Here is a 144,179-nt window from a genome sequence, read left to right as displayed (position 1 = left end):
TCCGATATAGTTTAAATCATCAAAAATTGTTAGGGCCACGATACAATACCAATTCCCCCGATTTATCGTCAAAAAATCGTAAATCGGGGGAAGGGGGAGGGCAGGAAAACCGGCACACTAAAACACCCTAAAACCCACCCCCGACCCTTTAAATTAAATCCCCCACCCTCCCGAACCCCCCCACCAAATGCCTTAAATTACCTGGGGGTCCAGCGGCGGTCCGTAGCTAAATCGGGGGAAGGGGGAGGGCAGGAAAACCGGCACACTAAAACACCCTAAAACCCACCCCGACCCTTTAAATTAAATCCCCCACCCTCCCGAACCCCCCCCCCCCCCCCAAATGCCTTAAATTACCTGGGGGTCCAGCGGCGGTCCGGAACGGTCTCCTGCAATTGAATCGTGTTGTCTTCAGCCGGCGCCATTCTGCGCTGCCATTTTGCAAAATGGCGGCGCAAAATGGCGGCGGCCATAGACCAACACGATTCGACTGCAGGAGGTCGTTCTGGACCCCCGCTGGACTTTTGGCAAGTCTTGTGGGGGTCAGGAGGCCCCCCCAAGCTGGCCAAAAGTCCCTGGGGGTCCAGCGGGGGTCCGGGAGCGTTCTCCTGCCGCGAATCGTTTTCCGTGCAGAAAATGGCGCCGGCCATAGGCGCTGGCAGGAGATCGACTGCAGGAGGTCGTTCAGCCGGGGTCCGGAACCCCCGCTGAACGACCTCCTGCAGTCGATCTCCTGCCGGCGCCATTTTCCGTACGTCATCCGCTTACCATACTTAAACTCAGCTGGCTTCTTGCAAGACGAGTTAGCAAGGATTCCTGTCCTGCTATTTCCACCACACGGGGACTCCGTCTCACTATCCCACTGAGTGACCTAGGTACCCACTCCTTGGGGGCCTTGCCACACTCAGGGCTATCCACTCCTTGGAGAGCCATTACCTTCTGTTTCTCTGTTCCAGTGAGTTCCTGCATCATCCTTGGATGACCCTTGTGTTCTTGTTCGGACTTCCTCGGTGCCTGATCCTCCATCTACTTCCACAGTACTGGCGTGAGTACAGAACCTGCTCTTCTACCTTTATGGCACAGATCCTCAGGTTACCCCGCTTGCAGGCCACTACCGGATCCCTCCAGTCTTGTGCAACTTCCCATCGGCTTCCGGTCTACCCCGCACTGCAGACCACTACCGGTGTTGCCAGCACAAGCTACGCCTAGAGAAGGTTTTCACCGGACTACTCCACGCTGAGGATTACTACTCGGACCAACCAGCTGCAGGACTCTCTCTTGGGACTGACTCTATTGATCCGCTCCTCGGAACACCATTGGCTGTATAATAAAGTTGTTTCCTCTGTTGTCCATCACTGCTGTGACCTTGCCTGTTTTGGTAAGGGCCCACAGGGCTGCTCCCTGTGGGCAGAGTTTTCACTCGCCATGACCCAAGGGCCCACTATTAGTTCAAGACACACAAAAAGTAACAGATTCATAGCAATTAATGGACCTCTCCTCCAGGAACTTATCAAAATCTTTTTTTAAACCCGGCTACACTAACTGTCTTAACCACATCCTCTGGCAATAAATTATAAAGCTTAATTGTGCATTGAGTGAAAAAGAATTTTTTCCAATTTGTTTTAAATGTGCTATTTTCAAACTTCATGGAGTGCCCTCTAGACCATCTATTAGCTGAAAGAGTAAATAACCAATTCACATTTACATATTCTAGACCTCTCACAATTTTATAGCCCTCTATCATATCCCCCCTCAGTCGTCTGCTTTACAAGCTGAATAGCCCTAACCTTGTTAGCCTTTCTTCATAGGGGAGAAGTTCCATCCCCTTTATCATTTTGGCTGCTCTTCTTTGTACCTTCTCCAGTACAACTATATTTTGTTTTAGATGTGGTGACCAGAATTGCACATAATACTCAAGGTGTGGTCTCACCATGGAGTGAGGCATTATTATATTTTCCGTTTATTCACCATTCTCTTCCTAATATTTCCTAACATTCTGTTTTCTTTTTTGACTGCCACAGCACACTGAGTCAACGATTTCAATGTATTATCCATGCCTAGATCTTATTCCTGGGTAGTAGCTCCTAATATGAAACTTAACTTTGTGTAACTACAGCCTGGGTTATTTTTTCCTATGTGCATGACCTTGCACTTGTCCACATTAAATTTCATCTGCCATTTGGATGCCCAATCTTCCAGTCTCACAAGATCTTTCTGAAATTTATCACAATTCACATGTGATTTAACTATTCTGAATAATGTTGTATCATCTATAAATTTGATCACCTCACTCATCATATCCCTTTCCAGATCATTTATAAATATATTGAAAAGTACCGGTCCAAATACAGATCCCTGAAGCACTCCACTGTTTAGTGTTTACCTTTTTTTACAGAAAAAATTGACAATTTAATCCTACTCTCTGTTTCCTATTTTAACCAGTTTGTAATCCAAGAAATGTCCCTTTATACGAGTTCACTTTAAACATTAGCCTTTTCCAATCCTCCCATGTAGATCAGTAGAAATCTCACAGGTTAATCACAGCCTTTTAGAATCCACACTTCTAGCACTCCCAGATTAGGGGTGCCCTGTTAGTGATGGGTCAGCCAAGATGTCAAGCACAGTTTGTCTTGTCTATCACACAGGTAAACCAGAAGCTGTAGCCTGTGCTTTTGGAGCCTAGCATATTTACTATGTCAGGGAAGACAAATGTATATCTCTGGAGGACATACTAAAGAAAAGCCAGGGACTTGCAAATTCTTACCATGATGTAGAAGTTTTTCTCCTATGACAAGTGTGCCAGCTCTGATGTATAGCTTCAGGGTTTGATGACTGCTACAAACAAGCAGCCTTAGGTTGGTTGTGAGGGGAAACCACACATTTGGTAGAATTCCCAGATGCAGTTTCCTAGTCTGGAAGATCTAACACAGATGAAGCTAGTACTATAGTTCTCATATAGTGTCATAGAAAAAGGTGGACTGGACTTAGGGTAGGGAAATTGACTTTTAAGGCTCATGCTAAGCTAAAGGTTAGCTTCTACTGTCTTATTACATGCTGTGCTTTGCCGAGCATATCTTAAAGTGATGGCTCTGTGAATGATGCAGCCATTCTGTGTTTTCCATAGAACCTGGCTTCTCACCCCCATTGCTATTCCCAACATGTGGCGGAGACGAGGTACAACTAGGTCTTATGTTCTACCCGCTGTGTCATAGAACACACCTTTGGAATTCTCAAAAGTAGATTTCGGTGTTTGGAAAAAATAGGTGGAGCTTTAATGTGTGCCCCACCCAGAGTAGCAAATATAGTTCTGTTCTGCTGTGTATTCTATAATCTCACTCTATGCCATGGGATATCAATGTAGATACTTCCTGATCTACCCCATAATCCCCCATGTGCACTCAAGAAGCCGAGGACACCACTCTGAGTGGTAGCCAGCTTCAGAAAAGCCTCATAGAATGCTACTTTGCCTGTTAGGCCTCAACAACCCCTTCCCCTTCCATGGGAAGCCCCTCTATCATTTATCATCTATCATCTATCTTTCTTTTACTCACTGGTCCTCTATCTAAGTCACTGTATAACAGAAACCAAGTATACCTAGTTATGCTTCATTTTGACAATGGAGCAATAGACTGTAGTGGAAAAAAATGAAGTCAAAGTAAACATAACATCTAATACATGTGACTGGCCTAATGTTTTCTGACTGATAGTGAATCTATGAGAGGCATGGGTCCCTATACTGTTCATATAGGACTGCCAGCACAGTGTACATAGCTTGGACTAGTTTGCGATGTTTGGCTTGGCGGGCTTACCCCTTAGACCTAGCCCTCATATGTGAGTGAGATAGTGCCATAGGTCTGATGGAATTCCAGCAGGGCCTTGAACATGGATAACTGCTCTAGAAATCCTATAAATCACAAGTAGCTCTTAGAGATGTGAATCGTGTGATCGATCATCTTAACGATCGATTTTGGCTGGGGGGGGGGGGAAGGAATCGGAACGTCGCGGTTTTGTTTTTTTAAATATCATGTAAATTGTAAATCGGGGGAGGGCGGGAAAACCGGCACACTAAAACAACCCTAAAACCCACCCCGACCCTTTAAAATAAATCCCCCACCCTCCCGAACCCCCCCAAAGTGTCTTAAATTACCTGGGGTCCAGTGGGGGATCCCCGGTGTGATCTTCCACTCTTGGGCCACGGGTGTGTTGACAGAAATGGCGCCGGCGCTACCTTTGCCCTATGACAGGGCAAAGGTAGCACCGGCGCCATTTTGGTTCCTGTCCCCCGACGTCGTTGCCGTATTGCAAAATGGCCATACGGCCGGCACCATTTTGCAATACGGCCCAAGTATGGCCATATTGCCGTATTGCAAAATGGCGCCGGCCGTATGGCCGTAAGGCCAGCGCCATTTTGCAATACGGCAACACGATTCGAGTGCAGGAGGTCGTTCCCGGACCCCCGCTGGACTTTTGGCAAGTCTTGTGGGGGTCAGGAGGCCCCCCCAAGCTGGCCAAAAGTCCCTGGGGGTCCAGCGAGGGTCCGGGAGCGATCTCCTACGCTCGTGACGTCGGGGGACAGGAACCAAAATGGCGCCGGCGCTACCTTTGCCCTGTCATAGGGCAAAGGTGGCGCCGGCGCCATTTCTGTCAACGCACCCGTGGCCCGAGAGTGGAAGATCACACCGGGGACCCCCCACTGGACCTCAGGTAATTTAAGACATTTTGGGGGGGGTTCGGGAGGGTGGGGGATTTATTTTAAAGGGTCGGGTGGGTTTTAGGGTTGTTTTAGTGTGCCGGTTTTCCCGCCCTCCCCCTTCCCCTCCCCCTTCCCCCGATTTACGATTTTTGACGATAAATCGGGGGAATTCCTTTTATATATCGCCTCTAACGATTTTTGACGATTTAAAATATATTGGACGATATTTTAAATCGTCAAAAAACGATTCACATCCCTAGTAGCTCTGAAGCTTAAAGGTTCAACCTAAAGCTATATGTTGACAGTAAAAAGTATCAGTCACAGAATTGTCATTTTACAGCCTGATCCCATAGTTGACAACTGTGTGCATCTGAAATAATGCACCTGTACATGGGATGCTGTCTGTCACATGGTCCTGCAAACACACTGCTGACAGTAGGGCCTCAGCTGTTTCAGAGCCAGTGCTGACATCAGACTGCTCACCTAGCAGGCCTTCAGTTACAGGCTTTAGTAAAGCACCTGTCAAAGATTGTGGCATTCCCACAATGCTCACAGGTTATTGCAAGCTAGCATACGTTTTTGTGGTTGCATGCACTCATACGCAGATGCACCTTGCTACACCTAACTAGGCAATATGTCAACTATCATGTACAGGTAGTGAGGCCCTTTGCCATTGGGATGTCATGTTGGTTATGTTAGCTTCTCTGGGAGGCTAGACAAGGATGCTGGTCAGACTATGTAAAGGTTGGATTTTGAATCAGATGGTGTCATGCCTTCACTTTTATATGAAAGTCACCACTGAAATGTCAAGGTCAGAGTCTAATATCTAATTACTCTAATAGCACCCATGTTTCTCCTAAAAAAAAGGTTCACCTCCTTGAACCCAATGTAAAGTAGGGATGTGAATCGTTTTTTGACGATTTAAAATATCGTCCGATATATTTTAAATCGTCAAAAATCGTTAGAGGCGCGATACATTAGGAATTCCCCCGATTTATCATCACAAATCGTAAATCGGGGGAGGGGGAGGGGAAGGGGGAGGGCGGGAAAACTGGCACACTAAAACAACCATAAAACCCACCCGACCCTTTAAAATAAATCCCCCACCCTCCCGAACCCCCCAAAATGTTTTAAATTACCTGGGGTCCAGTGGGGGGGTCCCGGTGTGATCTTCCACTCTCGGGCCACGGCTGCATTAATAGAAATGGCGCCGGCGCTACCTTTGCCGTATTGCAAAATGGCGCCGGCGTATGGCCGGCGCCATTTTGCAATACGACAATACGGCCATACGGCTGGCGCCATTTTGCAATACGGCCCTAGTGCATGAGGTCGCTCCTGGACCCCCGCTGGACTTTTGGCAAGCCTTGTGGGGGTCAGGAAGCTGATATATGTGGAAAAATTCTCTTTTTTTTTTTTTTAAAGCAGTAAATAGTACTTCCCTTGTCTTTGAGATGTTTTGGTATCCGAGTCCAGAGTCTGATGTGAATTCACGTTTCACGCCTTGCTGCCTCAGGGAGTCTTCGACTTGATCAAGCTACCACTGTCACAAGACAACTCTGGATGTTTGTAGATCATTCTACCAATGGGGAGGATCCATTAAATCTCTTCAGATACTGCAACCATTTCCTTCTTCAGCCTAAACGCTGAAGAAGGAAATGGTTGCAGTATTTTCAGTTCTTTCCACTACAGCACTGCTACCGGAGGAGTCGCTGTTCCAGTGCCTGAGGGATACTAGCCCAGCTGGGCTACTTCTGCTGCTCACTACTGCCGCCTCTGGTGGCTTCATCACATTGTCTAATAAAAGATCAATCTCTGTGTTTGTGTGTCCTAAGCTGAGCCTGACCTGAGGCCCCTCTCGGGACTTCCCCCGTGGGTGTTGTTAGCTGCCACAGTGTCCAAGGGTCCATCCAAACCTCACTAATTATAACAACAGCCTAAGGGCCAAGGCAGCAAAGTTCAACAAAAAGGCAGCAGGACCATAACCAAAGAGTGCAACATGGCAGCCGAGGACCAGGAGAAGATACAGTAGCATTGAGGCTAATGACCAGGAGAAGACACCTGCAGTATGGAGGCAGGAGCCCCAGGAGAAGACACCGCAGCATGGAGGCAGCAACAGAATGAGCTTAGATGAGACATCAGCATGGAAGCATCAGCAGGATGATCTGAGATTAGGTGAGATGAGGTGAGATACCAGCATGGAGACAGCAGCAGGATGAGCTGAGATGAGATGAGATGTGACACCACCATGGAGGCAGTAGCAGGATGAAATGAGATAAGACGAGATAAGATGAGACAGACACCAGTATCAGGAGCAGGAGATGAGACATGATTAGAAAAGGCAGCAGCTGGACCACAAGTGGAGTCCGCTTCAAGGAGGCTGGAGTACGGGCAGAACATCGAGGATGGTTTTAAAACTAGACAGCAGGACAACAGTGGTAGACAGTAGACCATTCCTTTCAGCAAGCCAGCACAGGTATTCTGTGGTCAGGGCTGGTACAACAGGCTTCCTCCAACTAGCCAGTACAGGAACTATGTGGTCAGGACAGGCACAGCAGGATTTTTCCATCTAGCTGGCACAGGTACTCTGTACAGAGGCCTGGCCAGACTTCTTTGGATAAGTCTTCTTAGTTGGCATTGAATGTCAGCAGGTCTGCTCCTTCATGGCCCTTTTCCACAGCATGGCTTGCTACTTGGGTGTGGCATGTCTTTGCTGGGCCTACCCCGGGGCATCTCTCAGGCCAAGGACTTCTGCAGGGCATCAAGTTCTGGGTAAGGCACAGGTGGAGGCTCAGGCATGCATTGTAAGATCTGAGTGAAGATGCTGGTCATGTTGTTGAATAATGTCACCACCATTGTTAGTGCTTGTGTGTGTGCTGCTGTCTGATCATGCAGGGCCTTGGTTTGATTGTTGACAGCCCTCCTCAGGTGCACTAGTTTTTCCCTTATGTGGTGGAGGTGTACCCCATGCCTCCTTTCCAGCCGGTCCAGCTGCTCATGCATTAAGGTCTCTAATAGTGCTGAGTTGGTGAAGGTGCTTCTGCTGCTGCTGGTGCTGGTATTGAAGTCAATGGTGATACTGTGCTTGTTTTGGCATAAGCTGATGTTTCAGCCTCCAAAAGTGGCATGAGGGGGCTGGTAGGCTGCTCCTGCTGAGTGCCTACTACCTCGTGCTGATGACATGATGTACTCAACAAAGGTTGCAGGGCTCATCTGGCTCCCACTGTGGGCTGGGTTCCTGCATGAAGGCTGGTATATTTAGGCTTGCTGAGCTGAGAGGTTTCTGCAACTGCCTGTGTTCAAGAGGCTGGTGCTGCTACTCCTCCTCCTCCTCACTGACCTGTGTTTGCATACATCAACAAGGGGGCAAAGAAAGGTACTGCTGAGCTGCTGTTCCCTGGGGCTTGACAGCTGGGACCGGCTGACTCCTGGGATAGAGCTGTAGAAACAAAGAAGAGTATATAAGTAACATATCCAAGAAGTATACATGTACTAAATATGAGTTTTTTACTACCGGGTCATTTTTTGAGTCCAATAGCTTCGGGGTAAAGTTCGTTTTTCCTCGGTTAGTTTTTTGGAAAAATGAACAAAAAACTAAATGGGGAAAAACAAAACAGGCCCAAAAAACTATGCGGGAAAATGAAGCTCAAAAAAACCTATCCAAGCATTAAAATGTACTATAATACATTAAATACACCCCCCTCCCCACCATCCCGATCCCTCCCCAAGACTTACTAAAATCCCTAGTGGTCCAGCGGGGTCCCGCGAGGGATTTCTCCCTCCGTGCAGTCGGGCTTTCAGGCCTGCCTCGCATCAAAATGGCGCCAATAGCTTTTGACCTACTATATCACAGGGGCTACCGGTGCCATTGGTCAGCCCCTGTCACATGGTAGGAGCAATGGATGGCCAGCGCCATCTTGTGCTCCTCCCATGTGACAGGGGCTGACCAATGGCACTGGTAGCCCCTGTGTCATAGTAAAGGCAAAGGCTATTGGTGCCATTTTGATTACTGGCAGCCGACGGCCCGTGTGCAGGATGTCACTCCTGGACCTCCGCTGGACTATTGGCAAGTCTTGTGGGGGTCAGGAGGGTCCCCCAAGACTTGCCAAAAGTCCCTGGTGGTCCAGCAGGGGTCCTGGAGGTAGAGGAGGAGTGATAAGCCATGGTGGTGAGATGAGAAGGAGTGGTGAAGTGTGGTGGTGAGGCAGAGAACGAGGGTGAGGAGTGGAGAGGATGGAGTGTGAGAAGAGTGGGGAGAGAGGAGAGAACAGATGTCTTGAGAAGAGTGGAGGAGGAAAGATAGGGGAGGGAGGATGAGGGCCGGAGTGCTAGATGAAGGAATAGAAGTAGGAAGATGGACAGGAGTAGAGATAGGCAGGAGAGAAGGGATAGGAGGAGGCGAGAGGGGAAGGAGATAGGCAGGCAAGTATGGAGGGAGGCGGACAGCAAGCTAGGGATAGGCAGAGAGGGCAGAAGGAAGGGAGTTTGTAGGGCAGGAGGGGGTAGGAAGGGAGGGGAGAATGGAGTGGAAGCAAGAGTGGGGAAAGGGATGATGCTTCTCCAGAAGCGGAAGGAGTACCCCATTCTGGCAGCCAGGCAGCAGGGCACACTCATCTGAGGGCTTTCAAGTTCAGCATGGAGAACAATGAAATGATTATTGCAGGGGTCCTCGAACATTACGTCATGCTCTTCAGTAATCATGCAGCTAGGACATCGAGGGCATCCAAGGGCCAGATCTGGCATACCATTGCCCAAGCTATATCCAGGCGCAGTGGCGTGAAGCAGAGTGGGGAGCAGGTGGCCCACAGATACCATATAATAAGGGTCCAATTCAAAACAAAGGTGTTGAACAGGAACAAGTATATAAGGCAGACCGGCTGAGGAACTCTTTGTCCAATAGTGCTGATACCGATGGAGGAGTGCTTCATCCAAAGGCTGGAACCGGAAGTATTTGAGGGAATAGCTGAGCAGCTGGAGACCATGAGAGCCAGAGCCAGTAAATTCACCTCACCTGTAAATGGCAAGATTGCTACAGCTGTCCACATCATTTGGCATAAGATGCTCACAGTGACTGAGATGCAAAGTGTGCATCTCATGCCAAATGGTACATGTTAGAGATGTGCATTCGTTTATCATGAATTAGGCAATTTCAACGAAATTGCCTAATTCGTCGTGGGTCGGGGGCCCCAAACCCCAGAACTGATTTTCCCCGAACTACGAGGAAAATTAGTTTTTCGGGTTTGTACGGTGGAAGGGGCACATTTTATTTTTTTTAAATAAAAAACCATCCCAAGCATTAAAATTTACTGTAATACAACCCGCCCCCCCCCCCCCCCCACCATCCCGCATTACCACTCATCTTCCACCTCACCACCACGCCTCACCAAAACACAAAGACAGACAGACAGACAGACGATACAAACTAACAAAAACTTTCACATACAGATCAAGACAATAGATAAAGGGAAAGGGAAATAGATGATAAACAAGCCACAGGCACCTCAATCAGAACTCGCTAAATAATACCTCCAACCATCTACCAACTATCAACTCACATACTCTCCTCTCCTCTCCAGATGGCAGACACATCCTTAAAGAGGCACGCATAAAACAAGATGCACCTTGTAAAATGATGCATAACATGCTGACACGGTATATACACTGGGTGAATAGAACTAACTCCTCTATAAGTACTATGTCATTTAATTCAACAAGAGGATAGCATATATGTTTTTAATCATTTATTGATACAAAACTTCATTCAATGATTTCAAAATAGTGTCCATTAAAACAACACACACATCCCTACACACTCATACCTTAAAAATGCATTTGAAGGAAGGTACACATAACAAGACCCTTTAAATGCCCATAACAGTTTAACACAATAACTATTATACCCTGTGGGAAAAACCCACTTACAGACTATTTATACACCTTTATCTGCAACGTACAACTTCCTCAAATGTCTCCTTCCTTTTTGGCGTTATATGTCTGGCTTGTCTCGATAACATCGAGACAAGCCAGACATATAACGCCAAAAAGGAAGGAGACATTTGAGGAAGTTGTACGTTGCAGATAAAGGTGTATAAATAGTCTGTAAGTGGGTTTTTCCCACAGGGTATAATAGTTATTGTGTTAAACTGTTATGGGCATTTAAAGGGTCTTGTTATGTGTACCTTCCTTCAAATGCATTTTTAAGGTATGAGTGTGTAGGGATGTGTGTGTTGTTTTAATGGACACTATTTTGAAATCATTGAATGAAGTTTTGTATCAATAAATGATTAAAAACATATATGCTATCCTCTTGTTGAATTAAATAACATGCTGACACTACATGCGACATGCTGACGCAATATGTGATAATGTAACGTGCTTCGAAAAAATTGCCTATGTGATGCAGTAGATATGTAATTAGCCTAACCACATCCATTTTTTTTTATCATGGATGCTATTCATAGCATTTTGATGAATATGGGCCTGTTAGCCAGCTAATTTTGAATATCATGTTGCGGTCCTGGCCGTGAGCACCACAGCCAGGCCCTTACCTCTTGATTCCCGGACCTGCTCCCGCCTCTGGACTCCTGGCTTGCGGACTGTTTGGAAGCATCCCAGCTGGGGCAACGCCGCCGTGAAGCTGCCGGTAGACGTCCTGCTCCTAGGCGCATGCGCGCCACTTGGGCGCCTTTGTAGCCCATTTCCCACCAGTGCTGACTCCGCCCAATACCTAACGTCAGACGCCGCGGCCTTGATAAGCCGGCCGCGACCATCCAGCCTTTGCCTTGCAATGGGTTAGCATTCTGTTGCGTTGTGCCCCGGAGTGACCCGTTTGGCTACATCACTCCGTTCTTGCTTCAGTACCTGCTTGGTTCCTGCCTGCTTGCTACAGTACCAGCTTGGTTCCTGCCTGTTTGCTACAGTACCTGCTTGGTTCCTGCCTGGTTCCTGTACCCAACCTTGCTACAGTTCCTGCCTGGTTCCAGTACCCGCGTCTTGCTATAGTTCCTGCCTGGTTCCAGTACTCGACTCTTGCTACAGTTCCTGCCTGTTTCCAGAACCCATACCCAGTTACAGTATCACTACTGTTCTAGTCTGGTTCCAGTTACCCGTCCTGATCCACAACCTGCCTAAGTCCCAGCGGCCGGGCCCCTACGGGCTCCTCCTGGGGGGGCTTCAGCTTCCAAGGGTGAAGTCACCTAAGTCCCAGTGGTTGGGCTCCTACGGGTTCCTCCTGGGGGAACACCAGCTTCCAGGGTGAAGAGCATCTACATCTCACCTGAACATCTACCTCCCGGCCAGCTGTTCATCAGAGACATTGTCCATCCCTTCCTAGTCTCCAGCAGGTCAGCCCAAGGGTCCACTAAACTGAGACTCCCACAACAAGAGTTAGTTGGATTTTTAATTTAATTTCATCCACTGAAACTTAATAATCATCCTGTAAGGCATGTTACTCAAGATGCTATACAATAAAATAATACACATATAAATCCAAAATATAATTACCAAAAATAGCAAACAATATCTGGTTAAACATGCATAAAATAAAAGTTTTAAAAATAAAATAACGTTACAACCATTCATCACTGCTTAATCAGTTGAGTATTGTTAAATGCCTTACTGAAAAACCATGCCTTTACTGCTTTCCTGAATTTTAAATAATCAGTGATAGAGAAAATGTCCTCAGGCAATGAATTCCAGAGAGATGATGCCTGAAAACTAAATGACATTTCTCTGGTAGAGTCCAGACAAATGACAGATAGCGGTGGAACAAGAAGAAGCCCCGCTTGCAAAGTATGCAGGTTTCCTGAGGGGGTATAAGGAGCTAACAATTTACAAAGATAGTGTGGAAGGCCTGAAGACAAGTCTCAAAATGCCATACATAATATTTTGAATCTGATCCTATAAGTACCCTGTAACCAATGCAATTTTTCTAGAGAAGGGGAATATGATCGTATTTTCAGAAGCCAAATATTAGTCTTGCTGCTGTATTTTGTAACAGCTGAAGATGCTTCAGCTATACATTAGGGATACCAAGCAAAAGGGAGTTACAATAGTCCAATTTATAGATCACAAAGGCATCTACTTGGATTTCAGATCTTTTACTTGTAATGGGGTGTAGAATTTCCAAATATACCTCAAAAAACTGGACAGTGGCCGAGATGAAATGGGACATAGAAAGAGCTGAGTCCAACTGCACACCTAATGTGGTGACCATTGGTTTAAGAGGAATTGGCAAACCTAACATCATAGGAGAAACTTCAGCAGCAATAGAAGTAACACTAAAGCATACTGCCCTCAATTTTGAAGGGTTGACTTACAAATTATGATCTAGCAGCCAAGTAGCAACTATATCCAAATAAGTATTAAACATTTGCTTTGAAATGAAAAAAAGCAGTTATCTATAAATTAACTGCATAAAAAAATGGTCAGAAACCCAGCAGGGAATCAAATATATTAAACAGCAATGGGGACAAAATGGATCCCTGAGGAATTCCAATCAGAAGGGAAACCACGTTAGATACTTGGTTTTTCCACTCTACCTGAAAAGAGTGGTTGGAAAGACAGGAGGAAAACCACACCAGAGCACCATCTGCAATACCAATTTCTCTCAATTGTTTGATAAGTAATTGATGGTTCACACATAGTATCAAATGCTGTGCTAATGTCCAAAAATATGGTCAGGGCAAACTTTGCGGTATCTAAGTTAACTTTGATATCACTAGTTAATGCAAGAAGGGCTGTTTCTGTGCTATGTGACTTTCGTAAACCCAATTGAGAGGGATTTAAGACATTGGTGTTGCAGATGAAGTCGCTTACTTGGTTAAATACCACCTTTTTAATTATTTTTGATAAGACAGAAAGATTAGGTACAGGTCTATAGTTGGATACCTCCATGAGATCCAAAGACTTTTTTCTTTTTTTTAGCAGTGGTCATAACATGGCCATTTTTAATTGCTGCAGAATGGTCCCATAGAAAACAAACAATTTATCATTGTAGCTATTAGAGATGCTAAATCTAGTGCAGGATTCATTAATAGTTTGAAGTGCAAAGGACCTAACTTAGAGGTAAACAGACAAAGTGACTTCAAAAGAAAATTAAAACCAATCACAGAAATAGGGGTGAATGTAGATAACTGTGCTGAAGAACCAGTAGGTAGGCCTGATACTGGGTCAATATCAGTATGTAAAGATGAAAAAGGAAAATAATGAAAAATGAGATTGATTTTGTCAAAGAAAAATGAAGCAAATTTAGCAACTTAACAAAAGGATAAATCTGGGAAAAGTGGAGGTGGTTGATTAGACATCACTGTGACTATTTGAAATAACTGTCTTAAACAGCAGCCAAATGATGCAAGTTTGTTAGAGATAAGCTTTTTTTGGCAGCTTAAATAGCAGATTGGTAGAACTCATTAGCTCCACTTCATTTTTTCTTATTTATTAATGTTTCATCTTTGTGCCCTACACATTCATGGCAGCAGACCTTTCAACAATCTAAGTCCCAAATGATACCATTATGGTGAGAATGATGTCCAATGACCAATGGGGCAGTTTTAATCAATGGCCATACGTAAGATCTTGTTCCATAAATCAACCAGTTTGGATAAAGTAAGGATGTCAAAGTTTTCAGGTGAAGAATCTTAACTCTGCTTCTAACAGCTCTAAATTTAGATTTTTTTAAATCACCCTATTGCACAGTATTATCATATGAGTGACTTTTAGGAACTAGCATACTTAAATCGAATTAGTACATGATCTGTCAATGGAAAAGGAACCACACTAAAGAATATCATTTTTAGAAGAAAAAATAAGATCTAACATGTCTTGCATTATGGGTGGCAAAGTCCACCCATTGAAGACCTAATTCTTGTGAAAAGGAGAAAAAAATATATCAACCAGACGGTCCAGAGATTCCTAGAATCAACAAATTCTGGTACTAAATTGAAACTTCAGCTATAATGTCCATTGTTTCAGACACTGGGAAAAAGAGGAGTCAGGAGGGCTATAAATAGGAATAGCCAATTTTGAAGGCAAATGTGACTGCATCAAAATAGCATCAATGATGAGTTGTATTTAATGATAATTACCTCTATTTTAATACAGTGCAGAAAACATTTGCTACCCCCCTCCACCATATCTACCTGTGTGAAATCCCCTCCACTTATGAAAGAAGGAATAACCAGGGAGATAGGCTTGGATGAGACAATAAGACTCTCCTCTTTTTAGCCAATTCTCTGTCAAAAATAACATATGAAGATTGTAAGTCAAAATCAATTATTTTGCAAGGGCATGTTTGGAACTCAAAAATCCAGTATTAATTAGGCCTCAAGGCAGAGAAGGTAGCGATAGATTAGTTGAATCATTACTAGTAGGAATATGAATGAGATGAAAATAAGAATAGGAAATGTTAGCCCTAGTGGGAACCTTATATCCCAGTTCTCTATAGCGATCTCTCCCAATTATAACTGGGAATGAGGACATATCAAAGAAAGAATCAGTAAGAGAGGCTGAGAAAAAAAATTAAGAAATGCAAAAAAGAAAATAAAGAGAAAAGGTACCATAAAAACCAGAAACAAGTTTCTAATTCTTTAGCTCTCACATGGCTCGTGAAGTGGTGCGCAAAGGCTCAAACCCCTTTGACATGCGCTCCTTTGGCGCTCGATCCACTTCTGGTAAAGATGTTACATTTAAAGTCATAGAAGAAGAAACAAAAGAGCTAAGCGATCCCAAAAAGCAATCAACTCACAAAAAGGGGAGCTAATTAATTATAGAAAAAGTTTTGCTCTATTTGTTGATATAATCAATCTATTGTTGTTTTTATTATTTTTATTTTATTTTATATTACTTTTTATTTTGTTTTTTATTTTATTATTTTTTATTTGACTTCAAGACTAATTGGCAACATGTAAATGCGCATTGCTTGACAAACCCCATCAGAGATAGAAAAAGCAACTGCATCAGCAAGCCAGACGGCGTCTCTTAATGTTATACAAAGAGCGCCCGGACTTCTCAATCACTTGCAGTTACTTTTCAAGTGTTGTAGTTTTGAAAGACCAACCGGACTGATTTTAAAAAGTCTCATACAAAGGCACAGTCTATAAACACCGGTCTTGCTGAATCTCCAAAGATGCAGTGACTTCGTTGTAAGAGACGGAATAACGGGCTTCCTGAATTTGTGCGGGAGACCGAATGGTCCTGAGATATTAGAAATGACAAGAAATTGAAGACACAACTTGAAAAAGGCTGCAACAGCATAAGCTGTGCCTTTAGAAACACATTGCATTGTTTTTTGACAAGACGGAACTATATGATGGTGTGATCTTAGGCTCCTGATGAAGCTGGTTTACAGCGAAACTTCGGCCGCAGTAGAGCCGCAGCTTTAGCCTGTTATTCCGTCTCTTACAACGAAGTCACTGCATCTTTGGAGATTCAGCAAGACCGGTGTTTATAGACTGTGCCTTTGTATGAGACTTTTTAAAATCAGTCCGGTTGGTCTTTCAAAACTACAACACTTGAAAAGTAACTGCAAGTGATTGAGAAGTCCGGGCGCTCTTTGTATAACATTAAGAGACGCCGTCTGGCTTGCTGATGCAGTTGCTTTTTCTATCTCTGATGGGGTTTGTCAAGCAATGCGCATTTACATGTTGCCAATTAGTCTTGAAGTCAAATAAAAAATAATAAAATAAAAAACAAAATAAAAAGTAATATAAAATAAAATAAAAATAATAAAAACAATAGATTGATTATATCAACAAATAGAGCAAAACTTTTTCTACATTTAAAGTCATGGCAGGCAGAAATAACACCAGGAGTCCAATGGGGGATGACCCCACCCTCAAAAACATCATGCAAGAACAGCAGGCAATAAATGCAGTCAAGAAGATGATAGCTTTGTTATGTTGTGTGTAGTTCAGCTCTAGAAGCTTCAGGTTCTTCAATCTCCTGATAGCCAGCGACAGAGTCAGCAGAGATGTTCACTACTTGCTGCCAACCTTTGCAATAACTTAGCTGGCTAACTCAGCTCTTCCCAGTTACATCCCTTCCGCAGGCCCGCCCCCCCCCCCCTCCCTGGAATGCCCCCAACTTATACGGCTAAATTCTAGTTGCATAATGATTTTTGCAGCTAGAATTTAGCAGCATACAGTTCTTAATATAGCTGGGTAGCCATTTAGATGTATAACTTTTCAGATATCTGTCTAAATGGCTTTTGAATATCGACCTCTTTATATTTTATTTTTCTTTTATTGTCCTTTGTATGTTGTGCTGATATTGATTATTTACATTATTTAATGTATTTATTTAATGTATGTTATGTAAATTTCAACTTAGGCCTTAGAGGAGTGGCTAATAATGCACCAAAACAAATCACAAGCAAGGAAATAAATAAATAAATAAATAGATGAAGCTAAAATGACAAAAGATCTCAAATGATCAGGAACATTCTCATTTTTACCTTGAATTCCTAGGTTCATAATATTCAACCAATAGCATTTATTAATTAACAGATATAATGTGCTTTAAAAATAACTTTTGGGGGAAGGGGTTTTTTTCAATTTTTTAAAATAGTAACATTTCTCCAAAAACACTGACTGAAGACATTGGTTTATTATTCCATTGCAATACAGGTTGCTGTCATGCTTATTTCTGATTACAAAGTGCAGTTTCCCCAGAGATTGTCCAGCTAGGATTATAATGAGAAGAGGCTGACAAATTTTATACAGCATGAACATGCCATTTATTCCCATAAAATATATTTCTGTGCTGCTAATGCCTGCAGTACAATACTGCATTTAACCTCTTGTACTGGGGCTGACAGACCTGCTGAAGCACTAGCATAAAATATGCTGATTCCCTATAATTCAAAACCCTACCTAATCCATTACACATAGCAACTCAGCTGAACAACTGCAACAAAGCACAAAGCAAAAGTTTTGAGTCAGAACTTTGTTGGAACACAGTTTTAAATGTCCCTATTCAGCCACTAGCCAGCAGGGAAAATTAGATAAACGTATCTATAGGGAAGTGCATTCATTTGAAATTAATGGACAAAACATAACAAATGAGCCTATATTATTATTATTATTATTATTATTATTTTTAATTTTTATATACCGAGGTTCTTATAGAGACTATAAATCACTCCGGTTTACATATAACGATAAACTGCCCAACAGAGATAAGGGGGCTTTACATAGAACAGTGGTACATATGGAACATTATAACTGGATGACAATTTAACATAATGATAATCAATAATATAGAATAGTTTTACTTGTAATTAATAAAATTATGTAATATAAACTGTATAATTTAAATATTTAACTTGGATATAGTGACATATTAACCATGCCAAATATAAATAATAAGATAAAATGAATTTTGAACTTAGAAATTGTAGTCCAGTTGCAGAGGAAAATATAAATAAGATTAATTTTTAGAACTCAAAGATTGTTGTCCAGTTGCAGAGACCTGAAGGTAGGACTTGGTATGGTGACCATAATTAGGGGATATTAGGGTGACCATAATTAGGGGAAATTAAAATATTAATTTCATATATGGTCCCCTGAAATAAATGCAGGGGTCCCATGGATGATATTTATAATTTATATTTCCCATTCATTTCTAAGGCCTATTGAAGTCTATGGTTCTGCTCTAAGTAAATAAACAGGTACAGGTGACTTAGCAACCATCTCTTGCCTATGTGACATCATTGCCTTGTCAAAGCCTAGTCAAGAGCTGAGGCAGGTGATCAAGAGAACAAATCACGGGGCAATATCTTTTTAACTAGACTATAGTGAGTATCTGGATCAAGTGATGCTGATATCCTCCCACTGTAAATTCTGAGCATATACAAAAGCTATGTGTTTCCTCAATAGTTCTTGGCAGAGAAGGATGTGCTGCTAGGCCCTCACTGGTAAAGGGCAGCATCTGCTCTTCTCTTTGCTGCAGTGGTCTCACACACTCATTGTGCCAGAAAGAGAGGCTGCACACTGCTGCTGATTTCAATTTTTCTCTTCAATGAGGGAGGGCCAGGGAAGAAGACAGTATGGAAATTGTAGTTGCAGCGGGCTAGTGATTATTTTTTGTTTCAGTATTTCTATATACCAGTGAAGTGAGCACAGTGCACATTCACAGTCTGAAGAAAAGAGTCTTACAGGCTGTATTTTTTTGTCTGTTAGTATTTAACAGCTTTTGTGTGTGTATGGAATTAGTCAGTACTAATGCACATGGCACAGCACACATACATGATATATATGTCTCTGAGTATGTGTAACAGACAGTTAAGAACATAAGCAAAAAAAGATTTTCCATACTGAGACAAACCAAAGGTCCATCAAACCAAGTTTCCTGTTTCAAACAGGGGCCACTCCAGGTTACAAGTACCTGGCAGGATCCCAAAAGGTCAAGAGATTCCATGCTGCTTATCCCAGGGATAAACAGTGGATTTCCTCAAGTCCACCTCAATAATAGTTTATGGTCTTTTCTTCCAGGAATTTGTTCAAACCTTTTAAAGCCCATCTATATTAAAAACTTTCACCACATCCTCTGGCAATGAATTCCAGAGTTTAAATATTAGGGATGTGAATCGTTTTAGGACGATTAAAATTATCGTCCGATAATTTTAATATCGTCTTAAACCGTTATGGAACACAATACAATAGAGATTCTAACGATTTATCGTTATAAATCGTTAGAATCGTGAGCCGGCACACTAAAACCCCCTAAAACCCACCCCCGACCCTTTAAATTAAATCCCCCACCCTCCCGAATCCCCCCCAAATGACTTAAATAACCTGCGGGTCCAGCGGCGGTCCGGAACGGCAGCGGTCCGGAACGGGCTCCTGCTCCTGAATCTTGTTGTCTTCAGCCGGCGCCATTTTCCAAAATGGCGCCGAAAAATGGCGGCGGCCATAGACGAACACGATTGGACGGCAGGAGGTCCTTCCGGACCCCCGCTGGACTTTTGGCAAGTCTCGTGGGGGTCAGGAGGCCCCCCACAAGCTGGCCAAAAGTTCCTGGAGGTCCAGCGGGGGTCAGGGAGCGATTTCCCGCCGCGAATCGTTTTCGTACGGAAAATGGCGCCGGCAGGAGATCGACTGCAGGAGGTTGTTCAGCGAGGCGCCGGAACCCTCGCTGAACGACCTCCTGCAGTCGATCTCCTGCCGGCGCCATTTTCCGTACGAAAACGATTCGCGGCGGGAAATCGCTCCCTGACCCCCGCTGGACCTCCAGGAACTTTTGGCCAGCTTGTGGGGGGCCTCCTGACCCCCACGAGACTTGCCAAAAGTCTAGCGGGGGTCCGGAAGGACCTCCTGCCGTCCAATCGTGTTCGTCTATGGCCGCCGCCATTTTTCGGCGCCATTTTGGAAAATGGCGCCGGCTGAAGACAACAAGATTCAGGAGCAGGAGCCCGTTCCGGACCGCTGCCGTTCCGGACCGCCGCTGGACCCGCAGGTTATTTAAGTCATTTGGGGGGGTTCGGGAGGGTGGGGGATTTAATTTAAAGGGTCGGGGGTGGGTTTTAGGGGGTTTTAATGTGCCGGTTTTGCGATTTTTAGATTTTTAGATTTTTCACGATTTTTCACGATTTTTCACGATATTTTACCCCCCCAAACGGCAACAATACGATTCCCTCCCCCTCCCAGCCGAAATCGATCGTTAAGACGATCGAGGACACGATTCACATCCCTATTAAATATGCATTGAATAAAAATATGTTCTCCTATTTGTTTTAAATGTATCATCTATGTTCCATGTCCTGTCCGTGCTAGGCCCGCACCCAGGCCTGCTCACCTTGCTCCTGCGCTGTGAGGCCCTGGGCTGTCCTCTCCCACTGCCACTGCAAGTGCCTCCCATCCGCGGCACTCTGTGGCAGCGTCTCCTAGGTCCTCCACGTCAGGCCTAGCTCTACGCCGGGGTGCGGCATCCTCCCCGGCACCAGCCCCACCCCTAGGCAGACACGTGTGGCCCGCCCGGCCTTTTAAAGGACCAAGGGCGGGAACCAGCTCCACGGCGCAGCTTGATGATGTCACATAAACCTTTTGTACTAATTCTTCGTAGTATATCTAGATGATATATTAATCTTCTCTAAAGACCTGAAGTCTCATCGCACCCATATTCAAACAGTCCTCCAATGTCTCAGAGACCATCATCTCTATGCTAATTTGGAGAAGTGTATTTTTGAACAACCCAGTCTTCCATTCTTAGGCTACATCATTTCCAACCGTGGGTTCACCATGGACCCCTACAAACTCCAGGGTATTCGAGATTGGCCTCAACCAGTGGGCCTCCGAGCCCTACAAAGATTCCTTGGATTCACAAATTACTACCGAAACATCATCGCCAATTACTCCACGCTGGCTGCTCCTCTCACCGCCATGACTAGGAAAGGGTGTGACCTTCGAGTGTGGAGTCCCAAGGCCCAATCAGCCTTCCACGCTGTAAAAGAGGCTTTCTACACTGGCCCGTGTCTAGGTCACCCGGATCCTAACTGTCACTTCATCGTCGAAGTCGATGTATCTGCCATAGGAGCAGGAACAGTTTTGAGTCAATAGACCACCAAGGGAACATTAGTACCATGTTCCTTCTATTCACATAAATTCTCCTCCACAGAAAAAAATTATATCATAGGGGACCGTGAACTCCTAGCAGTAAAATTTGCCTTCCAAGAATGGCATCCCTGGCTTGAAGGGGCGCAACACAAATTCACAATCTTTACTGACCATACGAATCTGGAACACCTAAAAGAGGCCCAGTTACTTAACCCAAGACAAGCCCACTGGGCTCTATTCTTTGAGCGCTTCAACTTCGAGCTCCGCTATCGGCCAGCAGCGAAAAATCTCCGAGCAGATGCGCTCTCTCGCTCCGTTGAGCCAGAAGACACACCTGAGACTCCCAGGCACATTATTGATCCAGCTTGCATATCTATTGCAGTTACCACCATGGTAACAGCCGGAAAGATGATGGTCCCCCACCGTCTCCTTGAGCGCGTGCTCTGCTGGGCTCACAACTCCAAACTAGCTGGCCACCCTGGCCGAGCTCGGACTCTCGAGAAGCTCCGAAGACACTGTTGGTGGCCCGGTATGGGAAAGGACTCCCGTAAATATGTGTATTCCTGTCTGGTGTGCGCACAGCAAAAACCCCCGACTGGCCACCCATGGGGGCTTCTCCAGCCACTTCCTGCGCTCACCAAACCTTGGTCAAGTCTCTCCACAGATTTCATCGTGGATCTGCCTCCTCAAAAGGAAATACTGTAATCTGTCATCATTGACCGCTTTTCAAAAATGGGCCACTTTGTGCCCTTACCTGGACTTCCGTTGGCTCCAGAGTTAGCTCAACTCTTTTTGACCCATGTATTTCGCTTACATGGACTACCACAAGAAATCATCTCCGATCATGGTCCCCAATTTCCTGCTAAATATTGGAAGTCTCTATGTAAAACGTTCAATATAACATTAAACTTAACATCAGCCTACCATCCGCAAGGAAATGGCCAGGCCGAAAGGACAAATCACTCTTTGAAGACCTTCCTACGATCATATGTCAACAACCAACAAGATAACTGGGCTGACTGCCTGCCATGGGCAGAACTATCCCATAATACCATGGCAGAGGCAATGGAAGCTTCATCCTTTACTGTGGTCTTTGCCTGTCAACCACTCCTACCTCTGCTGGTTCCACTTAGTGTACCCTCACCTGCAGCCCAATTTACAACACAGACCATACGCCGGCTCTGGAACCAAGTAAGGGAGAGACTCTGCCAAGCAGCTGACCAGGCCAAACGCTTCACAGATACACATCGTCAGACTGCACCCCTGTTCCGGCCGTGTCAGAAAGTCTAGCTCAGTACCAAACACATCCAGCTACGAATGCCATCCCAACGGCTAGCCCCCAAGTTTATTGGACCTTTCCACACCATCAGACATATAGGAGCAGTCAACTATCAACTTCAACTTCCAGTGTCCATGGGAAATCACAACACATTCCATGTGTCGCTACTTAAGCCCTTAGTTCTGTCCTGGCCTTCTCGAAAGCCTCCTCCACCTATGCAACACACACTAGAAACAAAGCATACCCTGCAAGTCAAGGAGATCCTGGATGTATGATGCTGGCGAGGCCACTGGGAGTACCTTCTGTGGTGGGAGGGCTTCTATACGGAAGAAAAATCCTGGGAGCCCTCCCACCACATTCTGGACAAGACATTACTCCAGGACTTCCACCGTGACCATCCTGAGAAACCCAGGCCAGTAAGGTGGAGGCCCAGAAGGGGGGGGGATGGGGACTGTTGCACGTCCCATTCACGCTAGGCCTGCACCCGAGCCTGCTCACCTTGCTCCTGCGCTGTTGGACCCCGGGCCGTCCTCTCCCGCTGCAAGTGCCTCCCATCTGCGGCGCTCCGCAGAGACGTCTCCCAGCCCTCCACTTCGGGCCTAGCTCCACGCCGGGATGCGGCATCCTCCCCGACGCTGGCCCTGCCCCTAGGCACACGCGCCCGGCCCTTTAAAGGGCCAAGAGCAGAAACCTTGGCCCGCACCTCCATTATTGCTATATTTTTGGAAATAGAGACAGTATTTTTGAAAACCAATTCAGAGAAAGAATCATGTCCTGGATTCCCTGAATAACAGGTATTAAACAACTAGAGGGTGAAGAGCAATTGGAACATCTTGTCAGTAGCATCTTAGCCTCTATTAAGATGGTGGAAGAGGCAGATTATGTTGACAAGGCTGAGAATGAGGTTATACATAGGAAAGCAGAAGGCCTGTTCAAACCTGAATAGCTACCTCCTTCACATAACCATACCATATAGAAAAAACATCAAACCTCCTCCATGGATTTCCTATGGCTTCTCCCTACCTAGGGGTTTTATTAATTTTGTTGGTTGCCACTCATTTGAAACACAGATGTGTTCTTGCTATTCTGTGTGGATGCTTTGCACCTCTCAAGATGCTTTGGGGTCTTCATGCTGCTCTTTATGTTGCTTTGACCCTCTATTACTGCCTTGGGGTTTTCCTGCCTCATTTGGTGCTTTGCTCCTCCTCCATGATGCCTTGAGTTCTTCATGCCTGTTGCGTCCGTCGGTCTCAGACGGCTTCGACCTCTGTACCTCACCTTTCTTCCTGCTCTCTCCTCTAGCCTTGGGAAAATGGCTACCACCGCGTCTTCATGCCGCTCTCTCTGGCATCCCCGGATTGGCTATGGGAAGGCTATCCACCATGTTTCTCCTGAGGGCCTCCTAAGGTGTGCATGCGCACACCACCCACATCTTATCCACATCATGGCGGGAACCTCGAGGGCGTCCCCCTCAAGTGACGTTAATCCATCCGAGTATTGAGCCTTCCATTTGTTTGCTAACAAATTGAGTTAGCAAGGATTGGATTGCCTCCGGTCTGAGCTACTCTGCCACTTCCGTGATGCCACTGGAAGCTCTCTCTGCCCTTCAGGGTTATTCATTTAACCTGGGTACCCGCTCCTCAGGGGCCCTCTGCTTTCTTTCAGGTGCCTATCTGGGTACCAGGTACTCGCTCCTCGAGGGCCTGCTCTCCCTGCCTTGGTACCTGTAATCCAACTAATTCTGCCTGCTGGGATCTCCATCTATACAGCTACCAACTTAGGGGTGGATTTTAAACCCCCTGCTTGCGTAAATCCGGCCGGATTTACGCGAGCAGGGCCCTCCCGCGCCTGCGAGCCTATTTTGCATAGGCCGCCAGCGTGCGCAGAGCCCCGGGACTCGCGTAAGTCCCAGGGTTTTTTTAAAGGAGCGTGTCGGGGGCGTCGCCGAATGATGCCGCGTTCGGGGGGCGTGGCGCGGAGTTAGGGGGCGGGCTCGGGGGCGTGGCGCCGGCCCGGGGGCATTCCGGGGGCGTGGCCGCGCCCTCCGGAACAGCCCCCGGGTCGGGTCTTGGCACGCCAGCAGCCCGCTGGCGCGCGCGGATTTACATCTGCCTCTGGCAGGCATAAATCCATGGATAAAGGTAGGGGGGGGTTAGGTAGGGGAAGGGAGGGAACGGAGGAAGGCTGTGCGGCTCGGCGCGCGCAAGCTGCCCAAAATCGGCAGCCTTGCGCGCGCCGATCCTGGATTTTATAAGATACGCACGGCTACGCGCATATCTTATAAAATCCAGCGTACTTTTGTTGGCGCCTGGTGTGCCAACAAAAGTACGCGATCGCGTTATGTTTTAAAATCTACCCTTTAGTGAGTAGTCTAACTTTGTCAGTCTGTCTCATCAATAGCTCAGCACTGGGAACATGCATCTGGAACTCCCTAAACAACTGTGTGCTGCTAACATCTACCATTGCGAGAGGGGTATCCTCTGCCAAGGTCCCCTGGACTGCTTCTACTGGATCACCTCTCTACTGCCACCTCTGGTGGTATCATTCAGCTGTATAATAAAGGCAAATCTTCTGTGTTTGCATGTCTCAAGTCTAGCCTAGTACTGTGGTTCCTCACGGGGCTCCACCCTATGGGAGTGGCCATCGCCGCAGTACCCAAAAATCTACTCCATCACCTCAAAACTATAACAGATTGCTAACTCCATGGATTCGGCTCAGCTCACTGCATTGCAGGCCATTGCAAGCCTGGCCCAGGGAATCTCCGAACAACAGAACTCGCTGGATAACTTGACTATTGTCTTTAACCAGTTGCATGCACAGATGAATACACCGACCACCACAGGTAAAGAAGTTACTCAGCGAGAAGTGATGGTCAAGACTACTGTACCTCTATCTGCTCCAACAAGCTTCTCAGGTGAAGTTTGGAAATATAGAGGATTTATCAATCAATGTTGCATGCACTTTTCTCTGCAACCTAATTATTTCCCTACAGCTTATGCCAAGACCACTTTTATCCTGTCTTATCTGGATGGAAGAGCGTTGGCTTGGGTCTCTCCGCTGTGGGAGTGCAATGACCTTATCCTGAATGATCTTGCCAGGTTCCTTGAACTGTTCAGATCAGTTTTCGATGACCCTGCCCTGTACATGACAGCTGGATCTACCGTGGTTCATCTAAAACAAGGTAATAAACCTTTGTCAGACTTCGCCTTAGAATTCAAGACGTTGGCCTCAGAATTACATTGGGACCCTAGATGCCTGAAGACCCTCTTCTTTGAAGGCCTGAACTCCCGGTTAAAAGATGAACTGGCGGCTTGAGAGATGCCTGAGACCTTAGCAGAACTAATGAAGTTTGCAACAAGGATTCATCACTGACTTCATGATAAGGTTCAAGAGGCCAAGAGTCCCAGAAGACCACTTCAGGGAGAGACTCGAATCAAGTCTATACCCAGGCCTATACCCTCAGGTCCTGTTGCTGGCGAAGAAGAAGCAATGCAATTAGGCCACAGTCATTTGACTTCAAAAGAGAGAAGAACGCGAAAGAGGTTGGGACTATGCATGTATTGTGGACTAGCTGGTCATGCTGTACAAACATGCCGTATATGTCCGGGAAACTGGCAGACCTAAGTCCTGTGGGAGGACTCTTTTTAGGTCTAACTGCACCCTCTCCTCCACTCTCTCTTCCTGTATCCTTAATCTGTGGCCCTCTAGAATATCAGACCCTTGCCTTAGTGGATTCTGGGGCAGGGGGAAATTTCATTTTAAAACATCTGGTGGAACATTTGCAGATCCCCACCACTACCATGATGTCTCTGCTACTTCTGTCTTCACTTCTTGGGAAGCTCTTACCGGGTGAAGTAACTCTGCTCACAGAACCAGTGAGCTTACGTACCGGTGCTCTTCATACAGAGACTATTTCCTTCTTTGTGCTAGAGAAGTCCATGCACCCCTTAGTACTTGGGCTACCGTGGCTGCAGAAACATATGCCACAATTTAACTGGGTCACTTTGTAGCTTTCAGATTGGGGTCCAGATTGCCATGGCAAATGCCTGATGGAAGTTTCTCCAATACCCTGCATGCCAACTACTCCATTGCTGCCTGGGTTGCTGCCTCAATATGCATCTTTTCAAGATGTATTTTCCAAAGAAGCCGCTGATGTGTTGCCTCCACACAGATCATACGACTGCACTATCAGTTTGAAGCTTAACATGGAACCACCGAAAGGAAGGGTTTACCCTCTCTCCGTAGTAGAAAACAAAGCGATGCCAGAGTACATCCATGAGAATCTTCAGAAAGGTTTCATAAGACCCTCCAAGCCTTTTGCTGGCACAGGCTTCTTCTTCGTGGGGAAGAAGGACGGAACATTATGTCCATGCATTGACTACCGAGGTCTAACCGAGATCACCGTAAAGGATCGCTATCCCTTACCACTCATCTCGGAGCTATTCAATAGACTACAAGGAGCCAAGATATTCTCTAAGCTTGATCTCAAAGGAGCCTATAATCTAAATCACATCTGCTCTAGTGATGAGTGGAAGATGGCTTTTAATAACCGGGATGGGTATTTTGAATATCTGGTGATGCCCTTCAGCCTGTGCAACACCCCGGCTGTCTTCCAAAACATGATGAAAGAAATTCTGCATGACCTACTCTACCAATGTGTCATTGGTAGAGTAGGTCCTGGTAAAATATCAAGATGACATCTTGATATTTTCCCAGGATCTGAATACCCATATGGAAGATGTCAAAAGAGTGCTGCAGAGACTTCGCGAGAATTGTTTATACTTCAAGTTGCTAAATGCGAATTCCACAAGGAATCTGTGCCCTTCATAGGGTACATTGTTTTCAACAAAGGTTTCCAGATGGACCCTCAGAAGCTTGAGGGTATTCAAAAATGGACACAACCCACTGGTCTAAAAGCTCTTAGATGATTTCTGGGATTTACCATCTACTACAGAACCTTCATCAAGAATTACTCTTCACTGACTGTTCCATTAACAGCAATGACTAAGAAAGGTACCAGCATCACCAATTGGTCTATGGAAGCTGTGACAGTATTTCAGAAGCTAAAATATGCCTTCTCAAATAAGCCATGCCGGACCCTGCACAATCCTTTATTGTGGAAGTCAATGCCTCGGATGTAGGTGTAGCAGCTGTGCTAAGCCAGACCAGTGATTCTAAAATTTTGCGTCTATGTTCTTTCTTCTCCCGACATTTCTCACCAGCGGAGAAGAACTATGGCATTGGAGATAAAGAACTACTGGGAATAAGATGGCATTTGAAGAGTGGCGCTCCTGGCTTGAGGGTGCACATGAGATCACTGTTTACAATGATCACAAAAATCTGGAGTACCTCCATCACGCCCAATGCCTTAACCATAGACAGGCGAGGTGGTCCCTGTTCTTCAACAGATTTGACTTTATGCTGAAATATCGCCCTGGAGATAAGAACAATAGAGCAGATACACTATCTCGCTCTTTTCTCTCTGAAGACGTACCTGATGAACCCCAGCATATCATTGACCTGAAGAGAGTTATTCTGACAGCTACACATCTGGTACCTCCGGGCAAGACCATTGTACCCTGCAATCTAAGAAAGAAACTGTTAGCATGGGCTCACGATTCAAAACTGACTGGATATCCTGGCCAATGAAGAAATCTGGCTAAGCTACAGAAGTACTACTGGTGGCCCACCATGAAGGAAGACACTTTTGTGTCCGTAGCTTCCTGTTGCGGTTCTGGTCGCGGTTCTGGCCACGACCAGACCCTTACCTCCATGCTCCTGGATCTACTCCCGCTTCTGGAGACCTGATTTGCGCCCTGTTTGGTGGTGTCCCCGCAGGAGCTGCGCTGCCGGGAAGCTTCCCATGGACGCCCTGCTTCTAGGCATGCGCGCGCACCACTTGAACACTTTTCTAGGCCGTTTCCCACCAGTGGTGACTCCGCCCAGTTCCTGACGTCAGACACCGCGGCCTTGATAAGCCGGCCACGGACACTCAGTCTTTGCCTTGCAACGGACTTACCTCCTGGTTCCCTGTTGCGTCATGCCCTGGAGTGAGTTACCTTGCTACTCGCTCCGTTCCTGCTTGCCTGCTACAGTACCTGCTTGGTTCCTGCTTGCCTGGTTCCAGTACCCGAGTCTTGCTACAGTTCCTGCCTGGTTCCAGTACCCGAGTCTTACTACAGTTCTCGCCTGGTTCCAGAACCCGAGCCCTGTTATAGTACGTATCTACTGTCCTAGTCTGGTTCCAGTTCTCAGTCCTGATCAACAACCCGCCTAAGTCCCAGCGGCCGGGCCCCTATGCGCTCCTCCCGGGGGGGCTTCGGCTTCCAAGGGTGAAGCCGCCTAAGTCCCAGCAGTTGGGCTCCTACGGGCTCCTCCCGGGGGAGTACCAGCTTCCAGGGTGAAGAGCACCTCTACGTCCTGCCTGAACATCTGCCTCCCGGCCTGCCACATACTAGAGACATTGACCACCTTTCCCAGTCTCCTGCAGGTCGGCCTAAGGGTCCACTAAACTGAGACTCCATAACAGCTTCCTGTTCCAATTGTGTCAGGCAGAAACCTCTGCCTGGATGTCCTTGGGGCCTGCTTCATCCCTTACCAGTACCAGATGAGCCCTGGACCCATATTGCTACAGACTTTGTGTTAGACTTACCACTTTCTGGAGGTAGCAATACCATCTGAGTTACAGTGGATCGATTCTCGAAGATGGCTCACTTCGAGGCTCTCCCTGGCCTGCCTTCAGCCATGGACTCACTAAACTTTTCATCAGCCACATCTTTCGCCTACACGGCATGCCTTAACACATTGTTTCTGACAGAGGAGCTCAATTTACAGCAAAGTTTTGGAAAGCTTTGTGTAAGAAGTTCGACATCACACTTGACTTCACCTCTGTGTACCATCCTCAGTCGAATGGCCAAACTGAGAGAATGAATAGAACACTCAAGTAGTTCCTTTGTGCCCATATTGGTTCACGTCAGAATGACTGGGCTATACTCTTGCCCTGGGCTGAATTCGCCATCAACTCACATCCAGCATCATCTACTGGATCTACACCTTTTGAAATGGTCTACGGATGACAATCCTTACCACCTTTACCACCTCCACTTTCAGTGTCGTCCCCGGCAGCTCAATCTACTGCCAAAGATATCCAACAACGCTGGAGAAAGACTAAAGAGATGCTCCAAAAAGCTGGACAAAGAGCTAAAAAGGGCTATGACACTCACCATAACAAGGTTCCTGAATTCCAGCCTGGTGACAAGGTCTGGCTGTCTACCAAACATCTGAGACTCAAGCTACCATAAGCTCAACTCGCTCCACGCTTTGTCAGACCCTTTCCTAACTTCCGACAATTGGGTAACTCACGTACGGTCTGAAACTTCCTCCAGCAATGAAGATTCATAATGTGTTCCATATTTCGCTGCTGAAACCGCTTGTTCTTAGCGAGTTTTCCACCAAGACACCTGAACCTACTCCTGTTGATGCGGAAGAAGACATTGAGTACAAGGTTGATGCCATCCTTGATGTAAGAAAGAGAGGCAGATTTTGGGAATACCTACTATCATGGGAGGGTTACGGACTTGAAGAAAACTCTTGAGAACCTTTGGCTAATATTATGTAGGGTCTGGAGGGAGCCCGTTGAAGGGGGGTACTGTTGTGTCTGTCGGTCTCAGACGACTTCGACCTCTGTGCCACACCTTTCTTCCTGCTCTCTCCTCTAGCTTTGGGAAGATGGCTACCGCTGCGTTTTCATGCCGCTCTCTCCGGCGTCCCCAGAACGGCTATGGCAAGGCTATCCACCATGTTCTCCTGAGGGCGTCCTGGGGTGCACACGCACATGCCACCCACGTCTTATCCACATCATGGCGGGAACCTCGGGGGCATCCCCCTCGCGTGATGTAATGCCATCCAGGTATTTAGCCTGCCCTTCATTTGCTAACAAATTGAGTTAGCAAGGATTGGATTGCCTCCGGTCTGAGCTACTCTGCCTCTTCCTTGCTGCCACTGGAAGCTCTCTCTGCCCTTTGGGGTTATTCATCTAACCTGGGTACCTGCTCCTTGGGGGCCCTCTGCTTTATTTCAGGTGCCTATCTGGGATACCAGGTACTCGCTCCTCGAGGGCTGCTCTCCCTGCCTTGGTGCCTGTAATCCAACTACTTCTGCCTGCTGGGATCTCCATCTATACAGCTACCAACTTAGTGAGTAATCTAACTATGTCAGTCTGTCTCATCATCAGCTCAGCACTGGGAACCTGCATCCGGAACTCCCTAAACAACCGTGTGCTGCTAACATCTACCATTGTGAGATGGGTCTCCTCTGTCGAGGTCCCCTGGACTGCTTCTACTGGATCACCTCACTACTGCCACATCTGGTGGTATCATTCAGCTGTATAATAAAGACAAATCTTCTGTGTTTGCGTATCTAGAGTCTAGCCTAGTATTGTGGGAGTGGCCTGTGGGAGTGGCCATCGCCGCAATACCCAAGAATCCACTCCAACACCTCAAAACCATAACAATGTCACACGTAGTGTTACTTTACCCTTCTTGTGTAGCCTTGGGGGGTTCGTGTCACTGCTGTTGGTGCTCTTTGCCCCAATTTTGGAGCCTTGGGGTATTCCAGTCATTTTTGCTGCTGCTTTGCTCCTCTGGTAGTGCCTTGGAAAACTCCTGCCACTATTGGTAGCATTTTCCCTCATTATGGGTCCTTGGGCTCTTCAAGCCACTTTTAGTGCCATGTTGACATAGCCTTGAAATGCCGGCATGCCTTCACCCTTCTGATGAAATCTACCCACCAGTTTCATTAGAAATTATTAGAAAATCCCAATTTGGAAGCCCAAAAATAGGCTACATTGCTTCCTCCATTAATTATATTGGCAAACACATGAAGCAATAAAAGCATGTTTTTTTTTTTCCATTTGAAACAAACCAAATGTGACCTTCAAAATGAACAAACAAACCAAAATGAATGTTTTGCTTCTGCACATGCCTTTCCTTTTGCAGGTTTCAATTCTGCCACAATTTGGCTTCTGAAACCTCTGCTGGAAGTTTTATTCCACAGATCTCATTCTTGTTTGGTGACTGCTAGTGTTTTATCTTTCAAATAAAATATTTGGCCCTTGTATTTCTGTCTTCAAAATGCAAGTTTTGCTTTATAAAAAAAAAAAAAGAGAAAGCTTAGTTCCAATATCTTTGATCTTTTTTCAAAATTTTTAAAGTCTTCTTTCATCTTATCTGTTCCAGTTGGCATTTCTACTCTGTTGCAGATTTTTTATATCATCTGCAAACAGACGTACTTCACCTATTAACTTTTTCCCAATGTCACCGAATCATCAAAGTGAATTGTGCCTGCTACTGATCCTTGCAGCACCCCTACGGTCAGTTCTTCTCTAGAGTGGATCCCATTGACTATCACTCTTGAATCCTATTGCTCTAAGGTTACATTGTAATGGTTTTCTACTTTTATTTTCTATGTACATTGTTTTTATTGTTTTATTGTATCACCCACCTGAGTTTTTTGTAAACCGGCATGATGTGCTGCACGAATGTCGGTAAATAAAAGTTAATAAATAATAATAATAATAATAATTTCTCGTTCAGTTTTGTTATTTTTTTTCCAGCTGTCAAGCTAGTTAGCTTGCTTACCAGTTTTCTATATGGAACACTTTCAAATACATTACTGAAATGCAGAGATGAAACATTGACTATGCCTCCCTATATGCTACTCTGATCATGTCAATAAAAAAAACAATACTTTTTTAGGAAATAAGTCCTTCTTATGAAACCATGCTCTCTAACATGATCCCACTGACATCAAGGTACAGCACTACTCTATCCTTCAGTAGTGCCCACCACTGATGTTAAATTAACAGCTGTGGAGTTACTTTTTGAAATATTTAGGTGCATAACTTTGGATGTAAGGAACCTAAATAGGCTTCTTTGAAAAGTGACTAGAGCTGAGTTTATAAATTCAGGAGCCTAAAAGTGGATTGTTTTGGGAGTGAAGCAAGAGCAAGAAAAAAACATAGATGCTTAGTACTGATTTTCAGCACTAGGCATCTAAGTGTTCTCCCATTCTGTGACCTTGGAAAAAATGCTTAATAAGTACCTCCCAAGTTAGGTGCCTAAATCTAACCTAAATTTAGAAGAATTTTCAGCTTAAAAACAGGGGCAGTAACTTTCAAAGTGGCGTGCAGGTACACATGTGCGCACATTTGTTGGCCGACACCCAGGGATGCGGCCATTTTATAACATACATATATGTGCGCATGTTATAAAATAGCCTGACCACACGCACGTGTGCTCAATTTTAAGTGGATGTGTGTCTACATGCGCAAATGCCGCTTGTACCGCATAAGTGCAGGGATTTTAAAAGGCGCACACACCAACGCCATTGCCATTTTTCCCAATTTGTTCCTAGTTCAGCCAGTTTTAGAGCTGTTTTCTAGATACTGTAAATGGGTCCAAGCCAGAGGGAGCGGGGGATGAATTCTAAATCTGTGTTGCAGCATGAGGAGGTTGTGCTAGACCAGATGGCTTCAGAGTGACTATGGGCAAGATTGTGGGCCCTTTTTCCTTGCCTCCTTTTCCCAAGATGCACTTATCTTCTTTGGCAGTGATTCCAAAGAAGGAGGGTAAGTACAGATTATGTTATTCATTTATTTACTTATTTATTTATACTTATTTATATTCCTCCTATTACCAGGCCCTGTTCTAAGCTGATTCCAAGACAAGTGATATAAATAGGCATAAAATAAGCAGCTATATACACCAAAACAATAAATCATGCTTAAGTAATCATGACAATATTAAAGTTTAACAAATGCATACAACAAATAATTTAAAAAGGAACTCAAAACCTGGTATTTCAATCTAAATTTCCGTGATGGCTCGAACCCCCTCGAATGTTCTCCCCTTCCCCCCTCCACCCTGCCTCTCCCCCCTCTCTTCTCCGATCCTCCTCCACCCCTGTCCATCCCCTTATCTTCCTCCCTGCCTCATCTATTCCTCCTGCAACCCTCACCTATCTAGGAGCTCTGCCCTACGCCCTTCCCCCCCCCCCCCCCCCGTCTTTATGATTTTAATGTTTGTTGTAAAATGTTCCCTTCAAGTTTGTATTCGTTGCTCCCTCTCTCCTATATCCCTTTCTCAGTTACCAGTATATTAAGTTGTGACAGTGTTATAAAATTGTATTAAGTTGTTATCTTGTAAATCGGAGTGAAGGCATCCCGCTATACTTCAGTATATAAAAGCCTCGAAATAAATAAATAAATAAACAACCCAAAACAACTTGGACAAAGGCATCTTTGAATAAATAGGCTTTTAAAAGTTTCCTAAAATGTTTGTATTCATCAGTCTTGCAGATAGATAGGTGAAGACTATTCCATAGGCTGGGGATCGCCAAGGAGAAAGCACTAGGGGTGTGCATTCGTTTTGAACTTAAATGTAAAACGCAACTTTTTTTTTTTTTTTAACTTAAAAAAGTGATGAGGTGAAAACGATTGGATTTCCAACTTATTCAACATAGCTATGTTGAATACGTTGGAAATCGCGATTGTTGATCCTAAATAAAAATTTAAACCCCTCACCCTCCTTAATTCCCCCCCCCCCCCCTAGACTTACCAAAACTCCCTGGTGGTCCAGCGGGGAGTCAGGACGCCATTTATGAACTCCTTTGCGAGGAGCACGTGACGTCGGCGTCACGTCGGAGTGAAGCGGTGTCACGTGATTCCCCGCGCGTTCGCTCTGGGACCCTCGTTGCACCCAAAAGGAACTTTTGGCCAGCTTGGGGAGGTCAGGAGGCCCCCCCAAGCTGGCCAAAAGTTCCTTTTGGGTGCAACGAGGGTCCCGGAGCGAACGTGCGGGGAATCACGTGACGCCGCGTCACTCCGACGTGACGCCGACGTCACGTGCTCCTCGCAAAGGAGTTCAGAAATGGCGTCCTGACTCCCCGCTGGACCACCAGGGAGTTATGGTAAGTCTTGGGGGGGGGGGGGGGATTAAGGAGGGTGAGGGGTTTAAATTTTTATTTGCACGTATGGACATAGACTCAACTTATGGAATTCTCCATATGTCCATATTGACCGAAATTGACCCCCCCTTTCGACTTATGGACTTATGAACATAAACTTTTGGTCTGCACATCCCTAGAAAGCACAGTGACTGGTTTCTTTTAATCAAATTTTAGTCATATTGGGTTCAGCAAGGAGGAATACATTTTCAGAGCATAGTGCTCTTGTAGGATGATAACATTTTAACCCTTCCATGGGATATGCAGGGCAGCCTTCATGGAGGGCTCAGAAGGTCAAGGTTAGGATCTTAAACTTTATCTTTTGTGCTATGGGAGGCCAGTACAAGGCTTAGAGAACTGGGGTGATGTGGTCACGTAAGGAACTGCCTCATACCAAACGAACAGCAGCATTCTGAAGTAATTGCAAGGCAGACAAATGATATTTGGGAAGGCCCAAGTATAAAATGTTGCAATAATCAAGCATCAACAGGATGAATGCTTAAACCACTGATCTAAAGTCATTACATTCCAAGATATATTTGAGATGCCACAAATTCCTCAGTGGAAAAAGCCATTTTTTTACCATTGAATGCAGATGAATTTGAAATTTAAGCATTCCATCAAATTGGAATCCTAAATTACGCATCCTGTCCAAAAAAGGCACAGGGGCCTCATCCATTAGCAACTGAGGAATAGGAGAATCAACAGCAGTACAAGACATCAAAATGGTCTCAGTCTTCTCCAAGTTTAACAAAAGGCCATTATCATTCATCCACTAATGGTCTACAAAATTCGTTGAACTCAGGGGTATAGTTCCAACAAACTCATGGAAACAGGGATAACATTATACATTATAAGCATATGGCTTAAATGTAATTCTCATTTGCTGCAGTAACATTCCTAGAGGATGCATGTAAACATTAAACAAGGATGCTGAGAGACTAGAACCTTGTGGGATACCAGCATGGATGGGATACCAATCAGAAACTGATTGGCCTATGTGTATTTGCTGTTAATAGTCTGCAAAGAATGAACGGAAGCAATCTAGCATTACTCCCCCAATACCGATTTATGCTAAGCACTGTATCATGATGGTATGTATTACAGAATCAAAGGTGTCAGATATGTCCAGAAAAATAGCCATTACAGATTGTTTCTGATCAGGTTTTTGGAGGACAAAGTCTGAGACTGATATTAAAAGTGTTTCCTTCCTATTACCTTCTCGAAAACCACACTAGGAATTAGGTAGGACTACATTTTCCTTTAGAAATGAATCAAACTGAATTAAAACTAATTTTTCAAATAGTTTAAGTAGTGATGGGAGGATAGATACAGGTCTATAACTGACAAGATCAACTGATGAAAGACAAGTGTTCTTCAAAATGGGCCGAACAATAGCTTTCTTAAAGCAAGATGGAAAAATTCCTCCTAAAAAGGACATATTTACCAATTTATTCAAAGTAATCATAAAGATATTTTTCATCCCATATGGAGGCCACAAAGGGCAGGGATCAACCAAGGAGTAAGATGACTTTAGTTTATAGAGAACCAATTCCATCTCAGTTTTCACCACATATTCAAAATTGGCCCATCTAACCACAGGTTCAGCATTAAGTTCCATTTTGGCATTGCCTATACTTATGCTGGCCTTCACTTTAGCATGTATGTGTTCTATTTTATCCTTACAATGTCAGGCAAAGCCATCACAGTCAAGTGTAACAATACTCTTATTAGTTCCCATGGGTGTGGTCAAGTGAGAAACCAGCTGAAATAGCTCATAGGAGTGATTTATGGAGGAGCATAAACGTGAAGGAAAATAAGATTTCCTCACCTTTTCAAACTCAAGTCAATATACTGACCACACAGTCCTGTAGCTATCATTTGCTGATGTGGTATTCTGCTTCATCCAAAGTCTCTCAGCATGCCTCATTGCTCTTTTCCTTTCAACAAATATTGAATTATACCATGGGACTCATGGACATAACAAAGGAAATGCTAAAGATTTTAATGGGGAAATCTTATCAATTACAGTAGTTTAAAGAACCACATAAGGAGAATGCAAGTGACAAGACAGAGTTAGCAGATCGTTTGCCATGAGTTTCCATTCCTCTTGGAATTTTTCCATGTTTATTTCTCCTCTTGAGTAATGATGATATCCCCTTACTTGGTCTGCAGTGGGGATTATAGTAGGGCGACTATTGAAACTCATCAGGTTATGGTCAGTCCAGCCTAATTCCTTGCAACGCAGGTCAGAAATTGCATTCTGAGAGCATAGATCAAAAGGAATTAGTAACAGATCAAGAATATGTTTTTTTACAGTGAGTGGGGAAGGTAACAAGTTGGGATAAACCTACAGAGGAAACTGCAGCTATAAAGTCCTTTACTTTCCTTTTCTTAGCACAATCTAACCTGCTTTGAAGTCCCCTATAGCCAGCAACTACCCATAGTGCAAATATAAGGAATAAATGAAGTCTAATAAGACCTCAACATGAGTACCCTCACGTCCTGAGGGGCGATATAATAAAGCAATAGCCTATTGACCAACAAGGGCTACTATGCCTTCACTCCCTTAATAAACCTTATGTTGGGTGTATTAAATGGACAGAGCCATTTGATAGATCATAATTACCCCACCTCCCTTTCACTCATTCCATTCTTGGTGAATGAAAGCATAGAATGGGGGACACAGTTGGTTTAGTAAAACATTATCAGCATCTGCATGCCATGATTCAGAAATTAAAAGCAAATCTAGCTTTTTATCCATTAATAGTGTGAACAAGAGATCTACTTTATTCTTAGTGGAACAGGCATTGATATAAATGCAGCTTAACCCATTATTTAAAAGCAATGTTTATGTGGTCTCAAAAACAATAAGGTTAGCGTTAATGGCTCCACTACATCTGTAAGGTGATCTATGTGCCTCCTGGAACTTGTTGATATTGAACTTGTCCCATCCGTCAGATTTCTCAGTGAATGATTTCATTCTGAAGGAGCTGTGTTCTGTCAAATATATATCTTTCGATGCAGGGGTGTTGCTGGTGAATTAGGCAGGAGCGGGTACTTTGATGACTAAAGCAGACGTAGAATCTGCGTTTCATTTGTTACTGTTGCACCCAGACAGTTTCTCTTTGATGAGTTTCACTTTTCTAAGGAAGGTTTTCATTGATCGCTTTCTTCCCATGTGCTGTTTCATGTTGAGTGCATTGTTCAAGATGTTTAGCTCTTTCATTCAATGGGTTATGGTATAGCGGGTAGGGTTGGACAGAGTGGTACATTACTTTGACAACTTCCTTTTTGTGGGTGTGGCTGACAGTGACAACTGTGGTAGGCTACTGCGTGGCTTTTTGGATGTGGCTTAGCATTTCAGCATCCTTATCACAGATGACAAGACGGAGGGCATGCCTCACCGAATTACATTTTTAGGGATAGAACTAGATTTGGTGGTTATGGTGTCACAGCTCCCACTGCTCAAGGTCTGGGATTTGGAGGATTTGGTATGCGGGGTAAAAGTTTCCAAGAAGGTTACTCTTCACCAAATGCAGTCCTTTATTGGGTCCCTGAATTTCATGGGTAGAGTCATCCCCTTGATCTGTGCTTTTGTTAGGAGATTGTCTATGGCAATGAAGGGTATAAGGATGGGACATTATTATATCAGGGTGACATGGTGAATTCGGGATGAGTTGATGGTATGGGAGTCATTTTTGAAATCTTTTCATGTGGTAAGGTATTGCAAAGGGCACCCATGTCTAATAGAGAATTGGAACTGAATTTGGATGTGGCAGGTTCTCATGGCTTTGGAATATATTAACGGGGTTCCTGATGGTCCAAGAAAACAAACCGGTAGCCGATCCAAGATGGCTGATAGCAACAAACACAAGGAGTTGAATCGGTAAAACAGGACTTTATTAAATCTTGCCCGACTCTGGCCGGTGAGCAGCGGAAGTTAAATGTCATAGCTTTTGCAGCCTGCCACTGTCAACAGAGTGTGAAAAAAGTGGCGGCTTCAAAACAACTTCAATAGTCTTTTTCTGCTGATAAATATTTCTTTAACTGTGGCATATGAGATATTCATGATATTCTGTGCCAATTCAAGTGGCTCTTAAGCCCCTGAGGCAGCTTTTTGAGCGAAACTCGGCCAGAGTCGGGCAAGATTTAATAAAGTCCTATTTTACCGATTCAACTCGGGGTTCCTGATGTGCAGCCCCATGACAAGATGGTTAGTTGCTTTCTGAGATCACGAGAAATATAACATTTTTGAGCTTTTTCCATTGGTTGTGGCCCTCATGGTTTGGGGTGCTCTAACAGTGGTGTGGTCAGCAAGATGCAAGAAAGGCTCTGTGCTCCTGAGGGAGTTTGTGTTGTTGTGCCTGAAATGGAACATTATGGCACAGGTGAGACATATTCCTGGTGTGGATAACTCACTTGCGGATGCTCTTTCTCATTCCAAGTGAGAGGTTTTCCAAAGATTGGCTCCACAGGCTGACGAGATGGGAGTTCCTGTGCTGGAGCAAAGGTGGAGACTGGGTATGAAGAGGTATGGAACCTAATATGGGCGTCTTTGGCTCCGGCAATGTGGTCATCATACATGAAAAACAGAGACTTAGTGTCAACCTTCTGATCCATTGGCTGGTGCAGTAGTCCTGCAAAAGATGGAATGTTGATATAATTTATTGTATTTGCCAGGGAGGCTGGATTTTCCTTCTTTGATGGTAAAGTCCCAGATGGCTGGATTTTGGTTTGTACAATGCATACAAGGTAGTGGGAACTAGGGATGTGAATCGGGCTTCGGACGATTGAAAATATCGTCGATATTTTCAAAATCATCAGAAATCCCCGCTGGACCACCAGGGGCTTTTGGCAAGTCTTAGGGGGCCCTCCTGACCCCCACAAGACTTGCCAAAAGTCCAGCGGAGGTCCGGGAGCGACCTCCTGCACTCGGGCCATCGGCTGCCAGTAATCAAAATGGCGCTGATAGCCTTTGCCCTTACTATGTCACAGGGGCTACCGGTGCCATTGGTCAGCGCCGGCCATCCAGTGCTCCTACCATGTGACAGGGTCTGGCCAATGGCCAATGGCATGGATACCTTGTCACATGGTAAGGGCAAAGGGCCATCGGCGCCATTTTGATTAACGGCAGCCGACGGCCCGGGAGTGGGAGGACGGCCCGGAGCGGGAGATCACTCCCGGGACCCCCACTGGACCACCAGGTACCTGTAAAAAGTTTTGGGGGGGGGGGGGGGTCGGGAGGGTGGGGGAAGCTAAGGGGTTAGTTTTAAAGGGTCGGGTGGGTTTTTTGTTTATCGGCTCAGGCGCAGCCGATAAACAAAACCGCGATAGGGCCCGATGCAAAAAAACCCACATGTGAATCGGAACCGGAATCCGAACCGATTCCGGTTCTGATTCACATCTCTAGTGGGAACACTGCTTCTATTTATTTGGTGAAGCGTATGTTGGGGGACTGGAGTAAATTGATGGGAGGGGTTGTGGATGCCCAGCGTCCGTTGATGTTGGAGCATTTGAAGGTGATTGCTGGTTGTTTGCCTGAATTGTGTTGGTGTCCTTTTAAGGCCATGCTATTTCATGCAGCTTTCACCTTGGCATTCTTTAGGGCTTTTAGGGTGGGTAAGCTTGTATCCTGCTCTGCTTCCTGTCCTGAGTTGGCTGGACTATTACAGGATAATTTGATGATATCTGGTGACAGACTGGTGCTAAAGATTCATAAATCCAAAATGAACCAGAGGAGAGGGGGCAGAAAGTCACGGTATGTTGAGCAGAGGATGAGGATATTTGCCCTGTGGGCTGTGCCCTTGCTTATGCAGAGTTGCACCCTCAGGAGGGTAGCCAATTTTTGATTCATGAAAATGGGTCCTCCTTGACTTGTTTTCAATTTTCCAAAATACTTAAGTGAGTAATCTCTAGATTGGAGTGGAGGGCCGAGGATTTTGGCATTCATTCTTTTCAGATCGGTGCTGCTTCTAGTGCTGCACAGACTGGGTTTTCAGTGACCGGAATCCAGCATCTTGGGCAGTGGCAGTATTAAGCTTACAAAAGTTATGTGTGTGTCGGGATAGGGTTTGAGTAGAGGTGTAGGGGTCTAGAAGCTAATCATCTTGTGCTTTCTTTCAGGTTTCAGGGCATATGTAGTGGAATTGTGGCGTATATTAGGGATGTGAATCGTTTTCCATATCGTCTTAACGATAGAAATCGTGTGGCACTCGAGTTAGTGCGCACTAACGGGAGTTAGTGCGCACTAACTGAAAATGATACAATTTGACACTTTTCAGGTCAGTTAAGGTCAGTTTAGGAATGAATATGTATTCCTATTGGCTGCCCTCTTATTTATTCATGTTACCAAGTTTCCTACTGACAGTATATGGGGGATGGGAAATGGAAACAGTTGGTAGCTTGACAAAACAAGTAATGTGATCAGTCAATGTGACTAGAACTTGTGCCCTAACCCTGATACCAGGGGTATTGTGATCTTCCTGCACACAGTGCCCTATCCCTATTAATACCAGGAGTGTTGTGATCTTCCTGCACACAGTGCCCTATCCCTAATACCAGGGGTGTTGTGATCTTCCTGCACACAGTGCCCTATTCCTGATACTGGGGGTGTTGTGATCTTCCTGCACACAGTGCCCTATTCCTGATACCGGGGGTGTTGTGATCTTCTTGCACACATCCCGGTATCAGGGATAGGGCACTGCGTGCAGGAAGATCACAACACTCCTGGTATTAATAGGGATAGGGCACTGCATGCAGGAAGATCACAACACTCCTGGTATTAATAGGGATAGGGCACTGCATGCAGGAAGATCACAACACCCCTGGTATCAGGGATAGGGCACTGTGTGCAGGAAGATCACAATACCCCGGAGGAGTGAGGGTCAGGCAGCTCCCCCCTGTCTGTGAAGCCAGCCTCTCACTAGTAATGCAGGGAGGGAGCTGTCTCAGACTTCACCATCCACCCCCCCCCCCCTCACCCACACACCATTCACTAGCTGGGACATGGGGGAAGTCAGGAGTGAGGGTCAGGCAGCTCCCCCCTGTCTGTGAAGCCAGCCTCTCACTAGTAATGCAGGGAGGGAGCTGTCTCAGACTTCACCATCCTCCCCCCCCCCTCACCCACACACCATTCACTAGCTGGGACATGGGGGAAGTCAGGAGTGAGGGTCAGGCAGCTCCCCCCTGTCTGTGAAGCCAGCCTCTCACTAGTAATGCAGGGAGGGAGTTGTCTCAGACTTCACCATCCCCCCCCCCCCCCCTCACCCACACACCATTCACTAGCTGGGACATGGGGGAAGTCAGGAGTGAGGGTCAGGCAGCTCCCCCCTGTCTGTGAAGCCAGCCTCTCACTAGTAATGCAGGGAGGGAGCTGTCTCAGACTTCACCATCCTCCCCCCCCCCCCCCCCCCACCCACACACCATTCACTAGCTGGGACATGGGGGAAGTCAGGAGTGAGGGTCAGGCAGCTCCCCCCTGTCTGTGAAGCCAGCCTCTCACTAGTAATGCAGGGAGGGAGCTGTCTCAGACTTCACCATCCTCCCCCCCCCTCACCCACACACCATTCACTAGCTGGGACATGGGGGAAGTCAGGAGTGAGGGTCAGGCAGCTCCCCCCTGTCTGTGAAGCCAGCCTCTCACTAGTAATGCAGGGAGGGAGCTGTCTCAGACTTCACCATCCTCCCCCCCCCCCCCTCCCCCACACACCATTCCCTAGCTGGGACATGGGGGAAGTCAGGAGTGAGGGTCAGGCAGCTCCCCCCTGTCTGTGAAGCCAGCCTCTCACTAGTAATGCAGGGAGGGAGCTGTCTCAGACTTCACCATCCTCCCCCCCCCCCCTCACCCACACACCATTCACTAGCTGGGACATGGGGGAAGTCAGGAGTGAGGGTCAGGCAGCTCCCCCCCTGCCTGTGAAGCCAGCCTCTCACTAGTAATGCAGGGAGGGAGCTGTCTCAGACTTCACCATCCTCCCCCCCCCCCCTCACCCACACACCATTCACTAGCTGGGACATGGGGGAAGTCAGGAGTGAGGGTCAGGCAGCTCCCCCCTGTCTGTGAAGCCAGCCTCTCACTAGTAATGCAGGGAGGGAGCTGTCTCAGACTGGTATCAGGGTTAGGGCACTGTGTGCAGGAAGATCACAACACTCCTGGTATTAATAGGGATAGGGCACTGTAAGAGATGACTGTAGTAGATTGAATAAAGATCTGATGTTTCTGCTCTCCTCACACCAAACAAAAACAACACACAAGCAGAGAAGCCCTTCTTACAAAGCTGAGCTAGTGAGTTAAGTAGGAGGAAAAGTAAACATACTGGTGCCAGTGTGGCTACTTAAAAAATACACTTACCAACAATCAATTACATATATTTGAACTGTGTACAGTTCCAGCCAGGACCACCTTTCTAAAATGCACAGTGATTGGCAAATTCAACGTGCACTAGCATTTCAGGTGCCTGCTAACAAAAATAATAAACAAACAAGTTCTAGTCAGGTGAGTGCTGATCATTACATTACTTTTTTTGTCAAGCTTCCAACTGTTTCCATTTCACATCCCCCCAACCATATTGGTAACATCAATAGATAAGAGCACAGCCAGCCAATAGGAATACATACATACATATTCATTCCTAAGTGACCTTTACTGACCTGGGAAGTGTGAACACTTTGTTTCATTTTCTGTTGGTGTTCGTTAGTTTCCAGTTCCATTTCCCATCCCCCCAACCATCACCTCAGTGGTAACCTTGGTAACATCAATAGATAAGAGGGCAGCCAGCCAATAGGAACACATATTCATTCCTAACTGACCTTCAGTGACCTGGAAAGTGTTTATTTGTATCATTTTCAGTTAGTGCGCACTAAATCGAGTTAGTGCGCACTAACGGGGAGTTAGTGCGCACTAACTCGAGTTAGTGCGCACTAACACGATTTAACGATTTTTAACGATAAATCGTTAGAATTTCTATTGTATCGTGTTCTATAACGATTTAAGACGATATAAACATTATCGGATGATAATTTTAATCGTTGAAAAACGATTCACATCCCTAGCGTATATAGTTTGTTCTTTTGTTGATTGGGCCTGCCAGAGAGCAGTGACTCCACCATAGGGCAAACACCTCAGATTGGAGGTGGTGAATGCTCGAGTCTGTTGGTTGGATCATCAGGGCATGAGATGAAACCAATTATTTACAGCTTTGACAGAGGAGTTGGAGCAGGCAGCTGCACCTGCAATGTTGCAGATGCATCTTGGTGGAGATGACTTGGGGTATTGCTCCTACTGGGAATTTGTGATGGTTGCCAGAAATAACTTTGCTACTTTTTTGAATGTTATGCCATTTATCTGTATTGCATGTTTTAATATTATTGCTAGACCTAAATTCAGGGATCAACCTCTTTGGGGCCATAGTGTTCAAAAGGTCAATGCCCAAATTGGGTCATGATTGGTTTCTCAAGGTGGGTTTGGAAAAAGTATGATTGGTTGAGAGATGGGTGCCCTGGTTTTCACAGGGCAGGTGGAGTACACCTTTGTGACATGGGCATTGACCTTTTTAATCATGATATCCTGGAAGCTGTTGAGGTTGTTTTGTCCCAATTGTGATCTGGCCTACAATTTTTGGAGGAACGGTGGTCATCTTTGACAGCCTGTGTTTATGGTAGAAACCCAAGCCCAACAGGTTTAGGCTATATATATTGTTGATCCAATTGTTGAAAGACATGTTAGGTTAACTCCCTAGGGTAGGGGTTTGAAAATAACCTATAACAACATGGGCAGGATGGGGGTTACTTGCTGTTTTGAGAGTCATCCACTGTTGGGATGTGGCAGGGGTGTGGCAGATGACCGCCAGTACCATTTCAGAAACCAGGGTTGGCTGTTGGTGGCTTACTGGGAAAAAGGCGACAGTACCCCGAAACTCGGAGAGATGAGTGGGTGGGAGCATTGAGTCAGGGTGTTGTTGTCAAGATTGCTTACACTGTATGTATTTTGGGCTCGGGTTATGTTGGACTGAAGTCAATATACCCAGTTTGAGTATCTTGCTGTCTTTATACCGGGTGTGTGTGTGTGTGTGGGGGGGGGGGGGGGGGCGAAGGTGCATACTAGGGATGTGCAGAGCAAAATTTTATGTTCATATTTTTTATGTCCGAAAGGGGGTCCCACTTGCGGCCAATATGGACATAAAAAAAATCCAATGAGTTGGGTATATGTACATATGTGCAAAAAAAAAATTTAAACCCCCTCACCCTCCTTAATCCCCCCCCAGACTTACCACAACTCCCTGGTGATCGAGCGAGGAGTGAGGACGTCATTTCTGCAATCCTTGGCGAGAAGCATGTGACGTCGGTGGCACGTCGAGTGACGCGGCGTCACGTGATTCCCGGCTCGTTCGCGCCGGACGGCTCGTTCGGCCCAAAAGAACTTTTGGCCAGCTTGGGGGGGCCTCCTGACCCCCCCAAGCTGGCCAAAAGTTCTTTTTGGGCCGAACGAGCCGTCCGGCGCGAACGAGCCGGGAATCACGTGACGCCGACGTCACGTGATTCCCGGCAAGTTCGCGCCGGACGGCTCGTTCGGCCCAAAAAGAACTTTTGGCCAGCTTGGGGGGGCCTCCTGACCCCCTCAAGCTGGCCAAAAGTTCTTTTTGGGCCGAACGAGCCGTCCGGCGTGAACTTGCCGGGAATCACGTGACGTTGCGTCTGAGTGACGCGGCGCCACGTGATTCCCGGCTCGTTCGCGCCGGACGGCTCGTTCGGCCCAAAAAGAACTTTTGGCCAGCTTGGGGGGGTCAGGAGGCCCCCCCAAGCTGGCCAAAAGTTCTTTTTGGGCCGAACGAGCCGTCCGGCGCGAACGAGCCGGGAATCACGTGACGCCGGCGTCACTCGACGTGCCGCCGACGTCACATGCTTCTCGCCAAGGATTGCAGAAATGGCGTCCTCACTCCTCGCTCCATCACCAGGGAGTTGTGGTAAGTCGGGGGGGGGATTAAGGAGGGTGAGGGGGTTTATATTTTTATTTTGGCTCAACAATCGCGATTTCCCACATATCGAACATATCTATGTTCGATATGTGGGAAATCCGATCGTTTATGTCGAATCAATTTTTTAAGTAAAAAAAAAAATATGAGTTGCGTTTTACTAATGCGGTCAATCCGAATGCACACCCCTAGTGCATACAGGGATCTCTGACCAACAAGATGCTGTATGATCCCGCATAGCCATGTTAATGAAAGACTGACGAGTGAAGTCTGGCTTGCTACTTATAATATGGAGTGGTGCAAGCATTTGTCGGTAGGACCATTTTGTGTCTCTTACTCCTTTCTCTGGGCCTCCTCTCTTTTTTTTCTCCCACTGTTGTCCTAATCCTATTCCCTCTTTCTGTTATTACTTTCCCAAACTTTAAGACTGGTTTCTCATTCACACTTCGCCACCCCCTCATTTTCCTTGCCCTAGCTTTAGAAGCATGAAAGCGCTGGCAATCCTGTACTTGTTTTTTATCTTTCCTCCCTCCCTCCCCTTTTTTCATGTTAACTTTGTTAGGGCTTTCATTGTTGGTTGTATGTATTATGTCATAGCTGAGGAAATCTGAGCCCAACAAGTTTAGGTTGTTGATTGTTGATCCAATTGTTGATCCATTTTTTGAAAGACGGTTGGGTTAATGCCCTGGGGTGGGAGCTTGAAAGTAACTCATAGCAGCATTGGCAGAGTGTAAGCACCTGTTAGGTTGGCAATTATCCACTGTAGGGATGTGGCAGAGGTGTCAGAGGACCGCCGGTGCCATTTCAGAAGCTGGGGGTTGGCTATAGGTGGCTTCGCTGGGGAAAAAGCTGAGAGTCCTCCAATGCTTGGCAGGATATGGGGAGCATTGAATCATGATGTTGTTGTCAAGATTGCTGTTGCGATCCCTCCTGTTGCTGCACTTCAGGAGGTATCTTACCTTCCTCCCAGAGGCCGCTTCGAAGCCAGGGCCTCTCCTGTGTACCATCCGGGACTTGCTCCAGGGCCTGGGAGGCCTAGCTGTTCCCGAGGCCTGCCTGGGCTTGCATATCTGCGTTTGGACTTCCTGTTGGCGACGCCCTTCTCCTAGTGGCCGGCCCGCAGCTCTCTACCCCACTTATAGGGCTAGCGAGGGGCGGTCCTGGCAAACTCCTCCTAGGGAGTTGCCTACAACCTCCAGTATATAAGGACTTTCTTGTCACTTGCAACTTGCCTTCGGATTGAGTGCTACAGTTGCCTGTACCTCTTCCTCGATCCAGGTCCTCCATGGTCTACCTTGTTTTGATGGCTCCTTGTCCTGTCTTACCTTGATGTCCGCTACCTGATGTTACTGATGTCTGCCTTGATGTGTTACCTGATGTCTGATCCTGTGCTTGATCCAGTTCCTGCTTTTCCTTGATGTCCTGCCGTGAGCTGCCCGGAGTGCAGCGTTCCTGCCTTGTGCTGCCTGGAGAGCAGCGTTCCTGCCTAGAGCTGCCTGGTGAGCAGTGTTCCTGCCTAGAGCTGCCTGGTGAGCAGCGTTCCTGCCTTGTGCTGCCTGGTGAGCAGCGTTCCTGCCTTGTGCTGCCTGGAGTGCAGTATTTCGCCTCTTCTTCTTCCCAGCATCCTCCTATCCTCAGCGTGGTCCGCGACCAGCCTTCCTGGGCTGTGTAGGGCGCGTCTGGGACGGGGTGGTCCGTGACTCAGTCCCACGGGTGGGCTGAGTAGGGCGCCCTGATGGACAGTGCCATGTCTTCCTTCCAGCCCTCATCTTCGATGTCTGCACTAGCCTTTGACTACGATGTCTGCACCTGCCTTGTCTACGATGTCTTCAGTGTAAAGGACTCTATCTGCCCTCGCCTCTGTCCGGCCTGCCGCCCATTGCCGTACCCAGCGGCAGGTCCGAAAGGGCCGGGAACAGTCGGAGGACCGTTCATCAATCAACTTCCCAGTGTTGGTTGCCATGGGCGTGCAGGTCCGGCTGAGGGTCAGACTCCACTCCTTACTGTCTGCTACTGTACCCGCCTGGCTCACCATGCCTGCTCAGCTCACCTCCCACGGCGTGGCTTGGGGCTCCTCCTTGAGTCCTGCCGTGGCCCAAGGGCTCACCACCCGCTTGAGATGACCGCGCTCCGCACGCGCTCGTAACAATTGCTTTACACAGTTTTTTTGTATTTGGGGCTTAGGTTATGTTGGACAGAAGTCAATAATCTGCAGCCTGACTAAACCCCATTTCAGTATCTTGCTGTCCTTATTTGGTGGGGGGGGGGGGGGCGGTAAAACCTGCATGCAGGGGAGTCTCCAACCAACAAGATGCTGTATAATCCCGCATACCCATGTTAATGTTCTAAAAAAAGGAACACTCAGATTTGCGGCTGACACAAAATTATTCAAAGTTGTTAAAACTGCAACAAAGAGACCATGTGAAAGTAGGTGGATAGCATTTAATTCAGAAAAGTGCAAATTGATGGGGGAAAATGTAGGGGGCAAGAGATTGTATGTGTGCACCTGGTGCAAAAAGAGCTCCTGGCTCTCAGGGAACGAGTTTGATCTCTGGAAGCTAGAGTGGCAGGCTTGGAGGAGCTGAGGCAGAGAGAAAGGTACATTGATGAGACCTTCAGGGACATAGTAGCCAAATCTTAAATCCAGTCTGGCAGCCCCAGTGCTACCTTGGATCAGAAAGGGGTCTCCCGGTTGGAGAACATCACCCTGGGGTAGCAGGAAGTGATCATGTAGCAAGGACTTACTCTCCAGGTGATGTATTGTCCTCTTGTACTACTGCCCAAGACAGAAGGGTTAGGCCGGCCATCAAGCTGGTGATTCAATTATTAGATATGTACATAGCTGGGTGGCTGGTGGACATGAGGACCAGCTGGTAACTTACCTGCCTGGTGCAAAAGTAGTGGACCTCACGTGTCACCTAGATAGGATTATAGACACTGCTGGGGAGGAGCCAGCTGTCATGGGACATTTGGGCGCCAACAACATAGGAAAATGTGGGAGAGACGTTCTGGAAACCATTTAGGATTTTAGGTAGAAAGCTGAAATCCAGAACCTCCAGGGTGGCATTCTCTGAAATGCTTCCTGTTCCACATGCAGCTCCCAGAGGTAGGCAGAGCTCCAGAGTCTTAATGCATGGATGAGACGATGTAGGGGAGAGCGATTCAGTTTTGTAAGGTGCTGGGGAACCTTTTGGGGAAGGAAGAGACTTTTCTGAAATGATGGGCTCCACCTTAACCAGAGTGGAACTAGGTTGCTAGCACTAACTTTTAAAAAGGAGATAGAGCAGCTTGTAAACTAGAACAAGGGGGAAAGCCGACAGTCACTCAGCAGTGCATGGTTCGGAAAAATGTATCCTTGAAGGATATTAATGAAACAGGAAAGTTAGGGCATCCCAACAGAGAGGTTCCAATAAAAGCAAATGTAGTTTTTGTGCCTATGTGTAAAAAATCACCTGAGCTAAAGATTTCCAAATTATCCCTATCAACTGAAAAGCAGGTTGTAATACAAACAAAAAACACACTTTGAAATGTCTGTATGCCAATGCCAGAAGTCTAAGAAGTAAGATGGAAGAGTTAAGAGTGTATAGCAGTAAATGATGAGATTGACATAATTGGCATCCCAGAGACCTGGTGGAAGGAGGATAATCAATGGGACAGTGCTATATCAGGTTACAAATTATATTTCAATAATAGGGAGGATCAACTTGGTGGGGGTGTGGCACTTTATGTCTGGGAGGGTATAGAGTCCTGTTGCATAGGATATGGACCATTGGCCGAGGTGGGGTTAGCGCTACCCATAGGGGAGGCCCTATGGGTCCCCACCATCAGTAGGCGGAGCTGGCTGACTGTCGGAGGCCAGCTGGAGCTTCGCCAATACCAGCCCTCGTTCCCCGCAGGTTGAGCCCTTGGGTGCCGGAGCTGGTTGGAATTAGTTGGGCCACCGTCCAAGTTCTTCTAGGAGATGAGGAGGTCTGCCAGGGGCCAGCAACGTAGATAGAGGAGAGTCTGTACTGGACAGGGCAGAGTCCCGGAGACCCGAGCGCCTAAAGGAACAAAAGTCAGACAGGGAGCATCCGGGAAAAAGCTGACCGAAGCCTGAATAGCCAAGTCCAGTGTTAAGAGTCCAGTGTTAAGACTTCAGAGGCATCGTGGAACAGGCCGAAGTGAGGGTAGGCGGCAGGCAGAAGGCAATGGCAAGGCAAAGGTCAGGTCCGGGAGATAATCAAGGCATAGTCGGGCAAAGCTATGGTCAAGTCCAGAGGATGATCAAGATGGCGCCAGCCATCCATTGCTCCTACCATGTGACAGGGGCCGACCAATGGCACCGGTAGTCCCTGTGACATAGTAAGGTCAAAGGCTATCGGCGCCATTTTGAATACCGGCAGCCGACGGCGCGAGTGCAGGAGATGGATCCAGGACCCCCGCTGGACCACCAGGGACTTTAGGCAAGTCTTGGGGGGGTCAGGAGGGTGGGGGGTTGTAGTTAATTAAATTTAAAGGGAATGAATGCTGAATTCAACGTATTAACGGATCGGGCTTTCCCCCCTTGTCCGAAAGCAACGTATCTGGGCCCCGACAAAATCGTATCCCGAATCCAATGTATACTTTCCAGCTGCACATCCCTACTAAATACTATTTAAAACAAATAATAAAAAGTACTTTTTCACTCAGTGCACAATTAAGCTATGGATGTGTCGCCAGAAGATGTGATTAAGGCCACCAGCATAGCAGGGTTGAAAAGAGGTTTGGATACATTCTTGGAGGAAAAGGCCATAAAACATTATTAGTCAGGCAGACGAAAGAAAGCTACTGCTTTCCCTGATAGTGATACCAGCAAACCAATCTACTTTTTGGGATCTCCTGAGCATTTGTGACCTGGACTGGTCACTGTTGGAGACAAAATGCTGAGCTCGATGGACCTTCGTCTGACCTAGCATGGCATCTGTAATGTTGCTATGTTCATATAGTTCACAAAAATCAGATTGATAGTAATAACACATTCATTTCAAGAACACATACTCATAATCCTCCATTTGCCTGAAGGTATTAAAGCACCTTAACAGTCATCACCATTATAACAGCATTTTGCAATTGGCGAAATCTTAGTCCTCTCTCCTGAAATAAATCCACTTGTTATCATATGTCTTTAGAAAAGGCTGGCCTCGTGGCAAAGAAAAACATGAGCTTATCAGGCACCATTACACCTTTATGCCTGCCAGTGCTGTGTTGCAGGAAGAAGAAGCTCTCACTCTTGCTGCCAAAAGTCCAAAAGAAGACGCATGAGGTCCGGTTATGTTTTTGTGTTACCAAGCAAGTTAATCAAATCATGCACTAATATGATTTGCAGTAACCCATTTTAATATTAATAAACTGCTTGGCATGATCTGGCGCTCAGCACAGCTCATTCATATTGCTCATGCATTTGGCCATTGTTTTTGCATTAAATGATAATGCACGTGTCTATGCTATTGTTAGCACATCTAGTTAACATGTGTTAACAAAATAATATTCTTTAGTAAATAGAAATCTGCTCTGCAGTTAGTGAGGGATGAGTTGTTTGCAAGACTGCAGCCTGCAGCCTCCCAACCCCGCTCCTACCACTGTCCTGTATATCTGTCCCAAGCATACTTTGTTTCTGTCCCAGTGCTGGTTTCCACCATCTCTGCTGGGAGACAGCTCCACGTATCTACCATCTTCTCACAATGCAAAAAGTTTTTAATGTTTCCTCTGAACCTGCCCCTGTCCAACGTCATATCATGACTCTTGTCTTTGAAATTACTTTTCCTTGGAAAGTTTCATCTTTTTGTAATTTATTGTAAGTCTGTCAAATAATTGAATGTTTCCAAGCATACCCCACCCCTTTTTTGTTCTTTCCCCAGTGAATATATTTTGAGTGTCTGAAGCCTTTCTTTGTAGGGTTTGCATTGCAGTCTCTGTTCATTTTCACCCCTAATCTGATCAACTTTCATTACACTTTCAGCACTGAGGCTCTTTTTTTTTTTTTTAACATAGTAACATAGTAAATGACAGCAGATAAAGACCAAACAGTCCATCCTGTCTGCCCAGCAAGTTGCTTTTTGTAATAACTGCCACTCCATGCAGGTTACCCCCATGCCATCTGTTAAGGATATTAAGTGCTGCTCCATGCAGATTATCCAATGCCTTCTCTTAAGGATGGTAGTAACTGCCGCTCTGTGCAGGTTTCCACATGAAGAAAATTTACACCTAAAGTTAACAAAGGTTGCCCCATTTTTTCATTTCCATTCACTAGCCTGTAGGGATCTTCAGTATTTAATGCCCTTTTGAATTCCATTACCATTCTAATCATCACCAGCGCTTCTAGAAGGGCATTCCATACATCCACCACCTTCTCTGTGAAGAAACATTTCTTGATGTTGGTACTGAGTAGAGATGTGAATCGTGTGCCAGGTCGTCTTAACGATCAGATTCGGCTGGGGGGGGGGGGGGGGGGGAATCTGATTGTTAAGATATGTGAATTGGAATCGTTTCCGATTCCATTTCACATCGCTAATTTTTTTTTTAGGGAGGCCCGCGCTGCTAAAAAAAAACAACCCACCCGACCCTTTAAATCGACCCACCCCTCCCGACCCCCCCAAAACCTTTTAAAGTTACCTGGTGGTCCAGGGGGGCCTCGGGGGGCCTCGGGGAGAGATCCAGGGGGGCCTCGGGGAGAGGAGAGATCCAGGGGGGCCTCGGGGAAAGATTTACCGTTCCCAGGCATCAGCTGTTCTAAAAAAAAATGGCGCCGATGCCCCTTTGCCCTTACCATGTGACAGGGTATCCGTGCCATTGGCCGGCCCCTGTCACATGGTAGGAGCACTGGATGGCCGGCGCCATCTTTAAAGATGGCGCCGGCCATCTTTACTCATCAGCCCCTGTTATACTATAGGGCTGATGAGTAAAAAAAACCCACCTGACCCTTTAAATCGACCCCTCCTCCTGACCCCCCCCAAAACCTTTTAAAGTTACCTGGTGGTCCAGGGGGGCCTCAGGGGGCCTCGGGGAGAGATCCAGGGGGGCCTCGGGGAGAGGAGAGATCCAGGGTGGCCTCGGGGAAAGATTTCCCGTTCCCAGGCATCAGCTGTTCTAAAAAAAAAAATGGCGCCGATGCCCCTTTGCCCTTACCATGTGACAGGGTATCCGTGCCATTGGCCGGCCCCTGTCACATGGTAGGAGCACTGGATGGCCGGCGCCATCTTTAAAGATGACGCAGGCCATCTTTACTCATCAGCCTTATAGTATAATAGGGGCCGGCCAATGGCACGGATACCCTGTCACATGGTAAGGGCAAAGGGGCATCAGCGCCATTTTTTTTTTAGTACAGCTGATGCCTGGGAATGGGAAATCTTTCCCCGAGGCCCCCCTGGATCTCTCCTCTCCCCGAGGCCCCCCAAGGCCCCCCTGGACCACCAGGTAACTTTAAAAGGTTTTGGGGGGGGGGTCGGCAGGGGGGGTCAATTTAAAGGGTCAGGTGGGTTTTATTTTTTTAGCGGCGCAGGCCTCCCTAAAAAAAAAAAATAGCGATGGCTCGGGTCGGGAGGGTGGGGGAGCCTAAGGGGGGTCGATTTAAAGGATCGAGTGGGGTTTTTTTTTTATCAGGCCATCGGTGCCATTTTAATTAGTGGCAGCCGAAATGGCGCCGATGGCCCGAGAGCGGGAGATCGCGCCGGGACCCCCCCCCCCCCCCCCCCACTGGACCACCAGGTAACTTAACATTTTGGGGGGTTTCGGGAGGGTGGGGGAGGGTAAGGAATTGGTTTTAAAGGGTCGGGGTGGGTTTAGGGGTTGTTTTGGTGTGCCGGTTTTCCCGCCCTCCTCCAAATAATTCTCGTGCCCTATTTAACGATACAATACAAATGCCCCTGACGATAAATCGGGGGCATTTGTATTGTATCATGCACTCTAACGATTTAGGACGATTTTAAAATTATCTGACGATAATTGTAATCGTTCAAAAACGATTCACATCCCTAGTACTGAGTCATTCCCCCCTGGAGTTTCATATCATGATCCCTAGTACTGCAGTTTCCTTTCCAGCAGAAAAGGTTTGATGTTTGTGCATCATTAATACTTTTCAGTTATCTGAAGTTCTGTATCATATCTCCCCTGCACCTCCTCTCCTCCAGGATATACATATTCAAGTCCTTCAGTCTTATCTCATATAGCTTTTGATACAGACCCCACACCATTTTGGTCCACCTTCTCTGGACTGCTTCTATATTATCCTGATCCTTCTTGAGAAAAGATCACCAGAACTGATAATAGCTCCCGATGAGGCCTCACCAAAAACCTGTACAAGGGCATTATCACCTCCTTTATCCTGCTGGGTATTCCTCTTTCTATGCAACCCAGCATCTCTCTAGCTTTTACCACTGTCTTTTCACATTGTTTTGTTGCCTTCAGATTTCCAGGAACTGTCATTCCAAAGTCCCTCTCCCTATCCATGCATATTAGTCTTTCACCCATCTCATACAATAATTTTGGATTACTGTACTCCAAATGCATGACTCTGCACTTCTTGGCACTAAATCACACCTGCAAACCTTCAACCACTCTTCAAGATTCCTTAAATCACTTTTCCTTCTCTCTACTCATTCAGACATATCCACTCTGCTGCAGATCTTAGTGTCATCTACAAAAAAGATAAATTGTGTCTTCTATCCCCTCTGCAATGTCACATTCAAAGATATTGAGCAAAATTGGTCCCAAAAACTGATCCTTGAGGCACTACACTTAACACTGTTCTCTCTTCAGAGAAAGGTCCATTTACCATTACACAATATCTCCAGTCAATCAACCAATTTGTAATCCATTGTCACTTACTCCCAGCCTCTCACTCCCAGCATTATCATTTTATTCATGAGCCTCCTATGTGGGGCTGCATCAAAAGCTCTGCTGAAATCCAAGTAGATCACATTGAGAGTACTCTTCCTTGATCTAACTGTCTAGTCACCAAATAAAAAAGATAAGGCTAATTAGGCTGTAGTTTCCAGCCTCCTCTCTGCTGCCATCTTTGTGAAGCAGGACCACTACCACTCTTCTCCAATCTTGCAGCACCACTCCTGTCTCCAGGGATCTATCAAACAGGTCTATCAACAGTCCAATTAGCATATTTCAGAGTTCCCTTAATATCTTGGGATGTACCTCATCTGGCCCTATGGCCCTGTCCACTTTTAGCTTTCCTAGTTCTTCCCATACATTCTTTTCTGTAAATGGGGTTACATCTACCCCACTCCCATCCATACTCTTATCAACCAGCATTGGTCCTACTCCAGGGTCTTCATATTTCTGCTTTTTTTCTCATTTTTCTACACACATAGGGGCAGATTATACACGATACGCATGTAACCCCCAAAAAGCTGCCTTTTCCACCCTTTGCATGCGCCGAGCCTATGTTGCATAGGCTCGGCAGCACGTGCAAGCTCCGGGATGCATGTAAGTCCCGGGGCTTTCCTGGGGGGGGGGGGGGGGGGGGGCGTGTCGTGGCCGATGCATCACCGTGGGGCATTCTGGAGGTGGAGCCAAGGGTGTGGTTCTGGCCCAGGGGCGCTCCGGGGGCATGGACGTGGCCTCTGGCCCAGCCCCCGGACCGGAACATGGCGCGCAAGTGCGTGCATGTTACGCCTGCCTTGGGCAGGCGTAATTTTTGAAATTAAGGTAGGGGGGAATTAGTTAGTGCTGGGGGGTGGGTTAGTTAGGGGAAGGAAAGGGAAGGTGGGGGGCACCGGAAAGAAAGCTCCCTCCGAGGCTGCTCCAATTTCGGTTGCCTTTTTGCTTCCCTGATTTTTATCCTTATCTCTTTCAGCTTCTCCAGATATTCTTCCCTTAGTTCCTCCTTTATGGGAGCCTTGTACTTCTTAAATGCTTATGCTTTTTGTCTTTATTTTCTTAGCCATCTCCTTTGAGAACCAGATCAGTTTCTTTTTTCTCTTATTTTTGTTTACTTTATGACATAAAGGTTTGTTGCCTTTATTATAGCCCCTTTTAATTTGGCCCATTGATGGTCCTACTCAACTATCTTCTCCCAGTCTTCTAGCTCCTCCTCAAGGTACATCCCCATTTTACCAACGTCCATATTTTTTTAAATCCAAAACTTGGATCTTTGTGTGACTTTCTCTCCATTCCAGCTGCTATATTGAACCATACTGACTGATGATCACTTGTTATAATTAGTGAGGTTTGGGTGGAACCTTGGACACTGTGGCAGCTGACTAGGCCTACGGGGGGGGGGGGGGGGGGGGGGGGGGGAAGTCCCGTGAGGGGCCACAGGTCAGACTCAGCTTAGGGCACACAAACACAGAGATTGATCTTTTATTAGACAATGTGATGAAGCCACCAGAGGTGGCAGTAGTGAGCAGCTGAAGTAGCCCGGCTGGGCTAGTATCCCTCAGGCGCTGGAACAGCGACTCCTCCGGTAGCAGTGCTGTAGTGAAAGGAACTGAGAATAATGAGTACAGTGGAATATGCACAAAGCCCCAGTGTGAAGAACCCCAGGATAGGGAGAGCAGGCCCTCGAGGAGCAAATACCTGATCCCTGAGAGCTGAGAGGCTTGAAGGTAATGCACTCACACAGCGGTTCCACGTAGGAGATGGCACTAGGGCTGGAACGGAGGCAGGCCCTCGAGGAGCGAGTACCTGGTTCCAGGGAACAGCTCTGAGGTGAAGATGGTAGTACTCACTGATGTTGAAGATAGCAAATCCTTCCAGGCAGAAGAGAAGGTAGGAGCAGGCAGAGAGTCAGGGAACATGGGCCCTCGAGGAGTGAGTACCGGTTTCCTGATAGCGAGTGAGGCCCCGAGGAGTGGGTACCCCGTTAGCATTAAGAATCCAATAGAAATTGGAGAGGCAGAGTAGCTGGGTACGGAGAGCAAATCCCATCCGTAAGATTCCCCCCTTGCTAACTCAAAGGCTAGTAAACATTGTAGGCTTTAAATATCCGGGCAGCTTGACGTCATCACAGGGGGACGCCCCTGAGGTTCGCGCCAAGTAGGAAATAAGAGTGAGGGCCGTGCAGCACGCGTGCTCTAAGGTACTAGTGGAGCATGGCGGGAGGCAGTGCCCAAGCCAGTCTGGGGACGCCAGAGAGGACGGCAGGCAGACGCCGCGGCAGCCAAGCGTCCATCCACAGCAAGAGGAGGTGCAAAGAAAGAAAGGTAGGTGGAGTGAAGCCGTCGGGAAGGGACGGTTACAATATCACTGGTGCTCAGATGAGCACATACTCAGACATTAAAGGCATTATCTCCATTTGTGAACACTGGGTTGCATGTCACTTACTCCCTCATGGGTTCCATCTCTATTTGTTTGAGCAGAGTCCATTGAAGGGCATCCACTATCTCTCTCGTTCATGCAGAGTCTGCAGTAGGAATAGCCCAATCCATTACCAGAAGATTGAAATTTCCAATGAGCAACACTTCTCCTTTTTTTCCCACCTTTTGAAGGTCATCAACCAGATCTCTCATCAGTTCTTCTGTTTGAGTTGGAGGTCTTTAGCCCCTTCAGTGTAAATGGAAGCACCATCTTATTTTAAAGACAATCCAAAGTGCTTCTTCCATATCCCACATCTTGCTGACCAGTTTTCCAGTCTTCCAAGTCTCCTTTAATTTTTTAATCCCTTTCAATGTTTATACTCTGTTAAGAGATCTTTGTATAATCCACGCCTGGGCAAACCTTTTTTTTTCCATAGGAGTTGGGTGGGGGGGAGAGGAGAGTTTCCCTCTTGGACCTGTGGGTGAGGAGCAGGGTGGGTATGGGATACGTCTTAAAGCTCCAGTTGAGGCAAGAGCTTTAAAGTTTACAAACATTTCTCTATGTCTCTTCCTCAGTTTTGTTTTCTCACCTTTGCCTCTCCTGTTTTCTTTCCATCTTTATTCCATATCCCACTATCCACCTTGTTTTTCCCTTGTCTACTTTTTATTAATGCTTTCCATCCGATTTTATTCTTTACAGACCTTCTCCATGTGACAGTTGCAGGTGCCATCAGGGCCAGTGCAAGGATATGTTGTGCCCATAGGCAGACCAATGTTACACTGCCACCCACCCCAAACCCACCTTGAGTTGAATGTGCCCTCTGACAGTGGTAGATAGAGTTATGGTTACTCTCTTACAGTTCTCTTTCTCTCTCTTGCTCTTTCTCTCTCTCGTGCTCCATGATTTCTGACGTCTCTTTCACATTTTAAAAATGGTTCCCTGGCATAACCCAGCAGCACCCTGCCCACTGACACCACCTTAGGTGACTGCCTAGTCCCATCTAATGGATGTGCCGGTGTTGGGTGGCATCTGCCCATTCCTTCTCTCCCTCTGCCTGTCTGCCAGTCCCATGGTCGGTAAGCTGTTCTTGTGAACAGAGGCTCTTTACTTTACTTTTTATCATGGTTATCCAACTTCCAGGTTCATTACCATTCATAGTGATAGGGTAATGAAGAAAAAGAACAAGATCAGCTGTTTGCAACATATATATATATATATATATATATATATATATATATATATATATATATATAATACAAAATTTTAAAAAAGGTATTTGTTTATTGACCCAGCAGTTTATTGACCTTTCAATTCAATCCAAACTGGAAGTGAGATTGAGCTCTATTGTCCTCAATTGTAAGTACATGGAGATTTCTCTCCTATTTGATATGCCCTCCCAAATCACCTTTAAAGCAACAGTCCTTGTCTGGCAGCAATATGTCAGGGTTACTTTCTGAATCCTACAATCATGGTTCCTAAGTCCAGCACTGTGAGATGACCGGGGCTCCCTTTGCCGCTCACCTAGCCCTAAACAACTCCGAGAGCAGAGTCCTGGCCTGGGAATCAAACCCAAGACCTTCAAAGGGGGTAGTGCACACCACTGCCCCTGAGCTGCCAGGCTCATCCATATATAATATTTTTAAAGTTTATCAAGATGAATGCAAAGCGTAGGGTAGATACTTCTAGCTTTAAAAATCATTCCACTCATGCATGGCTGTGCTCAGAATATTTAAGGTTTAACTTTGTGGATGCAAACCACTTCTGAAATATCCAGGCATGGTTCTTCAATTAACAACCTACTGTGAAGAACAAATTATGCAAACAAGTCACAACAATATGCTGCTGTTGTTTTCTTTGAAACATCATTTTTCTTCTATGACAACATCATGATGGACTAGCAGCAACTAACAAATACTGCATTCTCTTTCCTGCAAGCAGAACTAGCAGGAGGTTGCAAATATTTGAGGCATATCACTGCCATGTTCCCAAATAACTGTGCTTCCCACATCCACAAATCATGCCTAGTGCTGAAGAGCTATGACAGGGGTAGCCAACTCCAGTCTTCAAGAGCCACAAACAGGCCAGGTTTTTAGGATATCCACCATGACTATGCTTGAGATAGATTTGGATGCACTGCCTCCATTGTTTGCAAATCTATCTCATGCATATTCATTGCAGATATTGTGAAAACCAGGCCTGTTTGTGGCTCTTGAGGACAGGAGTTGGCCACCCCGAGCTATGACGTCAAACAGATTGTGGAATAGACTAGATGAGGAGTGGCCAATTCCCGTCCTCAAGAGCCACAAACAGTCTTGGTTTTCAGGATATCCACGATTCATGAGAGAGATTTGCATTCACTACCACCCCTGAACTAAGTGAAGCCCTTTCTGGTCTTATGTTTTTGCGTTTCTAAGTATTTCGTAATATTTTAATTCTTGAGTTCCTTTTTTATTGAAATAGACAATTTTCATGGCCATTTACTCAGATAAAAGCAATTTACCCAGGTAAATAGACCTGTCTGAAACTGGCCTGCCTCTGCCTGGTTAAAAGTATGTATGGGCTTCCTTGGAAGGTATTAAAAAGAGGCATTCCTAGGGAGGTATTTAGGTGGAGCAAGCACCTGTACATAGGAATTCTAGAAATATGTGAGTTGTTTTATTGATCCTGTCCCTCCTAGCCCCAGCCTACTGCCTCCTTGCGTGCAAATATATCTCATGCATATTCATTGCGCATATCCTTTAAACCAGACCAGTTTATGGTGCTCAAGGTCCAGAGTTGCCTACCCCCGATCCAAGAAATGGCAGCATTGAGGGAGGGCGAGATCAGTCAGAGCACTGGCTCTCAAACCAGTCCTCAGTACACGCCTAGCCAGTTAGATTTTCAGGATAAACATAATGAATATGCATGAAATAGATTTGCATACAATGGAAGAAGTGCATGATAATCCTTCTTGTGCATATTCATGGTGGATATCCTAAAAAACCTGCCTGGCTAGGTTTGTCTCAAGGATCTGGCTTGAGAACCTATCAGGGTAGGGGATGCTTGGAAGGATTGGGGATTGGCATACCTTTCGAAAGAGTCATTCTACAGCTTGAATTATCCTAGAGTGCTGAGTTTATTTTTTTATTTTGCTGCCAGAGTGTATTAGATTAGTGTTATCATTATTGGTTCCTTCTAGTTTTTATCCAATTTTGGGTTGCCTTGTGTGTGAATGCTCTGTAATTTTAAGTCGCATCTGCTTGTTTTTTCTGCTTCAAATAATTGCACGTACTCATTTACCAAGCTGTATAAATTCATAGTAAGACTGTCAGTGTACAATTCTTTGGTACGAAGAGCACAATCATGCTCTCTACTGGCTGTTAGAAGAACCCCTTTGGCTCAGTAATGTATTGTTTTTGATGAAGTCAATTAAGTTTGAAAAGAAGAGCGGAAGACTCATTTCGAGCCCAGTAGTAGATTTCCCATTGATTAAAATGTGCAAGAATAAAAGAACAGTTAAAAAAAAAAAGTCAGGGATGGGGGAGGGAGGCTGAGAGGCTGGAATGTGACAGTGTGAAGGCCGGGCAGGGCTGATTGAATCCAACCCTCTTGTGTATGTGGCAGCCTGTTATGTTTGTTACACTTTGATTGGTGTAATTGTTTCTATTTCCAGGGGTTACCAGTGTGTTCAATCAAAAAGCTAATATGTGCATTATTGCTCTGCTGGTTTCTAAGCCCTTTTCTCATTACAGTCATTGATCTTTATTAAAAGTAAGTCTCTAAATGTTTGGTTGCATCATTGACATGAAGTGCTTTCTGTCTCCTTTTACTACTAATACAGGAAAGCTATTCTTATTCAGGTTATTATTATTATTATTATTATTAATAATAATAATAATAATAATAATCATATATTCAGAATTTATAAATTTCATTTTTATCCCATCAGGATTTACATGTGCCTTTTAATTATAAGATCTCTATAAATGAAAGTCTGTTAATTTAGATTCCTATTTGTTATGATATCCTCAAAGGGAAACGGGGAGAAAGCAGAATAGTTTTTGGTTTTTTTTTCTGATCGGAATTACAGCTCAATAAACTAAGACACTGGGAAATAAAAACCGGTTCCCAGAAGTCATTCAGAGAATCAGTGGTAGCAGAAATGTAAACTTCTAAATCCCAGGATTTCTTTTGACTAGTAGATCATTGTTATAACCATGAGATCCCATCTTGCAAGAATGTGTGCTGCTGGACAAATATCAGCACTATTCAAAATGAGATTATTCTTCATCAGTGTTAGGAGGGTCTCAGTGTAGGATTCAGACAGCAGATTTACAAAAGCTTTGGTGAATTCCTTTATTTGTGTATTAGATGGGAGCTCCTATTGTTTTATGCTTTGTCTTAACTTTACCACATTTATTTGTTTTATAATTCACAGCACAGGCTTATTTAACCACAAGATATGAAGCAATTGGCAGCAGAAAAAAAGAGTAAGATCATGAAGAGTTGTTATGCTATATACATGTAGGACTCTAAATATAATGCCTTGCATCTTAACTAATCTGATCTTATGCAACAGTGTAAACCATTGTCTCGTTTTTATCTTAATGTCTGTTGAAATTGGTATGTTTGTTTAATTGTTTGATTTTGTTTTGCTTTTTTTCAGTAATATTTGTTAATACCAGTAAAAGAGAGTAAACTAAAATAAAAAAAAAAAAAGACTGCTAAGACGCTCATGTGTGTGCGTGTTTGCGAACTATGGGCGATATTTTAATTCACTTAACGCGCGTGAAACCCAGGGGTTTACGCGCGCCGGGCCAATTTTAAAAGGGCCCGGCCACGTGCGTAAACCCCAGGGACGCGTGTAAGTTCCGGGGTTAGTGAAAGGGGTGGTCCGGGCGTGGCTAGAGGCCCTATAGAATTTGCTGGCCCCTAAGGAATTGCCACAGGAGATCAGGGATCCAGGTAAAAGAGGATGACTCATGTCAGGAGGCAAAGGGTGGCTTGTCCGAAAAGGGTGGTGGATGCCTGGAATGCCCTTCTGGAGGAAGTGGTGAAGTCTAAAACTGTGAAGGACTTCAAAGGGGCATGGGATAAACACTGTGGATCCATCAAGTGTAGAGGGCGTGAATAAAGAGGAGGCAGCAAAACACTGCATGGAGTGGCAGTAGCCACAGAGGCATTCACGGAGCGGGATGCCAGTGGTTGGTGTTCCACCTTCACGGAGCGGAAGGATGGAGGGCTGTTATCTCCAAAAAAAAATTAAAAAAACAAACAAAAAATAAAAACAGGGGTGGGTAAGAGTATGGGGCAGGGGTGTGGCCTGCTTGTTACAGCGGTTACTACCCCTGATTGAGCTGGATGTCACTTGGATGCAGATCCGGCGCTGCTCTTTATATTGGTGGTGGGGTGGAGGGGAATTAGGACTGGAGGGTACTGGAAGCCAATAGTAACAGGTGGGAGAGAGAAAAAGGGAAATAAAAAAATGGATAAAGTGCGTAGCTTGCTGGGCAGACTGGATGGGCCGATTGGTCTTCTTCTGCCGTCATTTCTATGTTTCTATGTCCTGCGGGGATGCATTTCAACCCTCACCCTCCTCCCACTGCCACCAAGCTCCTTGACGGTTCCCCTCCCTCTGGCACTGATAACTGCAGAAAGAGAAGGAGAAGAAGCAACAGCGCTTTGGATTATGTGTTCCTACTCTCCTGCCCAGGCTTGACTACTGGTTTCAACCCTGGGGCTGTACAGTGTCCTGCTTGGTTGAAAGCAGCGGTCAGGCCCAGGTGGCAGAGGAGGAAGAAGATACGGCCCAAAGTGCTGCTGCTCTCCTCCAGCTCTTCTTGCCATACTTATGAGTTAGAAGTAAGGTGTTTGGGGCCAGGAGGAGTTATGTGAAAGAAGGGCTGGGAGAGGGGGGATGTGATTTGGAGTGGGTTTGTGTGAAACAAGGGATGGGAGTTGTGAAAGAGGTTGGCCGGGGTTGGGAGAAAGAGGGTCTGGGAGATGGTCGATGTGGTGGCGGGTGGGAAGGTTGGGTATAACAGGGGATGAGGGATAGAGGTAGAGAGGCTGGGCAGGAGTTATGTGAGAGAGGGGCTGGGGATATGTGATGGAGGGGATGTGGGCTGTGTTACAGAGGGACTGGGGAATATTGTGTGTATGTGTAAGGGAGGCTGGGGAGATGGAATGTGTGTGAAAGGGAGCTCGGAGAAGGTATATGGATGTGTGTGTGTGTGTGGGGGGGGGGGGGAGCACTTGGGATGGGGACAGAAAAAGAACTAGGGGTAGAAATAGGAAAACATAACATTTCAGGGGAAGTAAGTGAGAGGGTAGGAACACTTCCCTCTCATCTTTCCATATCCCTCCTCAAGATCCGAGAACATCCCTCCCTTTCTGTATCCCCTAAAGATCTCAGAACCCCCTTTACTTCTCCTCCTTTCATCATGATCCCTAATCTGCTTTCCTTCTCTTCCCCACCCCCAAATTTCCCTCCTTCTCCTCCCCTTTCTGATCTTCCCTCCTTCTCCTCTACCCCATCTCCCATCTTCTCTCTTTCCCTATCTTCTCTTCCATCCCATCTCCAGTCCTCCCTTTCTTCCCACATCCCAATGCTCCCTCCTCATCTGCACATCCCTGATCTCCCTCTTCTCTCCATTTCTAATCCTCTCTCCATTTCCCTGCTCTTAACATCTCCTCTGCCTTTCCTCCTTCATATAAATGCCTGAAATCCCCCATAAGAAAAAAAAGCAAATGTCCATTAAGATTGGAAAGCTACTATATTTTTAATTTGCAAATTAAATGCAAAATGATTGAAATGTGCCCCATAATTATCACAGAATCTCAGAAAGTTTGCTGTAGAATTTTCTATTGCTGCAGAATTTATCCCGATCTGTCACAGGAAACTTGGGGGATCTTTTCAAAAGCAACAAACAAAATAAGGGGCATCCTCGCAACCTTAAGGCAAAGAAGATTTTATCATCTGCAGAGGAAGAGGTTCTTTACCCCACTATGGGTTGGAATATTGTCCAAGGAAGGCAGAATAGGAATGTAACAAAAACACAGCATAAAATAACACAAAGAATGGTAAAATTATGGAGCATTTTCCCAGTGCAGATTATATATACCAAATAAGTTTTAAAAATGTGTATACTATATTAGAGCAAAGAGATTGGTAAGAACATAAGAACATAAGAACATAAGAACATGCCATACTGGGTCAGACCAAGGGTCCATCAAGCCCAGCATCCTGTTTCCAACAGTGGCCAATCCAGGCCATAAGAACCTGGCAAGTACCCAAAAACTAAGTCTTTTGTTTTCTAATGTTATCCTGGTGAACAGGATAACAGAGTAAGACTCTAGGGAAGGGATTGTTTTTTCACAGTTGTGCAACATTGGTTATGGATATACAGTGAGAATATATATATTTGCCTTCTTTTGCATTATCACATATAGCATTAGCATTGAGGCTAGCAGAAGAAGGATAGACTCGATGGCCCTCTGGTCTTTGAGCTTAGGTGACTATCTATGTAACTACAAAATATCAATTTTAAAGCATTTACATCTCTGCTGTCTGCAATTCTCTGTCTCCTGTTTCCTTTTATGGGACTTTTCCAAAGATCATGTAGAATGATACAAGCTAAACTTAAGGTATAAATGAGAGCCATCCAAATGGCTTTACAGATTAAGCCACAGAAATGAAACATATGCAACGTATGTCACTCATCTGGAGATGAATGTTCCAGTGACATATAGGTGACGATGTATAGTATGAAAAGTGGCATAAAATAGTTGCACTACCTTTTTAATATTAATAAATACCAACATAGTTATCTTTTTCTCTTCAATCCTTGTTCCAGCATAAAATTGGTTTTCAGCATTGCCCTGTACAGCTATTGTCTAGTACATTTTTTGTGTACTTCTTTATTGCTTTAAGATGCTTCCCTGTAAAATACTGAAAAGTTTGCAACTGAACCTGGTCTGCCTTTCCTGAATCAGGCACAGCTTGCATGCATTTATTGAAAACAAGCTGGTCCAAAGAAAGTCATTAGAGTTAGAATACCATCTTTTAATCAAGTCCGCACCAAACATATTCTTAATTACCTTATGTGGTATCTATTTCCAATGAGTGAAAATACCCGGTGGAAACATTTTCATCCTTCGTTTTTGTGAACCTGTTTTGTTCTAGCTCCCCTTTTAAAGATTTCAGCAAAAGTGCCTTATTAAAATGGGATCTCATGTACCTCAGCAACAAGACAGCTCTGACACTGCAGCTGCAATATGGGCAGGATAATAGAATGTCTGGTAACGTCAAACTCATCTGCTCCATGGAGATCAATGGATATTGACTCACTCATAAATGAATCAAGGAATGATGAAAATATCATTAATCCTAATTAGGGACTACTTATTTGTGGCTCTAACTGAAAATCAATAAAACAAAATGTTCAATTGTGTGTTTTCTTCTTCTTTTGTTTTCTTTTCTTTTAAGTAAAAAAAAGGAAAGAACATTCTTTTTCTTTTGCATAGGATAGCTTTGAGTTTCTTCCAAATGATCTAGTAGATGATGCTTTATGAATACTTTTATGTTCGAAAAGCAGGATACCATTTATAGACCAGAAAAGATACATACCAAAATGAATACCAAGATACATGAAGTCAAATGCATATTCCTCCAAACAAGTGGGAAAATAATAAGGATGGTTCCTTGCAGTGTATAAGCATTGAATAATTTTCGGGTAGCAGAATGAGAACAAATGACAACTGTTAACAGCAACATTGATGAAAGTTTTGGACATAATTGCAGTGCACACATTGTTTACAGATCATAGGTCTGATTTATGGCAGTGCATTGTCAGAACTGGCTGCATTATCTGTAGCATCCAAGAGGTGTGAAGCATGCCAAAGTAAAACAACCCTTATTTCTTTTGCATGGTGTTCCATTTTTAGACTGGTGCCATCCAAGGGCCCAAGATATTGCACTCTTTAAATGGCAGACTAATTCATCCAGATTATTATTAGAACTGGAATATTTTTTTTCTAGTGAAAACATACCCTTATCTTATGGCAGAAAATGGTGCTCATAAAGGAAAAGGGTAATAGAAAAACGAAATATGAGACCAATGGAAGAAAACAAAATAAAGACATAAAAAACAAAGGAAGACTCAGAACTAAATAAAGTACGAAGGGAGGAGCGTGGAAAGTCCTATTCTAATAATCTTAAAAACAGCTTTATTTCCCAGAAGCCTAGAGCGATGTGAGGAGAGGAAAATAAGGTACTGGAACAAAGATGATAGAAACATAGAAATGACGGCAGAAGAAGACCAAACGGCCCATCCAGTCTGCCCAGCAAGCTTTGCACATTTTTTTCTCTTACTTATCTGTTACTCTTGGCTCTTAGTAACCTTTTGGTTCTATTTCCCTTCCACCCGTACCATTAATGCAGAGAGCAGTGTTGGAACTGCATCTATGTGAAATATTTAGCTTAACTAGTTAGGGGTAGTAACCGCTGCAAGCTACACCCATGCTTATTTGTTTTCCCAGACTATGTAATTCAGTCCTTTTTGGTTGTTATCTGTATATAGATCCTCTTTTCTTCATTCCCCCTGCTGTTGAAGCAGAGAGTTATGCTGGACATGAATTGAAAGTGAAGCATCAGACTTTCTCCCCTGCCGTTGAAGCAGAGAGCCATGCTAGTTATGTGTGAAGCATCAGTCTTTCTCCCCTGCCGTTAAAACAGAGAGCCATGCTAGTTGTGTGTGAAGCATCAGTCTTTCTCCCCTGCCGTTAAACCAGAGAGCTATGCTGGATATGCATTGAAAGTGAAGTATCAGGCTTATTTGGTTTGGGGTAGTAACCGCCGAAACAAGCAAGCTACTCCCTGCTTTTTTGTGAATGCAAATCCTTTTTTCCACATTCATTCATGTCCTCTAGACATTATGGATCCACAGTGTTTATCCCATGCCCCTTTGAAGTCCTTCACAGTTCTGGTCTTCACCACTTCCTCCGGAAGGGCATTCCAAGCATCCACCACCCTCTCTGTGAAGAAATACTTCCTGACATTGGTTCTGAGTCTTCCTCCCTGGAGCTTCAAATCGTGACCCCTGGTTCTGCTGATTTTTTTCCGACGGAAAAGGTTTGTCGTTGTCTTTGGATCATTAAAACCTTTCAAGTATCTGAAAGTCTGTATCATATCACCTCTGCTCCTCCTCCTTTCCTCCAGGGTGTACATATTTAGATTCTTCAATCTCTCCTCATAAGTCATTCGATGAAGACCTTCTACCTTTTTGGTCGCCCTTCTCTGGACCACCTCCATCTTGTCTCTGCCTTTTTGGAGATATGGTCTCCAGAACTGAACACAGTACTCCAGGTGAGGCCTCACCAAGGACCTGTAAAAGGGAATAATCACTTCCCTTTTCCTACTCGATATTCCTCTCTCTATGCAGCCCAGCATTCTTCTGGATTTAGCTATCACCTTGTCACATTGTTTTGCCGACTTCAGATCGTTAGACATTATCACCCCAAGGTCTCTCTCCTGCTCCGTGCACATCAGCCTTTCTCCCCGCATCAAATACAGTTCATTTGGATTTCCACTCCCCATATGCATGACTCTGCACTTCTTGGCATTGAATCTCAGCTGCCATATCTTCGACCACTCTTCCAGCTTCCTTAAATCCCATCTCATTCTCTCCATTCCTTCCGGCGTGTCCACTCTGTTGCAGATCTTAGTGTCGTCCGCAAAAAGACAAACCTTACCTTCTGTCCCGTCCGCAATGTCACTCACAAAGATATTGAACAGGACCGGTCCCAATACTGATCCATGCGGAACCCCGCTTAACACCGCTCTCTCTTCGGAGAGAGTTACATTTACGAACACACATTGTTTTCTGTCCTTCAACCAGTTTGCAATCCAGGCCACCACCTCGACACTCACTCCTAAGCTTCTCATTTTATTCACCAGTCTCCTGTGCGGGACCGTATCAAAAGCTTTGCTGAAATCTAAGTAGATGACATTGAGTGCCCTTCCTTGATCCAATTCCTTGGTTACCCAGTCAAAAAAGTCAATCAGATTTGTCTGACAGGATCTTCCCCTGGTGAATCCATGCTGCCTCTGGTCCAGCAATTCTCTTGACTATAGATAGTTCACTATTCTCTCTTTCAACAGTGACTCCATTAAATTTCCCACCACCGAAGTGAGGCTAACCGGTCTATAGTTACCAACCTCTTCTCTGTTCCCACTCTTGTGAAGCGGGACCACCACCGCTCTTCTCCAATCACTCGGCACACTCCCGTTTCTAGGGATCTATTGAACAGGTCACACAGTGGACCCGCCAGCACATCTCTGAGCTCTCTCAGTATCCTGGGATGAACTTCATCAGGCCCCATGGCTTTGTCCACTTTCAGTTTCTTCAGCTCTTCCCATACATTTTCTACTGTAAATGGAGTTACATCTACTCCACTCCCCTCCAGTTTCTTGTTAACTAGCGACGGTCCTTCTCCAGGGTCCTCTTTAGTGAACACAGAACTGAAGTATTTGTTTAATATTTCCGCCATTTCTTCATCTCTCTCCACACATTAATCCTTTCCACCTTTCAATTTCACTATACCACTATGAACGTTTCTCTTTTCACTGATATATCTGAAAAATGTTTTGTCACCTCTCTTTACCTCCTTGGCAATCTACTCTTCCGCTTGACTTTTTGCCGTCTTGATTAATTTCTTCGTCTCCCTCAGTTCTACCAGATATTCTTCTTTGTGCTCCTCCCTTTGGGATCTTTTATATTTCTTGAACGCTGTTCTTTTAGCCTTTATTTTGTCAGCCACCTCTTTTGAGAACCAGATAGGTTTCATTTCTCTTTTGCTTTTATTTACTTTTCTAACACAGATTAGTTGCCTTGGTAATTGCTCCTTTTAGATTGGTCCACTGTTGATCCACATCTCTCTCATTCTCCCAACCTTTTAGTTCTTCCTCCAGGTAATTCCCCATTTCATCAAAGTCCATGTTTTTGAACTGCAAAACTTGCTTCTTTTCTGTATCTTTTCTGTATCTTTTTTGTGATATTAAACCATATCGTTTGATGATCACTGGTGCTGAGGTGGGCGCCCACCTGGACATCAGAGACATTATCTCCATTAGTGAGCACTAAGTCCAGTATAGCTTCTTCTCTCGTGGGTTCCATAACCATTTGTTTGAACAAAGCTACTTGCAGGGCATCCACTATTTCTCTACTATTATTAGATTCTGCAGATGGGATTCTCCAGTCTACATCCGGCATATTAAAATCTCCAACGATCACCACTTCTCCCTTCTTTCCTATCTTTTGGATGTCTTTCACCAGATCTCTATCCATCTCTTCCTTTTGGTTTGGAGGCCTGTAAACCACTCCAATAAAAATGGATGTCCCATCTTTTTTTAGGTTGGCCCATAGTGCTTCTTCATTGCCCCATCTTCCTTGCAGCTCACATGCTTGGATATTGTTTCTGACATAAAGAGCCACTCCTCCCCCTTTCCTATCCTCTCTGTCCTTCCTTAACAAGTTATAGCCTGGTATTTCCATATCCCAGTCATGAGATTCCGTAAACCACGTTTCCATGACAGCAACAACGTCCAAGTTCGCCTCCACCATTAGGGCTTGCAGATCTGGGATTTTATTGCCCAAACTACAAGCATTTGTATAGCTTTCCAGCTTTCTTTGTACAGGTTACCACTGTTCCTGGACTCCTTTTGTGACCTCTTTAGTTGAGTTTTGTTATCCACTTTTCCTTTTGTATTAGTGCCTTTGATTGCAGAGTCATCCATCACAGTGAGCTTTTTTCTTTGGTTTCTGATCTGGAAATTCTGTATACATTGGGTTTCTTCTCTCTCCTGTACAGATCTTCTTTTGATTCATGCAGGAAGAAGTGAAGCAAGTGGCAGATGGAAGTAGATACAAATATGTGCTGCCGGCTCAGCTCTGCTGCCAGTGGGGATGTTGGGGAAGTGGGTGGGGGTTGGGGGTGGGAAAAGGCACAACAGGCAATCTTCAGCCCTGTGAGCCATCATGGGAAGGGAGCTGGAAGGATCTTCCAAAAGGTTTTTGGCTTTGTGGGCCATAAAGAATCCAAGAGGAGTAGCTATTCAGCATTACAAGGTCATCTTGGGGGGTCAACAGAGGAGTAAACCATTGCCTTCCACCCTGGGCCAGCTACAGCTCCACAACCACAAAGGCAGGACATAAAAACATAAGAATTGCCTTACTGGGTCAGACCAAGGGTTCATCAAGCCCAGTATCCTGTTTCAAAAATGTCCAATCAAGATAACAGGTACCTGGTAGGATCCCAAATAATAGTTAGATCCCATGCGGCTAATGCCCAGGAATAAGTAGTTGCTTTCCCAAAGTCTGTCTGATTAATAAACGTTTATGGACTTCAACAGGAACTTGTTCAAACCTTTTTTAAACCCATCTTCACCAGCTATCTTTACCATATTCTCTAGCAATCAATTCCAAAGCTGAATTGTTGTTATGCTCAGGCTTGAACCCTTGGGCCGACGGGAGGATGGTATACCTTAGGAGGAAGATCCATAGGTTCTCCCGTCGGGTGGCGAGGCAGGAACAGAAGACGTGACCAGCTGACCCTCGGCACTGGAGGCTGAGGCGACTGTGGAGGCAGATGAAGAGTCGTGACATTGAGGAAAGGAACTGTGTCTTCACCACTGGAAGCCCGCGGTCCCCCCAGGAGGAGCCTGTAGGGACCCGGATCGCTGGGACTTAGGTGGACCTTTGAGAGGTCAAGGAGTTGAGCATTCGATGCAAGGGCTGACTGGAGCTTCACCCCTGGAAGCCCATGGTCCCCCCGGGAGGAGCCTGTAGGGACCCGGGCCGCTGGGAATTAGGTGGGCCCTTGGAGATGATGGTCAAGAAGAAGTCCAAGGTCAAGTGCCGGAGGGTCGTCGCTAACCAGTCCGAAGTCACACACCAGAGAATCATCGCTTGCCAATCTGAAGTCAGGAACCAGGAACACCAAGACGAGACAGGAAGCAGGAACAAGGATCCAAAGCACAAGAACTCACCAAAGCAAGTAGACCTGACCAACCACGGAAGTTGCCAAGTCGAGGAATGAGCAGAGGAAGCCTCCTTTTCTACTTCCTCTGCTCTGGCTCATTGAAGACAGCTGGTAGTAGCTAAAGGGATCAGGTCCCTTTAAGTCTAGTGAGGGGGCGGGGCCTCGTGCCTAAGATGGCGGCAGCCATCTTGGATTCCGGCCGCGAGGGAGAAGCTGCTTGATGCCACGCAGGAGGAGCAGGGACAGCTCCCAGCCCGGTTGTCACCTCGGGGGCTCGCGCCGACGCGCGGGAACATTAGCATCGGGCCATGGCTTTCTTCCTGATGCCGCGGTGGGTCACCGCAGCGGTAAGGTAGGGGGGCACACCCACGGACGGCTGTGGGCGCGGAACACGACAATTGTGCATTGAGTGAAAAAGAGCTTTTTCCAATTTGTTGTAAATATTCTACTTGCTATCTTTATGGAGTGCCTCCTAGTTGTATTATTTTAAGAGTAAATAACCATTCAAATGTACCTGTTTTATTTCAGTCATGATTTTTAGAGACCTCTGTTATACCCTCCTGGTCTCTTCTCCAAGCTAAACAGCCCTAACCTCTTTATCCTTTCTGATAAAGCTATTCCATTCCCTTTACCATTTTGATCACCTTTCTCTGTACCTTTTCCAGTTCAGCTATATCTTTTTAGGGGTGTGAATTGTGTGATTGATCGTCTTAACGATCGATTTTGGCTGGGGTGGGAGGGAAATCTGATCGTCGTGTTTGTTTTTGGCATTTTTTTTTAAATCATTAAAAATCGTAAATCGGGGGAGGGCGGAAAACCGGCACACCCAAAAAAACCCTAAAACCCACCCCGAACCTTTAAAAACAAATCCCCCACCCTCCCGAACCCCCCCAAATTACCTGGGGTCCAGTGAGGGGAGTCCCCGGCGCAATCTCCCTCTCTCTGGCCACGACTGCATTAAGAAAAATGGCGCCGGTGGCCCTTTGCCCTTATCATGTGACAGGGCAAAGGTAGCACCAGCGCCATTTTGGTTCCTGGCTCCCGACGTCACGCGTGCAGGAGATCGCCCCCGGACCCCCGCTGGACCCCCAGGGACCGTCGCCCGTATGACATAGTGAGGGCAAAGGTAGCACCGGCGCCATTTTGAAGATTGGCAATACGGCCCGCGTGCAGGAGGTCGCTCCCGGACCCCCGCTGGACTTTTGGCAAGTCTTGTGGGGGTCAGGAGGCCCCCCCCAAGCTGGCCAAAAGTCCATGAGGGTCTAGTGAGGGTGCAGGGGCGATCTCCTGCATGCGTGATGTCGGGAGCCAGGAACCAAAATGGTGCCGGTGCTACCTTTGCCCTGTCACATGATAAGGGCAAAGGGCCACCGGCGCCATTTCTCTTAACACAGTCATGGCCAGAGAGAGGGAGATTGCGCCGGGACCCCCCCACTGGACCCCAGGTACTTTAAAACATTTTGGGGGGGGTTCGGGAGGGTGGGGGATTTGTTTTAAAGGTTCGGGGTGGGTTTTAGGTTTTTTTTTGGTGTGCCAGTTTTCCCGCGCCCTATTTAACGATACAATACAAATGCCCCTGACGATAAATCAGGGGCATTTGTATTGTATCATGCACTCTAACGATTTTGGACGATTTAAAAATTATCTGACGATAATTTTAATCGTTCAAAAAACGATTCACATCCCTAATATCTTTATTGAAATTGTAATGACCAGAATTGCACACAGTACTCTTAGTGTGGTCTCACCATGGAGCAATGCAGAGGTATTATGACATTTTTTGTTTCATTGTCCATTCCTTTCCTATTAATTTCTAATTTTCTGTTTGATTTTTTAACCACCTTTGCACACTAAGCCAATAGTTAGAATTGTCCACGATGACACCCAGATCTTTTTCCTGGGTGGTAACTCCCAATACGGAACTTATCGTTATGTAACTACAGTATGGGATACTTACTTTGCACTTGCCCGCATTAAATTTCACCTCCCATTTGGATGCCCAATCACCCAGAACTGCAAGGTCTTCCTACAATTTCTCATAATCCACTAATGGCTTTCACTACATGAAATAATTTTAAGTCATCAGTAAATTTAATTTCTTCACTGGTCATTCCCTTTTCCAGTTCATCTATAAATATATTTAAAAAAACACCAGTCCCAGTACAGATCCCTGAGGTACTCAACTCTTTACCTTTCTTCACAGAGTAAACTGATCGTTTATTCCTACTCTCTGCTTCCTGTCTTTTAACCAGTTTGCAATCCACAATAGGTCATTTCCCCCTGTCTCATGAATTTTTATTTTTCTCAAGAGTATCTAATAGGGGACTTTGTCAAATTCCTTGTGAAAATGCAAGTACACTATATCCCCTGGATCACCTTTATCCACATATTTAATTATTAACCCCTTCAAAAACATGTAGTACATTGGTAAAGATAGACTTCCCTTGTGTAAATACCATGTGAGAATGTCCCATTTAACCATGCCTTTCTATATGTTATTTATTTATTGATAGCAATTTCTATTCCACCTTATTACTAAGAATTTCTGTTTCTAAACAGAGTACAACATAAAAATATCACATATATATTCAATAAATATAAACAAACAACACAATATCACATTTAAAATATATAATAAGTAGAGATGTGAATCGGAACTGGAATCGGTTCCGATTCCGGTTCTGATTCACATCGTGATTTTTTTTTTTTTGTCCAGCCCGATCGGGTTTTTTTTTATCGGCTGCGCCCGAGCCAATAAACAAAAAACCCACCCCGACCTTTTAAAACTAATCTCTTAGCTTCCCCCACCCCCCCAAAACCTTTTACAGGTACCTGGTGGTCCAGTGGGGGTCCCGGGAGTGATCTCCCGCTCTCGGGCCGTCGGCTGCCACTAATAAAAATGTCTCTGATGGCCCTTTGCCCTTACTATGTGACAGGGTATCCATGCCATTGGCCGGCCCCTGTCACATGGTAGGAGCACTGGATGGCCCGCACTATTTTTAAAGATGGCGCCGGCCATCCAGTGCTCCCTCCATGTGACAGGGGCCGGCCAATGACTCGGATACCCTGTCACATGGTAAGGGGGTATCCGAGCCATTGGGTGTGGTCATCAGCCACAGTGTCCAAGGGTCCACCCAAAACCTTACAAACAATAACAGATTGCTAACTCCATGGATCCAGCACAGCTCAATGCCCTGCAGGATATTCCTAGCCTGGCCCTATGCATTTAGGAACAACAAGACGCATTGGAGAAACTCACTTCAGCGTTCCATCAGCTGCACGCACAGAAAACCCAAGGCGCTACTTCCAGTAATGAAGACTGCTGTACCGCTGGCTGTTCCAGTTCATTTCTCGGGAGAGATTCAGAAGACCAGGAGCTTTCTAAACCAGTGCTGCATGCATTTTGCATTACAGCCTTCTCAGTTCCCCACAGCTTTTGCCAAGACTACTTACATTCTATCTTATCTTGATGGAAGGGCCTTGTCTTGGGCCTCTACACCGTGGAAACGCAAGGATCCTATTTTGCAGGATAAAGATGGATATTTGGACTTATTCAAATCCATTTTCAATGATCCTGCCCGAGTGAGCGTTGCCGGTTCTGTTCTGGTGGACCTGAAGCAAGGCAACCGACCACTGGCTGATTTTGCGATAGAGTTTAAGACTTGCTACAGAACTCTGCTGGGACCACAAATGCCTGAAAACTCTCTTCTTCAGAGGACTGGATACTCACTTGAAAGACAAGCTGGCCGCTTGTGAAACACCTGACTCGCTGGATGAACTAGTGGCTTTGGCTACTAGGATCGACCACCGGCTTCGTAATAAGGTGAAAGAACTCCGGTCTAATAGAGGACCAGGTCAGAAGGAGGCTAGTGCTAAACTTGCACCTAGGATGGTTCCAGTAAGTCCTGCTGCCAGTGGAGATGAACCGATGCAACTTGGCCGCAGTCATTTGACTTCCAAAGAGAGAAGACTTTGGAAGAGGCATGGTCTGTGTATGTACTGTGGACAGGCTGGTCATGATGGCCCACATACCCAATTCGTCCGGGAAACGGACGGGCCTAAGTCCTGCAGGAGGACTGTTCTTAGGCCTTACTATGCCCTCTCCTCCACTCTCTTTCCCAGTCTCCTTGATCTGTGGACTGCTGAGTTTCAAACTCTTGCCTTGGTGGATTCAGGGGCAGGAGGCAACTTTATTCTTCGATGCCTAGTGGAACATTTGAGGATCCCCCTCGTCAAGTTGAAGGTTCCACTTCTCCTATCTCCATCCATGGGGAGCCCTTACCGGGTGATGTGATTTGCCAAACTATATCGGTAACTTTTCAAACCGGAGCTCTCCATACCGAGTCAATTCCCTTCTTTGTGTTAGAGAAGGCCATGCACCCTATCGGCCTGAGGTTACCCTGGTTGCAGTTGCACCAACCCCAATTTGACTGGGCATCTTTGGAACTCTCCCGCTGGGGCCCAAGTTGTCATGGAAAGTGCCTTAAGGAGATTGCTCCTGTCATCTGCATGCCTACAACTCCAGTGATGCTGGGACTGCCGCCCCAATATGCACCTTTCAGTGATGTATTTTCCAAAGAAGCTGCTGACATTCTTCCTCTGCATAGGTCCTATGACTGTGCCATAAGACTGAAACCCAATTCTGAACCTCCTAAAGGACGTGTCTATCCACTCTCAGCGATTGAGAACAAGGCGATGTCCGAATACATCGAGGAGAATTTACAGAAGGGGTTTATTAGACCATCGAAGTCTCCAGCCGGCGCAGGCTTCTTCTTTGTGGGGAAGAAGGACGGTACCTTACGTCCTTGTATCGATTACCGAGGCCTGAACAAGATCACGATTAAAGACCGTTACCCCTGCCTTTAATCTCAGAGCTGTTTGGACCGGCTTCAGGGGCCAAAATATTCTCAAAACTTGACCTGAAGGGGGCCTACAACTTAGCTCGCATTTGCAGTGGCGACAAATAGAAAACAGCTTTTAATACTCAAGATGGTCATTTTGATTACTTAGTAATGCCCTTTGGCCTGTGCAACGCACCCGCAATATTTCAAAACATGATGAACGACATATTGCGGGATCTGTTGTACAAGAGTGTCGTGGTATCCCTGGATGATATCCTGATATTTTCTCAGGATCTGCCCACTCATCTAGAGGATGTCAAGCAAGTACTACGCCGACTCTGTGAACACTGGCTCTATGCCAAACTATCCAAGTGCGAATTTCATAAAGACTCTGTGCCTTTTCTTGGCTATATCATGTCTAAAGATGGCTTCCAGATGGACCCTCAAAAGCTAGAGAGTATCAAAAATTGGTCCCAACCTATCAGCCTGAAGGCCCTGAGATGATTCTTGGGCTTTACCAACTATTATAGAAGTTTTATAAAGAACTACTCTTCTTTAACAGTATCTTTGACCGCAATGACCCGCACGGGTGCCAACGCTTCAAAATGGTGTGCGGAGGCCATTTCCGCTTTTGAGAAATGAAAGACTGCCTTTTCTATGGAACCATGCTTGCGGCATCCTGACCCCAATAAGCATTTTATCGCAGAAGTTGACATTTCAGATGTCGGCGTGGGGACTGTATTGAGCCAAACTGGAGACTCTAAATCCTTACGTCCCAGCTCTTTCTTCTCATGACGTTTCTCCCCAGCAGAGAAGAACTATGGGATCGGAGATAAAGAGCTCTTGGCTATTAAACTAGCATTTAAGGAATGCCAAGGCGCTCAACATCAAATAACCGTTTTCACGGACCATAAAAATCTAGGGTATCTCCGCCATGCACAACGTCTTAACCACAGACAAGCCAGATGGTCCCTATTCTTCAATCGTTTTGACTTTGTGCTCAAATGTCGCCCCAGAGACAGAAATACCAGAGCTGATGCCTTGTCACGCTCCTTTCTCTCGGAGGATGTGCCTGAAGAACCTCAGCACATAACTGACCCAAAGAAAGTCATCTTGGTGACTACACATTCTGTGCACGCTGGTAAGACCATCATGCCTAAACACCTCAGGAAGAATGTGCTCTTTTGGGTGCACGATTCAAAGCTGGATGGCCATCCTGGTCAACGTCGCACCCTGCTCAAGATCCAGAAGTTCTATTGGTGGCCTACTATCAAGAAAGATACCCTATCCTATGTGGCATCTTGTACCAACTGTGCCAAACACAAACCTGCTTCTGTCCAACCGTGGGGATTGCTGCAGCCACTGCCAGTTCCAGAACAGCCCTGGTCACACATCGCTACTGATTTTGTAGTCAATTTACCCCTTTCTGGAGGAATGAATACCATCTGGGTAACAGTTGATCGCTTCAACAAGATGGCCCATTTTGTGGCATTGCCTGGCTTACTTTCAGCCTTGGAGCTTGCGAAGCTCTTCATATTGCACATGTTTTGCCTTCACGGCCTACCAAGACTCATTGTATCAGACCGAGGATCTCAATTCATGGCAAGATTCTGGAGGGCCTTGTGTAACTTATTCAATATCTCTCTAGACTACATTTCAGCCTATCATCCGCAATCAAATGGCCAAACAGAACAGATGAATAGAACCTTAAAACAGTTCATTCAAGCCTACATGAGATGCCGTCAGAATAACTGGGCTGAACTGTTACCTTGGGCTGAATGCGCCATCAATTCTCATCCAGCAACATCAACTGGATCAACAACTTTTGAAGTGGTATATGGATACTCTCCAACACCGCCACTTCCACTGAAGCTCTCAGTGACATCCCCAGCAGCTCAATCTACTGCTGATAAAATCCATAACCTGTGGACTCAGACGAAAGACATGCTAGTTAAAGCGAGTGACCATGCTAAGAAGTTTTATGATGCTCACCATTCTCAAGCACCTGTCTTCAAACCCGGTGACAAAGCCTGATTATCTACCAAACATCTCAGACTGAAGTTACCCTCCACTCGTTTTGCTCCTCGCTACATTGGACCATTTCTAATCCTCCAACGTCTTGGCAACATCACTTACAGTCTGAAACTTTCACCCGGACTAAACATCCACAACGCCTTTCACGTTTCACTCTTGAAACCTCTCATACTCAGTGAATTCTCTTCCAAGACTCAGTAACCACCTGCCATCAACACAGAAGATGACCTAGAATTTAAGGTCAAAGAAATTCTTGATGTCCAAAAATGAGGCAAAACACTTGAATACCTTCTTTCTTGGGAAGGTTTCGGCCCCGAAGAAAACTCTTGGGAGCCTCATGCTAACATCCTTGACAAAGAGATGCTCTGTCAATTTCATCTCGCGCATTCTTTGAAGCCTAAACCTGGTACCCGCATAGGAGACCACCCTTTGAAGGAGGGTACTGTTATGACTGTCACTGCCCAATGTCTCCACTCCGCCCTCCTTACCTCTTTGGCGACTCCTCTCACGGTTGGCGGACATCTGGCTGCCGCGGCATCTGCCTCCAATCCTCTCCGGCGTTCCCGGTCCGGCTTGGGTGCTGCAACCCACCATGTTGTTCATCTGCCATAGGGCACGCGTGCCACGTGGCCGTGCTTCTTATTTCTTCTTTGGTGCGAACCTCAGGGGCGTCCCCCTGTGATGACGTCATGCATCCCGGATACAAAAGCCTACTCTATTTGCTAGCTATTCGAGTTTGCAAGGGAGCTCTTTACAGATGGGATTCGCTCTCCGTACCTAGTTACTCTGCCTCTCCTTTATTCGACTTACTCTATCGGGGTACCCACTCCTCAGGGGCCTCTCTTTTTCTTTCAGGTTGCTGTCTGGAACTGGTACTCGCTCCTCGAGGGCCCATGTTCCTGGACTCGCTACCTGAGCTCACTTCTGCTTGGAAGAAGAAACTGCTGGCCTACACCATCAGTGAGTTACCATCTCTACTCTCTCAGAGCTGTTCCCTGGAACCAGGTACTTGCTCCTCGAGGGCCTGCCTCTATTCCAGCTTCTGTGTTACCTTCTGGGAGAGACTGCTGCTTGAGTAATCAACCTACGATGCTCTATGCCAGAACCCTGTGTATGCTCCACTGTACTCACTATCTCAGTTTCTCTCCACTACAGCACAGCTATTGAGAGATTGCTGTTCCAGTGTCCTGAGGGACTACAAGCCCAGCTGGACATCATCTCTACTCACTATTGCCATCTCTGGTGGCTTCTCAACTCTGTTTAATAAAAAATTCTGTGTTGTGTGTCCTAAAACTGAGCCTGACCTGTGGCCCCTCACGGGACTTCCCCCAGTGGGCATGGTCATCAGCCACAGTGTCCAAGGGTCCACCCAAAACCTTACAAACAATAACAACATCACAGACATATATGTTCTATGATTTCATTATTTGAATAGTTTCTAAAGTTTTTACAATACTGAAGTGAGGTCACTAGTCTACAGTTCCTAGATAACTCTTTGAGCCCTTTTTAAAGATGGGCATCACATTGGCTACCATCCAATCTTCATATACAATAGATGATTTTAATAATAAGTTACAAATTACTATTAATAGATATGCAATTTCATTTTTTAGTTCTTTCTGAACTCTGGGGTATAAACCTTCTGATCCAGGTAGTTTGCTACTCTTTAGTTTGTCAGTATGTCCTATTATGTCATCCAGGTTCCCATAATTTGTTTCAGTTCTTCTGAATCACCATTAAATACCATTTCTGGCATGGGTATCTCCCCAATATTCTCTTCAGTAAACACCAAAGAAAATTAAGGGGTTATTCACTAATGTTTTTCTCACATTTTGTATCTATGGAAAATGCTTAGTAAATGACCCCTAATTTAGTCTATCTTGCTATGGCTTTATCTTCCCTAGGTTCCCCTGTAACGCCTTGATCATCTAACAATGCAACTGATTTTCTCATAGACTTCCTACTTCAGATATATTTTTAAAAGGTTTTATTATGAGTTTTAACTTCTACAGCAAGTTTTTTTTTCCAAATTCTCTTTTGGCTTGACTTAAAAATGTTTTACATCTAACTTCCTAATGCTTACGATTTTTCCTATTTTCTTCAACTGGATCCTTTTTCCAATATAAGAAAGAAGTTATTTTACTAAAATAGCCTCTTTTACCTCACCTTTCAACCATGCCAGCTCCCAGCTGAAGTCTGGCTTTCCTTCCACCTTTTCTATTGCATGGAATATATCTGGTATGGACTTCCAAGATGGCATTTTTAAACAATGTCCATGCATGATGTAAACTCTTTACCTTTTTAGCTGTACCTTTTAGATTTTTCCTAACTATTTTCTTTATTTTTTCAAAGTCCATCTTTTGAAAGTTAAATGCTTAAACAGTAGATTTACTTAATGTTCATCCTTTAGTCATTAATACAAATTTATGATCACTGTTGCTAAGCAGCGCCATTACTATTGCCCTCACACCAAATCTTGTATTCCACTTAGAATTAGGTCTAAAATTGCTCCTCTTCTTGTCAATTCCTGGACCAGCTGCTCCATGAAAGAATTATTTATTTTATCTAGAAAGTTTATTTCCCTAGCATGTCCTGATGTGACATTTACCTAGATGACATTAGGGTAATTGAAATCTTCCATTATTCCTGTGCTGCCAAATTTGTAAGCTTTCCTAATTTCTCTTCCCATTTCATCATTCGTCATCCATCATCTATGCCATCTTGAATATAAAATGACCCCCCACAGACACACGCACACACACCAAGCTGATCCATCCTATTATTTTTCTATAATTTTTACCCTGATATAGCACTGTCTTATTGGTTATCTTCCTTCCATCAGGTCTCTGAAATGCTAATTAAGTCTACCTCTTCATTCGGTGCTATACATTCTACCCCTCCCAACTTAATTTTAATACTTTCTGGCATTAGCATACAGAAATTTCAAAGTACATTTTTTATTTGTAGATATGATAAAATGGCAGCTGTTTTTCAGCAACACTGGGAGGGATTGGTGGTGCTTTCTAGTGGATGGAACCTATTAAGAACATAAGAACATTAAGAACATGCCATACTGGGTCAGACCAAGGGTCCATCAAGCCCAGCATCCTGTTTCCAACAGTGGCCAATCCAGGCCATAAGAACCTGGCAAGTACCCAAAAACTAAGTCTATTCCATGTTACCGCTGCTAGTAATAGCAGTGGCTATTTTCTAATTCAACTTAATTAATAGCAGGTAATGGACTTCTCCAAGAACTTATCCAATCCTTTTTTAAACACAGCTATACTAAATGCACTAACCACATCCTCTGGCAACAAATTCAAGAGTTTAATTGTGTGTTGAGTGAAAAAGATTTTTTTCTGATTAGTTTTAAATGTGCCACATGCTAGTTAGGTGTTGTTTGTATGGTAGAGCTGGGATGGTCAAGCAGGCTACATGCACATCGTATCAACTAGATCTTTCAGGTCAGTTCACTGTAACCAGATTTGTTGAATTGGCTGAGAAGCATTAATAGCAATATGATGGCAATGACTGTTTTGAGAATATTCCTAGCAGAACCTTAGAATGAGATATGACCCTTTTTTTAAATGTATATGTTTGATGCTAGAGGCAAGTTGTATTGTTTTTAAATAAAAGCTACTGCCTATTATTTTGCATCAGGACCTGTCTTTAAGTATAGAAGCCATGAAAAGTTTGGAATGATTAAGGTGGGGAAATAGAGATGAGTCTGGGATGCTCTGGAAGTCCATGTTATGGCCACTCTTTGAAGAAACAGCTGAGATGGCAGAATAGTGGTTCTGCCTATATACATGAATGCACAGGCACCACATGGGGACATCTATTATCAAAACAATTTACACAGGTAAAATGCATTTTATCTGCAATATTCAGCTGTCTAAAAATTGCCCTTCCTCAATGTGGTTTAAAAATTGCATGTTGTTCAACAATACACATACTCTTAGCTGTGCCAAGAAGAGATATTCCCAGAACAAAAGAGTTTTTAGGCTGGTAAGGGGAGAGTACTTGCAAAAATTGCATTTTAACATCTTCAAGCATATGTTTTCAATAAAATTCTACCTGTGATAAAGCAGGTGAAACTGATCAAGAATACTTTGTACCCAGAGCACATTTCAAAGTGAAAGTATGTATGTACTTTTGCTTTAAAAACTAGTGGGGCCTTTGCCCCTATATGGTAAGTTTGAAAATTGCACCTATAGATGGCATGCATGTTATATATAGCTTCCTTGTATCTGGTTGAATCATTTCCCAGGGTGAAAGTCACTAGAGCCCCTTTTTTCAGCATCATATGCAGTCCCATTTGCCTCTAATATACAAAAATCACTGAGACCAATAGTTAGTAGTGTGCTTCAGCTAAGTCTGGGTCTTACACCCATCATTCATCAAAAAAAGTTAATAACACATGTGTAAATTAATTTACCACTTCACATAGCATGGTAAACTTAGCACATCCTACACTAACGGGAGGAAGGAAGGGGAAAGAGAGAGAGAAAGAGAGAAAGAAACTATCTACAAGACCCTCACAGTAGTTATGTATTTATATCTGTATTGGAGGACCACCTAATAGGTTGAGGTGAGGTGTTGGTGGTGGTTTAGGGTCTAGGGGCCAGTTTTGCATGTAGAGTGAGACGTACGACTAGCACAGTACACCTTGGTGAAGATTTGACATCATTTGGAGTGAGGAAAGTCTCAAAAAGATGACATTTTATACTATGTTTTCTCACCCTAGCTTGATGGTATCCTGGGCCTGTTATAGAGTCCATCAAGCTAGGGTGAGCAAACATAGAAGAAATTGCATCTTTGTGAAACTTTCCTTTCTCCAATTGACGTCAAATCTTCACCAAGGTGTATTGTACTGTTTGTATGTCTCACTCTACATGTGAAACTGGCCCCTAAATCATAAACCACCACTAACACCTCACCTCGACCTATATCCGGAAAACCTGACTGGCTGTGGGGTCCCCAGGACAGGTTTGGGAAGCCTTGCTATAGGGGATCCCCTCTCCCTTCTTTACAGCACTCAAAGCACACATGTCCAAAGTAAAGAGTCTCCATTGCTTTATCTTACCACAGTGACAGGAAACTGTTAATGTGGAGTTTCTGCTTCCCTTCCCCATCCCAGAGCAAACACCAGTCCAATAAAAGTTCTGCAATTATGTCTCCTTGCATTGGTAAACTGTCAATGTTGAGTTTTCCTCTCCAGCATGCATAACAAACACGAGTCGAGCAATTCAATACCAGAAGTCCCAAATACAAATCCAAGCTTTCACACAGAGATTATCTGATACCTGTTAACATTATTTTGGTACATTCTGTGGCAGACATATATTCAAATGCCCCGTTCAGTATCTGGGAACAGTTACACACATAACTCAGATAACTTACCTGCTTACCAGCTTTCTGAATATTGACCTCCGAGTCTCTTTCTTTACTCTGCTCACTGACACTGAATGGAATGAGTTAACTATACAAAGTCTCCAGAGCCAGCAGAAGCATTAGGCAGGATAGGCAGTAGCCTAGGGTGCCAGAAGTAGGCAGGGCAGCAGAGTAGCCAATAAAGGCGGGTGGTTTGAAAGAATGGACGAGATGAGAAGTGGTACAGGTGAGACACAGAGCTGGAAGATATATTCGGATATGTATTTCTTTGAGGAGCTGGGGTTATTTTTCATGTGCAATTTGAGAGAGAGAGAGTGAGATCATGTGAGGACATCAGATGACCCCATCACTGTCTAGGGCAGCTGTACACCCTTCCACCGGCACTGCATATCTCACAGAATATACTAAATTTAAAAAATATTAAGTCGCCTGATTTTAGGAGTTAGTTTTGAATCCTTCAGTCTTATTTATGTTTCTTTTCTTCTTCCACAGTTGATTTATTGTTCACATTTTTATATATTTTTTATATAAATAGTCCCTCATCTCTTTACTGATACTTGAACTTTTGTGCAAAATATGTTACCATCATATATTGAGTGATGCTTAATACTCAGAATACAAAGGTCTTCCTTCAACAAGCTCTTCAGGGCAATTCAGATCACTGTGTGACTCTGGAGAGCTTTGAACATTTCCCATTCCTCAGATGCCATCTCTCACAGAAGGTTGTCATCGAAAAGCAAAGTCAGCCTTACTTCAAGTGTGAAAATGCATTCTTTGGTCACAGGAGGAAACAAGTGCTCAGCAACCATGATATCATATACGAAGCCAAGCTAAAGGTTTATCTAGTTGTGATTCCCACTCTATTGTATAGAGCTGAAATAGAAACAAAGTACAGGAGATACCTCAAAGAAGTTGGAGAGATAACTATCAACATTATCTGAGGAAGATCCTCTGAATCCAGAAGTCAGTCTTGCCAATATTAAAGTCCTCTCATGCAAACACGTGGCACTCAGCAAAGATTAGCTGATGTCAACTTCATTGGTATTGCTACATTGTCTGGATGTTGATTCCAGTTTCTCAAAGCAAGTTTTATTATTCTCTAGGGATGTGAATCATTTTTTGATGATTTAAAATATCGTCCGATATATTTTAAATCGTCAAAAACTGTTAGGGCCACGATACAATACCAATTCCCCCGATTTATCGTCAAAAAATCGTAAATCGGGGGAAGGGGGAAGGGGGAGGGCAGGAAAACCGGCACATTAAAACCCCCTAAAACCCACCCCTGACCCTTTAAATTAAATCCCCCACCCTCCCGAACCCCCCCCCCCAAATGCTTTAAATTACCCTGGGGTCCAGCGGCGGTCCGTAGCTAAATCGAGGGAAGGGGGAGGGCAGGAAAACCGGCACACTAAAACCCCCTAAAACCCACCCCTGACCCTTTAAATTAAATCCCCCACCCTCCCGAACCCCCCCAAATGCCTTAAATTACCCTGGGGTAGAGCGGCGGTCCGAAATGGCCTCCTGCTATTGAATCGCGTCGTCTTCAGCCGGCGCCATTTTGCAAAATGGCCGCCGCAAAATGGTGGCGGCCATAGACCAACACGATTCGACTGCTGGAGGTCGTTCCGGACCCCCGCTGGACTTTTGGCAAGTCTTGTGGGGGTCAGGAGGCCCCCCCAAGCTGGCCAAAAGTTCCTGGGAGTCCAGCGGGGATCCGTGAGCGAGGGTTCCTGACCCCCGCTGAACGACCTCCTGCAGTCGATCTCCTGCCGGCGCCATTATCCGTACGGAAAACGATTCGCGGCAGGAGGGTGGGGGATTTAATTTAAAGGGTCGGGGGTGGGTTTTAGGGGGTTTTAGTGTGCCGGTTTTCCTGCCCTCCCCCTTCCCCCGATTTAGCTATGGACCGCCGCTGGACCCCAGGGTAATTTAAAGAATTTGGGGGGGGTGAGGGAGGGTGAGGGATTTAATTTAAAGGGTCGGGGGTGGGTTTTAGGGGGTTTTAGTGTGCCGGCTCACGATTTTAACGATTTTCACGATACTTTACACACCCAAACGGCAACAATACGATTCCCTCCCCCTCCCAGCCGAAATCGATCGTTAAGACGATCGAGGACACGATTCACATCTCTATTATTCTCCCAGCTCAGGTAAGGGAGAGGGTACTAAAGGTATGCACAAATTTTACACTTCATTTATTTTTTCATATTTTTTTTCTGTTTTGTTTGTTGTTGCTCTTCATTTATTTAAAATGGAAAAAAAACCTTCTATTTATTTATTTATTTATTTTATTTATTTAAAAATTTTTCTATCCCGTCGTTAAGTTAAATACCATCACAGCGGTTTACAGAAGGGCACGATAAAGAGAAATATGGGTGGTATAGATTACAAATTACTCGTATGCCATCATAGTACAGTAACAATTTAAAATAATAAACTAGGTGTGTAAGTTAAACCTGATTGTTAAGAACAAATTAGGCAGTTTGATTTTAACATTAATATGCTTATGTAGGTTACTAGAAACTTCTAGCTTGGTGCATCCTTATCGCTCAACTATTTTTCTCCTTTTCTTTATCTTTATAAAATGCTTGTTTAAAAAGCCAGGTTTTCAGATTAGTTCTGAATAATTTCAGATTTGTCTGTAGTCTTATTTCGAGTGCCATGGTATTCCAGAGTACAGGACCAGCCAGTGACAGTGCTCTTTCCCTTACCCCTTTTAAAAAAGAAACACAACCCCCCAAAATTGTTGCTCCCCCCTCCTTCCTAAAAAAAAAAAAAAAGCACTCTTGATTCCTCCTCCTGATTCCTCCCGACCCTTTATCCTCACACTCTTACCAAGCTGATGTTCTTCACAGACATTTCATTAACATTTCTTGTTTTGCTTCAAATGAGTGCACATCTATTTGTAAAGAGCAGAGAAAGTGCTGGAAGACTTGAAGGCTTACACAGAGAAGTGTAACATTAACACTAGATTGTGGGAGATGATTCCCTAGGACAACCCCAGATGGGAATAGAGTCTGCTGCTAAGTTCCCAACACTTTGAAAATCTATAATAGCAACAGAGATGGAAAAGTACGAGTGACACATTCAGCAATCCACAGGTTACTTCAGCAGTCAGGGATACCCGTCTTACTCAGAAACGCATGTCCAAGATGTGACAACTTCTGATGATCCTGGACTGGCCTCATCAGCCATTTTCAGACCTTCAGGTAGGACTCTTGAAAGACAATCATCCTCTACTGCAAGGGATTAGGATGGAGTCAATATTGGCATAGATTCATGAACCACAAAGCAAATTACAGTTTCTGAAAGTGTCTGGCCTTTGATCTTTCTCAGGCATCTCATAGTCATGTAAATACTTTATCTACAGTGGAGCATGCATGTCTAACTTAGGTCTGTTTCTGCTTTTATCATTTCACAAAGGTGCATGTTTTTCACCTGGGAAGTGCATTACTAACATTTTGTTTCATATTTCCTGATTAATCATGCATATTCTGACAGATTTCTTCAGAGGCAAGAAAAACAACAGCTTGTCTTCTTCAGAGGAAATAAGCAAGACGAAGGGAAGAAAGTGTCTGTAATTACAAGATGGGGTAAGTTGCCATAGCAACTCAAGTTCTTAAAACGATGCCAAGAAAAAACTAATTTTCAATAAAGTGACATCACTGTGTCCTAAAAATGTGATTTCAACTGCACCTTGGAAGAATTCTTTTATTATTGGGAAGAAACAGGTTACATTGGGTTTAAAGTGCTTTACCATGTTAATCGGCTGTCTGGAAATTTTCTTCCGTCAACACAGCTACATTGTTCTACATACTGCATACAGGGTAATTTTCGAAGGAAAATATAAATATAAATGCAACATACTATCGTAGACATTTTCGAAAGTCCATTTACCCACCTTAAGTGCACTTAATGTGGATAAAATCTATTGACAATTCAATAGCATATATTGTAGCAATTTTCAATATTCAAAGGGATATCTGAGGGGGGGGGGGGGTGTGTAGAAAAAAGAGTTTAAATACAGAAAATATCTTTTTAGAAATTGCCCCACCATAGGGGTAAACGGGTCATTCTGGGCAGTGTTAGGCACCTGTGTGCCAAAACTTTCCCAAGGAACTGGCCTTCCGTGGATATTCAAAGAGAAAATTCATGGGGAGATTGCCTTTGAAAGATGGCTCACAGGCTTGCAGGAACTTTGTAGCCTGCAAGCACTATGGGGAGGTTGAAAATTGCCCTCAGAATGATGCAAAATCTAATTTTATAGTTGTGTAAGAATTGTTGTTGATCAATGTAATAATGTTAATCAAATATTCTTGAAAATTTCCCAATTCATATTTATTAAGCCTAATCTGGGAAATTCAACAAGCTTTTGCCAATTTGAAACTTTGTTCTGGAAGGATATGTAAATGAATCCTTTCCAGCTTTTAAGACAGTGAAATTATGATCCTGCTGCCGCCAACACATAACCCTTTCAATTGAATATTTACTCTGTTACTAAATTTAGGATGAAATCTGGAGCTATGCAAGTGGTACAGCACCTTTGTCACTCAATAAATCACTTGTGGCAAGCCAAGGCTGACAAATCTGAATTCAAATATTTTATTTTAGTCTTTAAACATTTAAAATAGTTCTTCAATGAAAAAGAAGCCACACAGACCGATATTGTAAAGTGCGCTTAGCTAAGTGCATTGTTTAACACTCTGTTGGATGTGCCTTTTGGATGCGTGTTGTGTCCACAACCCCTTATACAATAAGGAGTTTAAGTTTAGCACGTCCATAAAGTGTGCATCCATACCCCCCAAAACATCACATACAAATCATGTTCATGAGGCTATTAGTAATTTGCCCCAGATACCAAAAAAGTAATGTGCACCCTATCTGCACATGAATGTCGGTATATAAAAGTTCTTAAATAAATAAATAAATACATTTTACACTCAGAAATTAGCTGAGCAGCCCGAGAAAGTGTACAGAAAAGCAGAAAAATACTGCTTTTCTTTTCATTCTCCTACTTAATTGCTTAGCTATATTAAGTTGGAAGAACAGAAAAGGTTAAAAATAAAAATTTTAAAAAAATTAAAAAAAAATGTGCTGGCGGGGCAGGTTAGGAAATGGACGCTCAGTTTTATGAGCATCCATTTTCCTAATCCGCTGACAGCCACCTTGCCTGGGTTTTTGCTGCTAAGGAGGCACTAGGGACACGCTATTGTCCCTAGCACCTCCTTTTTAGCGTGGCCCCTCATTTAAATACAGAATCGCACACCTAGGAGACGTGGCCGGCCGTGCATTGGGAAAGTGGGCGTTCATCACTGAGTGCCCGTATTCCCATGCACCTTAAATTATCGGCCTGAAAGGGCCTTAACTTTGAGTAGTACTTGGTAACTAATCAAAAAATGCCTTCCCTTACCCCACCCCAGCAATAAAAAAAAACCAAAAATAAAGCAATTAACATCAATATTAAGTTAGAAACTACAGACACTGTTTACTGAGAAACCAAGAATGTTTCAAATCAAGTTACTGCTATTTCTGGCCTGACCTGACATCTTCCCATAAAAATCAAAATTAAAATATTAGAACTTTAGGAAATGAAAATTTGAAAAATGAGTGAGAAATGATTGAACCCTAACGCTTTCTTACCCATAATCCCTTTTGAAATGAAATAGTGACAAGTGAAAGCTTTTCACTACTTTTCACTACCAATGCTCCAGTTCATCCAGGCCAATGCAGAAACGTGCATTCAGTTGAATGCACCTTTCTGCCTGCACTTGAACGTGCATTTTTTGTATCGATGCAGCAAGGAGTTTTGCATGCAGAAAATGTCTGTTCCTAAATGGGAGTACTACTTAGAGCCCTCGCATGGAAATCCCATGCAGATGAGGGCATTAAGCAGTACTCCCCAATGCAGAAAGACTGTGTTTGGCCAGCGCACCTTTTTTTAGTGTTGGCCAGAGGAGTTAAATTTCCAGCACTACTGAAAAAAAAGAAAAAAAAAGTCAGGAACATTTTGGGTAAGTTCCAGCAGCCATCACCACTTAACCAAATAAGTACTGACTTATTCAGATAAGTGGCAATAACCACTGCCGCCACTTGGCCGGATAAATACTAATTTATAGGGATGTGATTCGTTTTCCATATCGTCTTAACGATAGAAATCGTGTGGCAGGGCAAGAAAATCGTCTTAGGCACGATTTTTTAGTTAAAAAATCGTTAAAAATCGTTTTTTCCGATTAGTGCGCACTAACTGGGAGTTAGTGCGCACTAACTGAAAATGATACAATTTGACACTTTTCAGGTCAGTTAAGGTCAGTTTAGGAATGAATATGTATTCCTATTGGCTGCCCTCTTATTTATTCATGTTACCAAGTTTCCTACTGACAGTATATGGGGGATGGGAAATGGAAACAGTTGGTAGCTTGACAAAACAAGTAATGTGATCAGTCAATGTGACTAGAACTTGTGCCCTAACCCTGATACCAGGGGTATTGTGATCTTCCTGCACACAGTGCCCTATCCCTATTAATACCAGGAGTGTTGTGATCTTCCTGCACACAGTGCCCTATCCCTAATACCAGGGGTGTTGTGATCTTCCTGCACACAGTGCCCTATTCCTGATACTGGGGGTGTTGTGATCTTCCTGCACACAGTGCCCTATTCCTGATACCGGGGGTGTTGTGATCTTCTTGCACACATCCCGGTATCAGGGATAGGGCACTGCGTGCAGGAAGATCACAACACTCCTGGTATTAATAGGGATAGGGCACTGCATGCAGGAAGATCACAACACTCCTGGTATTAATAGGGATAGGGCACTGTGTGCAGGAAGATCACAATACCCCGGAGGAGTGAGGGTCAGGCAGCTCCCCCCTGTCTGTGAAGCCAGCCTCTCACTAGTAATGCAGGGAGGGAGCTGTCTCAGACTTCACCATCCTCCCCCCCCCCCCCTTGCCCACACACCATTCACTAGCTGGGACATGGGGAAGTCAGGAGTGAGGGTCAGGCAGCTCCCCCCTGTCTGTGAGCCAGCCTCTCACTAGTAATGCAGGGAGGGAGCTGTCTCAGACTTCACCATCCACCCCCCCCCCCTCACCCACACACCATTCACTAGCTGGGACATGGGGGAAGTCAGGAGTGAGGGACAGGCAGCTCCCCCCTGTCTGTGAAGCCAGCCTCTCACTAGTAATGCAGGGAGGGAGCTGTCTCAGACTTCACCATCCTCCCCCCCCCCCCCCCCCCCTCACCCACACACCATTCACTAGCTGGGACATGGGGGAAGTCAGGAGTGAGGGTCAGGCAGCTCCCCCCTGTCTGTGAAGCCAGCCTCTCACTAGTAATGCAGGGAGGGAGCTGTCTCAGACTTCACCATCCTCCCCCCCCCACCCCTCACCCACACACCCATTCACTAGCTGGGACATGGGGGAAGTCAGGAGTGAGGGTCAGGCAGCTCCCCCCTGTCTGCGAAGCCAGCCTCTCACTAGTAATGCAGGGAGGGAGCTGTCTCAGACTTCACCATCCTCCCCCCCCCCTCACCCACACACCATTCACTAGCTGGGACATGGGGGAAGTCAGGAGTGAGGGTCAGGCAGCTCCCCCCTGTCTGTGAAGCCAGCCTCTCACTAGTAATGCAGGGAGGGAGCTGTCTCAGACTTCACCATCCTCCCCCCCCCCCCCCTCACCCACAACACCATTCACTAGCTGGGACATGGGGGAAGTCAGGAGTGAGGGTCAGGCAGCTCCCCCCTGTCTGTGAAGCCAGCCTCTCACTAGTAATGCAGGGAGGGAGCTGTCTCAGACTTCACCATCCTCCCCCCCCCCCCTCACCCACACACCATTCACTAGCTGGGACATGGGGGAAGTCAGGAGTGAGGGTCAGGCAGCTCCCCCCTGTCTGTGAAGCCAGCCTCTCACTAGTAATGCAGGGAGGGAGCTGTCTCAGACTTCACCATCCTCCCCCCCCCCCTCACCCACACACCATTCACTAGCTGGGACATGGGGGAAGTCAGGAGTGAGGGTCAGGCAGCTCCCCCCTGTCTGTGAAGCCAGCCTCTCACTAGTAATGCAGGGAGGGAGCTGTCTCAGACTGGTATCAGGGTTAGGGCACTGTGTGCAGGAAGATCACAACACTCCTGGTATTAATAGGGATAGGGCACTGTAAGAGATGACTGTAGTAGATTGAATAAAGATCTGATGTTTCTGCTCTCCTCACACCAAACAAAAACAACACACAAGCAGAGAAGCCCTTCTTACAAAGCTGAGCTAGTGAGTTAAGTAGGAGGAAAAGTAAACATACTGGTGCCAGTGTGGCTACTTAAAAATACACTTACCAACAATCAATTACATATATTTGAACTGTGTACAGTTCCAGCCAGGACCACCTTTCTAAAATGCACAGTGATTGGCAAATTCAACATGCACTAGCATTTCAGGTGCCTGCTAACAAAAATAATAAACAAACAAGTTCTAGTCAGGTGAGTGCTGATCATTACATTACTTTTTTTGTCAAGCTTCCAACTGTTTCCATTTCACATCCCCCCAACCATATTGGTAACATCAATAGATAAGAGCACAGCCAGCCAATAGGAATACATACATACATATTCATTCCTAAGTGACCTTTACTGACCTGGGAAGTGTGAACACTTTGTTTCATTTTCTGTTGGTGTTCGTTAGTTTCCAGTTCCATTTCCCATCCCCCCAACCATCACCTCAGTGGTAACATCAATAGATAAGAGGGCAGCCAGCCAATAGGAACACATATTCATTCCTAACTGACCTTCAGTGACCTGGAAAGTGTTTATTTGTATCATTTTCAGTTAGTGCGCACTAAATCGAGTTAGTGCGCACTAACGGGGAGTTAGTGCGCACTAACACGATTTAACGATTTTTAACGATAAATCGTTAGAATTTCTATTGTATCGTGTTCTATAACGATTTAAGACGATATAAACATTATCGGACGATAATTTTAATCGTTGAAAAACGATTCACATCCCTACTAATTTATCTGTCTGGCAGTGGGTAGCAGCTATCAGATAGCCAGATAAGTCAATACTTATCCGACTATCTGTTGCAATACGCCACTACTTAGCCGGATAAGCATTGACTTATCTGGCAATCTGGCAGCTGCTAGCCCCTGCCAGATAGCCAGAAAATACAGGGGCAGATTTTAAAAGTTGCGTGAGCGCGTACTTTTGTTCGTGCAGCAGGCGCGAACAAAAGTACGCCTGATTTTATAAGATACGCGCATAGCCGCGCGTATCTTATAAAATCTGGGGTCGGCACGCGCAAGGCTGCGCAAAATCGGCAGCCTGCACGCGCCAAGCCGCGCAGCCTGCCTCCGTTCCCTCCAAGGCCGCTCCGATTTCGGAGCGGCCTCGGAGGGAACTTTCCTTCGCCCTCCCCGCACCTTCCCCTCCCTTCCCCTACCTAACCCACCCCCCCGGCCCTATCTAAACCCCCCCCTTACCTTTGCGCGCGTCGGCCGGGTGCCCCGCTCCGTGGTCCGGTCCCAGGGGCTGTTCCGGAGGCCACGGCCACGCCCCCGGAACGCCCCTGGGCTGAAACCACGCCCACGTCACCGCCCCCGAAACGGCGCGCCCCGCCCCCTAAACGGCGCGTCATCTCGACACACTCCCCGACATGCCCCCGACACGCCCCCGACAGGAAGCCCTGGGACTTACGCGCGTCCCGGGGCTTTACGCGCGCCGGCGGCCTATGCAAAATAGTTGCGCCGGCGCACGAGGGCCCTGCGCGCGTAAATCCGGAAGGATTTACGCGCGCGGGCCTTTGAAAATCTGCCCCACAGTATTTATTTGGCTATGTGGTGGTGGCAGCAGAAGTTGCTTCCACTTACCCAGGTGATGACCTGTCAGGGTTGCCTCACCCCTCTTCTCAAGTTAAAATGTGAGTTCAGCCTGTGTCAAATGCACATTTTAAAGTTTATGTGCATTTTTAAACTCTCAATGTATTTGAATAGCATTAGCTTATTGCATCGGGAGTTAACAAATATTTATATTGAGCATTAAAACCATACAGTGAAATCAAGCACACAATGTTTTAATGCTCTGCTATCTGCATAGGCCTGCAAGGTGTTTAGATGAGTACAAATTATGGGGCGGATTTTCAGAGCCCTGCTCGCCTAAATCCGCCCAAAACCGGGCGGATTTAGGAGAGCAGGGCCCTGCGCGCCGGTGAGCCTATTTTACATAGGCCTACCGGCGCGCGCAGAGCCCCGGGACTCGCGTAAGTCCCGTGGTTCTATGAGGGGGGCGTGTCGGGGGCGGGCCCGGTCGTCGCGGTGTTTAGGGGGCGTGTCGGCAGCGTTTTGGGGGCGGGTATGGGGCGTGGCTACGGTCCGGGGCGGTTCGGGGGCGTGGCCGCGCCCTCCGTACCCGCCCCCAGGTCGCGTCCCGGCGCGCAACAGGCCCGCTGGCGCGTGGGGATTTACTTCTCCCTCCGGGAGGCGTAAATTCCCGGAGAAAGGTAAGGGGGGGTGTAGACAGGGCCGGGCGGGTGGGTTAGGTAGAGGAAGGGAGGGGAAGGTGAGGGGAGGGCGTTAGAGGATTCCCTCCAAGGCCTTGGAGGCAACGGGGGTAGGCTGCGCGGCTCGGCGCGCGCCGGCTATACAAAATCGATAGCCTTGCGCGCGCCGATCCCGGATTTTAGCGGATACGCGCGGCTCCGCGCGTATCTACTAAAATCCAGCGTACTTTTGTTGGCGCCTGGAGCGCCAACAAAAGTACGCCTATGCCAGCTATTTGAAAATCTACCCCTATGACTGTGACTAAAAATGTCCCAAAGGAAAGAATTGCCTCTTATTCCTGAAGCACTCATCCTGTCTAGTTTGATAAAATACTACATATGGAAAAGAGTCTTATCGTGAATGTATGCTTTCCATAGGTAAATAAGCAGTGCTTCAGATGTACCCCATTCTTTCTTTTCCTGTGAATATAAGGGCTAAATAAATAAATAAATAAATAAATAAATAATGTACTAAAGTGACATAATTTTAAGCTGTTATTGCAGGCAACTTACCAAATATTAGAGATGTTTGAAGCCCAAACCAAAATGTTCGGGCTTCGTTTTTGGCCCGTCGCGGAACATTTCATATTTCCCGTGGTTTGGGCCTTTGAAATTTGGGTGCCCGCTAACAATTTAACTTCTGTTAGTATGCACTAACCCGAAAACCAAATTTTCCTGAAATTTCGGGAAAATTTGATTCAGTTTTCGGGTTCCCCGAACCAGGACGAATTAGGCAATTTCATTGAAATTTTCTAATTCAACCTAAATGATTGCACATCCCTACCAAATATTATAAAAAAATATGCTTTTATTTGTATTTTGTGATTTATTTATAAAAATTGCTGCCTGCATATTCCAAAGTTCAATGTGGGGAACAACAAACTCTCAGCACCACAGATGAAAGGTTAATGGCTATCTTGAGGCTGGGAAATATTGAAAGAACTAAGATATGGCTGCTATCCTGGCTGCATAGAGGGTAGGTGAGAATACTCTAGGGGTGTGCATTATTTGCAACGTATTGGCAATCCACAATGTTTATGTCATATTCATTGTATTCGTGGGGGTCACGAAACTTATGGCGAACCCCCATGAATATAACGTACCACTAACGAATAAACCCCCACCCTCCTGACACCCCCCAAGGCTTGCCAAAAGTCCCTGGTGGTCCAGCGGGGGTCCTGGAGCAATCTCCTGCACTCTGGCCGTCGGCTGCCGGTATTCAAAATGGCGCCGATAGCCCCTGTGACATAGTAAGTGCAAAGGCTATCGGCGCCATTTTGAATAACAGCAGCCGATGACCCGATTGCAAGAGATCACTCCAGGACCCCCGCTGGACCACCAGGGACTTTTAGCAAGTCTTGGGGAGGTCAGGAGTCCATGAGAAGTAATCCTGATCAGTAGGGTCCTTAACAGAAAGTACAAGTCTTAGAAACCTATCTGTATTGCTCAGATACTTAAAAGAGAAGTAGTCCACAACCAATTTTGTTTACACTTGAATCCCACTTACAGTTGATTCCTGACTCCTGCAGAGAAGCATGGAGGACCTGGTTTAATATTGGTGGGAATGTAATGCTCTACTGATATATTATGAAACATGCAGCAATCACAATGTCAGATATTTATTTGGGAGAATACTGTAAGACACCACCTGATTTATTCAAGCTTCTGAAATGATCAAATATGTACTCAGTGCCAGAGAGAGTGAATCTGTGTGCCTCATTGTACTTCCTTATTATTATTTTCCATGAGTTGGCTACAGGATTGAAGACCCATGGCCAGCAGCCACATCATCTTTAAAGTAAACAGACACAATGTTGGAGAACTTTGTTAGGCAGGACTTCCTGGGAGTTTCTGGCTGGAGTTACCAAATTTGTAGATATAGCAACTTATTTCCCTTAGGAAAAATAGTAAAGGTATAGTACAGTAGAAATATGATATAGTTCTACCAGCCTAATGGTGTGGTCATTTTAAGGCTTGCATTCTTGCACTAAATACATACTTTCCTAGTGGTGGTGTGTATTGAGGCAGATGATAGCATGTGTAGATAAACTGCTAATAGAAATGAAATGTATTCATTCAGCTGTCATCCATGTATTTCTTGAATTCCTCAAAGAGATTCTGCCATTCTGTCTTCTGATTAGGAAATGCAATAGAATTACTAATTTAATTTTTCTTAAGAGGGCTTGCATTTAGCGAAATCATCTTGAGAAGGTGTACTCTTTCTTTTTGTCAATTATAATAACCTGCTTGGAGCAGCAATTATTACCCTTAATAGAATGCATGGGGGTAACTTGCATGGAGTGTCAGTTACTACCCTTAACAGAAGGCATGGAGTGTAATCTTCAAGGAGCAACTTGCTGGGCAGACTGGATGGACCTTTTGGGTCTTTATATGCCAACACATACTATGTTACTATAGCTACTAGTCGTAGTCACAAGACTAGAAATACAACAAATTCAAGAACTTGACAAGGCCAGGCAGGATATGAGGTCTGGGTGTCAGAGATTAATGTCATCTTTAATTTCCTCATATAAAACCATAAGGACATTTGAGCTCAGTCTGTGCCTGTGGATGTTTGCCTGCCTCAGGAGGACTCAGCAGAGTGGTTCTGTATCTAAAAATTCTGTCTTTGTGCTGCCACTTTGGCCTTCTCCGCAGTGATACTTATGGAGGCCCTTCCTCCCGTTTCCCTTGCTGTTCCTGGGCCCCTTCCCTTATTTCTCTCTCTCTCTCTTCTAGACCTCGTTCTCTCTCTGTTTCTTCCCTTTGCCTCTACTGCACCATTCAAAATGCAGTCGGAGGCTCCATGTTAATGTAAGAATTTGCCCTGTTAGGCGTGGGCTTTTTATAGTTTGTACATCTTGAACTTCATTTTATTTTCCAGGTGGTGAGTATTTTTCCAGCTTAAATATCATATGATACATATCGTATCTCTTGTCACACCTTAGTACTTACCAATAGACTGCCTAACCAGCGCCTTGGTCTTTGATATCATGGCCATTACCTTGTATATATAGGCCATAGTAAAAAAAAAATGTTTTGCCTGTGATAACCCCTGTTGTCACATTTTAAGAGACATGGTTAGTACATAAACAGTTATACCGTGTAATAAATAAATTACCATTCTTTACTAGCTGGGCCCCTTTTTGTGAGAAAATTGTGCCACCTGATTTTAGAATTTGCCATTGTAAATGGGTGATCGTTTTAGGAGCTTCGTGAGTTTAATCTTATATTTGAAACATTTTAAATTTCAAAGATTCCATTTTCAAGATTGTATTTGCTAATAATTACATTCACAACTTGGCAGTCCTCCCAACTTCATTTCTATTTATTTAGAGGTCAAACAGACTACTATAAATGACATTTCTCCATTTGGCGTGTTACCTCATATGACAATGAAATAAATAATTTCTTTGAGTTTTCATGACAGTCTTGGCTGAGAATTTCATCTTCAATATGCCCGTTTGTCTCTTTTCATTACCATGTAAGATTTTTTAGCATAAACAGACATTCTTTTAATCAAATCATATTTCAGTATAAATATCAACTGTGACCTTTTATTAGCCACCATCATAGCTACCTTGCAAAGGCTTCAGTCTGTCATAAAGCCAGGAGTTAATCTCAGAGACCAACCAAACGCAAACCCCATTTCTACTGAAGGGAGCGGTACAACAGTTACAGGAACGTTCAGAATTTTCACAACACTCAAACTGAAGCACCGATGATTTCAGGGTTTTAGACCATCTGCTCACTAATGATTTTAGTTATTTCAGTGATATAAAATTTATGACCTTTTAAAATTAGTAGAATGTTTCCCCTCCCCCCAAATAAAACAGTTTTGAAGTTTATATAAAAGTTTATATTAATTATCCACTTATATATTTCTCTGTGTCTGACATATCCGTCAAACAATTATAAGGACATCCAGGAAACACAGTGCAGGGTCCGTATAAACCAACAAAGGGGTAAATATTATCAATTGTCCCTGAAGATACAGGAAAGGAGGCTATTCTTGCATGGCAGAATGTGTTTTATTGTAGTATCTAATCATTTGAGATAGAGGCAGTGTGTTACTGTTACCGTATTGATAAATTCTTTGGGTTTTTTTTTTTTTTTTTTGTTTTAGCAGGAATTGAATAGAGTTGGTATCAGGATTCGAAGACGTACTCTAGGTATAGAATTCTTTACCCCGTCCTCTACTAGCACTTTGCTAGGATCCGCATAAACAGCAGTATCGGAAATATCCTAGTAGGTTTTTCTTCTGTTACATGTATGCTGCTGAATTTTGATGAGTAACGCAGGTTTCCCAGAGGTTGCTAAGTGGGTAAGTCATCTCTCTCATCACAGTTTTGACACTGGATGTTGTATGCAGCTGGTTAAGGATGTCACACAATTTCCACTTGCCTGGAGTTCAACAGAAGACCCGCCCCCAGTGGTATGCGGAATCAAGTTGCTCTGCCATCCTTTCAGATATGTCCATGCATCTATTTCAGTGTAAAACGTGCTGTTTAACCAGCACTACTGCATGTTTTGTTCCAGCGCCCTTCCAATTATTACTGTATATTCATTCTGATTAGACAGGAGGCTGCTCTGAGTCTTGATTTCCTGCCAGTACAACCAAATGAGAGCCAGGGGAATGAAAAGCAAATGTTATTTTCAAAACCTTTGCAGTGATGAATATATTATTCCAATGTTTAATACAGATTTTTTTTTAAACCTTCCTAACCTTTTATGCTAACAGCATGAAATTAGAGGAAACTATGTTCAAAATGAACAGCATTTTTTAAAATTAGAATTGGGGCAGAAGGGAGTGCATTTAAAAAGCAAATTATAATCTTATTTATTAAAATCTTTTGGGGGACCTCTGGAAAGTTCAGATAATCATAAGTTTAGATCCACAAAGGCCCTTCTTACACTCTCAAGAACTGAACCTATTGTTCTGCTATTCTGGTTATCCCCACTCCCTCAGAACATTTTTTCAACTGCACCTTGGGTCCTATCTCCAGATGTCTTATCTTCAGGAAAATGGGTTTGCAAATGAATTTAGTGAATGAGCACAAATCCACAAACTTCAAATACATTTGAGAACCTAGATGTCTTTTCAAATTGTCACAGTGCAGTGCAATCTGCATGGCACATTTGCAGAAATGTGTTGGAGCCGCTGAAATTCATTGGATGTTCATGGATTTCAGCACAATGAGGTCAATTTTTAAAAGACTTCGCTGGCTAACCTCAGAAGGGCTAAACCTCTGCTTTCCAAAATATCCCAGCACTGACTGCTACATATGCCCATGGCTAAATTAGCCGGGACATAATAAAGGCAGCTCCGGGGATGTTGCTGGAGCAGGCTTCAGATTTCTCCAGTTACAAGTCAAGTTAGCACTACCCAACTAATCTCCTTTTCTCCCTCCCACCTGCCCCAAGTAAGCAAATAAAAAAAAAAAAAAAAGAGTAACCATTGCAGATTCATGCTCTCCATCCTGCGTTCCCACGTGCCCCCAAAGCTGAGCCCGCAGGAGAACTTACTCTTACCTCCTAAAAGCTTGGCATCCAGCTAGGCCCTGATGTAGGTGTTTCCAGAGAAATGCTGGATGCGGAGCCCACAGGGTGCATAGGAGAGGCCCCCCCCCTGCTCATTCAGCTTAGAGAATGTTTGGGGAATTGCGGAGAGAGAAAAAGAGGGGTTCACAGGGGTTATGAGAGTGCTTTACTTTTCACATGGAGGCAGGCAGGAGGGGAAATCATGGATCGGAGTGGGGAAATTGTCTTTATTCTTTCTGTTTGGGTGGGAGGGAGGACATTCCATGGGCTCCTTTTTGCAATGTTAAGACAGATTTAGGTCAGCTTTCCCTGTACCTAATTTTGACTGCATAGATTAGCCACCTAGTGCTGAAAATAAGTACGAGGTGTCTACATTTTCTCCCCAACCTAATTCTACGTACCAGCCTACCCATTTGTTTAGGTGCTTAAATTTAGGATCCTTGTAAATTTAGGTGCTGAGAGGGAGATGTTTTTGCTCAGTGGGATCCAAGCATCTTACTCTGTTCTTAGGTGCTTAGATCGCCCTGAAAATAGACTCAGTGATGATTTTCAGCACAACCTGGATAAGTTTTACCAGGAAATCCTAGGTGCACAAATAGTAATCCAAAATCTAGTCAACCAAATATTGCAGCTGTAAACCTATCCAGTTAGATAGAGTTGAAAATGTGGCTAAAATTAACTGGTTAAAATTAGACGGTTATTTTCATCTCTCAGTGGCTTTTTAAAAATTGACCTCAGTATATATAATAAATCCATCAATGGAAGAATTAGACTAGATTGAAAACTACTTGATCCTATTTTAGTTTCAACTCACTTATATATTATCTACCCAAACCCATAATGCATTTCTTCACTCACATAGAGACGGCTGACAGTGAGCATGGCTCAAAATTGTCCTGGGTGATTTGTGTGTCCATAACTCAAGTAACTTGGAGAATGCACAATGCTTCCTACCCGTAAAATGCTGATCCACTGGTTCAAAAGAGATTGAGGGAAAATTCCTTAGATAAAAAAGTTCTGGATGAACAGGTTTGTTTATACAGGATTATTCTGCATTTGTTTTTTCTCTCATTGTCTTTCTCTTAGAAACGTTGAACATAACAGCTGAAAAAGACCATATGGTCCATCCAGTCTGCCCTTCCACATCTCCCGTTCAGATTTATAGTCCCTTCCTCTCCCCCAGAGAGCTTCTGTACTTGTCCAAAGCTTACCTGAAATATGACAATGTCCTTTCACCATCACCTCTAAGCTGCTCTTTATACAACAAAATATGTCTTTAGATTAGTTCTCAGTATATCCACATTCACCCTTATCCCATGACCCCTTGCTCCAGAGCCTTCTTTCTGTGTATTTATTCCTTGGAGGTATTTAAATCTTATTGTCATGTCTCCCTCTTCCCTTCTTTCATCCAGGGTATACTTGTTTAGGTCTTTAAGCATGTACCTATACGCTTTATGATGAAGACCATGATCAAGTTAGTAGCTGTCCTTTTGAATGACCCTATTTGGTTTACATCCTTTAGAATGTGTGGTCTCCAAAATTTGTTGTACAGTAGTCCAAATGAGTTCTTACCAGAAACTTAAACACCACCGATGTTCCCTCTAAAGATTGGTTTGCTGTTTGCATTTTTTCTCAGGAGCAAATGATTTTTTGTTTCATTACCCTGTGAGCACTACTTTCTTTGATGCAAAAAGCCAATCAATTTTATGCTCACAGCAACCCAATCCTTATGGTGAACATTGGTAGCAGTATGCACACAAACTTTCTCATATACACACACACACACATGTTCACACATTTGCATATTCACTCTCATACTCTTTCTCACATATATATGTTTATTCTCACAAACACACACACACTCACTCTCATTCTTCTCATTCACTCCCCGGACTCCCACACACATGCACACTCATTCAGTTCTCCTCCTCTTCCACACACACACACTCATCTCGATAGCTGCAAACTCTTCACTGCCAAAAAATTGAGAAGTAACACAAACCCCTGCAGAAAAAAAAAAGACACCTAGAACCTTGCCATACTATGTCAGCACTAACTCAGAACTCAAACAGCAGAAGTCTTATCAATGACACAGCATCAATGCCCTATAACACTAATACACAACTTACTGGGGTTATCAGAACAAGCCATCCTGCTACAAAGCCCTACAGAAAAACTACTTGCTAATAGAAATACTGCACCTCAGTTTCACATGAAGAACACAGACCTTTACCTAATATAGAATAAGGGACTACAAATTGGAAACAGAAACATGCAGACAAAAATAACATGGGCAGCCTGAGAAATCAGATTCTGAATAGTGTCTGAAGTGTCTGAAAAAGTCTGAAAAAAGAACAAAATACAAATATTAAATGCACATTCCAAAATATAATATGTGCCAATCACTAAAAATTCAAAATATTTTTGTTTTATATTTGTTGTCTGATCTTATTTTTCTAGTCGGGTAGTCCCATGCTTTTTTTCCATGTTCCCTTTATAAGAACATAAGATATGACCTACTGGCTCAGACCAAGGGTTCATCAAGCCCAGTGTCCTGTGGCCAACAATGGCCAATCCAAGTCACAAGTACCTAAACCTTAAATAGATCTCAAGCTACTATTCCTTGCTGATTAATAGCAGTTTATGGACTTCTCCTCTAGGAACTTATCCGAACCTTTTTAAAACCCATTTATACTAACTGCTATAACCACATCCTCTGGCAATGAATTCCAGACCTTAACTATGCGTTGAATGAAAATGATTTTTTTAATTTGAACCCAATTCCCAAAATGCCAGAAAAAGTCACTGCAGACCTAGGAGACCCTTTAGGGTGCTTGAAGGTCTTTTCCCAATTCCTTTTACAGAGATTTCTTTTTCTTTCTATTTCTTCTCTCCACCTTTCTGCTTCCCTTCCTCCCTCAAACATACATTCAGACTCCCATTCCATACCAGGCTATCTCTCATACACACAGCCTCTCACATGCCCTCTCACACACACACTGGCTCCCACTCTTACATGCTGTCTCTCTCACACACACATATGGCTCTTACTTTCACATGCTGTCTCTCATACATATACACTGACTCTCACATGCTATCTCACTCTCATACACAGTTTCTCATTCTTACATGTTGTCTCACACAGACTCCCATTCTCACATGCTGTCTTTCACACAGGCTCTCTCTCTCACACACAGGCTCTCACATGCTCTCTCTCTCTTTCTCTCTCCTACATGCTATCCCTCACACACATAGCATCCCACTCTCACATGCTGTCTTTCACACACACACACTTGGATCTCACTTTCACATGCTGTCTCTCTCTCTCTCTCACATAGGCTCTCACTTTCCCATGCTGTCTTACATACACAGGATCTTATTCTCACATAATGTCTGTCACACACACAAACATACCCACAGTCTCACAACTCACTCTCACACACACATACACACACAAATACACACACACACACTCTACAGGGCCTCAGCCTCCCTTTTGCCTCTGGGCCTCCTCTTTGCAAATTACCACAGGATGGGCTCAACTGCATCCCTGATCTTCTCGGGTGACTGCAAGATGGAGTCTGCAATGGCCCTGCATACAGGCATACAAGCATCCTTCTGGCTTTTTCTATTGCCTTATCTATCTGTTTGGCCATTTGGTATCATCAGGTTTGAGCTCTTTTTAGAATTCGCTCTTGCTTTGTGCAGAGAAGACTTTACCCATTATACTGAACCCTTGGGCTTTTGTAATCCATATTTTTTTCACCAGGTTTTGGTTCATTTAGGGGCGGATTTTAAGAGCCCTGCTCGCGTAAATCCGCCCGGATTTACGCGAGCAGGGCCCTGCGCGCCGGTGCGCCTATTTTACATAGGCCTACCGGCGCGCGCAGAGCCCCGGGACTCACGTAAGTCCCGGGGTTCTCCGAGGGGGGCATGTCGGGGGTGTGTCGGGGGGCGGTCCCGGTCGTCGCGGCATTTTTGGGGCGTGTCGGCAGCGTTTTGGGGGCGGTGTGGGGGGCGTGGCTACGGCCCGGGGCAGTCCGGGGGCGTGGCCGCGCCCCTCCGTACCCGCCCCCAGGTTGCGGCCCGGCGCGCAAGAGGCCCGCTGGCACGCGGGGATTTACGCCTCCCGGAGGGAGGCGTAAATCCCCCGACAAAGGTAAGGTGGGGGCTTAGACAGGGCCGGGTGGGTGGGTTAGGTAGGGGAAGGGAGGGGAAGGTGAGGGGAGGGAACGGGGGTAGGCTGCGCGGCTCGGCGCGCGCCGGCTATACAAAATCGATAGCCTTGCACGCGCCAATCCAGGTTTTTAGCAGATAAGCGCGGCTCCGCGCGTATCTACTAAAATCCAGCGTACTTTTGTTTGCGCCTGGAGCGCAAACAAAAGTAGGCCTATTCGCGGAGTATGAAAATCCGCCCCTTAATGTTTATTTTGATTTGATTCATTTGCTAAACCAAAATAAACATTAAAATCCCCATAAAGAAACAAAGCATCCAAAAGTTCCTGCCTTTCTGAAAAATTTTCCAGAACTGATGCATTCCCTGGCTCCTACCTACCTAGCCCTTTCCATTGAGATCCTAGATCAAAAAAGGGGCAGGAGAGATTCCCACATACCTCCTGCCCCTCCAATGTTGCAGAAAAAAGGCACTATCCAGTCCTTAATCCAGCTCCATAATGATGTCAAAATAGCTTCAGCCTCAGGACCAGTCAGCACCATTTTGTCGAATGACCTAACAAACATGGTTGAAAAGAAAAATGGTGTTGACCGGAACTGACACTGGTGTCATTTTGACATAAACATGGTGCTGGTATTCCGGCAGTTATCACCATTTTTAAAGGAATGTTGGAGTAACAGGAGGTGACTGGATATCTTCTCTTCTGCCCCTTTCATGATTCTGGACCCCCATGAAAAGAAGTAGGGGAGGGCTGGGGAAGTCGCTGGCCCAGACAACATTTTAGGAGGCCCATGGCCTTGGCAATTCTTTTGAGTGGAGGTTGGAGGGTCCTAAGGAAGCTGGCCCTGGCAAATGTTGAAGGTAGGAGTCAGAGGTGTCAGGTGAGGTCCTGGGCCTCTACAATATTTTTGTTTGTAGGCCTTGGGAAAACTCAGGGGAGACCTTGGAAGCCTCAAGGAGGCCAAGAAGAAGACTTGGGGTGCCTTAGAACAGCAACAAGTTTTTTTCTTAGTGTTGCTTTCAAAATGAAAGGCAAACAAATTAAATTTTGTTGGCTTATCTTTTGTGCCAGTTTGAAATGAAAAGAAACATTAGGAAACTGCATTTATTTGAAAAACAAATGGGTAAAGCACAATGAATAGATCCATATTCATTTCATTCGTGTACCCACAAAATGAATACAGGGGTCCCACGAATGAAATAAAAATATTTGTCACATTTGTTTATATTTCCCATTCAAGTCTATGGCATATTCAAGCCCATGGATGTACTCTGTGTAAATAAACAAGTGGAGGTAACAACCAACTCTTGGCTATGTGACCTCACAGCCTTGTCTGAGCTGAGACAGGTCAAGTTAGCAGGGAAACCATAGAGAGGACATATCACAGTGCTACATCTTTTTAAATAGCCTATAGTGTTTATTTGGATCAAATGACCCTAACCCACTCCCATTGTGAAAATCTGAGCATATGCAAAAAGCAGACTGTATTTATTTCTTTGGTAATCTAATTGTCTGCTACATCCAATTACAAGTGATCAGTATGTAACATTTACATATCAATTACACAATAAAAACATAGTAAAATATATCACACTGCAAAATATTACATAAATCAGGATGAATAAACTATCCTTTAAAAAAAGTATCTTTGAGTTGTTTCCTAAACATCTTATAATCCTCATATAGTCTTAAAGCAGAAGGTAGATCATTCCAAAACACTGGACCTTCCTCTCTAACTTTTGGCAGCGAAAGATGTGTTTATAGAATCTGTCAAAGAGTTTTAAAAAAAAGCTTAGAAACTTTTACTTTTGGCACTGCTAAAGGACTGCTTGTGATCTCTCTGCTGCAGTAGTCTCAGTGTACCAGACAGAGGCAGTACACTGCTGTTGATTTTCATTTTTATTTTCACTGGGAGAGGATAGGGGATAGCGTGAAGACTGTAGCAATGTTGTGGCATTTTTTGTCTCTGGACAATGAGGTGAGAGAAGCACACTGACAGACTGAAGAGAAGAAGGGTCTTATCAGGCTACCAGTCTTTTTGGTTCTGTTTAACAGTTTTTGTCTGTGTGGAGTCAGTCTGTGTGTGTGTCTGTGTGTGTGTAGGAGAAGTCAATTCTCCTTGCAGTGAGTGGGAGGGGATGCAGTTGCAGTTACAATAAATATTTGTAATATCCAAATCACCAGTAGGTAGTGCACTTCAAAAAATTCCATCATGAAAGAGAAAAGGGCAGGGCCGGCAGAAGCACTAGGTCTAGGCCTAGGGCGCTGACCATTAGGGGGCACTGCCGCCACTCATGAGCCAATGAGGCAGAGTGAGGTGGCTGCTTCAGGCGGCAGAATTTTGAAGTAACAAAAAGTGCCCCTTCAAAATTCTGCCCAGCCCCGCCTCACCCTGCCTTCCACCCCGTCGTGCTACCCTCCTGACCCCCCCAAAACTCACAAAATTCCCTGGTGGTCCAGCAGGGGGCCGGAGAGCAATCTGCCACTCCTGGGCCATTGGCTGCCATTAACCAAAATAGTACTGGTGGCCTTTAGCCCTTACCATGTGACAGGGACTACCGATGCCATTAGTCCCTGTCACATGGTAAGGGGCAATAGATGACCGACACCATGTTCAAATCGAGGAGAATAAGAATCTTTCTGCCCTCCCACAGTAAGAGCGACTGCAAATTAGCCTTTTGAAGTATCTCCAGCACTTGTGGACAGCAGAAAACTCAAATAATAAATGGCAGTGAAAAAATACAGATTTTGTGAGGAAGATGAGTGATGTGCTCTTACCATCTCAAACAGTTGAGTGAAATCAAGGCCCAAAGCTTTGGCAGCAATAACTGTGTGCTAGCTCGAGCAGTGACTGGCTTACTAACAGCCAAAGAAAACACCAAGTAGACTCTGACTGTGACTTCAGTGTGCATTATTTACTGTGTGAATTTAATTCAAACAAAGCAGCACTCCTTCACTTCAGAAATTCCAACAAAACAATATAGCTCACCACATTTCAGGTATGCACAAACCTTTAGTTAGGGGAGGCCTTGCAATCAGTAGCTCCCTTTCAGCTTTCCAGTGCCTCCTCATGCTGTCACTGCCCTGCCAACTTAACCCCAGAATCCCTTGCAATGTTAATCCTTAAGGAGGACTGGGCCAACTACCTGTGACCAAAATAGTAATGATGGCTAGGGATGTGAATCGTTTTTTGACGATTTAAAATATCGTCCGATATATTTTAAATCGTCAAAAATCGTTAGGGCCACGATACAATACCAATTCCCCCGATTTATCATCAAAAAATCGTAAATCGGGGGAAGGGGGAAGGGGGAGGGCAGGAAAACCGGCACACTAAAACACCCTAAAACCCACCCCCGACCCTTTAAATTAAATCCCCCACCCTCCCGAACCCCGCCCAAATGCCTTAAATTACCTGGGGGTCCAGCGGCGGTCCGGAACGGCCTCCTGCAATTGAATCGTGTTGTCTTCAGCCGGCGCCATTCTGCGCCGCCATTTTGCAAAATGGCGGTGCAAAATGGCGCGACTGCAGGAGGTTGTTCCGGACCCCCACTGGACTTTTGGCAAGTCTTGTGGGGGTCAGGAGGCCCCCCCAAGCTGGCCAAAAGTCCCTGGGGGTCCAGCGGGGGTCCGGGAGCGATCTCCTGCCGCGAATCGTTTTCCGTACGGAAAATGGCGCTGGCAGGAGATCGACTGCAGGAGGTCGTTCAGCGGGGGTTCCGGACCCCGGCTGAACGATTCAGCCGGGGTCCGGCTGAATCGTTCCGTATCAGCCGGACCCCGGCTGATACGGAAAACGATTCGCGGCAGGAAATCGCTCCCGGACCCCCGCTGGACCCCCAGGGACTTTTGGCCAGCTTGGGGGGGGCCTCCTGACCCCCACAAGACTTGCCAAAAGTCCAGCGGGGGTCCGGAACGACCTCCTGCAGTCGAATCGTGTTGGTCTATGGCCGCCGCCATTTTGCGCCGCCATTTTGCAAAATGGCGGCGCAGAATGGCGCCGGCTGAAGACAACACGATTCAATTGCAGGAGACCGTTCCAGACCGCCGCTGGACCCCCAGGTAATTTAAGGCATTTGGGGGGGGGGGGTTCGGGAGGGGGGGGGATTTAATTTAAAGGGTCGGGGTGGGTTTTAGGGTGTTTTAGTGTGCCGGTTTTCCTGCCCTCCCCCTTCCCCCGATTTAGCTACGGACCGCCGCTGGACCCCCAGGTAATTTAAGGCATTTGGGGGGGGGGGGTTCGGGAGGGTGGGGGATTTAATTTAAAGGGTCGGGGTGGGTTTTAGGGGGTTTTAGTGTGCCGGTTCACGATTTTAACGATTTTCACGATACTCTAAACACCCAAACGGCGACTATACGATTCCCTCCCCCTCCCAGCCGAAATTGATCGTTAAGACGATCGAGGACACGATTCACATCTCTAATGATGGACTTTAGCCCTTACCATGTGACAGGGACTACTGATGCCATCGGTAGTCCCTGTTACATGATAAGGGACAAAGGATGACTGACACCATGTTCAAATCGAGGAGAATAAGAAGCTTTCTGCCCTCCCACAGATATGGCAGTTTGAGGGAGTTTCTTATGGACTCACTCACATTCCCTCCCATTCAGCTCGGCCTGGTCTGGTCGTGCATCCAGCCATGTCCAGGCTAACTCGGCCAGAAGGGCACCCCCCACTTCTGGGCAGCTGACCCCAGTTATCCATGAGCTACCCACACAGGGTTGAAACTGGAAGCAATCTTGTCCCAGGATTATTAGATATGGGAGTTCAGGAAAGACACCTGCTTCCATCATGGCCTGTCCTGCTGGAGTTGTTAACAGGATTAACTAGTTGAACATTTCTGTTTGTCCCCTTGTATACACGCCAGTGTTTCTTTCCTCTTGCAGTTGATATGCTCCTCCTGAAGCAAGTCCTCACAAACAGGAGTCTTGTCATAACCCGAATTGTCCAGTGCTTGGATGGGCACTCCATCCATTTTGCCTTGGATTATAAAATCCTTGAGTTTTGCATAAGGAGTGTCTATGAAGTTTCAGCTTTAACTAAATGAGGCACCATTCACGCACCTAGTCTTATTTTCATATTGGGGCCTAAGCTCCACCTCTGGTTCTCTTCCACATTGATCTGCCAGTTTGTGTTCACACTCCATGTCTTTACATCAGGGAAATTCCTCCTCCATATGGTCCTCCGCCAAACAAAACAAGCAAGTCTGTGGAGCAGGTCGCACCTTTGTACTGCCCCTCCCTTCCAGGGGCTCCCTATTGTCGGCCTGTTGATATGGGCAGTGCTCTTCATCATGGCCATTCTCTGCTCAAAGGGCACAAAAGGCAAAAGCATTCACCTCCTTCTATCTGGGCTGCTCCAGCCTCTCCACAGTTCCCTTTTTCCTGCAGCTTGAGGATCACCCCTGTTTAGGAGATTTGCTTTTTTCCTTATGCATTTCATCTTCTAATGTCGTCTGGGTCACTAGGCCGACATCCACAATTCCGCTTCCCTCATATTGACAGTCCCTTGCCAAGTGACCTATCCGACCACAGTTAAAGCATGTGAAAAGGACCGAGGCCTGCTTTTTGGGTCTGGAACAAGAACTGTTTGTCTCAGAAGAATGCTGATGAGGAGCTTCATTCTCTGCACTTCGCCAGGAGGGATGCATGGGTTGCCTTTCTAGTCTCCTTAGACTATCAGGCATTAATTGAGCCTGATGGAAGGGTTCCCTCACTTTAGGGCTCTTTAGGCTTCACCCTGATGTCACACAGAGTGAGGCCTATGTGACAGCAGACCCGGTTCCACATGGGGCGGTCAAGCCAGTCCAGGAACTGCTCCAGAAGCATCTGTTGGGCTGCTTCTAGTCCGGTCTTTGCTTCCAGCTGCAACCATTTCCAGCTGGCATTCTTTAGGCAGTGAAAGAGATTTTGGGGGCTCTCCCCTGACTGCAGGGTACCCTGCCAGAACTGCTGCCTGTATTTTTCTGAGGTATATTCAGCTCTCTCCAGGATAGCAGCCTTGACCTCTGCATAGGTGGCCCTTCCATCCAGGTTGGATGCTTCACTTCTGCCCATGAGCAAGTTTGCCAGGTAAGTTGTTCAATTAGTTTCAGGCCAAGCCAACAGCTGGGCTGTTCTTTCAAAGTTTTTCAGGAAGACCTCCAAGTCTTCTCCATTCTTCATTTTAAATAAGATGTAAGGCATTGAGGTTGCTCATGATATTCTACTCAGAACAGCCTGCACGGCCTCTCCTATCTAAAGTAATGCTGTGTGCTGTTGCGTCAGCTGTTGTACCAGCTGCTGTTGATTAATTTGTGTTCGTAGGATGGTCTGTATTAGCTGCTGGCCTGAATCACCTGCTCCATTCCATTGCTCTTGTGCTGGCCCAAGTTACATACCTTTCTAGGGATAGGAGAGCAGAAAATAAAACAAAAAATCCTGCTGGCCTGTCTGACCCTTACTCACTCCTTGACCTCTGACTAGTCGGATAGGGATAGCCTCCTTGGCCTGTATACAACTGCAGGCCTCTGCCTGTACTTTACATTTCTGTGCTCTTACTTTTTAGCAGTACCACCTTCTTTTTTTTCCCCAATCTATTTCTTTAGGTAGGGTACCCACAATCAGATTTTTCTTTCCTCTGGAGGCTTTGGGTTTTTCTCTGTACCAGGTTTTAGAGAAAAAAAAACCCTCACATGCTCAAGCGATGAATGGCTTGATAACAGCCAGAAGAAACATCAAGTAGACTTTGGCTGTGACTTCAGTGTACTTTATTTACAGTGGATTTAACTCAAACAAATTGGCAGCACTCCTTTGCTTTAGAAGTAACAACAAAACAACATAGTTCACCTTATTTCAGGTATGCACAAACCTTTATTTAGGGATATCCTTGCACTTAGTAGCTCTCTCTCTCTCTCGGCTTTCCGGCATCTCCCCAAGCTCTCTCTACCCTTCCAATTTAACTCCTGGCTAAAGGGAACTCCATGGGTCCAGAATCCCTTGCAGTATTGATCCATAAGGAGGACCGGGCCAGCTATCTGTAACCGGTCCCTTCAGGTAGTTTGAGGGAGTTTCTTATGGACTCCCACACAAACTACAAAAAAAACAATAGGATACATCCCTTCAGATCATTCCAGAATTGCAAGAATCCTTAAGTTGTTTTTCTGGATGCGATTGTTTAAGACTTCCAAGCTCGTTTCCAATTGTGTAATCTTATTATTTTGCCTTGGAGGTGCTTGATATGCTTAGCATTTACTGCAATCCAATCTTCAACTGCCACCGATTGTTACGTAAGAACATGCCATACTGGGTCAGACCAAAGGTCCATCAAGCCCAGCATCCTGTTTCCAACAGTGGCCAATCCAGGCCATAAGAACCTGGCAAGTACTCATCTCAGTCTTAGATTCTGAAACATCTAACTTAATCTCCAACATGGTAGCAGAATTATCCTTAATAAGATATTTGAGTTTCAGAACTTCAGCCATAATAGACTACAATGAGATTTCAGAGTTGCTGTCACTTGAGGGGATAGGGGAGGGGGCCATTGCTGTCATTTGGGGTGATTCGGGAAGGGGGCTGTTGCTGTCACTTGGGAGTATTGGATAAGGGGAAGTGGCTGTCTCTGTCACTTGGGGGTGGGAGCCATTGCTGTCCCTTGGGGATGGGGAGATCAGGATCAGGATTTCACTTGGGGGTGGGGGACTTGGAATCGGTGGCTGGTGCTACATTTTACTTTTGTGCTTTGGGGAGAGGGGAAGGGGGTCAGGGTCCATCATCATGCAGGTCTTTTTTTATTCTTAATATTTTGGGGGAGTCAGGGCCACTTCAACTGGCAGCCCCGAGTTGAGATGGGGGTCAACACTGACACCCGCTCAACCTCCCCATATGGTCATGACATGGCTGCAAGACAAAAGAACATGCCATAGAGCTGCGATATTATTTCAGGGGGAGGGGCCCAGCTAACACAATGAGGCCCACCCCCACAATAGTGGGACCCCTCCTGAGATAAAACATCACGGCTTGATGCAGCTAAGGATAATTTTGTACCTGAGGTAATGGAGGGTGAAGTCACAAGGAGCAGCAGCATCAGAATTTGAATTCCAGTTTCCCTGGTTTGCAGCCCACTGCTCTAACCACTAGGCTACTCCCTCTCGCCAAGATGTGAGTGCAGCATACAATGCAGTTATATAATGGTATAAATGTTTTGCTTAAAATCCTTTCTCAATAATTACTGTGAGGTCCATAGTTAGTCACTTTCCAGATAGCAAAGTTAGCTGGATAAACTTATCTGGTTAACTTTAGACATATATTCAATAGTACAGCTGCACTATTGAATATAGCCAGCTATCTTAAGATAGATGGCTAACTTTATCTCGCTAATTTTAGGACAGCTCTGGCTCGACTACAGTTGAGATAGCCTGCTACCTCTGAATATCAGATAAGTTAGGCCTAGGTTCATCATTCTGCAATAAATGTAGCGGAATGCTGAACTGCCGTGAAAAAAGGGGTGGGGTGATGATAAAAGGGGCGGGAGGGTGCTAGTGTGCAGCTTTGTGGTAGTGCAGTTTCACTTGCCGCGGGTGCGGCCATGTCGCACACTATCGTCCCCATAGCGCCACAGCAAAAGGTGGTGCTGTTTCCCATGCTACTGTCGGCAATAACGTCCAAAACATTATCGCCAGCAGCGGTGCTGCCACCTCCTTACCCTTAACCCCCACCTAAACGCCTCCTTAACTCCACCCTTTCCCCTAATTTAAATTTTACTGCCGCAATATGCCCATTATCACGTGCAATAACAGCCCATTGTATTTTAGAAAATAACCCCATTAGCCAGCTATCTCTGAATTTCAGATAAAATGCCCCTAGATTCATGAAAAAGAAAAAGGGGTAGGGGTGATAGTGGGCAGCCAGCCACAGTGTGGCTGGCTGCCCACTATCACCCACTGTGGTGCACCCACTGTGGTTTCACCCACTGTGGTGCACCCACTGTGGTTTCACCCACTGTGGTGCAGCCACACCGCACACTGTTGCCCCCATAGCGCCATGGGAAAAGGTGCAGTTATTTCCCGCAGTGCTGCCGGCGATCATTTGAAAAACATTCATGCCCGCAGCGTTTCTGGGAGATAACTCCACCCAAACCCCGCCCACACTCCTCACCTTCCCCTAATTTTAATAATACCGCTGTAATACCGGCACATCGCACAATTAAGAATGACCCTGTTAGATGGCTAACTCAACGTCTCCCAGTTATGCTTCGGAATGCCACTAACTTTTCTGGCTAAATTTTAGCAGGATAAGATAAGCCAGCTAAAATATAGCGGGCTAAGTGCCCAAATATTCATTTAATCATATAACTTCTAAGCTATCCATCTAAATCTTTCGGAATATGGACTTATTACATTCTATCAGTCTGAAAAAAAGTTCTGTAAGACTTTTGCCTGAAAGCAATAAATTTAAACTCTGGAGAGAAGTGTCAGCTCTTTTTTTCATGTTTTCACTTGAATATATCTTTGGGTAGAATTTTTTTGCCCTTTCTTAAACTGCAGCAAACTAATATTTGAGCATAAGATGTGTTAGTATCAAACTGACTCATACATTTTTGGGGGCATGTGGTGGCGGTGGGGGAGCTAACATTAATCTGGCACTAAGAAGAAAAGAACAGTAAGATTCTTTTTAAAAATGTAAATCGAATAAATTCACACATAATGCTCATAATGCACATAATGTCTCTCCTCAGCATTATCCTGAGGAGAGACATGGTTTAAGTTATCACCTTGTTTGGTAAGGCCTACCCCATTTCCAGGTTTTCTTTAACTTATTCTTAAAAAAAAAAAAAAAAAGGTATTGTGCGCGCTCTGCTGAGGCCAGCTCTGCTCTAGTGGCATTTTCTTTGCAGGTATTATACAGCAAGTAACAGCTCTGTTTGTGATGCTAAAAATCCCTGCACTGATTTTCTCATACATGTAAGATTGTGATATTTCATCAGGTTTGCATTATTATTATGCCTCTAAATAGCAGTGAAGGAGGACAGATGAAAATGCCATATATGAGAAACTATCTATCCTCTCATTTTATATTTTTCTTGTTCAATCATGAAAAAAAAAAGAAGCTTCCTTAAAGTTTTTTTTTATTATTATTATTTTCCCCAGCAAATATGCAATTTCATTCTTTATGACTGAGAAACTCAATATGTAGCCCCTGGATAGAGCCTATGCACCAGGTGCTGAAACCAATGAAATTAAATTTCTCTTGCAAAACAGTTTGAAGTACTCAGAGAGGGTGGAAGTGTGTATCTGTGTATGCGTGCAGTGTGGCGATGGTGGTGATGGTGGCGGATGTTTGGAGGGAAACAGGAAAGAGCAAACCGCAAAATAAAAGTGATGAAAATGGGTCAAAGCAAGGCTATGAGCTCCCATGACAGATAACCCTACTACAATTCGCCACCTGAAAAAAAAAAATTAAAATGCAAGAAAATGTCTTATCCTTGGGTGATTCAGTCAGCATACTTCTACTTTGCATGAGCTAACCCATCCATGATGCTAGCGCATTAGGGCTGGGACAGAGAGTCCTTTCATTTGAATAAGTAGGAAAGCATTTAATGTTAAAAACTGTGCAGCTTTTGCACAGTAGATTCTAGTGCCAGCTGCCAGCTCTTTGCTGCTGAGACAGATTTATTCTAGCACTGTTAACAGAAGCAGCAGGTTTTGTGGAGCTGTTGGCAGGCAGGTAGCACAGGCCCTGCTGTGTGCAGTATTTCCTCTTCATTGCATCTCAGCCTCAATTATTTCCATTAAATGAATTCTGTAATTACATTCTGTACATGGATGCTAATATTGTTTAAGTAGTGCTCCACGTTCCTAAGTGTTCTTTGTGTGTGTATGTGTGTGTTGCAGTGTTACTCTATGGCTATGCCTGTGTTCGCGACAGAGATTCTCTTTTGTGGTAATTGCATCTGTATAAAAAAGCCAATGTCTTTTACTACCTTTAATTTTATGGAGAAGTTCCATTTAGATGTTCAAAAGTGAAACAAATACAAATAATTACAAAACTATTAGAGTGATTCAGAGGGTACATGCATTCTATCAGTTTTGTTATCTTGAGGGCTACAAAAGCCACTGAATCAGCATGCTTACTGTGCCCACTTCTCATTGAAAATGAATATTTGGGCACTTAGCCAGCTATATTTTAGCTGGCTATCTTATTATCCTGCTAAAATATAGCCAGAAAAGTTAGTGGCATTCTGAAGCATAACTGGGAGAAATTGAGTTAGCCATCTAACAGGGTCATTCTTTATTGTGCAATGTGCCGGTATCACGGAAGTATTATTAAAATTAGGGGAAGGGGAGGAGTGTGGACGGGGTTTGGGTAGAGTTATCTCCCCGAAGTGCTGCAGGCGATGATGTTTTTCACATTCAAGTCTCTCTTGGAAAAATGTTGTAGACAGTGTGTCTCCTTTGGAGTTATCCCATAGTGACAACTTCCTAGGATTTTCTTCCTGCATTAGGTACGCTTGTCTGTTGTGGAAGCTCATTCTAAGATGAAAAGAGACTTTGATTCAGCCCTTCCATGCAATCTCCAGCCTCTCTTTCTATAAGGCAGGTATCCTTTGGGAACACTCCATGGTCATCATACAGTCCCGGTGCAATGACCCAGTACCAGTGACCAGGGCAAAGAGGCTGTTCAGTGAGCAATCTCTTATATCTGGTGCTGTCCCTTTAAGAAAACACTTTTGCTGCCCCAGGTTCCTAAGTTGCAGATTCTTGAACAAGCTTTTCTAAGAGATCCCTCTTCATGGCAATTCAAGAAGCTTTTATAGTAGAGACCTTATCCTGAAGAGTGGGGGCTTCATCTGAGGAGAACTGACATTAAAGAGCAGCAGCATTGATATTCTTTGAATCAGGATGGTAAGAAATAATAAAGTGGAATCAGGAAAATAATATGGCCCATCAAGCCTGCTGAGGATTCACTCATCTAGAGGACACAATGGAAAGTAGGTTCTTACGATCAGTAAGAATCATAACTGAAAAGGTATCTTCTTTCAACAGATATCTCCATTCTTCTAAAGCCCATTTTATGGCAAGGACATTCAGATTTACAGAATCATAATTGCATTCTTCTGGAGAAAATTTATTAGAGATGGAGAATGGAATCTGGATCTTGCCTTTGAGAAAAATATTGCTTCTGTTCCAGTTTCAGAGGCATCAGTTTCCAGTACAAAATGCAAGGCTGCATCAGGGTGATATAACCTTGGAGCTGATGCGAACAGCTGTTTCATTCTCTCAAAGGCTTGCTGGGCTTGGTTCCAGCCCTTCCTTGAGACCCCTTTACATATCAAGGCTATAAGTGAAGTCACTATCCATGAGAAATCCTGAATAAAGCATCGGATAATTGGTGAAATACAGGACTTCCTGGAGATCCTTAAGACTCAAAGGTTCTGGCCAGTTACATACTGCAACAACTTCAAGTGGGTCCATCTCAAAACCTGGGTCTGAGATTATATAACTCAAGAAGAGTATCTGGTTTGCTCAAACATGGATTTCTCAAATTTAATGAAGAGTTAGGTGTTGGTAAAGTCAAAAGAGGACTTCTGTAACATGCTGCCTATGAGTGTTCAGGTTCGTGGAAAAATCCAGAATGTCATCAAAGTACACCATTACATTCTGCAAGGGAAGTTCCTGAAACACATCATTAATAAAAGATACAACAGTATATTTAATGACTTTGAATAAAGGAGGGTTTCCATTCATCTCCTTGTCTAATCTGGATGAAGAAAGATGGAAGGAAGGAAAAACAATTACTGGCATGGTTAAAAGGTGAGGTGAAAGAGGCTATTTTAGCCAAAAAAGCATCCTTCAAAAATTGTAAGAAGGATCCATCTGAAGAAAATACGAAAAAGGATAGGCATTGTCAAGTTAAGTGTAAAACATTGATAAGACAGCTAAGAGAGAATTTGAAATGAAGTTGGCGTAGAGGCAAAAACTCAGAATAAGATTTTTTAAAAATATATCCGATGCAGGAAACCTGTGAGGGAGTAGTCGGTTGGATCATTAGATGACCGAGGGGTTAAAGGGACTCTTAGGGAAGATAAGGCCATTGCAGAAAAATGTAATTAATTCTTTACTTCTATGGTTTACTAATGAGGATGTTGGGGAAATATCAGTTCCGGGATGGTTTTCAAGGGTGATGAGTCAGATGAACTGAACCAAATTATTGTGAACCTAGAAGATGTAGTAGACCAGACTGACAAACTAAAGAGTAGCAAATCATCGGAACCAGATAGTATGCACCCCAGGATTCTGAGGCAACTCAAAAATGAAACTTCAGATTTATTAGTTAAAATTTGTAGCCTATCATTAAAATCATCCATTGCACTTGAAGACTGGAAGTTATCTAATGTAACCCCAATATTTAAAAAGAGCTCCAGGAGATGATCCAGGAAACTATAGACTGGTGAGCCTGATGTCAGTGCTGGGGAAAATTGTGGAATCTATTCTAAAGATCAAAATCACGGTGCATATAGAAAGACATAGTTTAATAGAACACAGTCAGCATGGATTTACCCAAAAGAAGTCTTGCCTCACAAATCTGCTTCATTTTTTGAATAAGTGGATAAAGGTGAACCGGTAGATGTACTGTATTTGGATTTTCAGAAGGTGTTTGACAAAGTCTCTCATGAGAGGCTTCTAGGAAAACTAAAAAGTCATGGTATAGGAGGTGATGTCCTTTCATGGATTACAAACTGGTTAACAGACAGGAAACAGAGAGTAGGATTAAATAATCAACTTTCTCAGTGGAAAAGGGTAAATAAAGGAGTGCCTCAGGGATCTGTACTTGGACTGATGCTTTTCAATATATTTACAAATAATTTGGAAAGGAATCCAATGAGTGAAGTAATCAGATTTGGAGATAATACAAAATTATTCAGAGTAGTTAAATCAGAAGCTAATTATGATAAATTGCAGGAGGGCCTTGTGAGACAGGAAGATTGGGCATCCAAATGGCAGATGAAATTTAATGTGGACAAGCACAAGCTGATGCATGTAGGGAAAAATATCCAGCTTGGGTTACACGATATTAAGTTCCATAATAGGAGCTACCACCCAGGAAAAAGATCTAGGCATCATAGTAGATAATACATTGACATCATCAGCTCAGTGTGCTGCGGCAGTCAAAAAAGCAAACAGATGTTAGGAATTATTAGGAAGGGAATTGCAAATAAAACAGAAAATGTCATAATACCTCTGTATCTCTCCATGGTTAGACCACACCTTGAGTACTGTGTACAGTTCTGGTTGCCACATCTCAAAAAGATATAGTTACACTGGAGAAGGTACAGAGAAGGGCAACCAAAATGATAAAGAGGATAGAATGGCTTCCCTGTGAGGAAAGACTAAAGAGGATAGAGCTGTTCAGCTTGGAGAAGAGATGGCTGAGGGGAGATTTGATAGAGGTCTATAAAATCATGAAAGGGCTAGAACAGATAAATGTGAATCGGTAATTTACTCTTTCAGATAATAGAAGGACTAGGGGAGCACTCCATGAAGTTAGAAAGTAGCACATTTAAAAAAAATCTGAGAAAATTCTTTTTTACTCAATGTACAACTAAGCTCTGGAATTTGTTGCCAGATGATGTGGTTAGTGAAGTTAGTGTAGCTGGGTTTAAAAAAGGTTTGAATAAGTTCTTTGAAATGACTGGAATATGCTGGATTCAATGTAGTGAGATGAATCCTGGAAACATACTCTGACAAGAGAACCAGAGAATAAGAACCAAGTTTTGGTAACCTGATAACTGGAATCCTGGAAATTATGTATGTCCAGACAAGAAATAAGATTTTCAGCAGCAGGAAGTGTTGGCCAAGGAGCTAGGAGGACTGACTAGCTAGTCCTCGAAGCCCACATAGACTCCTGCTGGCAGGAAGCGAGAACTATCTATTGGGAACTCACAACATAAAGCCTGTCTTTTGCAACAATCTGGTTGGAGAGCAAACCCTCTTTAGTGGCCTCTGCTCAATGAACTGATATAAGTGTTTAGTTCACATGGAGTTACATGAAGCTATTTTGATTGAATATCATTGTAACAATTGGGCTCAAATTATACCAGAAGGAGCCCAAGCATCTTATCAAATGGACCTTTATTTAAAAAAAAAAAAAAGTTCTTTGGACTTAATGATATTGATTATAGGCACTATTCAGTCACATAACAAAGATTAGATCTTTCTCTTTCTGGTCAGGCTGTAGGTAGGTATCTATGCCTATTTCAGTCTATTGTTGACCATATGCACATGATATTTTATTGCCTTGTTTTATTTTGTGTATATTTTTTTATATACATTAATTTGCAAATATTATTTTATGTCGTTATCTTGTACCCCCATCCTGGAGACTGCAGGCTAGAAATATTTTAAATAAATTAATTAAATTAATCCTTGCATAAAAATTTGAAAATGTTAAGATAGAAATCAGTGACAGATACTTTGATTCCCAACATGCTGATTTACTGAGATCAATAGAATTATTTTTGTGCAAATATTGAAAAACGTTAAGTTGCTAACATTTAAAACAGATGAGAATGATGATCATAAGGGTTCCATTTATTCCTAATCTAACAAAAATAAATATTTTTTTAAAGAAAATGACATTTGATGGTTCTTCCATTTGAGTTGAAGATCCTGAAGTGGGTCCCTCTGAACTTTCATATTCATCATCTTCTTTGTCTTCTTTTTCAGGAAATACATTCAATAGGAGAAATTGTCATCCTTATAGGAACAGAGCTGTGAAAAATTAGAAACCAACATAGAAATAGCCATTGATGAAACTGCAAGAATTCCAGAAGCATTGTTATCAGTTCATTAGATATGACATTTACTGCACTGCAGACTTCAGTATTATCAAAAGGCTTTTCTTTTGTACCATCAGAGAGACATGACCCTTTCTTTCAGGTCAATTTTGACAAATTTTTATGTTCTTTGCAATTAAAATGGTTTTATTTTCTTTTTTGCTAAAAATACTACTATCATGACAGATACATTCTTTGTTAAAAATAAAACTACATGGGTGCCACTAGAATTCATAGAGCCCTCTTTACAAATGTTTAAACTTGTGTTGTATTATTTTTATATTATGTAACGCCAATGAAATATAATACCCATGATCGATTTTTCAATTTATCTAGGAGTGAATGGGATACCCTTTCTCAGAACAGAGAAACTTTTATTAGACCAGTTGATAAATGGAGACTGGTTGTAGTGATTGCTTTATGAGTGAGATATATCATCAATGGCAATTATCTGATTCCTCTTGTTATTCTTGCTTATGAAGCAACCTTACCATACATTTATTATAAGAGATTATTCCTTTACTGATCTCAGCTGAGAAACTAGATACTTGAACAGGAATACGAATTTTCAAATGCAGAACATCCAAGAATTCCAATTATTTATACTGCACCAAAAAATACACATTTTTACAAGATCCACCTAGACCTCCCATTCTTTCAGCTGCTGGTCTGGTTTTGGAATCACTGTCAATTTATGTCAACAGATATTAAAAATAATTTCAAAGAGTCATTTTCAAAGCCATTTTGGCAGGTAAAACAGTGCTTTATTCAAGTAATAGGCTTTTACAAAGCTTTCTGTCCTAGACGCAGGGAAAAGTATGTGTATGGGTCTAGCATGTGCATGCTTTTAGCTGCACTTTGGAGAGGCATTCTTGTGGGTGGGGTTGCAATTGCATGCAAACTCCTGCATCTTCAAAGTATGTGCATTATTTTCTGCAATAAAATGATTCATACATACATTAACAGGCATAAAGGTGTGTGAGCAGTTTTTGTGGGATGATTTTCAAATGGAAAGTACATATATATAAAGTCTTTGGATGAAAAGGACCTGCAGACTTTACACCAATGCATGCAGCTAAAAACTTAGCCCCTTATTGTCAAGCTTCATTCATGGTCACATGATTCTAGGCATAGGACTGAGCTTTGGGATCATATTGAAAATGTGGATCACTCTTCACTTGTTACTTTTGAACTTTCTTCTTTTTATATGAATATTCCTAAACAGACAGTTTTGAACATAATCATGGATACTCTGAAATACACAGGGGGTCCTACCTAATTTATATGTAAGTTAGCTCCAATTGCTTTCCAAAAAGTTTTTTCTTTAATTGAAAAAGATTTTTATTTTACAAGTAAAGGAAGTTGTAATGAATTCAGCAAGGGAATCCAATTTGCCAATTTGTACATTGCTCATTTGGAATATATGTTGTTGTCCAGTTCTCCGTGCTTTCACTGTATCGTGGTTTGGTGACATTACAGTAAAGATATTTCTATGTTTTGGAATGGCAATAGACAAGAACTGATAATTTTCTGAATGGTAGGGATGTGCATTTATTTAAAATGAATGTCATATCTGAACTGAGAAAGGCCATTTTCAGTTCATTCTGAATGGAATGAATCAAAAATAACATTGACTGAACATACCTGAAAATTGTAGACTCTTTTTGTTTTGTTTAAAAAGAGAAGTGCCCTACCCTGGGCTTCCCTCAGCCTTTACTATAGCTTTCATGGGTCTCCTGGAGCCTTTTTAGCCTCCTGCAACCCATCCCTACTCCCACCAACAACCTGGGGCTGGGCCTATCTGGTCAGGCTGAGCAAAAACAATCAGGGTCTCCCTGGGTACCCCAAACTGGAAATGATCTGGTACTATGGACCATTCTGTGCAAGGGGAAGGGCTGATCTTGCAGGAAGAAAGGGACAAGAATGATCCCCACTCACTGTTGTCTCACTGTATTTCTTCAGAAATGGCACTAAACAACCCTGAGACCGGTGCCAGAATAACATCAAAATAGCACTGGTCTCAGGCCTGGCTTCTTGTATAGCCTTTAGGCGGGGTAAGTTTCAAGGTTTTTAACAAGCCATAGAAACATAACCATAGAAGAATATGGTGCCGGCTGAACTGGAGACCAGCACCATTTCAGCATCACTTTGATGCCAATTTTTTTCTTAATTGGATATTTGACTATGGGGATTGGATAATATCACAGAGAAGATATCATTGAATGTTTTGAATAGAAGAGGCAGAGTCTTGAGGTTTTAATCCCTTTCAGCAGTAATTTTTTGGTTAATATACTACACAGTAGACTTTTGTCACAAGAAAAGTAATGGCTATATACTGACTTTTGTCTTCCTGAAGCAGAATAATAATGTGGATCATGTCAGGTCATGTGGAAGAGGTTATATCTGTATGCTCGCTATTTCTGATGACTTTATCATATTTCTGCGAGCCTTAGCTTAGTGCTCCAGATTAACATCTCTGAATGGAATTACAAAGGAAATAATTTTTGTAAATATTTGCAGTTTTCACTCATGTTCATTTTTTAATAAAGTATGTGAATTGAACCTTTTTTTGTATATTCAGTATTTTTGTTGAGTGTAGAGTTGTAGACTGACGATTACAAAATATGAACCAATGAATTTTATTTATATACTGAGAATCTTCACTATTAAATTTATTTAATATTTTTAATTGGTAAACTGAGAAATATACAGTTTTTACTCCATCACCATTTTCATTGTTGGTGTTTATATGGTGAGGTTGTTTGGTCTGGGTTTGTATAACCCTCATAAAGTACATCGTTCTGATGTCTTTTTATCTTGTCAAGAGTAATTAATGAGCTATATTTTCTTATTTTGTCACAGTTTACTTGAATACATATTCTGGTTCATTCGGCACATTTAGATTCATATGATGCATAGTGAGGTTTCTCTTGATTGCACAGTGGAAAAAGAGTAAAATTATTCTTCTAAAAATACTTGACAAGTCAGTCATTACCAATTATTAAGAGTTGGGCTAGTACAGTAGTTGACATCCTAAGGCTTTGCCTCAGGCAGCCACAGTCTCAAATCCTTCATTACCTTCTATGACAACCATGTGGATTGCTAGAATTAGCCATGACATGCAAAACAGGAATTTTTGCATATTTATTTTATTGATATGTTTTTTACACTAGAGGAAACAAAAAAATAAGATTTAATGATAAGAAAAATATTTATTTCCAGTGGTTTTTTTAATATTCTTCCTACAATAGAACTTCCATGCTAAGCTGTTTACAATAAAACATACCTAATATAATCATACAGATAAAAATCAATTTAGAAGCATACCACAATAAAGTGAAGGAAAAGCTAAATGCAAATAATAAGCCTTCAACATTTTGCCAAAAAAATGTTTTGTTCAGCTTTTTAATTACCCTAGAAAGCAACATATCCAACCACAGATATGCACTTAGATTGTACATTATTGAGAGTAAAGACTCATTGTACTTGTAAGTAATTTGGGGATCTCACAAACACTGGTATGCAGTATCATATAGAAGAGCAGCACCTGCCAGTATTGGCATCAGGGGAGTGGCATTACTAGCCTGGGGATCCTCTTCTATCACTCCAAGTAAAAGCCAGCGAAAGAAGTTTGTAAAGGGGAAGCCTTTTCCCCAAGCTGGTCCCATTGTTCCTTCCAGAAGTCAGGTAGCAGGCCAGCAGCCCCTTTCTATGCTCCCAAAACAACAACCCACCATGGAGAAAATTCTGTGATGTTCCATAGCACTGTCCTGGGGCAATAGGTAGGCAGAATCAATGCTGTAATGAGGAACATTGTGGAAAGGATTGCCTTTGATGCATGGCACCCGCAGGTAGTGGAAAACAAGGGTTTTAAGTAACTGCTGCAAATGTTAGCCCCCAAATACAAAGTCCCCTCCATGACTACATTTAATAGGAAGTCATCCCCACCATGAACAACCAGTGCTGTAGTCACATCCAGGTGCATCTAGCTGAGACGCTAAATGCTAGCGTGCATTTAACAAGATATATCTTAGTCGTGGGGGAATTCTGTGCTACAGCAGTGCAGAATTTGTGCAGAATTTGTCAGGTCTTGACATGCCTCAAGCAGAGCCTATCCCAATCATGGCAAAGAAGGAGCAGGCCCCAATGTGCCATGAGTGGAGGTGATCCCACTTCGATGAAGATGGAACAGGCCCTGACATGCTGACACGAGAGGCTGTCCTGCTCACAGCAAAGATGGAACAGGCCCCAGTGTGCCATGAGTGGAGGTCATCTCGCTCGTGGCCAAGATGAAACAGGCCCAGGACTGCCACTGTTAGGATTCATGAGGTAGTGGGCCCTTGGCTCGAGGTGAGACATGGTATTGCCTACAGGGAGGAGGCCCACTGTTCTTCACTGTCAGGAGGCGAGATCTGTAGCAACAGGTGACACAGCCCAGGGACTACAGAGAGAGCAAGAGACTGGGATGAGGATACTATAGACAGGATCAGTCCCCCTAGTGGTGAAGTGCAGAGTAGGCCCCGAGGAGCAGGGAATGCAAAGCAGGGTATGGAGGAGTTCTGAGAGAGGAACCCCAGGGGGCAGAGCCACAGAGTAAGTCAGCACGGGAATGACATGGGCTTACTCGCGGAGTGGGGTATACCAACGCTGAGTCTCCACAAAGCAGAGTCATAAGGCAGTGGCCCGCAGGGCGGGGTACACCTACGTTGAGTCTCCATGAGGCAGAGTAGTAAGGCAATAGTCCACAGAGTGGGGTATGCCAATGGTGAGTCTCCACGAAGCAGAATAGTAAGGCAATGACCCGCAGAGAGGGATACACCAATGTAGAGTCTCCACGAGTAGAGTACTTCCAGAAGCAATCCCGAGAAGCGGGGGAACAGGCAGATAGCGTCCGAGGCGCAGGGCCCTCCGTTGAGTTTAAGACAAATGAACCAGGTGCTAAGCCACACTTTGTCTCCTGGGTTAAATTACAGAGCTTCTCGATGATGAGCATCATATAACTTTTTAGATATTTGGGCGGCTTGCTGAAGAAGTTGTTTAGTGTTGTCCCAGAGTTGATGCCACTCCTGCATGGTAGCCTGCCCCACTGGGGATGGTACTGAAAGTGAGAGTGGGAGAGGAGGCAGCGGCTGGCGTCCATAGACAACTTTGAAGGGTGATGACCCGGTGGATGCGGACTGGTGGGGATTCAGGGCAAACTCTGCTCATGACAGAAGGTCGGACTAATCATTCTGCCGTGAATTTACATACGCTCGAAGGAATTGTTTAAGGTCCTGTTTGTTCTTTCTGTCTGACCATTGGCTTGGGGATGGTAAGCCGAGGTGAGATCCAATGAGATGTCAAACTTTTTGCAGAGGGATTTCCAAAACCAGGCAGTGAATTGACTCCATGATCTGAGAGTATGTGTCTGGGGAGTCCATGGAGGCGAAATACATGGTGGATGAACAAGTTGGCTTGCTCTGGAGCTGAAGGAAGACCAGGTAGTGCCACAAAATGAGACCTTTACAAAAAACGGTCCACGGTCACCCAAATTGTATTATTGCCACTGGAATGAGGAAGGTCCACAATGAAATATGTGGCTATGTGAGTCCACGGTTCGCTGGGCACGGGCAGTAGTTGCAGAAGACCCCAAGGACGGCCTACCAGGGGCTTATGATGAGCGCATGTGAGGCAAGATTCAACATAGGCTTGAGTATCCTTCTTTATGGTGGGCCACAAATAGAACCATTGGAGAATAGAAAGGGTTCTAGACTGTCCTGGGTGGCCTGCTGTTAAAGAGTCATGAACCCATTTTTCGTTGGAGTTGTCAGGTAACTACCATTTTCCTATGTGGCACAGTGAACGTGGTAGAAAGGAGAACTTTAGCTGAATCAATAATGTGCTGAGGAACATCGGGGACATCTTCAGTGACAAAGGACCAGGAGAGTGCATCAGCACGGCAATTTTTATTGGCTGGACGGTATCGTAACAGGAAATTAAATCGAGTAAAAAAACAGGGCCCAACGGGCCTGTCGATGATTTAGGCGTTGAGCACGGTGCAAATACTCGAGGTTCTTGTGGTCGGTATTTACTGTAATCTGATGTTGCGCCCCCTCGAGCCAGGGATGCCATTCCTCGAAAGCCAGTTTAATTGCCAACAACTCCTTATCCCCAATTGCATAATTATGCTGTGCTGGAGAAAAGTGTTTGGAGAAGAATGAGCAGGGGTGTAAGGTATGAATGGCCAAATACTGTCTGAGTACTGTTCCTATGCCAACATCAGAGGCGTCGACTTCGACGATGAAGGGCCATCGGGGATCCAGGTGGTGATGACATGGCTCCTGGACCCAGTGGTAATCTTGTTAGGTGCTGCCAACAATGATGTCTCGTCTCAAAAAAAGGGGGCTGCTCCACTACTTGCACACGTTTTGGAGGCAGCAAGATTTTATGTCACTCAGGCCTAGATTCATGAAAAAGTGATAAATAAAGCAGAAACATGGCATGTTATCATTCTGGGATTAAAAAAATGGGCATGCTAGGGAACTTACTGATATACCGCATCACATATGTAAGTTTCACAACTCGCGATACTTTATCGTGTCGCATGTTATTTTACTTATCGCTCATTATTTTCTTTGTTTATATATATATATATATATATACACAACTTTTTGCAGCTGCCTTTTTGAGGGTGTGTCAAGTGTGGGAGAGAGAGAGAAGAGCTGAGCTGTTAATTGGTTGGAGTTTAGTGGAGGTTCTTAGCGATTTCTGAGTGAGTTGTCCTATTTTGTGTTCTCATCTATTTTCCTGTACCTTTGACTCTTGTCTTTATCTGTGTGTGGAAGTTTTCTTTGTCAGTTTGTATTTGTGTGGTAGTGGATGAGTGGTGGAGGAATGAGGAGTAGAGCAGGAGTGAGGAGTGGTGGAGGAAGGTGTGGGGAGAAAGAAGTGATATGAGAAGAAGAGGGAGAGGAGGAAAAGGGCAGGAGGGAGGAGTAGAGGAGGGTAGAGAACAAGAGTGGTAAGAGGAGGAGTAGAAGAAGGGACAGGAGTAAAGATAGAGAGGAGGGAAGGGAAGGGAGGAGGCAGGAGGGGAAGGGGATAAGTAGGTGAGTATGGAGAAAGGAGGATGGTAGGGTAGGGCTAGACAGGGAGGGAGGGGAGGACTAGAGAAAGGGAGGGGAGTGGGGAGTGAAAGAGAGAGCAAATAAAGTATCAGCTTTCCTGATGTGAAAGTGTTAACCCAAACATCCGGCAGCCAGTTAGCACTAGGCCTCATCTTTGCATGGCTCGTACACGTTATAAAATACTGGGTCGGCGTGCGCAAGGGGGGAACAGATCTGCAATTACATGCAGCGACGCATCGGGTCCTTCCCCAGTTCCCTCCCAGTCCATTCCAATTAAGGATCGGACTGGGAGGGAACTTCCCAACCCCCCTAGCCTAACCTCCCTTCCCCTTCCCCTATCCTGCCTTCCCCTATCTCTATCCTAAATACCGTCAAATTTATTATCCTTCCTTTTGTTTCTGCTTCTGAGCAGGAGCAAGCTGTGCATGCCGATGCATGATCCCCTGCCTTAGTGGCAAATGGGCGCTGTGCCGGGCACCTCTCGCCCCCTCCCCCCACCCCCAGACTGCCCCTTGGTGAGCCCCGGGACTTACATGCATCCCGAGGGTTTACGCATTTGTCTAGGCCCTTTGAAAATTGGCCCGGCACGCATAAGGCCCGGCCACACGCATAAACCCCAAGTTTTATGTGTGTACGTTTTTAAATCCGGCCTTTAGGGAATAGCCATTGCTATTAATTGCATCAGTAGAATGGGATCTTCTTGGTGTTTGGGTAATTGCCAGGTTCTTGTGGCCTGGTTTAGGCCTCTGTTGGAAACAGGATGCTGGGCTTGATGTACCCTTGGTCTGACCCAGCATGGCAATTTCTTATGTTCTTATTTCTTATGTTCTTAAAACAGCGGTGAGAATAAAGTGTGTCTGTAAGGCTCCTTTTAATGATTAAGAATTTTTAATTATATCTTTGAAGACCATATGAGAGGTAAATAAGGATTATTATTTTTTTATATCATAATACTTAATATGTTTTGAGGATCACATTATAATAATCATTATTTATTCATTGTAAAATATTCTGTGTTAATTGAGTTTATAAACAAGGAGAGCCCTACAGATCCTGAGTCTGCAAGTTTTTGCTAAGTGTTAGGTAAAATCTCACATTTTGAATAATCATTTACATGGGTAATATATGATGTTAGCATTTCAGAACATAAGAACATGCCATACTGGGTCAGACCAAAAGTCTTTCAAGCCCAGCATCCTGTTTCCAACAGTGGCCAATCCAGGCCATAAGAACCTGGTAAGTACCCAAAAACTGTCTATTCCATGCTACTGTTGCTAGTAATAGAAGTGGCTATTTTCTAAGTCAACTTAATTAATAGCAGGTAATGGACTTCTCCTCCAAGAACTTATCCAATCCTTTTTTAAATACAGCTACACTAACTTCACTAACCACATCCTCTGGCAACAAATTCCAGATTTTAATTGTGCGTTGTGTGAAAAAGAACTTTCTCCGATTAGTTTTAAATGTGCCACATGCTAACTTCAAGGAGGGCCTCCTAGTCTTTCTATTATCTGAAAGAGTAAATAACTGATTCACATTAACCTGTTCTAGATCTCTCATGATTTTAAGCACCTCTATCATATCCCCCCTCAGCCGTCTCTTCTCCAAGCTAAGTCCTAACCTCTTTAGTCTTTCCTCATAGGGGAGCTTTTCCATTCCCTTTATCATTTTGGTCGCCCTTCTCTGTACCTTCTCCATTGCAACTATATTTTTTTTTAGATGCGACGACCAGAATTGTACACAGTATTCAAGATGCGGTCTTGCCATGGAGCGAAACAGAGGTATTATGACATTTTCTGTTTTATTCACTATTACTTTCTAATAATTCCCAACATTCTGTTTGCTTTTTTGACTGCCGCAGCACACTGAACAGATGATTTCAATGTGTTATCCACTGTGACGCCTACATCTCTTTCTTGGTTGGTAGCTCTTAATATGGAACCTAACATTGTGAAACTATAACATGAGTTATTGTTCCCTATATGCATCACCTTACACCTATCCACATTAAATTTCATCAGCCATTTGAATGCCCAATTTTCCAGTCTCAGAAGTCCTCCTGCAATTTATCACAATCTGCTTATGATTTAACTACTCTGAACAATTTTGTATCATCTGCAAATTTGATTACCTCACTTGTCATATTTCTTTCCAGATCATTTATAAATATATTGAAAATTACGGGTCCCAATACAGATCCCTGAGGTACTTCACTGCCCACTCTCTTCGACTGAGAAACTTGTCCATTTAATCCTACCCTTTGTTTCCTGTCTTTTAGCCAGTTTGTGACCCACGAAAGGACATCACCACCTATCCCATGACTTTTTACTTTTTCTAGAAGCTTCTCATGAGGAACTTTATCAAATGCCTTCTGAAAATCCAAATATACTACATCTACCAGTTTGCCTTGGGTAAAGCCATGCTGACTTTGTTCCATTAAACCATGTCTTTCCATATGTTCTGTGATTTTTGATGTTTAGAACACTTTCCACTATTTTTCCTGGCACTGAAGTCAGGGTAACTGATCTGTAGTTTCCCGGAACACCCCTGGAGCCCTTTTTAAATATTGGGGTTACATTAGCCACAATCCAGTCTTCAGGTACAATGGATGATTTTAATGATAGGTTACAAATTTTTACTAATAGATTTGAAATTTCATTTTTTAGTTCCTTCAGAACTCTGGGGTATATACCATCCGGTCGAGGTGATTTACTACTCTTCAGTTTGTCAATCAGGCCGACCACATCTTCTAGGTTCACCGTGATTTGGTTCAGACCATCTAAATCATCACCCATGAAAACCTTCTCCAACACAGGTATCTCCCCAACATCCTCTTCAGTAAACACATTTGAATAGCCTATTTGTTTATGATTATGTTTTTTTAGACACTTAGCAGTTGAAGCCCATTATGGAAGTTTTCCCAATAGTTTATTTTTAACATTGGGATTTTCTTACAATACAACACTCTGCATCAATAATCAGTATATATTCCCTGAGGAAGCCTGTAAGAGGTGAAACAGAGAGGATTATTCTTTGTTGGGTCGCATGTTATTAAATTGCGCATCCATGTATGAGTGCCGAGTAGCGTGCCAATGGACGCGCACACGTAATGTTTTAAAATCTACCCCTATATGTATCTCCACTGTATTGTGGTTATGTGCAATTTCTTAATTAAAGATTTTTAAAATATGATTGTAACACATGTGGTTCCTTCATGTTTAATATAATATGATTATAGTTGTGACCTATAGAGGTGTCTGGAAGGTGCCAGTAGCAAAAATGGCCAGGGAGGTAGTGACCTTTCATGTTCTGGCAAGGCTTTGCCCCTTTGGGTGGAAGGTTGCAGGTCCTACCTGCTCTAACTGCTGGCTTAGGTACGGTATAGTTTCCTTGTTGAACCTGAATCTGCAGATGACTTGCTCCTCTGACAGATCCAGAAAATGTATCCTACTCCTCTCAACTCTCTGCAATGGGTACCTCCTCCTCATTCTCCTCTTATACTCTCTTTCCCTCCTCATCTGTATTGATCTGAGTACCCATGCAGCTATTATATTGAAAAAAAGCTCTCCAAGAATGACAAACCCCCTCAATATATAGCTACAACACAATCTCCTAGCATCTTTTGTAGACCTTGCTGATCCTGTATCACCCTATCTATTCCTCAGGGCACCAGTACACACTTTTATATCCCAGTATATCCCATATTCACTCACTGCAATTTCTGTGATACGTCCCTGAATCCATCCCAGTTACCCCCAATAGGTCCTTCTGTCCCTATTATACTCCCTTCCACCCCTGACCTGCTTCTGTGTCCTCTCACCCAAAGAGACCACCGCAGCAAAGGAAAATGTGCTATTCCAAAAGAAGATTTGTATTGTCTTGCATAAATGGGAAGTAGCAAATGTGCGTGGCTATGTGTGCCTAAACATGCCCTGCATCCTTATAAAATACGTCATTACATGCATATGCGTAAGCCACTCCCAGACATGCCCCTGCCATGCTCCTTTTTATCATATGCCCATATAAAATAGTGCTCCCGCACATTTGGCCTACATTCACACATATTCACTCCTTTTTGCGTATGTCTGCCTTTGAAAATTCACTTTTAAGAAGGAGAAAAAGACAAGTTTTCTAAGGGCAGATGGTGGGTTAGATAGCAATCACAAGCTGAATTGTAAATTTGCCAAAGGCTGTGGAAATATCAGAAATATACAGCAGTGGTCATCAACTCATCAAAGATGGACATATAAAATTGCAAAGTCTGCAAAAAAAATAAAAATAAAAATCTGTTGGTCTTCCAAAGTGCTGAATGTGCAACTTTAGTAAGTGCACTTCATCAAATCCAGGACACGGGAAGCCCCAGCTATCAAATGGCAAGTAAACTCTGCTGATTTGAAAACGTTTCAGTGTCTTCTATGAGCGGTGCTGGTTATGATGTCATGGCAAGATTTCTGCTGAAAGAACTTGCTTACTAACCAACTCACTTCTGCATACAGCTGTGCATAACCGCATTAATAACAGTGCAATAACAACCGGCCAGTAGACAGATAAACAGCATTAGTGACAAGACTAACCGCAATGTACACACAACTGCTGCATCAGTAGTGCCATCAACATTGGAAGCAGAGAGATAGAGACCTGCATAAAGGAACTTCAGTTCATCTGGGGAAGGACAGACAGCTGCTGGTAATTCCCAGTTCTGGCTTGTGGGTAAGAGATGTTCAGGAAAGGCGGGATTTGTATATGTTGCTCCCTAAGGTGTTTTAGGGTAACAGGCTACCAAAATCTACCTTATGGTTCAGGGACAGGTCTGAGTGAGACTGGGATCACTAAGATTGTTACTGTCCAATGATAGGTTTGAGTCAGACTAGAATCATTGAGATTGTCATAATGATGTGTGATGATATATCCTCTGCTATTATGAAATATATTATGTGTATTGTTAGGAAGCTCTGTTAATATACCTGGGTGGCTTCTTAGCTGTTTGTGCCTAACGGTGTGATTTATTTTTTGGTGGTTTTTTTGGTGTAAGGTGGGGCCTTGCGATAAACAAGAAGAGGCTTATCAGTGTAGTTTTACACCAAATTAAGAAGAGATTTGAGGGTGAATTTAGGACACGGGTTTCCTCCCTAGTAGTTTAACGTACGAGGCCCAAAGGAGGACAAAGTTCTAAGAGGTAATCCCTGAATCACAGGAGATAGGTCTGCAGGCCCCTCCATCCATAAACTTGGCACTATGCAGCTTCAGTATGGCCATTGTTTCTGCCAGGCCCTCAGTACACAGGTAGGAACACCTTTCACATCTTGACTCCATGTTGCCAGTACCCCTAAGGTATAGGCTCCAGCTGCTCAGCCAACTCCTTATCTTTCATGCAATGTTTCCAACAGTACATCCTTCTGCCCCAATGCAGCATGGTGGGTCGTGCACATGGTACACAGGCTGCTGCACCTCACATGCTCAGATGGCCCAGCATAGCCTCTCCCCCTTTAGTTACTCACCACAGGGTGACTCCAATAGTATCCACAGCTCTCTTATCCAAGGCCTTGGCCCTTCTACCACTGCTTCCACAGAGCCGCTAAAAGCAGCTCTGCTACATCTTTATATTTTCAAAACTTTATTTGTCAGACAGCCGCCTCTACCGGGGCCTATGGAGGGCCTGTCTGGGGATAATGTGGTGCAAAGATAATTCCATATGGGAGGGCCTGATGGGGAAGAGGGGTTGAAGGGTAGCACAGATAACTCCTGAAGGAGACAAGAAAAAAAAACATCCACCAACCATTTCACTGCCAGAGATCCACAGTTAAGGTTATCCAATAGGGATGTGAATCGTTTTCCATATCGTCTTAACGATAGAAATCGTGTGGCAGGGCAAGAAAATCGTCTTAGGCACGATTTTTTAGTTAAAAAATCGTTAAAAATCGTTTTTTCCGATTAGTGCGCACTAACTCGAGTTAGTGCGCACTAACGGGAGTTAGTGCACACTAACTGGGAGTTAGTGCGCACTAACTGAAAATGATACAATTTGACACTTTTCAGGTCAGTTAAGGTCAGTTTAGGAATGAATATGTATTCCTATTGGCTGCCCTCTTATTTATTCATGTTACCAAGTTTCCTACTGACAGTATATGGGGGATGGGAAATGGAAACAGTTGGTAGCTTGACAAAACAAGTAATGTGATCAGTCAATGTGACTAGAACTTGTGCCCTAACCCTGATACCAGGGGTATTGTGATCTTCCTGCACACAGTGCCCTATCCCTATTAATACCAGGAGTGTTGTGATCTTCCTGCACACAGTGCCCTATCCCTAATACCAGGGGTGTTGTGATCTTCCTGCACACAGTGCCCTATTCCTGATACTGGGGGTGTTGTGATCTTCCTGCACACAGTGCCCTATTCCTGATACCGGGGGTGTTGTGATCTTCTTGCACACATCCCGATATCAGGGATAGGGCACTGCATGCAGGAAGATCACAACACTCCTGGTATTAATAGGGATAGGGCACTGCATGCAGGAAGATCACAACACTCCTGGTATTAATAGGGATAGGGCACTGCATGCAGGAAGATCACAACACCCCTGGTATCAGGGATAGAGCACTGTGTGCAGGAAGATCACAATACCCCGGAGGAGTGAGGGTCAGGCAGCTCCCCCCTGTCTGTGAAGCCAGCCTCTCACTAGTAATGCAGGGAGGGAGCTGTCTCAGACTTCACCATCCTCCCCCACCCCCCTTACCCACACACCATTCACTAGCTGGGACATGGGGGAAGTCAGGAGTGAGGGTCAGGCAGCTCCCCCCTGTCTGTGAAGCCAGCCTCTCACTAGTAATGCAGGGAGGGAGCTGTCTCAGACTTCACCATCCACCCCCCCCCCCCCCCTCACCCACACACCATTCACTAGCTGGGACATGGGGGAAGTCAGGAGTGAGGGTCAGGCAGCTCCCCCCTGTCTGTGAAGCCAGCCTCTCACTAGTAATGCAGGGAGGGAGCTGTCTCAGACTTCACCATCCCCCCCCCCCCCCCCCTCACCCACACACCATTCACTAGCTGGGACATGGGGGAAGTCAGGAGTGAGGGTCAGGCAGCTCCCCCCTGTCTGCGAAGCCAGCCTCTCACTAGTAATGCAGGGAGGGAGCTGTCTCAGACTTCACCATCCTCCCCCCCCCCCTCACCCACACACCATTCACTAGCTGGGACATGGGGGAAGTCAGGAGTGAGGGTCAGGCAGCTCCCCCCTGTCTGTGAAGCCAGCCTCTCACTAGTAATGCAGGGAGGGAGCTGTCTCAGACTGGTATCAGGGTTAGGGCACTGTGTGCAGGAAGATCACAACACTCCTGGTATTAATAGGGATAGGGCACTGTAAGAGATGACTGTAGTAGATTGAATAAAGATCTGATGTTTCTGCTCTCCTCACACCAAACAAAAACAACACACAAGCAGAGAAGCCCTTCTTACAAAGCTGAGCTAGTGAGTTAAGTAGGAGGAAAAGTAAACATACTGGTGCCAGTGTGGCTACTTAAAAAATACACTTACCAACAATCAATTACATATATTTGAACTGTGTACAGTTTCAGCCAGGACCACCTTTCTAAAATGCACAGTGATTGGCAAATTCAACATGCACTAGCATTTCAGGTGCCTGCTAACAAAAATAATAAACAAACAAGTTCTAGTCACGTGAGTGCTGATCATTACATTACTTTTTTTGTCAAGCTTCCAACTGTTTCCATTTCACATCCCCCCAACCATATTGGTAACATCAATAGATAAGAGCACAGCCAGCCAATAGGAATACGTACATACATATTCATTCCTAAGTGACCTTTACTGACCTGGGAAGTGTGAACACTTTGTTTCATTTTCTGTTGGTGTTCGTTAGTTTCCAGTTCCATTTCCCATCCCCCCAACCATCACCTCAGTGGTAACCTTGGTAATATCAATAGATAAGAGGGCAGCCAGCCAATAAGAACACATATTCATTCCTAACTGACCTTCAGTGACCTGGAAAGTGTTTATTTGTATCATTTTCAGTTAGTGCGCACTAAATCGAGTTAGTGCGCACTAACGGGGAGTTAGGGCGCACTAACTCGAGTTAGTGCGCACTAACACGATTTAACGATTTTTAACGATAAATCGTTAGAATTTCTATTGTATCGTGTTCTATAATGATTTAAGACGATATAAACATTATCGGACGATAATTTTAATCGTTGAAAAACGATTCACATCCCTATTATCCAATGTATGGTGCTGAGATTACCAATGATTGACAAGTGGGGCATTAACTTTCTGAGCACAGATACAGTTAATTGGACCTTTTGCTCAAAAATTGTTTTTTTAAATCTTTTCAGCTTTTCTTGTGCATGCTATGTTTTTCACCATGTGCGCAGAGATTACAAACTGTGTGCATGTGCACATGCATTCAATTTAGAGGGAACAGAGGCTGGTAGTGATTCCAGTGCCACCAGACCTTCTAACTCTCGAACCTTTTAAGCAGCTGACTCAGCTGCGAGGGGTGGGGCCCGAGACAAAAATAAGGGGGCAAAGGCCCCAAAGCCCACCTGTGACTATGCCTCTTCCCTGAAACAAATGCAGATTTTTAACAACCCCTGAAAACATCCTTGGCAATAAAGTTTTAAATAAATACAGCAATAAACTTATCTCTCACACTCTCATCTTCTCTTGTTGAAAAAAAATGCAGGGAGGGTTTGCCTTTAGCAATAAAAATGAAAACAAATGCTTTAGCTAACTGAACTTTTCTGTTTCCATGTCTGTATTACCTGTTGGCTCTAAGATGTCTATTTCCATCTCCTTGGGTCCTGCCTCTGGGGAAAGTTGAATATCCAGCCCATCTCCCCAGGTCATTTTCCCATTCCAACTTGTGTTCCTCCCAATTTATCTCACCTGGGTGTCTGGTGAGGTTATAGCCCTCATCCACCCTGCTCTCAGGGGCTCCATTGGTCCAGATTCTCCCTAACAATCTGGGAAATGTAGTTCACTGGTCACAGTTCCTTACTCTGGAGTATCTTGACTTATACTTTGCTCTGCTAGTCATATGTGTATGGCCTTTTACAGTCCACAATGACTAAACAGGAGCCCCTACCTCATCATACCACCACTTAAAAAAATGTTTCAATAAATCGTTTTATATTTTGGAAGAAAAAAAGCTGAGTGCCTAAATTTAGGTCCATAATAGGGTCATTTATCATTTAGTGTTAGGGCCTTATCGTGCACGATAAATAATACAATGCAACAGGTATATGCAAATTAAAAATTGAGTATTGAAGTGGGAGGAGTTTGGGGGGAGTAAATGGAAATGAGGGTCTGCTAGCACAGGGTATATTTAACGCCGGAAATAACTACACCTCTTTTTTTTTTTTCAGTACAGTGAAAATTTTTTTATCGAGCTACTGTGGACAATATCGTGGATCGCGGGTATTATTGTAGCAATTATCGTGCGTGTTAAAAAAAGGAATTGTAACGGAGACATCTACCAGGCTGCCTTGCCCCAATAAAAACACCTGTTCTTACCTGGTCTAGCTACAACCTAAAGAACAGGCAAGGCCTGTTCTTAGCCCTCCTAGGGAAGTCCCTGTACCGGAGGTAGAAGCATGGGCCCCCACAGGGTCGGAGTCCAGGGCAGTGCCTGGCAGGCAGGCAGCCACAGCGGAGGAGATACAATGCTCCAGCACTAAGGCTTGGTTTGTGAGCAGGTATTATACACTTTCTATGTGTTAAATTTCAAAATGGCCCTGTTCCTATCCTCCAATTGGGAGCTTTTTAAATTTCACTGGTTAATCACAAGCTTGAAGTGTCCACACTGCTGGTACTGCATGATCACATATGGCCGGTTAGTGATGAGTCATCCAGATTGTCAGCCACAGTTTGTCCTGAGCCTCACAAACCTCAACCAGAAGCAGTATTCTGTGCATGTTGGTGGCCTGCCATATTCCCTGTGTCACAAATTAGTTTATATGGAGGACATACTGCAGAGCCAGCAACAGGGGCAGATTGTGGGAAAATAGTGGCCCGGGGGATTTTTCTTCATACTGGCCCATGGGTACCCAATTATACATACAATTTGGTGAGTCACCAAATACAGAATAAAGGGACCATAAAATATACACAGAAATGCACAGACAAACTAAACTGGAAATTACAATTTTATTTATTTATTTTATTTATTTCTTTTTTATACCGACATTCGATTGAGATATCACATTGGTTTCCAGAAAACAGGTTGAATAGAGCCGGAACTGCCCTATTTTACATTGTAACAAGAGAACAGTTGATTAAACAATAAATATAAGGAACATTGTAACATATGAATAAAATTAAAATTAAATATTAGATGTGGGTATATAGAAATGGCATATAGCCTATATACAATATGTACAATATGACTTGGTTATGAGTAGGGTGGGGGACAGGGAAAAGGGAGGTTACGAGTAGGGTGGGGGACAGGGAAAAGGGAGGGTAGAGAAGGGGAGGAGGGGTTATGCGTTCATGCAGAGTAGAAGTTATGCGGTAAGGCTTTCAAGAGCGTTTATTATAGGATGTTGGGGTTCAGGAGGGAATGCTTTCAAGAACAGCCATGTTTTGAGCTGTTTTTTAAAGACTTGCGGTGAGGGGTTCGTTTCTGAGCTGTGGGGGGAGGGAGTTCCAGAGGGTAGGGCCAGCTATTGTAATGGCTCGTTTGCGTGTTGTATTGAGGTGAGCATTTTTAAGAGTTGGGATGGAGAGGAGACCTGAGTTGGTGGATCTGAGATTTCTTTGTGTGAAATATGGTTGGATGTTGTTGTTTAGCCAGACCATTCTGTTGTTGTTTATTTTTTTGTGAAGAAGGGTGAGGGTTTTATACTGGATTCTTTGTGTGATGGGCAGCCAGTGGAGGTCTTTGAGAGTGGGTGTGATGTGGGAGGATTTTCTGTGATTGGTGATAATTCTGGCGGCGGCGTTTTGTAGAACTTGGAGGGGCTTGATGTGGATTTCCGGAAGTCCAAGGAGGAGGGAGTTGCAGTAGTCGAGTTTTGAGAAAATAATTGATTGCAGTACTGTTCGGAAATCATGCGGTTGGAGGAGAGGTTTGAGTTTTTTAAGTGTTTGAAGTTTGAAAAATCCATCTTTGATTATATTGGAGATGTGTCGTTTAAAGTTGAGTTGGCTGTCGATGGTTACTCCTAGGTTTTTTGTGGATGGTGTGAGTGAGGTTCTTGATAAGTTTGGCATCCCAGTGTTGTTTGCGCTTCCTGTGTTGTTTGAGGGGGTGCTCTCGAGGGGGGAAGCGGGACGGTCGTCCTGGATGTGAATGATTTCTGTTTTGGCTTGGTTGAGGCAGAGAGATAGTTGTGATAGCAGTTGAGATAAATTTGAACTGAGTTTGTTCCATCTTTCCATGGTGAGTTCAATGGATTTGGTGATGGGGAGGAGAATTTGAATGTCGTCTGCATAAACGAAGTAGGTGAGGTTGGCATCAGAGAGGTATTTGCATAGTGGGAGGAGGTAGATGTTGAAGAGGGTCGAGGATAGTGAAGAACCTTGAGGGACGCCATGGGTGAGGGGCACTTGGGAGGATTCAGAAGAGTTTGTCTTGACAATGAAGGATCTGTTAGAGAGGTATGATTTGAACCAGTTGAGTGTAGTGTCTTGCAGACCGATCTCTTTAAGTCTGGTGAGGAGAGTTCTGTGGTTGATGGTGTCAAATGCAGCTGATATATCGAGGAGGATCAGTAGAAATATCTTGCCACTGTCTCGGCCTCTGAGGATGGTGTCGGTGAGGGAGAGGAGGAGAGTTTCTGTGCTGTAGAGTTTTCTGAAGCCGTGCTGTGTTGGATGGAGAAGATTGTGGGCGTCGAGGTGGTCTGTGAGTTGATTGTTGACAGTTTTCTCGATGATTTTTGCTAGGAATGGGAGGTTGGAGACTGGTCTGTAGTTTGCAGGATCAGATTTGTCGAGTTGCGGTTTTTTTATGATTGGTTTGATGATGGCGTTTTTGAGTTTGTCTGGGAAGATTCCTTGTTCGAGGGATAGGTTGATGATTTGGGTTATAGGTTTGGCAATAATCTCTCTGATGAGTTTTAGGGTTTTGATGGGGATGGAGTCTACGGGGTGGGATGCTGGTAATAGGGATGTAATAGGTAATAGGGATGTAATAGGGATGTAATAGGTAATAGGTAATAGGGATGTAATAGGTAATAGGGATGTAATAGGGATGTGAATCGTTTTTTGACGATTTAAAATATCGTCCGATATATTTTAAATCGTCAAAAATCGTTAGAGCCACGATACAATAACAATTCCCCCGATTTATCGTCAAAAAATCATAAATCGGGGGAAGGGGGAGGGGAAGGGGGAGGGCGGGAAAACCGGCACACTAAAACACCCTAAAACCCACCCCGACCCTTTAAAATAAATCCCCCACCCTCCCGAACTATGTTTCTATGTTACCACTGAACACTGTGCGTCACTGCAGGTAAAAGTGCATGGCCGCATAGAGGCCCTATGGAAGTAATTATACCTTTATCTATGGACGGTAATTTTCTAAAAGCCCATTTCAACTGGCGAAGCACTTTTTAATCCACAGAAATGGCTTCGAAAATTACCATTCTGAGGCCTTCTTTTTGTCAATCTTCTGGCCAAAGGTCAAATCATATCTTTTCAAATGTGCCTATCCATCTGCCTGACACCCCCAGTTTTATTTTCTTGTTTATCTAATTTCCCTGCTCCACGCTATACGTCTACATTTTGCTTACATTAATTTGTTGTAAGGCACCTGGACAGGACACCCTACAGTATATATTAATCACAAACACATAAATGAATAAATATGCTTAGACAACTTTTTCCAACTTTTCGAGTTTAACACAAAGTGACATCTCTTTTAACAGTTGTGCCAGGACACGATAGCAGCTGCATTGCACCAGACAGCAGAAAGCCACACCAAAGACTTTTTTTCCCCTCACCCTTTCTCTAACATTTACCTTAATATCATCCCAAAATGCCCAGCAAACCGGGGGCTACTATGTATAATTGCAGTTTAGTGTTATCACTGGAAGGAGAATTTACTTCCTTTATATAATATCATGTGCTTGCATATGGAGCCAACTTCTTCTATAACCTTGACAGATGCAGCGTCAAGATGCTTAGCTCAGAGACGGCTCTTTCCAGCAGTGCCATATGGGAGCCAGTTTCTTATACTTGGCTTGCTACTGAGCCTGCTGCCGAGTCAGCTGGTGCTGCTGCTGCCACTGCTTTAGTGCTTGTCTCTAAGCAATGATGCTGTGTTATCTAAATGGGGTGGTTGACATATGGACACAGGAAAACTGAACTCCAAAAACAGATCCTGTACAGGAATCGTGATCAATGATATTTACAGCAAAAAATAGAAACATGCTTGCAATAATATTCTCTGCATAACATTCGAAACCTATATTTAATGCCAAGTTATCGGTTATTTATTCGAATACATTTCTCTCTACTTGTATACTAAAATTATGTACACAGTTTTAGCTGCATTAATAAGCTTGGTGCTCAAAGGGCCATAACTTGGTTAGGGGGATGCAACCATGCACTTGCTTTAAAGTTTCAAGAATGTGCAAGTCTAGCCAATGCATGTACTTTACACCTTCACTGGAGAGGACATAAAGTTCATGTGAATTTATAATCCACAAAGCAACCCGATCTTCAAACAAACTATGTGGGTAACTTCTGTTTAAATATCTAATAATTTTGTGGGAGCTGGAATGTAAGTACAGTATGTAATTTTTCTATTAAACACCTCATTGAAATTGTACCTTGAAGGTTAATTGTTAGCAAGTTCAGTAATGCTTATGGAGAGACAGTCACTAGATATCCTATTCTGTCCAGTAGGGTTCAAGAACTCTATCTTTGTGACTCAAAGGTATAGGGGCAAAACTGTCACATTATGTCCTTAGTCCCTACCAATGAACATAATTATAGAAATGTGAAAAAAATATATATTTTTTCTGATTAACCTTATTATTTTTGCCTTCTCATTCACAGGGCGGGTATTTTTGTCACTGTTGCAGAAATGACATCCGTTTCCAAAGAATATGCATAAATTCACTTTGAAAATTATCCCAGCAAAGCCATCCACAGACTTAGACCTGGTATTTTATGTGGGTGCTGTGCCAAAAGAATGTATGTGTATACTGTTTAACATTTTAAAATGTATACACCTAAATGAAAATCCTACCCAGATTTCATCCTTGAAATGTCTCTTCCAAAGATGGGTAAATTTAAATCCACATATGGCTTGGACATGCAAGCTTACTTGCATCTTGGGCAGGCAATTTTGCAACATTGCATTTCTCTGCATAAAACATTATTTTATGTGTGGAAATTTTTGAAAATTACTCCTAAAGTAAGTAAACACAAGAATTGTTTTCTATGATAATTGCCTTTTGAGGAAAATATTTGAAGAGTGAAAAAGCAAATAGATTGATTTACTGAAATTTGGAACATTAAAGATTTCTGGCAAAAAGATCTTGGTTGGATCCCCCACATTAAAATTCTGAGTTCAATATTCAGTGGATGTCTACGGATAAGTTTGGACTTTGTCAGACAAGCTGGAGGTTTTGAATTTCCCAGCTTTCACAATACATAAGTTTAGTCAGGTAAGTCATTATCTAACTAAAGCTTACGCAGCTAAAAAAAAAGAGGCAGTCTAAAGGCATTGTGGATCATGGCTTAAGCTTAGCTGGGTCACGCTGACAATCAGCACTACCCAGCTACGTTTAATTGGATAAATCTGCTCATGATGAACAGCAGTTCTAAAGTTACCTGGGTAAACTTACTCAGATAACTTTCACCTAACTGGGTATATTCAGTTGCACATTAATTAGAAAACAGATTGGGAGACTCCTGGTTTCAAGTCTCAATGTTTTGAAAGCCAAAAAGTGAGGAAGGAAGGGGGATTTTGGTAGGAGGGATCATCCGCACCCAAAACCACTGTAGGGAGGAGGGGAAGGATAACCCCCTCAATCCAGTCCTGGGCAGTGGTTAATAAAAAGTTAAAAAAAAAAAAAAAGAATGAATGAATCAGCAATTTACATCTCTCTCGCATCCAAGAAAGACTAAATGGTAAGTGGCTAATGTCATTAAGCTGTGGGTACTGAGCATTTAAACAGAAATAAATTGCTGCGATTTATAAATAGCTATTATTCTGACACTGACTTAAATCTTGTTCTGTTGCCACACTTGCTTCATTTCTGATCTTGAATTAGAGAGCAGGCTGGAGTGAATTAGATAAAACAAGCTTGGATGAACTGTGTGCAGACTGAGTCCCCCAGGAAACATGTGGAATTCAGAGAGGAGCTAGCGAGCCTGAGAAGCATCCAGGAGAATGAGAACTAGGGATGAGCATTTGGGAGAAACAAAATAGGAAATGAGGTGAAATGTACTATTTCATTTCAGGTAGTTTTCAAATCATAGCAAGTTAAATTCAGCCAGAATTTATCAGAATCTCGTTTAATTTTGAAAACCAATTAAATAAAAAAAAAAAAAGTTACTGGTTGGGCCTAGGCCTAGATCCAAAGCCAAGCCTCACCTAGGAAATAGGCTGACACCCAAAATAAAGGCTCCAGCCTAAGCCTGTGCGATGACACTGCCTCAGCCTAGGCCAATGGCCTGAAGCTTGGGCCTCACCAAAGCATATGCAAAAGCCTGACAAAGAGACCGCAGCATACACATGAGTGCAAGACCCTAGCAAAGGCCCAAGACTGTGAAATTTCCAAACCCGCCCCACACTTACTGAATCCAATGCTGTGTCCTGGCCTGGACCTGTTGCTTGGTCCTCGGCGCAGACTCAGGCCCGATGCTAGCTGTAACCTGGGATTTTAATTCACCAAGTTGTAGATCATAATTTGTCCCCATAGTATCAACTTTAATTGATAGGCGATCAATTTATATGTTGCAGTCCTTCAAGAAACACCAAAAGCCTACCATCAGGTCCCATATGGCTTCTAAGATAACCACAGATAGCTTAGTTGGTAATGAAAAGGACTCACCAAAAGACTCAAGAACCGAGGTACCTGAGACTACAATTGCCGTCAATGCAATAATCACCACCGGCTTTTCCTGGGTCTCAGCAGGAGAAGAGGTCAAGCACAGAGCTAGACCAACACTTCCTGAGTCCTCAAACATGGGAATAGACAGTGGCTGGTAAAGCATCGAAGATCCACTCTGGACAATCCCTTCCCCCCCCCCCCCCCCCCCCAATGTGTCATCATGCAGTGCCAGGGACAGTAGTGGAGAAACAGCAAGTCCAGAAGATGATGAGAGCCGAAGATCCAGAGGACTCAAGGTGACTTCCTTGCCCTCACCCGGGTGATACTCCCTCACCCAAAAACACAGTAGGGCTAACTACCCCTCTGCCACTGTCATACAAGGCATGAAGGATGGGATTAATTGTTGCCCAGGTAGTAGGTGAATGTCGAGTGGAAAGATATGCACCTTCCCCTTTCTTTTGAAGGCATAATTCGAGGGAAAAATGAAGAGGGAAACAGAGAGAAGTTTCCAGTGTCCAGTTTATGCCACCATTTTGCCCCCAGAGGGTGCCATTTTGATGTATGGTGATTAATTGAACTGTTAATTAACTTTGGTGCCTCCTGAGCTGATGGAGAATTTCAAGAGCAAAGAAAGAAGTTGTCAGATGAAGACTTTCAATACTTGGTGTTGGGCATGGGCCTGGGCCTGACTATGGGCCGAGGCCCTAGCATTAGAATCCAGTCTATGGACCAGGACCTGGAGTTGGGGCTGGGCATTGGGACTGGGTCTCTGATCCTGGCCTTGGCATCAGTCCTGAACCCAGGCCCGGGATTAGGCCAAGGCCCAAGTGTGGGGCCCAGCCTCCTGGTCGTGTCCTGGAATTAGGCCTAGGACTGGACCAAGGCCCAGGCATCAGGATCTTGTCTCCGGTTCGGGCCCAGGCATCGAGAGCCAGCCTCAAAGCCTGTGCCTTAGGTAGGATCTAATCCATGGTTGCTGTATCCTACTGTGACCTAGGCCTACTCAAAGCTGGAATGACCATACATAAGGAACAACAAATAAACATTTACTAGCACTTATAGGGAAAACAGAGAAACAGGTGGTAGCATGGAAAAAAAAACAACAAATGGGGTTAAATATTCTGATATAGCAAGAATGTAGCAACAATGAACTTTCAATGATATATCTGTTCAAGGTATGAATAATAATACTACAGGTAACATTCTCTCTAATTAGAGCTAGAATCCTACAGTCCTACAAGCAGTTATACATTGATTCACTTCAATATTAATTGTAATCGGCTCAACTGTTCCCCAGCCCAATCTCCCCTGAGTACTCAGGATCTAACTTCTCAGTCACAGTATATAGGCATGCATGATATCTGGTTGGGGCCCTTGAAGATTTTTCATAATACCTGCAGAAAGAATTACTGGTGACTATTTTAAAGTAGGCAAAGGCTGTGTCATGTTGCTGGGTTTAGGCAAAATCTCTCTAACTGTCCTAGTCAACAAAATATTTTACCTGAGAAAGAAGGTGATAGAGGGTAGACTTTTCCTCCCTTTACTCAGGAAAACCAAAAAACAGATGGGACTGGGTTGGCAGTATTTATAAATATGTACAAGGTTTATTAGACTATATGACCATATACATTTCTACAAGATATCAAACATCATACTTATCTAATTCTGGGTATTAGACTTTACAACTACATCAATTTCTTGGAGATGTTAGCTCCCAAAGAATACCACCATATAGAAAAGAAAGAACCTCTGGCATTCCCTTTGATCCAGTAGAGCTATCCTCCCCATGTTGTCCTTCCCAGTGTACCCCAAGTCTCACCCATGTAAAGAAATACAGCTAGTCCAGTCGGTACTGCTGGCCATAAGGGAGAATCCCTTGTCTCTAGACTGCTGATGCAGTTGCTTTCTTCTCTGCTCCACTTCATTTTACTTTACTGATTG

The sequence above is a fragment of the Rhinatrema bivittatum genome, chromosome 2 (genome assembly GCF_901001135.1).
Source record: "Rhinatrema bivittatum chromosome 2, aRhiBiv1.1, whole genome shotgun sequence".
In the NCBI taxonomy this organism is placed as follows: domain Eukaryota; kingdom Metazoa; phylum Chordata; class Amphibia; order Gymnophiona; family Rhinatrematidae; genus Rhinatrema; species Rhinatrema bivittatum.
This window is presented reverse-complemented; position numbering follows the sequence as displayed.